This window comes from Rhamphochromis sp. 'chilingali' (genome assembly GCF_963969265.1).
Source record: "Rhamphochromis sp. 'chilingali' genome assembly, chromosome: 9".
NCBI lineage: Eukaryota > Metazoa > Chordata > Actinopteri > Cichliformes > Cichlidae > Rhamphochromis > Rhamphochromis sp. 'chilingali'.
Window position 1 is genome coordinate 34,434,551 of NC_137936.1, and position 144,179 is coordinate 34,578,729.

General features: G+C 39.3%; 1 protein-coding gene across 1 annotated transcript; it reads right to left on the reverse strand.

Annotated features, from left to right (window-relative positions):
* Positions 1-14,822: 14,822 nt before the first annotated feature.
* cdh22 (cadherin 22) lies at positions 14,823-106,371 on the reverse strand. The gene is made up of 12 exons (XM_080892586.1): positions 105,667-106,371; positions 82,797-83,091; positions 61,656-61,775; positions 58,851-59,018; positions 57,115-57,296; positions 56,395-56,651; positions 53,629-53,765; positions 43,491-43,612; positions 25,250-25,367; positions 21,602-21,751; positions 21,227-21,328; positions 14,823-16,358 (listed from the first exon to the last, which is right to left on the reverse strand). The coding sequence occupies exons 1-12, from the start codon at positions 105,898-105,900 to the stop codon at positions 15,826-15,828; spliced, it is 2,418 nt and encodes an 805-aa protein (XP_080748712.1). The 5' UTR covers positions 105,901-106,371; the 3' UTR covers positions 14,823-15,825.
* Positions 106,372-144,179: the final 37,808 nt, after the last annotated feature.

Sequence of the window (144,179 nt, forward strand, 5' to 3'; positions counted from 1 at the left end):
TATATATATATATATATATATATATATATATATATATATATATATATATATATATATATATATATATATATATTGTGTTTACACTCAGTCTTTCAAATAGATGCAAGTAAAACACAGCAGAAAATAAATAACATCAAAGACTAGCGGTCCTGTTGCTCTATTTTCACCTGTAAAGCAGGAGTGGCGTAGGCGGAGGTTTACCCTGGTGCAGGTGAGCTGCAGCGGTCAGTGGAAGAATCCGCGAGTTTCTCTGTGAGTTTCCCATTACATGGTAGCGCACTCGGTGCTTGCTTGGAAGTTTAGGGTTTTTTTGCTGTAAAAAGAAGTTTTCTTCCCACGCACAACGGACACTAATGTTTTTGTCACTTTTTATGGAATCAAACTCAAAATAAGGTCAGTACTTCCACGCTTTAAACGCTGCACGCTCATACTCTCTCCCGCACTTGATATATGATGCACTGTTGATCTGCACACAGCTGTTGTCACGAACGTTGCACTCGCTTACATCACTGTCATGAGACATTCTCGCAAAAAATCACGGTTTTAGTAACGCTGTAACGCAGTGTTCCTACGGGAAGGTAACGGTAATCTAATTACCGTTTTTGCGATAGTAATCCCTTACTTTACTCATTACCCCCAAAAAGTAATCAGATTACAGTAACGCGTTACAAGTAACACGTTACCGCCCATCTCTGTTTATACATAACTCCTTGTAAAACTTCAGAGAGGCTGGAATGACAAACCATGCGCATGTTTTATAGATTCACTTTTTTTTCCATTAAACCTAACTGCTTCATATTTTAATTAAAAGAAGCAGTGCAGCCACAGGAATGACTGTACTCAGATTCTATTATCTCTTATTAATGCAAGCACATGTGATCTAATCACTGATTGAGACAGCCGGCTGTCTTAAGTCTATTGTTGAAATATGCTCTTCAGAAACTCAAGCTCTTTTTTTACTGAAATGACCTTATAACATCTTCTGCTCATGAATAGCAATGAATCATAACAGCATTAATAATGTTTCGGTTTACAAAATCATGGAAATGTTTTATCGAACAGCGCTCATTCACATCAGACACAAAGTGAATCACATACCCAGTACATACCTTTTTCTTTATTGTCGCAGCATCTGTTGTGCCAAAAGCTCTTCAATGGCCACCTTTTGCATATATGTGAAAACAAAATGCTGGTGAGTGTATCAAAATTGGCAGTACAAGTCTTTTTATTATTGTTCAGTACTATTTTTCTTTTATTGTGCACTGAATGCCACTTGAAATGATTAGCCATTCACATTATTCACACTCTCATTACACATACATATAGGATCTTGGGGGTGGGCACAATCACGGAGTCCAAATCACCATCAGGGTGTATACCTCACCCCTGACGTCGTTGCCCACCTCTCAATTTTAAATACACTTAGTCATTGAGGGTTAGCAGGAGGGACTATGTGCTTACCTGCTGCTCCTTGGCAGGTAGCTCCATGCCCTCCTGGGTTTTAATTGCACCTTAGAACACATATGCATCAACACTACAATGAGCGGGTGGAGGGAGGTTTGGAGTCTTCTCCCACCCCCATTCTCTGCGGCCTGCTGGAGCGGGAGGGCTAGTAGGAGGAGTTGGCCGTCCGACTGCGGTCTGGGGTGTGGGGCCTCCCTGCTGCTGCGGAGTCGGGGTGGTCTGCCTCTCCCCACCGCAGGGAAAAGGGTAACACCACCTGGGTCTGGGTGCAATTCCCCCCTCCAGGGGCAAGGGTACCTAGACCCGGTTTGTAGAGTACGCTTGGGGAGTGTGATCGTGTGTACAGCGTCTCTTTATGTCTGTCTCCACGTTGGTTGAGTGTGGAGTGAGTGCATATGAGAGCATGAGGGTGGGAATGGATGTTTGTGTCTGTGTGTGCCTGTATGTCTGTGTCTATATGTCAGGTTGGGTATCAGACGCCACCTCTCTGGGGACACCTCAGGCCCTCCAAGGTTTGGAGGCCTATCTCCACCCACCACCACTTCCCCTGCCGGTGGCGGACTCCCTCAGGTGTCGGTGTGTTGGTGGTTCTTTGTGTCTGGGGGTGGGCGTCCGGGTGCACACCGGCTCACTCCTTGGCGGCCGCTTGTCGGGGCCTGGGGCCTGGGGCTCGCTCGGGCCCCTTTGGAGGTGGGGTGCCCCCGGCCTCTCGGCCTAGGGCTCGGTCACTCAGGCGCAGCTGGGGGCCGGCGGAGCTCTCGGGCGCGTCACTGCAACTCCCCCTGACTTCTGCTCCGCGGCTGCTGGGCGAGCCCTCATCTGGGACTCTCCTCAGCTCTTACTGGGACAGTGGCGCGGCTGCCCCTCTGTTGGTCTTCCATGGTCTCTTGTGTTCTGGGGGCCTCTGGATGTCTGGAGTTTTGATCTCCTCCATACCCGCTTCACACCCTGGAGGACGGGGCTGTGGCCCCCCCACACTCCCTAGCAGATCATTACATGGAGAAACCTTTGGAATGCAAGCATGCTGATCCACACAGGTATGCACACATGGGTATTCACAGACGCGGACTAAAGCTTTCTTGGCTGCTGCCTCAAAGCACACTGTGCGCTGTCTATCTTGCGTGCTGCACAATATCGTTTATTACTTAGTAAATACTGATATCTATGACTAGCTAGTTTATTGTGATGGTGCTTTGTTTTCTCTATTATTATGTTGCTCTTTGTTGTTTGCTGTCTCCTCTGTTTGTTTTTGTTTGTTTGCTTGTTTTTTTTTTTTCTCCATACAGGTGACCCAGGAGTTTTTTTTTTTTTGTCTCTCTTCCCCCCCCTTCTCACCGTCTCTTCTCCCCTTTGGTTTTCTTTCTTTCTCTCCCCCTCTCTCTCTCATTCATTCCCCCTGTCCTATTTATTAAAAAAAAAAAAAAAAAAAAAAATGACAAAGGATGAACTGAAGCTCTGCCATCACGTAATGTCGCATACTGCTGTTTCTGATGTCATTTAGAAAAAAAAAAAAAAAAAGAAAAAAAAAAGAAATGATTAGCCATTGTTGTTTGCTAGTTCTTGTCAGGTCAGTATAAATGTCTGAATAATCAATCAAGAGGGGCAGAATAAAAAATTATATTTTGGAGTCAAACATAAAAACTAAATCATACACCAAAAACTGGGTTCAAAACAACAAAACCAGGTGATTTACAGAGCAGTTCAACAGAAAGCAAAGGCGTCGCAGACACATTTTAAGAAGCACAATAGGACAACTCTACCCTCGCCCTTGACAAATTTCCTACTTTGTCAACCCTGAGTTGAATTACGATCTCTATTTAGAGGACGATTGATCCGACCAGGGCAAGAAATTTTAGAGTACAGTGGGAGAACACTTCTGCATGCAGTGATATATGCTCCATAGGCGTCTTCCTACTATTACATAGAGACTAATACAGTTTAGCTTGAGGCATGAAAGAATGTCTACATCCCTGTGGGAAAAGAAGCTCTTGCTTGAAATACCTCCCAGTAGAGAGATAAAATAGCTGGACAACCATTAATTTATCCATAATTCTTACACTTGAACACTGATGAAGGACTACATGTTCAATAAGACAACTTTTGACAGGGAGGTATAGACCTCTACAGGATGAGCCTTTGTGAAGTGGTGGTTAAATGGCTGCATGGAATAATATTAATATGCAACTTGTGGGGATCGGAGCCTACAGGACTCTGTTGCATGGGGCTTGAAGGGCAAAAGAAATAAAATGTTTTAAATAAAGGTTAAAGGATGATGCCTCATGGGTGGGAGTTCCTACTCAGTCACAAGAGTTTAGCAAATGTGTTGATGTCAGCTATCTCTGTAGACATGGTTGCAGAGGTTGAGTTATCACCAAACAGCACTGGATGAGCCTTAGCAATCATAAGCCAAAGATATCATCATATACAAAGATCTATGGCAGCAGAAAGGCGGTCGGAGCGGGCACGCTCTGTTTTGCATAACTATTTTTAAATCCTTGTAGGACAGGTAGGTATCCCCGACAGAATTTGTTTCCCCTGTGCTGGGAGCACGCAGGAAGTACTGATGTTTTCATTTTGTGAAAAAGGGAAAAATTAGTATCGTTACATTGCCATTCAGTTTGAGGGTTACAACAGAAAATTATATATTTATTGCTCATGGGGTATCAGATGGGATTATTTTAACAAACCATTAACATTTTGGCCGATAACTATTTTTATATTTTTATTCTCTTATAACTTTACTGTATAAAGAGCTAAATTCTCCAAAGTTTCAGGAGTAATGCGTCATAATAAGAAGTGTTTGTGAACTAAAAATCACCAATGTGGGATACTGTTTGTTTGTGATGTACACAGGGGGAACAAATTGTGGCAGGATCAGCCTGATATTATTTGTAACCCACTATAACTTCGTTGTATAAAGAGCTAACATCTCTAGTCATTATAAGAAGTGTTTGTAAACTAAAAATCAACAATGTGGGATACTGTTTGTCCGTGATTTGGCCAGTCCAGCATGTGCTCCCTTGCAGGGGAAACAAATTCTGTCGGGGATACCTAATTTGGCACAACACCGGAACCGCGTAAGCTAGCGCAATAATTTTTTTTGCATATGAAACCAGAGGAGTTGTACTTATATAACGGAGGCGGAAGGCTGGTTTTACTTCCACCGTGGGTTTTGTGAAGGAAACCTTCCTCCAAACGGACAGAGCAGTGGAGCCGCCAAGGGAAAGCACACAAATAAAATCTGTATAATTAAAATATAATTTATTATATTTAAATAGTTAAAAATGTAAAATGAATTAAAACAACCTTGGCCAAGGGGTAACACAATAAAAATCAATAAAACACAACATTAAAAGTCCAGTGGCATCCACCACGATATAAAAGTCACAAAGAACTAAAAAAGTCCAGCGAAGTGATGTAAAAGGGAAACCCAGTGGAGTCCTCGCCTTCCTCCCCGCATTCCGCGTCCTGGTACGCTGAAGAAAGGGAGGGAGCGGCAGTCACTATTCTTTTCGGCAATTTTCATTCAATAAAAGGGGATAAGTCGAAGACTTACCCCGGGTGGGCAGAGCTCTCAACTCCGCCCGCCGCTTCTTTAAAACTGCAAATCGGCACCAGCTGTCTCGCCGCCTCTGCTCTCCCGCAGTGCACAAGCTGGGCTCTCGTTGCTACTGCTGTCCGCCTGTTCGCTCCGCGTCCCTAGTCGCTGGTGCTGTCCGTCCTCCCTTGCCTCTCGGTCGAACTCCTTCCTGTGGTCTGTCAGGCCCTCTTATTGGCCTCTCTGGGATCTCTCGCAGGTGTGATCAGTTTATTATCAGGTAGGGGCGGAGTCTTTCCAGGACAAGTCACCAAATAAATACCATTAAAACATGCAGTAAAACTCAAAAATAACCCAATGTACAATATTAAAACATTAAAAAGGTAAAACACAACAAAAATATGCACAACAAAAAACCTAGGTAACTTGTCTCTCTCCACCCCGTGACACTTACATCTTATGCCATCAGCTTGTCCTAGGTCACGGTTAAGCTTTGCAAATATTGCATAAAAAGCGCTTGCAGGAACAAAAACATAATATTCCAGAAACACGCCGATCCGATCAGCTGTTCCTAACACTTCCCACATTGAAACAGACGTCAGCTCAAACGATCGCATGTCCGCCATTTCCTGCCCGAAACCAGAAGTGACGCCATTTTCGCGGAAAATGTAGTTTTTTACTTGTAGGCCTTAAAAGCCTATACTGGTGTTTTTATAAGTCATGTTTGACTTTATGCTTTTCTGAATAGTTGCTGGGATGCTTAGAACTCATATTGCACTGCTTAAAATAGTTTATTTTGATGTTTTCTTTGCAAATTTGCATCATAGGATTGTTTTTCGTTTTTCCTGCAGTATACAGGGAGTGCAGAATTATTAGGCAAGTTGTATTTTTGAGGAATAATTTTATTATTAAACAACAACCATGTTCTCAATGAACCCAAAAAACTCATTAATATCAAAGCTGAATGTTTTTGGAAGTAGTTTTTAGTTTGTTTTTAGTTTTAGCTATTTTAGGGGGATATCTGTGTGTGCAGGTGACTATTACTGTGCATAATTATTAGGCAACTTAACAAAAAACAAATATATACCCATTTCAATTATTTGTTTTTACCAGTGAAACCAATATAACATCTCCACATTCACAAATATACATTTCTGACATTCAAAAACAAAACAAAAACAAATCAGCGACCAATATAGCCACCTTTCTTTGCAAGGACACTCAAAAGCCTGCCATCCATGGATTCTGTCAGTGTTTTGATCTGTTCACCATCAACATTGCGTGCAGCAGCAACCACAGCCTCCCAGACACTGTTCAGAGAGGTGTACTGTTTTCCCTCCTTGTAAATCTCACATTTGATGATGGACCACAGGTTCTCAATGGGGTTCAGATCAGGTGAACAAGGAGGCCATGTCATTAGTTTTTCTTCTTTTATACCCTTTCTTGCCAGCCACGCTGTGGAGTACTTGGACGCGTGTGATGGAGCATTGTCCTGCATGAAAATCATGTTTTTCTTGAAGGATGCAGACTTCTTCCTGTACCACTGCTTGAAGAAGGTGTCTTCCAGAAACTGGCAGTAGGACTGGGAGTTGAGCTTGACTCCATCCTCAACCCGAAAAGGCCCCACAAGCTCATCTTTGATGATACCAGCCCAAACCAGTACTCCACCTTGCTGGCGTCTGAGTCGGACTGGAGCTCTCTGCCCTTTACCAATCCAGCCACGGGCCCATCCATCTGGCCCATCAAGACTCACTCTCATTTCATCAGTCCATGAAACCTTAGAAAAATCAATCTTGAGATATTTCTTGGCCCAGTCTTGACGTTTCAGCTTGTGTGTCTTGTTCAGTGGTGGTCGTCTTTCAGCCTTTCTTACCTTGCCCATGTCTCTGAGTATTGCACACCTTGTGCTTTTGGGCACTCCAGTGATGTTGCAGCTCTGAAATATGGCCAAACTGGTGGCAAGTGGCATCTTGGCAGCTGCACGCTTGACTTTTCTCAGTTCATGGGCAGTTATTTTGCGCCTTGGTTTTTCCACACGCTTCTTGCGACCCTGTTGACTATTTTGAATGAAACGCTTGATTGTTCGATGATCACGCTTCAGAAGCTTTGCAATTTTGAGACTGCTGCATCCCTCTGCAAGATATCTCACTATTTTTGACTTTTCTGAGCCTGTCAAGTCCTTCTTTTGACCCATTTTGCCAAAGGAAAGGACGTTGCCTAATAATTATGCACACCTGATATAGGGTGTTGATGTCATTAGACCACACCCCTTCTCATTACAGAGATGTACATCACCTAATATGCTTAATTGGTAGTAGGCTTTTGAGCCTATACAGCTTGGAGTAAGACAACATGCATGAAGAGGATGATGTGGACAAAATACTCATTTGCCTAATAATTCTGCACTCCCTGTATAAAAATTGGTGTATCTCAAAAATAAAACTATGAAGACACTCAAAATAAATTTCCTGTTGTTATAAACTATTTTTTTTAGTTTTGAGGGATAAACCTCTTAAATTTCTCCAAGTAGAAATATATGTAAAAAAACAAAAACAAAAACGATTTTCTATTTTTTTGTAGTTTATTGCACTTTTTTGCAATTTATGTAGTTACTATGGACTTAATGCATACATATTATTAAAATATGGGCTATAACAGTTGTAATGATGTATAGCAACTTGAAATGCTCCCAAAAATGGCACTACAGCATGTAAAAATATAAAGTAAGCTCTGGCGGCCTTGGTTCTATGGTAGGTCTTGAAGGCACCTTTAACCTGAGTAAACTTGGTAGTTGGTTTGTCTGGGTTGCCAGAAATAAGAAAGAATGAGCATGAAATTTCTGCATTGGAGAGATATATTATTATCTGACTATACCATCCAGTTGACACATTTTACTTAAAATCACTGGTACACTGTACTCCATACAGTGACACACAATCCCAATAATTTGCACACAAGCAAAATGTTGAATTTATAAGGAAAACCAATTTCTTTTTAAAGCACCTTTTTAATTTTTTAAATGCTTTGTAGTATAAAACATAATAAGCTACTAGATGATAATCACAAGAATCTTAAGCTTTGATTCTGATGGAGAGTTGGTGTAGGAGTGAAGTGAAATGAAAACTGTTTAAAAAGTTTAGTAGAACTGTTGCTGTTAAATTCAGTACAACAGAAATCACAATTACTGGCATAATTACTCAGTTGAAGTTATAAAAAGCACTTGAATTACACAGTCACTATCTGGTCAAAAATGACATAAAGATTAATGACTGAGGATTTAACGGAAATAGAACTGAAAAAACTCATCAGTTATCTAGATTTAATTACATTTAAAAAGTGTTCATTGCTTTTGAAATTTGTGTTATTTTTTGAAGCTTAAAACATGTGATGATATAAATGCACAGCAGTAGAAAAACTATACTTTCAATAATCATTGCATGTGAAAGGGGAAGATGTTACCGACAGCACCAGAAAAAGTCCCACAGCTAAGATTCCCACAAGGACACTGAACTTCACAGTTTAATATGCAAGAATGATATATAAATATGACAACGTGAAGCATTTTCTTACATTATTAATGGACTTGTTTGTAACTTGAGTCAGTTTTTAGAGTACCATTTATGGAAATTCAATCAAAACTTTTGTTATTGTATTTATGTGTTTATTTAAAGACTGCTTTGCAAATTGGTTGAAAGGTGGCATGTTTAAAATAAGCATGCACAGAGATATCAAAAACTACAAATCACGAGAAGAACACAGGAACGGACAAAACCAATGACTTTGTTTTTAAAAAAGCAGAATGTTTGTCTGCATGCTTGATTTAATATATAACTGAGATGGGAGGCGATTCCTCAGAGCCATTAACCCTGAATTGAAGACGACGGGAGAAGACAAAGAAGATTACATTGGCTCTGATGTGCTTGATCCTATTCAGAAATGCATTATTTCTAAATGATAGTGAACTTGGAGTTGTATTCCATAGAGTGGAATTCATCAATTTAGGTAATCGTTAATAGTTTGTATGATAAAATCCGCTTCGTGAAATAGAACAAGAATCTAGAAGTGAAATTTGCAGAAAACCTTTGAACCAGAAATGTGGTGTGGGATTAAGTATTAATTTATTGACTATAAAAAAAACCTATTTATTCATTTGTTTTTGCTTTTTTTTTTGACAGATGTTTTTTATACACTTGAGAGCATTAGCATACAGTTTTTTTTTAGCACTTAAATGTTAATTTCTTGTGCTTGAAAGCTCTGAAATAATAAATCCCATAACACGTTGTATGTAAAAAGTCTGTATAGTGCCAGTCTTATCTATAGTTCACAGGGAGATGTCCTCCTTTATTTAAACTGACATAACATGTGGCGGAATACTTAAATCTAATAACACACAGGCAACGTCGGATCAGCTGTCTGCTACACAGCCAATGTACAGTGACTTACAGAGGAGTCGTCATTGACCAGTAAATCAGATCTGCACACTGACTCACTGCTGCAAAGACAATTGGCAGGTGCAGCTTTTAATACAATCTGCAGTATCTTTGAAAAAAAATGCTTGTTGGTGTAAGTGACCGACTAGCTCATTTCCTGGCCATGAAGCACAGCTGTTTCTGTTAAAGCTGTGCCATGCGTTATTGCTGTAGTCGGTCCGTCACGGGCACCAATGCCAATATATACACTGTATGTATCAGTCTGATGTTAGCACGTTGTAACAAAACAACAGTATTTGAATTCAAATGAATAAGAATGTGTAAACTCATATCCTCAGTTTTGAAATCTGTTTGTCTCATCACTTAACCCATAAGCTTTCATCCAATGACACTAACAAATGAAAAGATGACTTTGCTTAGGTAAAATATACTTTAGACACATCTTACCACGTGGTGTCACTAAATGGTCAGAGTTTTGTACAGTCTTTAGGAGCCTTGAATGATCGACTGGTTGCTGGCAATGGTTGCTAGAAGCTGCTGGCTCTTGCTGGGTTGCTGCACCAAAAAGCTAGTAAGTGCTTTGGTTGCTGGCAGGTTCCCATAGTATTTCATGTTTGTCTGCAAATACTTACTAACTACAAGCCAAGCAGTAGTAAAACTGGGAAAAATGTGTTTCAAACTGGAAGTTGAGAAGTGTTTTTACCTCCTTCCCTACCTGGTGGTTTCCAGGGGATTGCTGACTGATAGGCTGGCCTGGGTGATTGGGGCATCAACAATCATCTTCAGCCTGTATGGTAGTACCCACTCACAACCACTTGGAGAATAATTATTTTTTCCCTTGCGACAGGTGGTTGACAGATGGTCGTTATTCACTTTATTCACCTGACCTTACATTTTTAGACATCCAAAATGGTGACCAAATGAATGTCACAGTGGTCATGTGTTTGCATAACCTTAATAGACTCCAGTCAAAATAGACACTACAGACAACAATAAGTCTTTCAAAACCATTACTTGTAAAGTGTTTTTCAGTTTAACTTTCTGTATTAACCTCTCCCTGGATTTAGTGATTTTATTCTTATTTTACTGTTTTCAAGATGTTTTAGAAGAGCAGTGTTGTGTGGGTGGGTGTTTAACCCACTATTAATTAATGTGCAGGAAGGACAATGACAAGGGTACATTATTGACTCATCTCCACAACTTCCACTCTATGTTTGTTACGAATGTTTAAAGAGCTCTAAGTGTGTGTCTGACTGAGGCCAGGGCTGGCTGAGCCACATCAATGACTGTATAAATATATGTTTTCTACAGTCAGTGAGCTACACACACATGCAGAGCAAAGAAGCCACACCAGACAGGATGAAGGAGGTCTGAAAATATTAATTTGTGCTTTTGAATGTAACGGTCCTGAAACATTTGGAAAATAATGTTGATTTTTCTGTTTCAGTGCTTTGGTCTTGCTAATGCTCTTGTCATTCACTCTTGTTCAACCATAGCTCCCTCTCTCGCTTTTATTTAGCCAGAAAGGAATGGTAGTGTTTAATATGTTTACCATCTGTCACTATAATTGCTGCATATCAAACATTTCTCTGAGAAAATACCTACACATGAATGCATATCTGAAAAATAAACCTTTCTATACCAAAAAAATAAATAAAAAATTAACAAGCGCTTCAGGCTGACCTAATTCACCTGACTAACATTTTAAAACGCTTTCACATCCTTGGACGTAAAACAATGTCATTCTGTTGATAATGCTGCTCTTGGACAAGGTCTATATGCACAAGGTGTACTTTGGCAATGGTGCACAGCCAATATTAGACACAAGATATTATTAGACATTAGGCAGAGATAACATCTTTTAAAGAGCAATAAAACCCTTATTAGAAGGTCAGAGGGGGTAGAGAGGAAGTAAGCTGGAACTTTCAGAGCCAGGAGATCACAGTTTGTGTCCCTTTTGGGAGTTCTGTGTTTTGCACTGTACCTGGTTAGTTTCAGATACTGAAAGCTGCTTTACAAAAAGATCATAGCTTAGGTTAAAATATGCCCCTTGACAACAGTAACTCTGCATGTTGTAAAAAGAAACACCCCTTTCATTTAAATGTGACGAGATGGGAGCAAGACACCTGTTTCCCTATTGCCATAAAGAGACCTTCTGTGTATCTGTGAGACACCAGCAGCTTTGATAAAATGGCGGAAACAGATGAAAACACGAATGACTCGATTTATAGGTAGCGGGATCATGACCGCCCAAAGAAATCAAAAACAAAGGATGGAAAAAAAAACAGGCAGTAGAAACCTGCTAATTCTTTGAGGGATGCATTACATCTTGCTTGTTGGAAATTTTTAGGTAATAGTTATTTTGAATTAGACCACTGTAGATCTTTAACACAATGCAAATTAATTAATAAATAAATCATGGAATCATTGAATAAGGCACAAATAATCTCTCCAGGCTTTACTGAGCTTTACTGCCTCCTCAGGACTCGTCGCTGGCTACTGCACACATTTATTTCTTCATGAGCCAGTGCACAACCTCTGATCCTCTAGCAGGGCTGTGTTTACTTATCTAAGACTTAAAATCAAAAGAAGGGGTAACTGGGATTTTTCCCATTAGGACCTTTGTATAAGATAGTGGACTCTGCCCAAGGACCTCAGGCATTGCCAGAATCAATATTATTTTAATGTTTTTTAAAAAAGTACACATTTTTATGTGATGGTGGCAGTGTTGCCTCAAACTGAAAATGAATTATTTGAGAATAATGTGCTTTTCACTGTGGAGTCTGTGTGTTATCCACTGTCCTGCTTGGGTTTCTTCCCACAGTCCAACAGCACGCAGGTATGCTGAAGCAGATTTATTCATGGCCCCTTTTCTATATGATTTAGACCTGTGGCAAACCTGTCCAGATTGCAGCCTGCCTCACCCCAAATGTTTGCTGTCAATGATTTTTCTCTTTCAGAACCTGAAGTAGAATAGAAAATGGATGTAATTAGATTTTTTTTAGTATCATTTTTTATACTCATGATGTCTTGTGTGTTTTATCTGACAAAGCTTTTAATTAATTTTAATTCTGAGCTTTGAATATGCTATACAAATAAATGGGAGCCTTGTTTTTGATTCAGATTTGTACTGAATGATTTCATTGCAGACCCAGGTAAAGCGCTGTCACACAAGCGTGAGAGAAAAGTCATGGTCATTATCTAATCTTTGAATGAAACGCTTCTCTGCCCATGGAAAAGGTGTCATTTTGTGAAGAAAAAGACATACAATTTTCTATCCGAGTCCAGTTTTTGTAAAGAGTGAGTGGCCATCTATCTATTGTACTCATCTCATTTTATTAATTCACCTTGTCAGAGTGCTGCATTTGTAGTCTGGTTTGCTTATGCAGTGTACTTGCACTGCATTTTAGCTAAATGAATTTGTTTTTACACTGCTGAAGGTGAAAGCTTTGTTTTTAATGCCTGAGAAAAAAAAACACTCAAAAAAAAACCTAATGCTATTCAGCTATTAGGCTATGTGTGATTGATATTTTCAGCAGCGCACATTCATATTTCCCCAATGTTTAATCAATTGTCATTACCCAGCCAAGTACAAAGAGAAGAGGATATTTAATTTGCACACAGCTATCCCCATGGAGAACTGTCAATCACCAGCCATCTATCTACATAACTAATGACTGGCCTCATGCTGCCCTTGGAGTTGGGGGGATATTCTGATTTATGGCAATGCATTCATATGTTCACATGTTCAGGTCATCACTGCATATTGACACTTTCCTAGACGGTGACGGAAGATGAATGAAAGGCTCATTTGCATTTTCATGGATGTACAGTTGCAATTGGAGGATCTCATTTCCCCTAAATATGGGCTTACTCTTCAACCTCAGCTTTTACAACATTAGTCACATGACCTCTTTGACTGCAGATTTTGGTCACCTAGACAACATTGTGGTCTACATAGTTTGTTTAAAGGACATTTACATGCAACCCTTCCTTTATGATTGTGAGTAGGGAGCTCATGCTGACCTACATTTGTATAAATCCATCCAGCGTACGACATTTGCTTGTCAGTGAGCAAATGCTGTTAGGCTAAAAGCTATGATTAATAATGAATGGCCAACCACTCCTTGGCACAGATGCACAAATAAATACAAACACTGATGCAGTATGGATCAATACAGTATAATAGAGTACAATGCATATTGATGAAGCCAGGGATGTAAAACGTGATTTAAATTGTGAAATCAATTTGAGTTTCTTCTTTAACATAACTTAATTACTGGTGCACAATTTTTAAAGACTATCCATCCATATGCTAATTACAGAATTTTTCTGTAGTTATTTTTTTGACTGAAATAACTACAGAAAAAAAAAGAGTTGCAACTATTCTGCAACTGCAACAACGTGAAGTCAAGTTGTGCTGCTGATTGTGGCATCACTGCTATACTTGTAAAATAGTGTGGCAGCATATATTTTGTCATGCTGCTGTTACTTTAGTTTTGTAGAATAAAAGTCTAGCTATACCTTTTTTTTTGTCGAGCAGTGATGGATGAGTTATGTTTGAAACATAGTTCAATGTCACTTCTTAGCAAACTATGAGTGGATACAGTAGCGCTACTGAAAAAAAACTGACATTTCTTTGAAACCCAGTTATGAAAGGACTTGAATGTGAATCCAAGCCACTGTCTGAAGGGCCATTTTAGCAGCAGGTCAGAAAGATAAAAGCAACTTCATAAACCTCAGCATCCTCTGGTGACTACGACAATTACTGTAGTTTGGCAGAAGGCAGCCAGGAGGGATACACGCTGAGAGGAGAGTCTTTGTTTGGCTGTGGCCTGTCATATGGTCTGTTTGTTTCCATCTACAACTATTCTCTGAATCTACCCCTGGTGTAAACAAAACCTAGCTCCACAATTATTCATAATTCAGCAGACATCTTCAGCAAACAAGTGGCAAACAATAATTAGTAACAGAGATGCTCTATTTACTTTATCTCCGTGATCTCATTTACAAAGCAATTCACTGAGTAATTTAGTTTATTGCACCAAGGGAGATGTAGTTTTTACCAAAAAATCAAATATTTATTTAGCTTTTTTTTTTTCATTTTCCATACATTTGCAAGTTAAGGTCAACACTGAAAAGGCTGTGGATACCAGGTGGATGTGACCACTTCCTTAATCACATTATCCCATAAAACTCTTTCTTTAATTAGACATAACCGTTCTTCCCTTACCCCAAAGGAAATAAAATGTCAAAAGGAAAATTAAACATCTCAGGATATGAAATAAACCGAACATATTGTACACATTCACACACAAATCTGGAATAAAGATTGGCTCCCTGTAGGACAAGGCTGGGCATCAGCCAATTCCAGGAAAACAGTCATCACTGCTGCGGTTTGTGCCTTATTGCCTTAAAAATGGCTGTGGAAAGGATAAGAAATGATTAACACACATTTTTTTCTCAGTTTGTCACCATAAACTCCCCTCCTTTTTTTTTATAAATCACTAAAATACAGCAAAAGTGCATCAGTCTTTGCCATTCAGACTAAACTGGCAGCTGTTTTCTTCGGCAGTTCTATTATTCAGTGTGTTGCCTCTGTTCTAGTTTCCTTTGCTTTTCGTATATCTGTTTGAAGTTGGTTATTATTTTACAAAAGTGGTCATAGAAAATAAATAGAAATATTTTCCAGAATGTAATTTTATATGACCCAGATGTCATCTCTTCACTGGTATTGTGTGGACTCCCCTGCTAATGCAGTTCTTCTTTCTTCCATGTTGTGTCGTTTGATTCATGATGTCCTTTTCCCCTCACTTTTTCATTAACACTTTAGCAGAGTTCACTCTTGTAGTTACCATAGTGAGCATGGTATAAATAAATAAATAAATACATAAAAACAAATAAATACATAAATATTTCGGCATCAAATAAATACATGACACTTTACCTTGGCATGGTTTAACCCCACCCATGTAATGCTGACAGTCCGTCTTTTAACTTAAAATAAATGTTCTTCTTTCCTGAGAGAAACAAGCTCTCCCTTTGCACACGGTTAAATAGCAGTTTTAGATATCGCTCATTCTCTTCCTTATTTCATATGATCACCAGAGCTTTTTAATTTAAATCTTAAAACTCTCACACACAAGAAAATACAAACAAGCGTAAAAAAAAGAAAGCAAAAAAAAAAAAAAAAACCTCTCAAAGTTTTCTCAAAGGAGTTCAAAGTCTGAGACTGGGAATTTTGCTAAAGAGATAAAGAGGTGGTACTCTGACTTTAATGAGTACATAGACTGGCTCTGATCTCAGTAGCCTGCCAGAGGGTGAGAAGGGGAGAGAGATAAGTAGGAGGAAGAAGAGGGTGTTTAAAAGTGTCTCTGCTGAGAAGAAGCTGTGCTAGGACCTTTCCTCCTCAGGGTTTCCTGGTGCGTAGTAGCCTGCCAGTTGCCTGAAGCGTGGTCCCCATTCGCTGAGATAGGAGAAATCCTGTTCTGAGGTGGTGGACAGTGTATGAATGGAACTTAGCGAAAGCGCCGGTGAACTGGTGCCCTCAAAGGCGTATGTCTGGAAGGAGTCATATGGTGGCACTGACAGGTCAGCATCAGCCTGCTCCACCTTCTTTCGAATGTAGCCTTTGAAAAGGGAAAAGTCTGTTGCTGCCGCAGCAGCTGCCTCTGCGCCACTGCCACCCACTCGTTTAGCTTGTATCCACTGTGGCAGTGAGCGGATGTCTGGGCCAGAGTCACAGCTCTTGGCCTCTGGAAAGTCATAGAGGTTCCTCAGAGCACTCATGTCATATGCCTGAGTGTCCTGCTCCCCTCCACCCTCATCGTTGTACTTGATGACGTTATCCCTCATGTCCTCCTCGTCCTCTGTCATCCTCTGGCCCTTCCTGTGGCGTTTCAGGGTTAGAATCAGCAAAACAAGAACTGATGGACAGAGAGAGAGAGAGAGAACAAGAAAGTGAAAAGAGACGATATTTGTAATTCTACATTAAAATAACATATTCAATTCAATTCAGTGAATAGATTTTAAGACAAACACAAAAACACATATATCCACAAACGTTCCCACACATGAATTCTCGTGCTTTGGTAAAACACAGATAAAAAGGTTCTCATTTACAGGTTTCTCATCACACAGAGGCTTAAACATATTGCATGCAAAAAGTGAATCCCTTTGACATTTTGTGATGAAAAAACACATAAAATGCCTACAGATTCAGGCCCTTTTTAAAAAAAAAAAAAAATCCTATCAGTCTGTTAATCTGACTGTCAAACTGTCTCTTTCGCATCTTCAACCCATCTGGATTGTCCACTTCATCTTAAACAGTCTTTTTCAGCCATCTGCTAACTCACCGCCGGTGGCTAGGGTCCTTGCAGTCTAGTCTACCTCCCCTTCATCTGGGGTTTCATTCTATGATGTTGCTTTTCATCTGAGTAAAATGCTTCTATTTTGCATGCTCAGGTTTCTGCAATAAATTCCGCTTGTTACTTGTTCTCTTTCTCCTTACTGAGCTAAATGTGTATGTCGAGCATACACTGCACATGATGGATTTGCAAGTGCTTTCCATAGGAAAGTTTCTAAATACACCCATAGTAACTTTGATTTCACCTCTCGGGGCAAAGGCACCGCAGGGGAAGATAATATATTATCAAGTTTTACATTTCAAATGCATGAGCATTGATTTTTCAACATCTTGATTGCCTCGCTCAGAAATATGATTCAAAAGGCTTAATGGAGACCAATCTGTATATCAATACTCATCCAAGTCAAGTGAAAGTAAGAGTTTTTGTTTCTTCAGCTAAGAAATTGAGGAGACCACTCAGAAAGAGAGATAAATGCTTAAAAGTCTTGATTAAAAAGAATTGTGATAGATCCTGTTATGGACTAATGAGATGAGAGGAAAACAAAGGCTGTATGCACAGATAAATCAATCTGGCTTCAATTTCAGCTTAGTTGTTTTAATTACTGCCTTCATTTGTGATTAGACAAGTCTCACTTAGCTCAGACACCCACCCTCTAACTTCGTCATCCCTCCTCAGGGCTGCACTTTTCCCTCTGAAACTTCCACCAGATTTGTCTCAGATTTGCAACAACATTAAATGTCATTTACAGTGATGGTAAAAACTTATTAGAGCCAGTTATTAATGAATGATGCACACTGGGGAGTGTGACAAAGATAATGAACAACTCAATTTTGAGTAGTGGGATAAACAGCAATCTAGCTGCTCTTTGATCAGGTTATTAGCAAAGAAGAATGTGCAAAGGGATTTTTCTACAGTGCATAGTAAATACTCTGAAAGACAAGGATAAAAGTACTTTATTCTGATGTGCCTGTCAATACGATTGTACTAACATTCATTTATTAAAATAAAAGGAGAAAAAAATCTACTGTAGATCAAAAACTGAACTGTACAACAGCATCAAAACAGCTTCTGACTCACTTCCTTGGTATTTTGTTATCGTAATGCACATTCGTTGTTGTTGTTGTTTATTTTTGTTCATGAAAAACGATGGTCTTTCGCTTCTGAGGGCCATATTTCACAAAAACCAGATTATAAATGGCAGCACTGTCCTGATTCATAAAACACTGCCAATTGCAAATTGCTGACAAATTGGCAAGTACTACAACACTCTTGCAGGCTCAGAATTGTTTCTGTCTCTAAAATGGAAAGCTAATTATTCTACTCTCCCGTTTTACAATATAATCTCAATAAGGGAAAAGAAGTTGCCTGGCATGTTCTCTAAAATGCTTTGTTGTACCTACAGTATTTTTTTCCTTTTAGCAGGCACAATAAGCAACAGCTCCAAAGGGATGCCAGTGAAGGGACATTCAGATAGATCATTAAGCAGTACACATCATGCATCTTCTGGAACAGATAGCCTAAAACAGATGCCTACAAGCCCACAGAGATAAAAAAGACTATCAATTATAATGGTGCCTGTGCTGTCCTGGATGGCACATATTGTTTGATGCCCTGAACCCAAAATACCCATTCATACATTGTGAAAATGAGCTATAGTGACGTTGTTTCCGAGTCAAAATAGATGGATGTTAGAAATAGGTGCTGTGTACAGGAAATCCATACAAATGTGACGCTGAAGGTCATATGATTATATTAATAAATATTTCACCTTTCTTCCCATCTCATTTCTTTGTACACCCTACACAACATTAGAATATAATAGTGATGGGATCTATACAACGAGTTGTTGCTGTTCCTGGTAATTGTTTTTCAATTGCTATAAATGCCCTAAAATTCATTTGTAAAGTGAAACACCCAGGGGGTTCATTGCCTACAGAGCTGTGACACAGACTAAAAAGCTTTGCTGATCTTGAATTGGATTTTATTCATCATCTCTGACTGATATGTACAGTTGTTCTCTTCTTACATTGTTTGCTGGGCTCCACTGGGATACGGTGTCTGTAGCCATTGTGTTTATTCTTCTCCTGTATGAATTGGGTAAATTAATTGCCAGGCGGCTGAAGAAAGAGTCACGGTTTGTGGTAAACTGTGGCACACACAGCCATGCATACTAACCAAGCACTAAGACAATTACTCTAAATTCACACTAATGTGAAGAATAATAGGAGGTAGGAAACTATGAACTCCTAGGTGCAGAACAGCCTCCCTTCAGTAAACTGTGTTAAAGAGTATGTGCTATTATGTGGCATTCTGAAGCGAAGATGATCTGATAGCCTCACTTTTCAAAAACCCTCCTAATGGAATTTACCTTTTAGGTATACAGATGCTTGAATTGAAAGCCACTGAAAACATATTTAACTAGGAGATTAGCACGTCTAAATTTCAATTCAACACCATGTACAGAGTTTACTCTTGCAGGAAGCATATGTACCTGCGCATAGCTGTCTCTTATACATACAAAGCTGGTCCCTATGTGTACAGATGTTGCGATAAGCGTTCCTGACAAGACGGTTAATTTACCCTTGGGCTGCGCTGGTTGCCCCCATGCGGGAGTTCATCACAAGCAGATGGGAGGTAATTGGAATAGATGCATGCAGATGCTGCAACGCAGTGAAATGGATTCATCACATCAGGCCTATAAATGAACTGATGGAGGGATTGTTTGTTCGTAAGGTAATTAGGCAGAAATTTGTTTTCATTTTTCTCATCACCCAACAATTGATATAATAGAGGTTGCCCAGTCTCTGGAGAGAGTGCTAGCTTGTTGGTTAGGCAGTCAGAGTGTATATCTGCAAATGTGGGAGAGAGAAGATGATGTGCACACAATAACGTTGAATAGAGAGAATGAATTACATTGCAGTTACTAGGAGTGGAGTTGTTAATCTAGGTTTGCAATTTGTATAGGTGTATAGCATGTTATGTGGTATAGTATGAAAAAGGAAAAGAGGAAAGTGTGCAGCTGAAGTGATACGATTCCTGTCACATGTCCCACTCTAGTGTTGTTATTCACACTACATGATAGTTGTGAAAACAGTGTTTATCCCCCTGATCCTAACCCCTGCAGTCCTGAGATTTGACTGTCCACATGATGACTAGCAGCATGTAGGCGCTTTAACCTAGCATGTCCTTCAGCTTTTTATATGAGGCACATTTACAGGCAAGAGAATGGCACGGATTACTTACACCATCGGAATAAAGAAAAAAACTGCATACTGCTTGTTTTTGTTCACTAAGCCACCCATTAAATAAAATATTTTGTACAGTCTATTTTCATGCACAGAATCGAGGTTTTTAGTAGTTTAAAGGCCATACCCAGGTTTTTCAGGGGGATGCAATGTTGCTCAGAGTACCATAACCACAATACCAGAGAAACATTTTTATAGCCAGCAGAGGTTGCCTTAGATTTGTACACAACATTTTGTTGAGGCTTTTAAAGCCATGATGAATAAATGATGCTCTGCTTTTGAAGTTCACTGCAGTAGATGTCTCAGTTAATGGAGACAGAGTTTTAACAACTCTCATTAGAAAAGCTCTTAAAAGAAATAGTTAGCGATGTTATTCACAGTTGAGTCTGCACATCATCCATCACTCAATTCCTGCGCAATGTAAAGTGTGTCGAGGAACGAGCGAGGGAAACAAAACACTGTGACAGCGCTGTGGTCTCATGCTGTCACTGTGGAGTGGAGCTCCAACATGTACAGAAGGGGAAAGTGGGAAGGAAACTCATGAAAATTTAAAAAATGGCAATATCAAACATCTCTTAGGGGGTTAGCATATGCATTTATGTGTGCTAGGAGGTGCACATGTGTATGTGTCTCTCTATAAAAATCCAATAATTTCTGGAAAGCCCATTTAAAGCCTCTATTCCAAGTGCTGAGGCTGCTCTTTTAAATGTTTGCTTTCTCAAGACGACTTTCACTTCACTCCCATTCATTCCATCACAGTCTGTGTTCCAGGGATCAAAGTAGCTTGATATTGTTTACAAAACTAGATGTCATCTGTGCCTCTTTCTTCTAGTGAAAGCAGCAACAAAATGTGTTTTTGATCTGTTTTAATGTCTCTCATTTAAGTTTTTAACAAATATACATTTTCAGTTCAATTATATATGGATTAAATATAAAACTGACCAGTCCAATAAAAGGTAACATGACTGTAGGAATTAATGACAAAAAGGCACTGAGCTTGAATTGATGTCTTTAGGCCCAGCTGTCAACTAGTTGATCCCACTGTGATTCCACTGAATCTCAAAGTAACCATCCCAAACTAAGCATTACAGCAAAAAAGCAAACGAATGAATCCATACAAAAATTCAACATACAGCAATACATTCATCTTCCATGCATTTATAAGAACATTCACTTGCTTACCTATTAGTATAAGCATGCACACCAGTAATGCTATAAGTGCCCCAGGACTGAGAGCTGCACTCATTACATAGGCTGTGGCATTGCAGGACTGGATGGCTCCATCTGCATTATAAAACATAAAAGGAGCATTTACTTTGCAAATTCAACACAAGCAGTTTGTCAAAGCCTCATCTTGTAAAGAAAATGTCTTTTATCATGTATATATTATGATTTTAAGAGTGTGAAATCTCTGTAGAGGACCATTTTGATGCAAATTTATGCCCTTGTGTTATTTTGTTGTTTGGCATGTAGATGACCTTTTAGCACTCCCGCTTCTGCAGAAGGTGACAGTGATGATAATGTTAGTAATGGTGCAGCTCATACAGCAGCACTCACCTGTGTCACAGCCGCAAACACGAATGGTCAGGGTGCCTGTGGAGCTGAGGGAGGGAGGCCCACTGTCAACCACTAGAATAGGCAGGAAGTACACGTTCTGCTCATGGCGGTTAAAGCCTGACCGCTGAGTCCGGATGCCAGCTGTGTTGTCTGGGTCAGATATGGGTTGGGATCAGAGAGAAGGTAAAGCAGAGAAACACATATTAGTGTCTTTATGATAAATAATACCATCTATGTCTCCTTGATAGTGTCTAGCTTTTACTAGCCTTCAGTAAATTTCATGGAACTCAAATCAGTAAGTTTATTATCACTGTTGTGGTTTTTTGTCTACTTTGCCCATATGGAAAAGATATACATAAATCTTATAAAGTTTGTATCTGTCTTGTGTGAAACTTGTATGAAAAGCATATAAGAGTGAAAACAGATATAAGATCCCTTGAAAAATTATATAATGAAACTTGTATGTTTTGGATACTTACTAAAACAATGTATGAAAGTAATGAGAAAGTGGCCACTTTCATGAGTAAATCATGTAAGCCTTATATGATTTACTCATGAAAGTGGCCACTTTCATGAGTAATCACATACAAGTTTTTACTATTTCTTTTCCATATGGGTGTACTTACATCTGCACTGAGAAAAGCAGTAAAAGAACTACTTGTAGAAGTGTTGTTCACTCAAACTTAAATAAATAATTATAGTTTTCAAGACTTGAAAGTTGACAATAATTCCAAATAGAAGTAGAAGTAACTCAAGTAGAATAAATAATTTTAGTCGGTGCACAGTCCAAGGTTTCCAGATAAAGAATGTCAAGTTTAACCTGAGGTTAAACTTTTATGGTAAAATAAACTGCTTTTATGCCATTAACATTTAACATGTATCTTCTTTTTCAAAAGCAAACAACAAGAGGAGAGGAAATCACTGTGAAAGCCACTGTGTGAAATTAAACTTTACTTGTGTATGTACAAGCTCTCTGCCAGAGACAAAGATAAATGTAAGTCAGAATACAGGATGAGGTTTTGACAAATAGAGTCAGAGTGGCTTCGTGGGTATACTTGCATAGAGGATAGCAAGTAATTCATCTCTTCAAACGTATATCACTGTTATTCGTGTTGTCTTGGAGCTCCTCTGACACATGTAGAACAATTTTCATATTACCGTTTAAGTACGGGAAGCCTACACCTCAATTTGTCCTTTTGACTTTAACACAGCATTCCATTCCACTGCTGCACGGAAAAGATTCTCCCTGCATCTGCTACAGTCTGTATCCAACAGTAACAATGTAATTGATCACTTAATTTGCCAGTCCAAATGAACACAACAGTCTGAGACTGTATGCCTCTGAAAACTTTAAAACACCCCCACACCACGTATCGTTTAATTTCTGTATCCGGAAGGATAATTAGATTAGGATTCAGTTTTCAATTCTTTTTTATAACAAAATGTGTATTTTTATTTTCCTTTTAAATTTGTCTTATGTATCTTTTTAGCATGCTACGGGGCATTTCACCCATAACATGAAGGCAGTTTGTCATGTAGCAGCAAATTATATTTGTTGAGATAAGGTTTTGCTTTACAGACGACCAGCAACAACTTCAAAGAGTTTACCAACATGAAAAAAATGCCTTTTCATCATTGTGTGTCAAGACTTGGAGACAGAACGCAATGTGAGGCCATGATAAGGAAGAGAAGTGACAGATTGAAAGTGACAAGCTGACAAATGTGTCCATGAAAAAAAGGCAGTGTAAAAAAGAGGGGTAGAAGAATCAAAAGTCTGAGTGGTATTTTGTTTGCCTCACATCAAAACATATACATGTTCTGAGGTGTTGTTTGTGGGCTTGTAGGCTACATATATATATTTATATATGAAAGTTGTGTATTTTTTCCAGGGAAATAGGGTGACATTACATCTAAGAATATATGTATTGTGATTATTTACCAGTTTCCATAATCACCTACATAGAAGGCAGATATTGTAAGCAGACACTGATAACCTTTATGATTCTCCAATGTGTGTGTAAGTGTGCATTTTTTTGTGAAAAGGCAGAAAAACACTTGTGGTATACTTCTGCTGTCCCCAGTGTCTGTATCTTTATTATTGTGTTATATTTGTTGGATTCACATTTAAGCGAGCGGAACTGCAGCAGACCTTGCTGCCTCCTTTACAGTGACATTTCTGTGGCTCCGGCTGCTCCCCTGACATTTTCCTGGTGTCAGATCAATCTTGATTTAGCCAGTTGTCACATTCACTTAGGTACACATATCTAAACGACGGATCTGCAAGTGCATTTGCAAAAACACAGACAGGCATGGAGAAGCTCATCTTCCTGACAAAGCAAAGTCATCACTGGGGAACACTGATTTTAATGTTTCCTTACATTTTGCAGGTAGGTATAAATTTTATGTTCAACACAATATTTGAAAAAAAAAAAAAAAGTCATCATTTGAGGAATAGAGAAAAAAATCCACTGTTAAAGTGTTCAAATGTGAAAGATATTCCAAAGCTTAAACATTTATATAAAAGGCTTTGAAAAAAATATAGTCATGGTACAACTCTGCAGTTTATGAGATATACCATAAAACCATAAAAATACTTTTTTAAAATGCAGAGAATCATCCACATACTGGCATGCAATATCTTCTAATGATATTTTTCCCAACTAGCAGGAGCGTAACAGCTGGTGTTTATCCAAAAAATAATAATAGAAATATCTCCCTTTTATGAGACAAAGGTCTAATCACACAAAAAATACACAATTTTCCCTACACCGTAAAAAACATCTCAAACAACTTGTCTTCTGGCAGTTAACTTTATCGGTTATTTTATGTTAAAAACATCAACCATCTGGCACTGGATTAAAATAACGCAGAAACTGTAATTATGTATTTAAATTTATATTTTCACAAAGTTTTTTGAGCAACAGTCTTTTAAGTAAACATTGTCTTAAGGTGCATTTTTAAAAATGGATTTCACCAAATTTCTATATAGTGGTACGGTCCTTGCAGGGTCTATGTATGCGAGTGTCCTGCTGCCTGTCCCCCTTAGGTGCCAGACTACTTAAAGCCAGAACTCGAGTGCCAGAGAGCCTTTTTGGTTTGTAGCTAGAGAGCTGTGTGTGGTGGTTGCTTAGTCCTGCTCTGTGAAGAGGAGTGTCTGTTTTGGTGATTCAGCCTTTTTGATTTACTTTATAATTCAGTGAAAAAACTCTGGTTTAGTTGTTTCCTGTCTTTAAAAGGCGATAGTGGCTTGTCCGTCTCTTTCAATTTATTTAGTAAGAAAAAATAATACAAACTTTTAAGTTAGCAATTGTGCCTCCTTGTCTCCTTTTTTTTCAACCTGGATACTTTTTGTTACTTTTCCTCATCACTTGGACCTTATAGGGGTCAATTATTAATAATAAAATATTATTAATATTATCACTTCATTATGGTGATAAGTATCAGTTCATTATAGATATGTCACACCTGTGCACATCCAAATCCTTAAACTCACTCATAACAAATATAACACCTGGTCATAGACAGGACTCCTACTTTTACTGTCATTACCTAAAAATTCAATAATGCTGATAATCTTATCGGCATAGCTGCACAAATACTGAATGCTTATTCACACATAACTTTAATTTAGGATCTCTACCCTCTTACCTTTCAAATCCAACAGGGAGAAGTACCGATTGCTGGAGGCTTCAGGGGCAAGATTGAAGTAGAAACGATGTCCAGACTGTGGCTCGTCCCTATCCACCACACTGATGGTGTGAATTAACTTAGGAAAGCAAAGAAGAAAAAGTGAAATAAAGTAACAAGAAAGAAGGCACAGACGTTAAGACTTTTCTACCCATTTCAAATAAATGTATATATAAAAACACTTTGCATTTCAAATATTTCTTTTATAAACGAGAAACTGATGTGGAACGAGTGTACTTGGATGCAACAGACTAAGAAAGCGTCCGATATAACAGAGTAGTTTAAAGGGACTACAGTTGCAAAGAGACTGAAAAAAAATCCTTTCTAGAAAGTTGACACAGCAAAATAATAAAAAAAGTCTTATGGTAGAAATGCAAAACTGGCATAAAATATCTCACTAAAAAGAGAAAAGAACTAAGAACAGAAAAAAAGAGCCAGAGTCAGAGACACTCTCTGATGTTGCCATATTTGTGCTAAGAAGGAGTAAAGTCAAAATGGAAATGTGTAGGAGAACAGAAAGAAAGACAGACTAGGTGGGGGTGTAGTTCTCGTATCTAATGCAATAATAGTGATCCACATTCAAAGATAAAAATCAACTGTGATCCAATTTTGAGAACTCTGTGTGGATACAATAAGGTGAGATAGGATTCACTGTGAGCTGAACAGACATCAAACAGCCCCTGGAGATCCTTTCACCTTAACATGGGGCCCTCAGTGACAATTCATCTTCCTCTCATCCTATTACTCCACAGCCAGCATGAAACCACGAGCTGATAAATGATATTTTCACATCACATCCATCGGCTCTGTTTCTGTGTTTCCTCTGCCAGTACACAACCTCTAAGACCATGTCATTACTATTTTGATTATCTTCATCTTTGTTTATTGCAAAACAATCACTGGGTTTAGGTAAATAAAATAAACCAAAAACGCTGCAGACAAAACAGTACCTCTTCAAACTTGTTTGTTCAAAATAAATGTCAAAATGATCTACATGACATGGATGTTACGATGGCACTAGATGAAAAATATTTGTGATGCATGTGTGATATAACTTAAGTTATTTATTCACCCTTCTTTTTATATTAATGCATGTTATCTTAGCCATGTCTTCCAGCTGCCATTAACTAAATGATGTAAATATTTTCATAATAACTGATTTCATACAACCCACACTTAGTCAGATGAGTCACAGTTTGAACCACACTTATCTTAAAAAGTTTTTTTTTAATCTCTTGAATCTCTCCCTTCTCTATTATGCCCATCCATGTGATTTCTGCACTTTAATATTAAATAAATATTAAAATTAATTGCACCTTCCTCGGTCTCTTGTTGGGACTGCTATCCCTCCAGCAGTTCTCAATGGCCACTAAACTTTATTCAACAAGGTGCATGAGCATACAGGAAAGGTAGTGGAGGGGCCGGTCAAGTTAAGAGATTTTATGGGGCAAGCCAGTGTCAGTAATGAAAATTAACCAATGGGCAGGTGTCAGTGCTTGTAGTGCCAGCCCTTCAAGCCGACCTGTAGACTGTTTAATTATGTCAACAAAGAGAAAAATAAATTATACTGATCCATTGGAAGATGCAAAGTATGCCTGATTACCAGTCCAGCCCTATCACTACATCACAACAAAGGTTGCTTGAAGTTAAAGATCACACAATAATACAGAGAAATCCACAACAACCAGATGAGACCCTGTGAGAAAGCACTTGGTGACAGGGGGAAGAAAAAACTCCCTTTTAACAGGAAGAAGAAGGAAAAAAATGAACATTTAACATATGTGAGTATGTGGATGATTATTTTAAGCCTCATCACATCTTAATTGTTTGATTTGCAATCAACTTCAGTGGTTCTGATAAAATTACAAAAACAAACAAACAAACCAACAAATACTCATTTTTTTCAGTCATCATCAGCAGCATCATTCTGATTGCAAACACAGCTTCCCTCTGACCTAATCTACATTCTTTAAAGATTTAGGACTTATGCTCGACACTCTGCACTTAGTTGCAAAACACCGCATTATATGACAGAGATAAAGTGTCTAGGCAGAAAATCATTGCATAAAACAAATGATTAAAAATATACATATAAAATGTAAATGGTTGAGAAAGGAATGTGGAACAGGCAATACAAAACTTCTCCTGAAGTCCACCACTGTTATAATTTTTGTAGAACCTTGTAAAAAGACCAGCAAATTTATTTTAGCCTTTATAGTGGGGTTATTTTTTGCAATATTGTTTTTGTTGGTGTTGAGGCAGACAAGTTTTATCTTGTACTAGGTGACGAGTACATGTACACACACACACACACACACACACACACACACACACACACACACACACACACACACACACACACACACACACACACACACACACACACACAGAGAGAGTTCAAAATCAGTAGAGACACACACGACAAACAACCTCCAGAACTCAAGTGAGGCATTTTTCAGAATGATTAAAGCAGGTGTTCGACAGTTGTAATTCCTTTGTCTGGTTTCAGAAAAGCACGCAGGATCAGATAAGATCAAGAGAAATGAATCAAGCCATTACTCAGCTGTTAGTCTCTTCTTTTAGATGCAGGATACAGGTGCAGAAAAATGTTAAAGAGTTTTTTTTTTTATTGAACTAAACCCTTCTGTCTTTTCTCTTCACCCGTATGCCTCTTTGGCCTGTTCTCACTGTTTGTCACGGTGATTACCTTTTTCTCTAATTGCTTGTCCTTTACATTTATCTTTTACAAAGTGTCTCCCTTTCATCCTTTTACAAAAATGCGTCCTTCATTCATCATCTGTAAATTGATTATTCAAACAATATTATTGTAGATGTAATCCTTGTGGTTCACATATAAAGTCATCTGCTTCATTGTGTGATTTTAAGCTCAATTTGCCCATCTGTGAGAGAGCCTCATTTATGGCACTGCACAGAACTCTTTGAGCGTGAGTGATGGCTATGCATTACTGTGACTAAGCTACTGCTGAGCACACTTCCGGGCCACAATTGTGCCTTCACAATAAACAGCGTCTCAGGATTGACGTTGCATCACAAACACAGAACAGGCTTAGTCATACTAACAGCTCAGGGAGGCTGTTTTGGAAAATATGCCTTACTTTGTAATTACAAAATGCTACAGCATGATTTCAGACTAAATCACTGCTTCTTCCTCAGTGTGGTGCAAAATCTCCACTCACAAATTATAGAAACACATGGACTATGAAATAGTGGCTGTACTCATAAAATGTGATTAAAAAAATGAAAGCATATTATGAGGCGACTCAAATCCCACATTTTATATTCAACATTTTTTACACATGAGCCAGTGTCAAGAGAATCATATCAGGATATCGTCTGCAGTTCGCCTTTCTCACGTCCGCCACACACCGTGAGCCTCTCCATATCAGATACGGGCACACTCCTCGAAATACAGTTTGGTTGAGCAATGTGAGTGCTTGGTTACGGTCTGCAGTGCCCAGATAAAACTCCCAGAACAATTTACCTTTACTGTTTTTAACTCAGACACAATCAGACATAACACAGACTTTCTAGGGCACTGGCAAGTCTGTTTAATGTGAGATCATACTGAGTCACATGCAGCTTTGCAAGTTAATGTCAAGAAGCATTAAGAGCGGCATTACATGTGTGTGGTAGCTTAGACATGTAGAATGAGGTTCTATGCCCACAGGGCATGCTTTTTTCCTCAGTGTTATTATATTGTCTTTTTGTTACAATATAAAGCGCCTTGAGCTGACTTAGCGCTTTATAAACAAAATTGAATTGAAAATTGAAAAGTTTTTTTGCACAGTATCAGAGGATACAAATCTTCTGTAGCTGTCTTTGGTGAAAAAACACTAAAGTACACAGTGTTTTGTATTGTCAGTTTGAAAATAGGACAATTTTGGATATAGTTCAGCATGACAGCACTCATCAGTGTCACTTCTTTCTCCCTAACCAATCAAAACCAAGAAGAGGTGGGACCTACAATATCAATACTGTCCAGAGTGCCAGAAGAAGAAACTGATTCTAGCTGTCACTGACAAACTAGTAATTTACAATCTAACATCGAAGAAGACGGTTTTGTAACCTAGCAACAATAAGTGCTTCAGAGAAGCGTTCTAAAAATGGGGTCATTCGTGGATCTAGAGTTAAGAAAAAAGAAACAAACAAAAAACCCTTAAGCTATAATGCCAGGATCCAACCTTATACATACTCTAAATGTAAATGATGTTTAATGTAACCCCAAGATATTTTGATATCTTCTTTTCCACAATGATGTGGAAAAATGAGCAATGCCATCTCATTTGCTTTCTTGATTGGAGCACCGTGACTAAAGTTTCCTACACACTTTGAATATGACAAACATTGCCAGTGTTGGTACAAACATCCATGCCACAGTCGGCATGTTGTCACCATCAGAGTTATATGACTGCTTTAATCATGAATTGCAAATTATTTCATGAAAATACTGTAAACCATGGCTCAAATGTTTGCACTGCTGTTTTAAATCTTTGATTTCTTCTATAATCACACTTCGATTCGTTTAATATGAGAATTTAAAGAAGAGCAAAGGCCAAACAAAATTCAAAAAGGGACAAACATCCCCTTTTCTAAAGACATTTGTATTTCACAGAGTATTTTGACCGGCAATAAAATCTTTACGTGTGTGTGTCTTCTCACACAATAACATAGACACAGTGACATAGGGCAAAAACTACCACATATACACAGTGATCTATGAAAAATACAGTTCAGTGTTGTATGCCAAAACGGGATGATAGTTTCTTCTCATCGTTCTCTGAAGCACTGTCAACTTTATTTCTCTCTGAAGGTAAAAGAATAATGAGCAAAGAGAAGACACTATAAGCAATAACTTTATAATCAACCGGGGGATGAATCTACTCCTCTATTTGAAGAATATGAACAACAGTGACGATGTAGTAAATGAGCCATGATCTGCTTTCTGTGACTGTGCCCTCAGTGGGGGGGACTCTCTTGCAGCATCGCAGGGTGAGTGGAAACTAAGTGCCAAGGGAGAGAGTGTAAAGTGAGGGAGAGAAATGAGAGAGGAGTGTGTGGGAGTTTATCGAGCAGCTAGTGAAGCTCCCTCAAGCACAATCACCTAATTAGATTTCTATCTAGCAGTCCCCTTTCCTGACCCCCTTAAATCTCTTGCATCTCTGGAAAACTACAGGGGGAGACTTCCCAAAAGTACACCCCATCTACACTATAGGTGTCTGAAAGGTGAAGATTGTGAGGCAGAGGAGGCTTTCTCATTCACAGTAGAAATCAGCCATTTCATGATGGCAGTGGGGAGGGTAATGAAAAAAATAAATAAATAAACATTGAACTACTTAAAATGTGTAGTGCTGGGTTCATCTCTGAAGCCTGGAATTCACTGCAAGCATCAGCGGTGCGTTTTCAAATGCATCCATTATTCTGAGTGGTGAAAAGCATTCTCCTGTTGCCCAGCGTAGAATTAAACTGACTCAATGCATTGTGCAAAACTTGAGTCACATTGCATGGCCAGACTAGACTGTCAAAAGATGCATGCGAAAAATAAAAAGTAATATTAACTGGCACCATAGAAAAATCGTGAACTGGTTCTTGTAGAAAACCGGTACCCAGCATCCAATTTTTTGAATTTGCTAGTCTGCTTGTTTATCCATCCGATTTCGGGTTGTGTGCCAGAGGAGGGAAATGGCATTGCAGTATATAGTGTGGATATGGACATAACTTTTATTTTTATTGCACAACACCGCGATGGTAAAGTGGAGGAATAAATTTTTCTTGGTGTAATTAACATACTGCATTACTTTTAGGGAAACGCATTCAGTGTAATGTGTGTAATAATTACTTTTTCTGAGTAGAGATCCGAACACTGATCACAACAAACATGCAACAACATTGTATCAATGTAATGTCTTTCGTATGCAGCTTAGCAATGGTGGTCATTGTCAAAGTGAATCAATGAGGAATCGAATCAGTAAGTGATATCAATAATAGAATCAGAATTACTAAATTCTTATCCATTCCCATTCCTTGTTCACAGTACTCAAATGGACTCCACAGTCACCAGATCTCAATCCAGTAGAGCACCTTAGATGGGAAATGTGCATCATGGATATTCGCTGACAAATCTACTGCAACTGTGTAATGCTATCATGTCAAAGTCTAAGGAATGTTTCCAGCATCTTGCTGAAAATTAAGGCAGTTCTGAAGGCACAAAGCCCGATCTGTTACTAGCAAGGTGTGCCCTAACATAGTGTTGTTAAAATATATTCACTTACCAGGTTTTGAGGTAAAAATCTGAATTGCCCTCAAAAGAAAAACTATAGTACTGACTGTCTGCCTTTTTTGAGTGTCTGATTTAAATGGTTTAACTCAATCATTATGACATTATGCTGACAAGTGTCCTCATGTGTTCCTGCAAATAAAAGCTAAGCTCTCCAGAAAAATTACAGAAATTAAGTATATTCATTTTATTCGTTTAGTTACAAAAAAAGCTAATTTAACATTTTAGATGCAGTGACAAATATCATTTGACATCCAGACTTTCTGCCTGAAGAAAAGAAAGTTGTACTGAATGCACAAAGACCTTGATGCTGTAAACACTGACAAGGTTAATTTGGGGAAAAAAAGGAAACTGTGAATATTCAGTCTGTCAAGTCTGCTGGTTCATCTGATTCAACATTCACATTTGAAAGACAAAAGGAAGAGGCATTTGGTAAGTAGAATAGATGATTCATTCAGTCTCCTACTCGTGAAGCACTGGCAAAACTATGAGTCTGTCTGTATTTTCCTGTGGTTTTTTTCCTCATCTCTGCTGGTTTACGCCTTGTTTTACCAATTCCTCCTTTATATCTGATGTGTGCTTGCATGTTTTTGTCTTAGTCCTTTATGCATATCCATAAAGTGAGTGAACAATGTGCTCATATGTGTGCTATGTGAGTGCAGGCTTGGCATTTAGCTATTTCAAACTCAGTCCTCGAGGGTTAGAGGTTGGCAATATTTTGGCCAAACCGAGGTGATCTGTCGCATTGACCCACTCAGCCAACTGTAAGACAGCATGGCAGAGCTGACAGGGCTCTGTTACCCCAGGCCACACTTAGTATTTGGCTTTCCAACCAGCCTTTTTTCTGCACACATTGCACTATATGATATCTGTCTCTTTGCATTTAATCAGATAAATACCACGAGGTGGGTGAGGGATGGCGCATGAACACAGTCATGTGCCATTTAGAGAGGTGCTGAACACTGGGGAAAATTGCCAAATCAGGACACGGACCAGGAATATCAAATGTTAAATGTAAATTAAATCCTGTAAAATCTTAATAAAATTAAGTTACGTATGTATTATTTTGTGTGATTCATGGCCCGAATGGCAATTGTAGTTAAAATGGATCACATCATAAGACCATTAAGACTCATTCATAATTTGGGTGTTGAATAGTGATCTTTACACTACTAAATTGGCTTTGTTTATTTGCTATGATAATTTAACCTTTATATTTTATAGATTTGCATGGTTCTGTTATGAAAGTCTGTTTAACTCAGATTTTGAAAGCCTGTGACAGTTAAAAACAGATTTACAATTTTTTTAATGTTTTCATTTGAATTCTGTAGACATTGTGCTTGCGCTGTAACTATGTAAAGACAATCTTTTGTCACATATTTTAGAGGGCAAACAGTACCCCTTTTTAAAACTTGCTTGCTGTGAACAATATTAAGTGTTGTTTTTCTCAGAGTTAGGGAATATATTACCTCAAAAAAAAATCTAATTTTTGTGTCTACATACAGTATGTGTGTCTCTGGTGAACAGCAGCAGTCTGAGAGAGTTTGGGGATGTAGGCAGAAAATTGCCGGCACTTCCTTCGTTAAATTTCTCTTAAGAGTCATTCTGAGACATGAACTCACTTTCAGTTAAATCCTAAATGCAAAGATGTGGGAACAAAATCATAATTGGAGGGTGTCATTAATCAACACTATAATTTAAAGAGAAAGGCAGTTTTTAAATCTCTAAATGACATCAGGATCTTTTACTATAGGAAATTCATTGAATTTCGCAATGTTTAACAAATAGTCACTGAGGGCTCATCAGTGTCTTGCATTGTTTGCATTTTATTGTATTATGTTTCCTCTGTCTACACTCATTGTGATTGTGGACTTTAATTCCTTATTTTGTCTTTTAGATGCATTCATATTTGAATAAACAATAAAACAGTGAAGGACACCTTAACAGCGCCACTGAATTTATGTCAAACTAAGTGCAATGTGTTTTGAAGTAACATTACGTGCTTATTTCTTTCTTACATCTTATTGTACATTACTGATAGCAGTGTGCCAACTTTTCCTCGTCAGGCAACATTTTCCCTTTGTTGTTTCATTTTCTATCGAAGTCGTTTTTAAAAATGTACACTCCACTAAAAAAGACTCTACACAACTATATTTACTGTGGAGATGTACCTGGAACTGATCCTCTGGAAATGGATTAAGGATGCATTTCTTTTTGGCAAGGTTGTGCACATGTGTTCTACATGATAGAACCGTAAATCCAACCTGTATTTTGTATGGGGTTGTTTTCCCTGTATTTCTCTTTAATTCAGGCTTATGGAAAGTTTTTTTTTCTCTCCTTTAATCTCTGAACATCAACCTGCATAAGAAGGATGCAAAGGAAGGCTCTGTAAATAAAAGGTGAGAAGCTATTTAACAATTTTTGTGTCACGGCCCTGGTGTGAACTGTCTCCAAGCAAAAGCTGCTTTGCCACTTTCACCCATTTTTTATTCCCTTCAAGCACACCGCACCGAACCCCACCACACACACACACACACACACACACACACACACACACACACACACACACACACACACACACACACACAAATATGTTGTATTGCCAACTCTTAAATAGGATCAAACCCAACCGCAGTTAAAAGGCTTAGGTAAATCTGATTTTCTCTGTGGTTCCACCAAAAGCTAGACCTGAGCCAAGGAGCTGACACTCTGTGAACGAGACTGGGTGATAACCGAGCACACAACAGGAGACAATGAAACGCTCTTCATTAGCGCAGTAAACCGGGGGTTGATCTGACACATTAAGAGTGTGACAGTGCAGCCTGTGTACAGCATGTGTGTGGGTGTGTGTATGCATGCCTTTTCTTAGCATGTGTCTGTGCAGGGACAGGCAACCATAGTGGTATAATTCAAGGTAAACAGAGCAAATACAGGGAGTGCAGAATTATTAGGCAAGTTGTATTTTTGAGGAATAATTGTATTATTGAACAACAACCATGTTCTCAATGAACCCAAAAAACTCATTGATATCAAAGCTGAATGTTTTTGGAAGTAGTTTTTAGTTTGTTTTTAGTTTTAGCTATTTTAGGGGGATATCTGTGTGTGCAGGTGACTATTACTGTGCATAATTATTAGGCAACTTAACAAAAAACAAATACCGTATTTCCCGGACTACAAAGCGCACCTGTATATTAGCCGCACAAGCTAAAATCAGGGGAAAATCCTGTTTTGTACATACATTAGCCGCACCTGACCAAAAGCCGCAGGTGTTTCAATGTTGACTTATCATATGTAAGAGAATATGCACAAAGGGAATTGTCAGGAAAGAGATGGCTGTTTGGAGACATCACTTTTATTAATATTTTGAAAAACAAGTTATGGGTACATATTTGCATAACTTTTTAGGTATATGTACAAGTAGCGGTAATTACAAGTATGAAACATGTACTGTGCTTCATAAATGAGTAACAAATGTAGTACATAACAATAACCTACAGCACACCAGAAAAATAGATTCGGACTACCTTTTAGGCTCAGGTGCAGTGACACGGCTTTAACAAGAAGAAAAGTCAGTCATTCCCACCATCTTCCCCAGTGTCGGATATGAACAGGTTCAGGATGGCTTCGTCATCCACTCTCAGCTCCTTTCCTTCGTTGTCACTTTCAAAACCAAAGAAATCCTCGTTGTCAGTGTCAGAGTCGAACACCCTCAGAAGGGCCGTGGCGGTGTCCTCCTCTCCATCATGCAGCAGTCCAGCCCTTTGAAATCCGTTGGTGATCATGGATGTTTTCACACTTTTCCACGCTGTCAGAATCCACCGGTGGAGTTGAGCATAACTTGCTTTTCGCAAGTTTATGGCCGCTTGTCATCCACGCCTCCCGCTGAACGTGTAGCGCTACTTTGAAGTTTGTTTTTCGGGCTACTTGTACGGCACTATGTTGCCTGGCGGATGGACATGTGACCAACATACTACTCTTGAACCCCGATGTGTGTCCGATCACATGCCCTTCCGCCAGGCAACGTAGTGCCGTACAATAGCGGAACAAATAAAACAAATCGTCTTACGATATGACAAAAATCATGGACAATCCATAGAAAAGCCGCACCTGACTAAAAGCCGCAGGGTTCAAAGCTTGTGCAAAAAGTAGCGGCTTATAGTCCGACAATTACGGTATATACCCATTTCAATTATTTATTTTTACCAGTGAAACCAATATAACATCTCCACATTCACAAATATACATTTCTGACATTCAAAAACAAAACAAAAACAAATCAGCGACCAATATAGCCACCTTTCTTTGCAAGGACACTCAAAAGCCTGCCATCCATGGATTCTGTCAGTGTTTTGATCTGTTCACCATCAACATTGCGTGCAGCAGCAACCACAGCCTCCCAGACACTGTTCAGAGAGGTGTACTGTTTTCACTCCTTGTAAATCTCACATTTGATGATGGACCACAGGTTCTCAATGGGGTTCAGATCAGGTGAACAAGGAGGCCATGTCATTAGTTTTACTTCTTTTATACCCTTTCTTTCCAGCCACGCTGTGAAGTACTTGGACGCGTGTGATGGAGCATTGTCCTGCATGAAAATCATGTTTTCCTTGAAGGATGCAGACTTCTTCCTGTACCACTGCTTGAAGAAGGTGTCTTCCAGAAACTGGCAGTAGGACTGGGAGTTGAGCTTGACTCCATCCTCAACCCGAAAAGGCCCCACAAGCTCATCTTGACGATACCAGCCCAAACCAGTACTCCACCTCCACCTTGCTGGTGTCTGAGTCGGACTGGAGCTCTCTGCCCTTTACCAATCCAGCCACGGGCCCATCCATCTGGCCCATCAAGACTCACTCTCATTTCATCAGCCCATAAAACCTTAGAAAAATCAGTCTTGAGATATTTCTTGGCCCAGTCTTGACGTTTCAGCTTGTGTGTCTTGTTCAGTGGTGGTCGTCTTTCAGCCTTTCTTACCTTGGCCATGTCTCTGAGTATTGCACACCTTGTGCTCTTGGGCACTCCAGTGATGTTGCAGCTCTGAAATATGGCCAAACTGGTGGCAAGTGGCATCTTGGCAGCTGCACGCTTGACTTTTCTCAGTTCATGGGCAGTTATTTTGCGCCTTGGTTTTTCCACACGTTTCTTGCGACCCTGTTGACTATTTTGAATGAAATGCTTGATTGTTCGATGATCACGCTTCAGAAGCTTTGCAATTTTGAGACTGCTGCATCCCTCTGCAAGATATCTCACTATTTTTGACTTTTCTGAGCCTGTCAAGTCCTTCTTTTGACCCATTTTGCCAAAGGAAAGGAAGTTGCCTAATAATTATGCACACCTGATATAGGGTGTTGATGTCATTAGACCACACCCCTTCTCATTGCAGAGATGCACATCACCTAATATGCTTAATTGGTAGTAGGCTTTCGAGCCTATACAGCTTGGAGTAAGACAACATGCATGACGAGGATGATGTGGACAAAATACTCATTTGCCTAATAATTCTGCACTCCCTGTACTGTACATTTAATTGATAATAGGATTGATTGATGGCACAGTGTATGCCTAAATGATTTAGGTATTAAATAAATTACTTTAATTATGAATACTCAAGACCTGCTATCAATCACTCGATATAAAGTTTGCCACGCATGTGGGTTTAGCTGATTTGAAAAGACAACTTGAAACTGATAGAAAACTCCTCTGTGAAAAGTTTCAAATCTTGAGCCAAACTATTTGATGTCGATTTAGTTTCACGACAACAGGTGTTATGTTGGCTCTAATGAATTCTCCCTGTGAAGTGATGCTTTAAAAAACACAAACAAACAGTGTAGACACTGAACAAAACAACAGTAACCTGATCTAACCTCAGATTACCACTAAAAAGATTCCAGATGAAGTGGATGAAGTGCACATTATCTGAATCTAGACGTTTATACATTAGGCAAAAGATGACACCACGACTGTGTTTGACATCTCTGTCTTCCATGATAAAGTAATAAATGTTTAATTACTTCTCTTTCTGAAAGCTGCTGGCCTGTCCAAGTTTCTAAATTGATTAACAACATTCTCGGGAGCTGGAACAAAATTGAATTGCATTTTACACATCTGTCAAGTCATGCTTATACCTCTAGGCTCCTCTTTTGGCAGCTTATTTTGCTGAATAAATAAGTGCATCTTGGGAAGCAGCAGACATCAAAGTATTTCAAGCACATTAGGCAACAACACTTTGCTTCAATAGAACCCTACAATTTGGATTCTGTTTATTTATTTTTTTTTTTGTCACAATTACAGCAACTGTTGCTTTGGGGTTCTAGGGTTTAGTTGTGTTCCCTCTGTTTGGTGTCTTCCCTGCTTGTGTATCCCCTTAGTGTAGTAGGTCTCCGTGTTTAGTCCGCGTCTCTGAGTCTGTGTTAAGTTTGTGTATTGTGTCATTAGTAGAGATGGCACGATACCACTTTTTTATGTCCGATACCGATATCATAAATTTGGATATCCGCCGATACCGATATGAATCCGAATATGAATATGAATAGTGTGTTTTTTAATCAATAAAACTGTTTTTTTAATATCTTGCTGCTTTTTGTATAAGTTCATACTCAAGTTAAAAAAAAACCCAAAAAAACCCACTAAAGCTATTCTGTTATACCTGTATGCAAAAAATGCACTGCACCCAAAATATTTCATAGTTCAGCAATACTGATCAATCTAATAAACTTAAACCTACTCCATCCTCCCTATTCTGGTATTTTAAAGAGTAAGCAACCTAACTACTAGGGCTCTAAAACTCCCAGCAAAAAAAAAACAAAAACGAAAAAATAAGGAACCACCCCTCACCCTCCTCATGATGCTTAATCGACGTAATCAACTTTAATTTGATGCAGTGTGAAAAAAAATCCCCAGAAATAAATTATTTTTCAAGAATAATTAAATAGATTCAACATCTTTCTTCAACAGAACTGCAGACTGCACAGATGGTACCTTCCCAAAGGAAAAAGTACTATAGCTTGCTAGAGTATATTAGACTTAATTGTCACGGTCCTAGGTCTCCTGACCCAGCGTTTTTAGTTCTTTGTGATGTTTGTATTATTGTACTTGTGTGAGTTATTCTATGGTTTCTAGTTTCAATCCCTTGCCCTTCATGTTTCTCTGTGTCCCCTCTGTTCTGTGTAAGTCTGTGTCTGCATGTTTGAGTTCCCCTCTGTGTCTTTCGGTTCTTAGAGTCCTCTGCCTTATGGTTTATGTCTCTGTGTTTCTTAGTTGCTGTCTCCACTGTGTCAAGTTCGTGTCTCTGTGTGATCCTTCCTGTTTTACTTTGAAGGTCCGTGTCTTATGTGCGCGTCGTCCCTCATGCTGTGTGGATCTCCCTGTGTCTCTCTGTGGGTTTAGTTTGTGAGTTTCCAGTTTAGTTTGCTTTGTATGACTTTCTCCTGCCAGCGAATAAAGCTGAGTTCTTTGTGTTTAAACTTCGTGCCTGCCTTTTGGGTCCAACTCCTGCCTGCCGCACAGCGATTCATGACATTAATAGTTACTATATACAGTAATGGACTTCTATTCATTTTACATCAGATTAAAACTTTGGGTGTAAGATTCAGATAATTATTTAATAAAAGCTAGACATTTTAAATGAGAATAAAGAAAAGTATGTCTTTGTGCCCCCTTTTCCCTGTTCATGCCCTATCGGCCCCCCTGGCTAAACTTTGCTAGATCCGCCCCTGCACAGTTACCAGCTGTCAGCTAAGTAGTAAAGGATCCTGGTGTAGAAAGTAATATTAAATAAATTCTAACAACAGATTATCAAGCTTAAACGTGCTCAGCCGCTGGTTTCCTCTTTCTGGTACAATGTGGGAGATAAACAAACAAGAGAGACGGACTCGCGACAGAAAAGCCGATCAGCTGATCACTGATCAGTTTCATAATTGAAGTAGCAGCAGGAGAGGGAGGGGGAGAGAAGAGGCAGTCGCTCCATATATAGGTTGTTAAGCTTAACACGGGAATGCTTTACAAACATTCAGAGATGAACTTACACACTTGCTTTACTTCTCTCCTCTCTGGGATCACTTCCTCAGAGATGAAATGCCGGATTGGTAGCAAGGCTACAAATACACACAGCCGCTCTATCACATGAGCACACTGCTCCGACGTGCTACAGTTAGGAGGAGAGTTACAACGTGTCGAAAGTTCTGTGAGGTGCTTTTTTGATATTTAATGGATCAGATTACATTTTTTATTTTTCTCCGATATCCGATCCAGTAATTTACGTCAGTATCGGACCGATACGATACGTAATATTGGATCAGTCCATCTCTAGTCATTACGTGTATGTTTTATTGTGAAGGTCTGCGTCTTATGTGAGTGTTTTCAGTTTGCCTCCCTGCTCTCGTCATGTTAATCACTCCCAGCTGTGTCCCCCACCTGTGTGTAATCTCCCTGTGTTTCTCTGAGTGTATTTAAGTCGTTTCTTCTGTCTTAGTAGTCACTGGTTCGTCTGTGTTGTTCTCCTCCATCTTCCTGCGTATCTCCCTCCGTTGTCTCTCCGTGTCTCCCTACATCTCTGCGTTTGGTTTTAGGTTTGTTTTGTTAGTTGTTCCAGTTTAAGTTTATTCTTGCCTCGCCGTTTCTGTTTGTTTTTCATCCTTCTTACTAAATAAAGTTCACTCTCATCACAAGCTGCATCTTCGGTCCTAATCTACAACTCCACACGTCTGCCACGTCGGACGTAACATAAGTAATTTAATGACACTTTGCAAAGCCATCCAGCAGCTGAATTGGACACGTTAATAGGTTGGTTGTGGACCAACTGTCTGTGTCTCCTTGACACTTCTGATCTAAAATGTGAAATGTCTGCACCCAACTTAATAATAAAAAACAATAACAAATAAACAAATTAAAAAAGCACTCATCTGTGAAAAAATACTTTAAATTTGAACTCGTATCATAAAACATCCAAAAACAAAATTGGTTTTTAGACCACTTGCTCTATGTTTTAATATGTAGGGACTCACAGTGTCTACAGGAAACCATTTTTATATTATCCATGGAAATTACAAAGGTCAAATTGTTTCCTGCATGTCTCCCATTGGTTACCCTTGAGCATGAATGTGAGGCTGAAAATGCTTTAAACAATTAATTTCAATCCTTACAGCCTACTCAACTTCCCATAACAAAATTTAAAGAGACTCTGTAGAGAAAATACAAAAAATGAAAACGGAAGAAAAGGAACAGATGTTCCTGCCATTTGCCAACCTCACAGGATGATAGTAAAAATAAATAAATAAAATGAAATAAGAGATGGATGGATAGACAGCACAGTCTTGTGCATGTACTTTTAGTTTGTAATTACAATGTGAAATATTTCACTGCTTTTCTCTCTAATGAGAACATTAAAAAACCTTTTCTTTTACAATGCTGGGAGCCAGCAATGATCTTTTTAGCTGGAAGACTAATCATCTCTATGTGATTAGGAGCTGAAGGTTAATGTGGGCTCTCACAGATGGGAGACAGAGTGAGGTGGGAGTGAGGGAGATCAGACCAGACAACGTTCTAGAAAGGCACAGACTGGTGGTACTGCAGAGGCACAGGGGGGCTATAAGTGGTTAAGAGTCTGTGGATCAAGGGGAGGAGAGGCCTGAGCCTCATTACACATGTAAATGCAGCTTCCAGCATGGAGGCCCCACTTTAGAGCCTTGCTGTTTTAATTATTCCTTTGCTCTGCACACGATAATTGGCTCTAACTCAGCTCAGGGCCTGTTGGCTATGTAAGGTGAATATAACACCCTAATGACTTGGTCCATTTTTAATGGTGATCAGTGGAAAGACCTGGCCTTCTATTGGATTGGAAATAGCCACATCAGTGCCTTTGTCTTGATTTTCGCACAGACTCCCACTGTTTGATTGTTGGGTATTAATGTTTTATCGCAGGGCTTATATGTTTTCCATTTAGAAAATTAATTAATGAATGAATGGTTGAACTGACTGAAATTCTTTGAATTAAATTTTATTTAAACGATGCACTATTTGCCGTTTTAGCCCTGATTGGATTATAAGATGCTATTAAATCAAATATCAGAAACCACTTTCTTTCCCACAATGAAACAACTTTCAACAGACAGATCACGTCTTAATTAAAAAAGAAAAAAAGAAACACCTGAAAAAGGCATAAGTGAAGCATATCAGAATTAGGGGCAAACATTAAAGGTAGAATTAAAATTCTATCAAGGTTTTGTCATGAAGGAAAGACGTCTCTCTCATGAAGAGCCTGTTAAGTGACATTTTAAAGAAAAGACTTCTTGACAGGCAGAACAATATGACTGAATCAATCCAATCAAATACATTTCTGGGATAGATATCCAGTATCAAAATCTGTAATTATTTTATAATAATGTTTTAATTTATAGCAAATAAATAACTAAATAAATACTTTGGAAAGCAATTAACTTTCTGACACAGGACTCGTGGGGGAATTTGTGCCTTTGCCCTAGAGCTGAGTCTAAAGTTGCCTTTGGTGTTAAGTGTCAAACAGATCATAGCGTGGAGCTGTGCAAAAATATGGAAATAATCAGGAATTACAAGACAATAAATAGAATAAATAGGCTGGTTTGTAATCTAGGTACAAAAACATTTTAATGCACACACACACACACACACACACACACACACACACACACACACACACACACACACACACACACACACACACACACACACACACAGAGAGCAGGAATGCATCTCACATAGACTTTGAGATGCATTCCTGCTAAGACCACGAGGGCTGTTCCACTTTCAAGTGCACGAGGGCAGTTTTTTTAAAACAATTTAATCACACTTTTGATAAGTCCAGTTTCTTCAGACTTTACCTCAGAGACTTACTCCCTGTTCTTCATATTGCCCACTGCACCACAGGGCTATCAGTAGAAAAGTGAAAGGAATAATACTAAGCAAAAACAATACTAAACAAAAAAATACAGAAGTCTCTACCAAACGATACATTACATGGAATCAGAGGAATGCAAAAACCTTGTTCATTTATCAAACATTTGTTTGAATATTTGTGTAATGTTTCCATTTTGGTGACCATATTTCATTCTAACTGCCGCTTCCAAAGACACTGTATACTCTTCATACATAATATTCAATATTGTGAATCATTACAATATATCCAAAATGGATGTTTCACATCCATGATCCTTTATGCTGCATGTGTCCCCTGACATCATTTATGATGTAAACTAACCAAAATATGAAATAGAAAAAGCTTCTAATTTACAAATATGCCAGGAAGCAAGCTGATATTTGTAACTAAGTAATTTAGTCTAAATCAAACAAAACCGCAGAATTAAATATGCTGGTATCATAATCAAATCTTCATAGATTTTGAGCCAAACACTTCTTCTGCCTAAAAATACTTTGTCTTTGGTTACTTAGTGGAGTGAATGAGGACTAATAACTAAACACAACCCCCTCTAAAAGTAAAATTAATTAAAAACAGAAATCTCGTGTATTTTTGGGTGTAACAACGGACCTAATTTCTCATTCAGTATTGTGGTCATTCATGTCAAAAATGACTGTCAAAAGTGCCTTAAGTAGGTTGTGTGCTGTTTTGCAGTAATATTGATGTTTCAGATTAAAGAAACACAGATAATATTACATTGTGGCAATTTTGTTTCTATTCGGATGTTAATAAAATATGTGTGTGCTGTGGCACAGTGTTTTGGTACAGAGTTTTCAAAGGTCCTCACCTTTAACTTGTTATAGTGAAATCTACTTGACTGGCACTCTTTAGCTTCTTGCTCAACAAAGAGCAATAGTATTTTTTAAAGGATTTTTTTTTACATCAAAAATACAAAGATTACATTTCTGAGATCACAGTCTAAATGAAATTATTTGAGTCTGTGTTTTATGAAGAAAACATACCTGACCTGGCTTGGCATCTTCGCATATTGAGGCTTCATATGGTGTGGCCAGTTCAGGTGGATTGTCATTCACATCAAGTATCCGAATGCTCACTGATGTTTGGGATGCCATTGTGTGGTTATCTACAAAAGAATGATACAGAAAATAAAAGTTGTGTAAAGAGCTGTGGCAGAAATGTGCATTTGCATTTGCATAATATTATCTCACTATAACTATAGTGTTTGGGGGAAGCCGACAACTGGCAGTGAAACAACAGGTTCTTAGACTGCTCCGACTGTATGTGTCTTTTTTCCCACAGGCATTTTTCTTTTCTTTATTTACCACATGAAAGAGATGAGGTAAAGTTTTAGTTTAACCAGAATATTCATAACGGCCCGGGTTGCACACATGTAACTGAAACCTAAAATTCAGGCTTATGTGTAACTACAGGGAATTTGTGTTGTGCCAATATGCTACTAAACACATAGCAGTGTGTAGTATTTGGTGCTCCCTTCTGGATATTGACAGAGGACTGCAGCTGCTGCTAAAAATCCTGCCAATGTGCTGATTTTTCTATAAGAGAGTGGTGTTGATTTCCAAGAATCCATAGACAAAACACTTAATGCACCCTTGTTAGCCTTTAGCAGACAAGACAAAGACACATCTCCCAGTAGGAACCAGAAAGTAGTTTAGTAGCTATGTGCTGAAGGGTTTTGTTAACTTAAAATACATCCACTGCCTGAAAAAACACTTTTGTATGCCAGTGAGTGACATAAAAATGGCACCAAAGATGCTAGTTTTGTAGTTTCTCCTAGTTTCTCTAGGTACTCACTATCTGATAATGAAGTGAAAAGAGACACACCTCAGCAAATGAGAACTACATGCTTGTGACAAAATTGCAAATGTAGTACTATCATTTTCTTTCTTAAGCCAGTGTCAGCTAGATGCATCCAGATATATAACACCACAACACACTCTCAAGACATTTTTCTTAATGGGCAAAAATATAAATGTGGGAGTTGAGAAGATTATATAATTAGTACAATCAAAACCCACTTCAAATTAGCTTGACTTCTCCTTGAATCTTAATTCCCATTCTTAATCATATGATAATGTCTGATGGAGTTTCCATTTTCTCATAAAACACTGTTTGCAGTACAGAAGGGAGCCTTAGGCCTCCCGTGTGCATGTGTGTGTGTGTGTGTGTGTGTGTGTGTATGAGAGCTTAAGTTAGTGGAAAAAAGAAAGAAAATGAAAAGAAGAATGGTGTGTGTGTGTGTGTGTGTGTGTGTGTGTGTGTGTGTGTGTGTGTGTGTGTGTGTGTGTGTGTGCGCGTGTTGGGAGAATGGGTGGGGCGGGGGGTGCCCGGTTGCTGCAAGTGTTAGTCAGGATATGGTAGGTTAATTGTAGTGCACACTTGATGAATAAATCAGTATACACAGCTGTCACCACCTAGTTTATGCATCTGAGTGGCACCCTACAGAAAATGTAACAACATGCAGCTACTGACAATTACCCAGTGGTTGAATATACACATAAATCAGTTCCAAGTGTTCCACTGAATGAATTTAAATTGTTGTAATTATGTAAATCTGGAAGATAGTTAAGCACAATAGTGCGTAACAACCAAATTAACACAGTCAAGTGATCAAGATGAGAGCTTTTTAATTGAATATTAGTGCTACTAACTATTTCTATACAGAAGTTAAACTCTGTGGGGGTTTTTTTGCTGCTCTTAATTTACTAAATCTAATTAATGTTGCACTTTCTATTAAAAAAACGGTAGTTTTAGTGCAACAAATGATAAATATTTTTGAAAACCAAAATGGACCTGGAAACTGGACTGTAGTCCTTGAAAAGATGCCTACCTTCCTTAACATCCACGGTTTTATAGACTGTCATTATCTTCTCTTTTTTTAGGATGTGGTTTCATTGCAAGACATTAAGTCCTCAACACTGGCATGTCTGTAAATGTGTGTGCTTAAAATAAAAACTCTCCACCACTCTGTGGGAATTGGTTGTCCCACCACAACTTCACACTTGTTTTTTGTTTTTTTTTTTTGCCTCAAGGTTATTATAGGGATAAACTGACACTTGAGGTTAAACTATGGGTAAACTTAAAGCTGTGTTTTTTCTTCATGTGTGTGAGCAACCACATGATGGAAAATTCCAGAGCTTACAAACACAATTATTGGGCCACACTCCAAGTAAAAGAAAAATGACAAGACAGATTTACTAAAGACAGCAAAGCAAACTAATGGTCATCAGACTATAGCAGATAAATTCTCCAGCTCTCTCTCACCACATAGTTCTGTCTAACAGTTGCACAGCAGCTAATGAGAATGCTGGTCTCAACTAATAGCATAATCCTCACATCAATGCAGGGTTTTAATTGACTGCTTTTTGCCAGAGCAGCAAGAGCATAAATGCAAAAAGAGCTCCACCAGTCCTTTTTCCTCTTCTAATTTCATCTTCACATTATTCTGTTGTCCCCGCTGTGCCAGAATGAAAACCAGCAATCACCAGATGTTACACATTTTACATTTCAATTCCCAGAACTGAAAAGAGATGAAATAATGTGAGAAAGCGCCTACCACCACAGACTCTCTTCATCGGGACAAAAAAATAAATAAAAAATAAAAAAACAAAAAAAGCGTATTCAGTGAGACAGGTTCATTCATGTGGACCAAGTGGTGCTGTTCTAAATCTGTCTACAGCTAGTGTAGAAGAATAAAAAAGGATCTCAACAGATTATTGGCATGCTCTGCATCTGTGCTGCACATACCAGCTGTCGAGAATCTTACAGAAAGACTGTCTCTAAGGTGCTGAATTATACTGACATAACTTCAGGGAAGACAGATACAGTATGTGAGTGCTTGCTTGTCTCCTCACACATGTGGATGGCTGCATGTGTGTAGGTGTGTGTCAGGACTGTTACAATGCTCGGGACCAAATGGTTTATTGTCTATGCTGGAGGAGACAGTTTGGTTTAAAATGTCACTTTTGTCAGGAGAGATAAATAAGGATACAAATGTACTCGGGAGCGTGTGCTTTTCGTCTCATTTCTGAGCCGGAGGCCTGTCCATACTGCCTGCAAAGATTTGCAGTATTACAGTTTTTTTCTTTTCTCTTGTTGCATAGCTCCAATTTTACACTGACAACCCAGGCTATCAGAAATCTCTTCAGTATATCTTTTTTTTTTTTTTGGCCTGTCCCGTTTGGCTCTTTTGCCATCAGAATTGTTGTCTAAAGGCAAAGAAAGATGCCCAACGGATTTACTTTACCAAATTGACCATCCCAGCCTTGCCGTAATGGTCCATTTGATTCACCTTTTATTGTTTATTTTATTTTCACTTACTGAATATGGGACAGACTTGACTGGGGGAAAGAAGGGGAGAAAGAAAGAGGGAAAGAGAAACAGCTGAGAAGAGGGACGGGGGAGAAGGGCAAAAACCAAAAACCAACAGAATGAGCAGAAAAAGAAAAAAAAGAAGAAAAAAAAGAAAAAAAATGCATATATCAATCACCTGGGTAATAGAGTAATAGAATAAACAACATCACAATGATATATGGGAATATGACAGTAAATACTAAATATTAAACATTATTGTGCAGCACATAAGATCAACAGAACACAGTGTGCTTTGAGGTAGGAGCCAAAAAGGGTGTAGTTTGTGGGTGTGATCACCCGTGTGTACACCTGTGAGCATGGACGCGTTTGTTTTCTGTTTTTTAAAAGGTTCCTTCATGTAATGATCTGCTAGAGGGTGTGGGGGAGCCACAGCCCCGTCCTCCAGGGCATGAAGCAGGTATGGAGGAGATCAAAACTCCAGACATCCAGAGGCCCCCAGAACACAAGAGACCAAGGAAGACCAACAGAGGGGCAGCCGCGCCACTGTCCCAGAAAGAGCTGAGGAGAGTCCCAGATGAGGGCTCACTCAGCAGCCGCGGAGCAGAAGCCAGGGGGAGTTGCAGTGACGCGCCCGTGAGCTCCGCCGGCAGCCAGCCGTGCCTGAGTGACCGAGCCCCAGGCCGAGAGGCCGGGGGCACCCCACCTCCGAAGTGGCCCGAGCGAGCCCCAGGCTCCAGGCCCCGATAAGCGGCCGCCAAGGAGTGAGCCGGTGTGTACCTGGACGCCCATCCCCGGACACAAAGAACCACCAACGCACCGATGTCTGAGGGAGTCCGCCACTGGCAGGGGAAGTGGTGGTAGGGGGAGATAGGCCTCCATACCTTGGAGGGCCTAAGATGTCCCCAGAGAGGTGGCGCCTGACACCCAACCTGACATATAGACACAGAAATACAGGCACACACAGATACAAACATCCATTCCCACCCTCATGCTCTCATATGCACTTACTCCACACTCAACCAACGTGGAGACAGACATAAAGAGACGCTGTACACACGATCACACTCCCCAAGCGTACTCTAAGCCCCGGGTCTAGGTACCCTTGCCCCTGGAGGGGGGGAACTGCACCCAGACCCAGGTGGTGTTACCCTTTTCCCTGCGGTGGGGGGAGGCAGACCGCCCCGACTCCGCAGCAGCAGGGAGGCCCCACACTCCAGACCGCAGTCGGACGGCCAACTCCTCCTCCTAGCCCCCCCGCTCCAGCAGGTCGCAGAGAATGGGGGTGAGAGAAGACTCCAAACCTCCCTCCACCCGCTCATTGTAGTGTTGATGCATGTGTGTTCTAAGGTGCATTTAAAACCCAGGAGGGCATGGAGCTACCTGCCAGAGAGCAGCAGGTAAGCGCATGGTCCCTCCTGCTGGCCCTCAATGTCTACGTGTATTTAACATTGAGAGGTGGGCAACGACGCCAGGGGTGGGGTGTACACCCTGATGGTACTTTGGATTCCGTGTATCGTGCCCACCCCCAAGATCCTATATGTATGTGTAATGAGAGTGTGAGTAATGTGAATGTCTAAGTTGTGGGATAAAATTGAGGCAGAGGCAGCCAGAAGGGGACAGGGGGGGGGAGGGGTGGCCTCCTCTGCACCCTGGTGACATACCCCTACTCCAAGGTCCTGCATGTGTGGGTGGTTGTGGTGGAGCGGGAAGAGGGAGGCAGCTGGAGATGGGGAGGGAAGGAAGGGAGGGGCAAGTGACCCCTCCCTGGGGCCAGCTCCCCCGCTGACCCCAGTAGGCACCCCCATACTCCGCGACCCACCAGGGAAAGGGGGCCCAGGCCCATCCAGACCGGGGCCCAGTGCAGCAGCGCCCCCCGGCCCCACAGAGCCCGGGACAGTCCACCCAACCCCACCACAGAGAAAACTGCACCCACCCCACCATCCACTCTTCTTCCAGACTACATAAGACAATAAACACCCAGGCTGAGATCTTCCTCCACCTCTCCTGTATCTCCCCCTCCTGCAGAGGGAGCTCCTGAGGAGAGGAAAGCTCCTGCAAGATGTGACAATCTCCCCCACCAGTTGAAGAGCCCCCCAGGTGGCTCGATGCACCGGCGGCACCCTGCTCCAGGGCTGGGCCCCCATGCACCCACCCGCCCACAACCCTGGCAACACACCAACCAGGACCCAAGCCCCCGAGGCCCGGTCCGGGTCCCAGCCCAGAGACGGAGCGCCCCCAGAACCTCACGCCCATCCCGGACCCACCCAGGGGCAGCCAGGCTACCAGGTCAGTAACCCACGTCCGTCAGCACAGACCCCCGTCAGCACAGACCCTCTTCAGTATATCTTGATTTTGTGTGACTGAGAATTGCTAGTTATGAACAATCGCTTTTAAGCACAAAAATTGAATGGGTCCTGAACATTGTCAATTACTTAAAACTTGTTACATTTTATCGGGGATGCTTATTAACCTTTTAGATCTTTTCAAGTAGAACATTTTAAGAAGTCTCAAAGATGTGCTGGTTTTATATGCTTCTCCATTATTGTCCCGAAAGAACTGAAGAGGGTAAAAAATACAGGGAAAGTCTGTGGGAAAAAGTTTTTTGTCTTGATCTGTAAACACTTTCCCGTTGAGCTTATGGGCTCCTGTCTATCTTTTAATAGAAGATTACCTGTTATATTAAAGTCCACGCTCATTGGCTAATGACACGTCAAATCACAAGTCACTAGCCAATGAGTTTTTGAATTCACAGTCAGACCTGCTTCCTCATCATGCCCATTTTTTGCAACCATGATAACAATGGCACAACAGTTCTTCTCAAGGTTTCAAAGCAGGACATTAGAAACCAGTGGATGACATCACAGTAGCTAAGTCCATCTTCCATGAGGTGGTGAGCTGTACCAAGCTTAGCACAATCCAAAACATCAGAACATGCTTATTCGTGAATATTTAAAGCATCCTATTTACAGTTATTTTCCTTATGGAATACTGTTGCAGTGTAATAATGTGATTACATTTATTGTCAGTGCTGAAAGGTGTGAACACTTTACATAGAAAGTTGACAATCCTTTCATACTTTGCTCTTTAGATTCATCTTACCTTCGCATTTTCTAACTTTGACTAAAAAGAGATACTGATCTCTCTTCAGCATCTTCCAACAAACGTGTGATTCATTTGGATTTGCAGAGAATAATGTTCTAACACCATAAAAAATCAAAGAGTGTGTGTTTTGTTTGGCAGACAGCAAGTGAGAAAAGTTATGCTGTAGAAAATGTTTCTTCTCTGCAACGGTGCAAGAGATAAAGACTTTCAGTTACTTCAGTATCTTTTTGCCCTCAGGGTGATGTTCTTTTTTCCCACCTACCTGTCTGGGGAAAAAAGCAGTTTTGCAAGGTGATATCATACTTGCTATCAGTTCTCGAAAATTATATGTCACTCTAACTTAACCTGATACGTTTCTGCGGAGAAGATTGTCAGGAAGTACGAGTACTGTGGCTAGTGACAGTACATTAAATGTTGTTCCTGTACTCGGGAGGTTCTGCGTTTTCTGGAGGGGAGACAAGCAGTGCATAGATGAGAGGCTTTTTTTGCCAGTGATAGTGTCTGCAGGAGATGTTGCACCTTTTAATTGGGTGATTTCAAAGACATACTATGTGTGCATGTTTGTATTTGAAACTAAAACATCTTTACTCAGGCACATATGGAGTAATTGACATTTAGGTGTTTTTCAGTTTTGCAACAGAGGTTAATCCTGGGGCATTTACGCCAAGCATTGTCAGGAAGCAGTTGTCACTTGTCCGATACTGATACATGGGCAGTACAACAGTTCAAAGGTCAGTAATGAACTGGGATAATTAAGGGTTGTGCCACAAAATTTCCAGTTTTAACAATGTCCTCAGACACACTGACCTTGTGGCTGTCTAGCTTTAATGAGCAGAAGGGCCGAAATAAAAAAGCGAACAAAATCATTATGGAGAAAATGAAGTCCCTTCTTAAAATACTTTAGCTCATAGCTTCACAAGTATATGCCTCTCTCCCCCCCCCGCTCTATTTCCATCTCTCTTGTGGCCTTTCTGTGTCTACTTATTCTATCTCTTTCTGTCTGCTTTCTGTATGTGTACAGCTCTCAGGACTCCATGAACGGGTGATAAAGAGACATAGTGGATGGGAATTTTGATGGCATTGACCACTGACTCTGTCTGTGTGGATGTTTCCACCAATGGCAATGAGAGAGGCTTTATCTTTCAAGTGCAGGCATGTGTTTATGTCTGATATTGAAAGGTGTACGGTTGCTTTAAATGTTCAATTAACATTAAAACGTGTTTATGAGATAATGCCAAGCACAAAGAGGCAGACCACAAAAGGCTCCAAATTGCTCTGGGAGGACTCAGAAAGGCTAATTTTGTCTTAATGTTTGTGGTGGAAGAGACTGCTTACTATTCAGATTGGGCAGTATTGATTATTGGGGTAATCACAGTCTAGGGCAGACCTTCCCAAAGTGTGGGGCGTAGCCATTGCAGAGGGGGCGCAGTATGAAAAGGGGGAACAAAACACTTGGCCACTGCTAGCACGGGGCGCCCACAGAAACGCAAAGCAGGAGGTGAAGCATAGCTGAATATGTTTCCAAACCAACTTCATTCTAAGCCAAAGACTAGAAAATATGGTGAAGCATATCTGCCCTTTGGTTTCACCTGCACAAGTGCCGAGGTAGGACTCCCCTGCAGAATTGGTTTTCCCTGTGTCGGGAGCGCGCTGGGCTCTTCAAATCACGGACTAACAGTGTCCCACAGTTTTGCACAGAGGGGCATTTTTTGAAAAATGCATTGATAGCAATGTTGAATATTATTACACGTGAAAAAAAAAACAACTACAGTAAAATAATTACACCGTGATGCCTCTGCCTTTCTAAATGGAGGGACAGTAACTGCGTGTGTATATGTAAGCATGTAAAACCTGAGGATAGTAAGATTAACAGTAATAGTATATATGCATTCGTCTCTATCTGCCATTCTGCATTTCATGTCATGTAAACGTGGCGCACAGCGTGACGTGAAAAAAGGCACATACCTTTGACGTTGCGTGAGGAACTCTGTATTCCTCATCCACACGTAAACTGAAAAAAAATGAGTTTTAAAAAATCTCCGGTTTCGGTGATAGGAAACACCGTTTACGTGTGGACGAAACAGCTGCGTTTTCAAAAATACCCGTGTAGGTGTGGACGTAGCCTGAAAGAGTTAGTAGTTTATTTTATTACTACCTGTCATTTATTGCAGATTACTTGAATTTGCTTAATTGTTTACTAAGTGTTTGAGGTGTGAAAGAAACCGCAATGGAGCAAAATATGGGTGTGTGTGGATGGAGGATGTGTGCGTGCATGTGTGCGAGAAGGGGGGGGGGACATTTTTCTTGTAAAACAAAGGGGGGCCGAGCAAAAAAAGATTGGGAACCACTGGTCTAGGGGAATATGATTGAGGAACAAATATGAAGACATTTTAAATTCAGCTTTGTTTGTGGTATTATTTTTTTTCCGCTTCTATGTGTAGTGCTGGATACCAGTTAGATGCAGAATGCAATCTCCCCTGCTTTCACTGCAACCCTCAAATCACTTCATCTGTAAAAGATTGAAAAAGTGAGGAACACCAGGCTTTCTCCTTTTTCAAGTTTGCTCCTAATGGTATAGTAATAACTTCCCCAGCTTCCTCAAGTTATTACATTCTTCATTTTCTTTGCTGTGACAAAAGAACCCAATGAGATGAAAAAAATGTAAGCTCTTCATTCATTTTCAGCAATGTATTCATCAACTCATCGACAAGCAAGAAAGCGATGACTATATTTTTCTCCTGGAAGAAAAACGAGAGTAGTGCATAGCTGCCTTTGATCTGCGACCAACAGTTTTTCTTGTTATGGTCAATGAAAATAAACGATATATTCTGTCACTGTGTTCAAATGTAAAAAAGTAGAAGAAAGTGTGTGTCAAAACAGTGAAGTCTAGAAAGAAACGATTGAAAATAGTATTACTCTCAAAGAGAAAGTCTTTAAAGCTTATGAGATCTATCGCAAATTGTAAAATCTGTACAAATAAACCAAATCTTAAAAAGATGCCATAAAAGTTCTGCTCATATTACTGCTGTTTCTAGGTTAAACCTCGAGTTATACTCATATTAAAAGACATAAAAGCCATTCAGTCATATACCAAAGAAATAGTAATGATGACATTGGTTTGAGGTTGTCTGTCACCCCTTATAACCCCTGCTGGGAGTCAGCAAATGCTAGAAAGCCAATTTAACTTGTACAATCATTGGCAGGCACTGGGTGTAAACAAAGCTAGCCAATCATTTTGCTTTTTTGTTTTAAAAATTCGGCTGCAAATTGCTCAAACACATGTACATTTTGTTAATTTTAGTTGAAATGTCAGGCAAATTACATCTTGTCTCTTTAAACAGTACAATCCAGTTTAAGGACACAACTTTTTCTTTCTTTGTTTTTTGGTAACTCGTTTGTAATCTGACTTCAACATTAGCTGATACTTTTCTAAAACTGAATTTTTGCTTCATTAGAACGCACACAGTTGCTTTCACAAGTAACTTTGAAATATTCAAACATTAGGTCTTCTAATGTCACACTTTAGGATAAACAAGTCAAAATAAATCAGTAAAATAACTCATTTTGTTTCCAATTGAAACTATAGTGTTCTAATAAACGGTCAGAAAAGTTGGCAAATTAGAATATTTAATGATAAATAATATTACACTAGTATTAGGTTGTACAGAGTGTTAAACTCAGAGTTTGAAATGGCTAGCAATGTACCTGCTTCTACAGCCTTCACAGTGATATTGTGCCAGCCTGCAGTCTCTCTGTCCAAAATCTTTCCCAGCGTGATGGCACCAGAGTCAGGATCAATATGAAAGATCATCTCCTGGTCTGTAGTCCGATCGATGGAGAACCTATTACAACAAACAATAAAATTAGGATGTAAATGTTAAAGTCAATACAAATATGGATGAATAATTACAATGAATGATTTATTTATTCATTTCATTTTTTAAGTAACTTAATTATGTTGTGTCTTTAAGATTGTCTTAAAGGCTAAAAAAAAGACACCTGTAGATAACATTTTGCAGTAGTTATACATGGTTATGACAAGCGTTGAAACATTTTTTGAAAGCATTTACAGGAGACTTGCCACAAGCTCTGTGACCCTAATAGAGCTATGCCCCTTCACTATATTTCCTTATATACTGACTCGTTCTTTTCTTATGCAGAGAAAAAAAAATGCATTAAATTTTCATTGTGCACTCTAGAAAAAAACACAAATTCATCTTTCCTTCTTTGGGGTATGCGCCGCTCTCAAAAGACTGGTGAGTCAACAAAAATCTGCTGAAATATTTTGTTATTCTTAATTATTTTCTGCACACACACACCATTCTTAATCAAGTCTACATAAACCACCTCATGATAGCCTATTTGTCAAGGAAACCAGCCAGCAATACCTAGTAACATGGTTACATGTTACAGAAAGCATAGAAATTCATAGCAGGTTTTGATTTTACATGTTTTAGAAAAACAAACAAACAAACAAACAATGATAAATATTAGCATGTTCTGTTTATATTTCACTCATGCCATGTAATGTCATTAAAAAAACTAATTGTGATCATTCAGTCTTAGAGCATTAACATATTTTTACTGTTTAAAAAGCTAAGTTTTTAAAATACTGTGCTAACATGATATACTATTGCACAAATAAACATAATACCTACAATATAGGTTCTGTATATATAGGTGTCATCATGTGCATAGCTCTGTTAAATCTTAGTGTAACATCCCATTTAGGGCACATATTTGGCTGTATTAGATTTACAACGGAGAGTCTCCCAGTGCAGTCTCTCCCACCATGACAATCAAACCTCCTTTGTTTGGAACACAATGCAACTGCAATTTACAACAATCCAATCACTCCTGCTTCCCACACAGTTTTGAATAGTATTGGCCGTTATTACTTAATGTTGTAATTTGTCACTGTGTCACAAATTTTAGGTGCTTTTCACACTTCTAAGTAGTTTCACACAAAACCACAGTAGGGCTGTTCGATATAACGATATATATCGGATGACGATATAAAAACGTCTATCGTTTCATTTTATCATTTCATGGTGGCGCAAAATAAACTGTTTACGGCAATATTTTTTCATCGTTTTGATGGTCACTGTAGTGGCTATATTAATTTCTTAAAGTTCTCTCTTTCTCTTATATTTAATATAACCACACTATGGACGGACAAGCACCTGTTTTTATGCGTTGTGGTTAGCAACAACGACGGTAACACCATCGCGTGTCCACTTGTATATGTTCCACGTAAACCTTTCACAATAAAGCTCAAGATCCTGTTGAGACTTTTCAAAATAAAATGAATCATCTGAAAGAGCAGATTATTTACGGATGAGAAGTAAAAAAGAGCCGCCAGGTGCTAAAAAGTAAACCTTAGACTCATTTTTGTGATTTATATCGTTATCGGGAGGATATAATTCTTATATCGGGATATGAGATTTTGGTCATATCGCACAGCCCTAAACTACAGTGTGAATTTTATGGATATGGTTTGTATACAGATATATGTTGTAGAATATATGCATGCATATAGTGCAGTGAAAGCATAAAGTACTATAAATTCCTTTTAAATTATACATAAGCACATGAACATATCTGCTGTCCACTGCCAGCTGCCACTTGTTTTCACCAAGTCAACATAAATGTCTGTTCTACAAAAGCTTTCTTGCCAATCAGTTCCACAGAGCGTGCATTTGATCATTTCCTCTGTATAATTATACAGTTGATAGATAACTATCAATATATAGTTGATAGAGGATATGCTATCAGAGATCATGAGCTTGGTAACTCTATTCAGTAGGTAATTCCTCGCTAACATCTCCCATCCCCCTTTGTCTCAATAACTTACTCGCTTAGTGAAGACACATGCATAAACACAAAGCCTACTTTTATGTTCATAGACACACATATAATTCTGACTGCCGGCTGCCAAGACATTGGTGAATGACAGCGCTGCCATTGTGTTTTACTTTATTACACCTAGAACTCTGAGCCTCATGCATTTTTAATCAAGGTAATTTGCACAGGCCCTGTGTGTGTCGCCGTATACTCTGCCAGTGAGACTATCTTAGACCTTATCTACATTCCCTTCTCACATTGCAATTGCTCCTCCGAGGATATATAAACCAAAGACCTTCAAACACAAGATTACTAGATTATATTGTTTTATCACACATGTTGATCTGAGAGAAAAATGTTCTGTACACTGTCATCAATTGTTAACGTAACAATGCTGTTTGGATTTTCATCTTCAAGAGAAATTATTAAGGAAATTGTCTTTAAGCCCACCAGCTACATGTGTATCACCTAGTGAACTACAGTTCTTTAAAAGTCATTTTTTCTTTGAATAAATTTTTCAACTTCAAAAGTGTCTTCAGTGGTAAAAACGGTTGATGCAGAATGCTGTGATTAAGTGTGTTTTAGGTCTACAATAATATAGCACTACCTTTATTGATCTTGCCATACCTGACAGGTTTATTCTTCACATCTGGATCCCTTGCAGTAACAATTCCAACTAGGGCTCCTACTTTGGCGTCCTCCTGGACTTCCATGATAGTGCCATCGGCTGGGTAAAAGATGGGTGGCTCATCTGTGTCCGACACGCTCACCAGGACAATGGTCTGGTCACGGAAAGAGCCCAGGTCCACAAAACGAGGGTCCACATGCTTATTAACCGCCTCCACAACAACATTGTGTGTCCGTTTGTTCTCAAAGTCCAGCGGCTAGCATAAAAAGGAGAAATACAAAGTACAGGTTTGTACAGACTGTTGATGTGCACAGATCCAGTGCTGTTTGAGAATATATCTTTGAAAAGGCTTAGTGAATTCCAGAGCAGTAATATAGCCATAGCACAGGCTAACTGTTAAGTTATATTGTCACTTCATATTAACATATTACATTATCATGTTATTGAGATTCCAGCGAACCAAAGCATTGTTGCTAGCTGGATGTCTTCTTGTTGAGTTTACCATTATGCACACGTTACAAAAGGATTCTTTCATTTATGAGAAACACTTTTATTATTTATTTCAAAGGAAAAAATAAATGTAGCAAATGTGGGAAATATACTCACTTTTTCCTTGACATAAAAGCATTTTCTTTAATTTTTTAATAGGACTGTATTTAAAAGTCTGTTTGTATGAACAATTGTATCACAAAAAATGTATTCTTAGCATTTAAATCTACCTTCTTGATGGAGACAACAGCTTCCTGTGTCTCCATATCTGTAGTGACTTTGAAGAGCTCCCCTCCATCTGTGATCAGATAGCTCATGTCTGTGTTCTCTCCCATGTCTGCATCTGTGGCAATGACGCGTCCAACTGGTGTCCCGACAGCAGCCCCCTCTGACACGGAAAACTGGTACATTTCTGGTAAATAAAGTATGTGGCCCAAGGGTAGAAAATATAGAGGCAGTTAAACCAAGATCCAGATTTTTGCTGTACAAAACAACACAAAAGAAAGATGAGATCCAAAAGTAACACAGAAATGAGAAAAACACTAGTGGAGGAAAGATAGGGAAAGATAGATGGATAGCCATAGGTAGAAAAGGGCTGAGGGAAGAAAATCGCTGAAGAGATGGATAGGAAATAGACAGAGAAAAGTGGGAAGAGGAAGTAGATGAGATATCATTAAAGATAAAGTAAAGCACTGTTAAAGAAGGGAAGAAATGGCAAACAGGGGTTAGAGTGCCAATGAAAAGTTATAAAGGAAAGGACTGAAAAAGGTAGACTTCATGCAGTTATTAGTGAGCATTCACATACATTAACATTATTATTCTCACATTTGCTATGAAAGCATAGCGCTATATTAACAGTTCCACTAGCCCTAGCCCTCTACCTTTTAGAATTAACCCTAGTGTTACATCATATCATTTGACCAATATCATATAATCTGCAATTTAAACCATCTTTAACTAAGAATAAAAACTTGTCGCCATACTCACATTGTCAGCTGTGACTCTAAAGACTAGACCAAAATGAATGAGATCTATCACAGATTATTGTAAAATACTGCAAGAATAAAATAAACAAAAAATAAACGAAAAAGTTATTCGCCAAAATATATGTGTCATATATCTCATATACACATCATATCTCATCCTCCTTATTTATGAAGCTGCATTCAGATTCTATTTCTTCACTATATTGTAGAGTCGAGGAACTTTAATCCTACAAGGTTTATCCCTCTGACTGGGTAAATATGATTTACTGAGATGAAAAAAAAGATTTATACAGGAATAAGAAAAAGGTGTGTGGAGACATATCAAATACAATCAAACAGACTGTCAGATGCTGCATCTGTAGCTTTTACAAAAGTAATACTGTTGTGGGTTACAGCATTAGTTTAAATCCAAAGAAGCAGAATGAAGAAAGAGCTAAAAAAAAAAAAAAGACAAGAAGGGAATGCACTACTTTACTCAGACATGCAATCATACGTCAGTTAGGACTGTTACAATATACCAATTATTTGCACATTGGTACATTTATTTTAAAGACCAATGTATGCTGTATGGACATTTTGGTTTGCTCTAAAGAAGACTATTACTCAACTGAATTAAGTGTGTTTTTGTGTTTAAGAGAGAGAAAATATTTTTAGCCACATTAAACTTTACTTTTTAAATATATTTTGTTGAGTAAATTGAGCATCAAAGACATTCAGCTGAAAAAGAACCCGTCCATAACATTACAATGTACAGTCTATCAATATATAGAGCTATTTTTAATGTATGGGAGGATGCAGGCCGTCTATTCTACTGCATATTTTTAGTGGCTTTTAGGTTGTATACAATTTTCTTGTATGTTGTTGTAATTTGTGCCTTGGCTTTCATTTTCTTCACCCACATTGCCAGTCATTAGCTTCTCTCTATCTCTGTCTCATTATCTTTTTTTTCTAAAGTGGGAGAATGCACAGGATACACTCACTCTGTGGAAAGCGTGGTGGGTTGTCATTAACGTCCGTGATCACTATGGTCACTGTGGTGGAGCCAGAGAGACCACCCATTTGTCCTGCCATGTCTGTTGCCTTGACGACCAACTCGTAACGATCCTGTGTCTCACGATCCAAATCTGCCACTGCTGTCATGATGATTCCTAATGATTGAGAGATAGAAGTGAGTTTAAGGGAGAGTGGCAGAAAGAGGAAGAGTAGTTAGCAAGTGACACCACTGGAAGCGTTGCATTAGTGGTTAGCTCTTGTGCATTAAACCAATTATATTTCCTCTCAGTCTGAGAATCAACTTGTGATAAGTACTGCATTATGGAGGCAAAAGTACAATGCGTTCCATTTCTCTTCTACCAACAGAATGGATGGGAGAGACCATGTTGTACTGGTGACTCTTCACATACACCATTTTATGGCTTAGCTGTATTAAGATGAATAATATATGGAGGGACAATGAAGGCATGACACAGCTTTCCTGAACTGCACAGTTTCCAGTGCTTGGGAAACCATGTTTTGTAGCAGTAACAGCAGAAGTATTACATAAGTTAAAATCGCAAATTCTGGCTTACACCAGAAGAAAAACGACAAAGAAGTGACAAATATTTGTTTATAATTCATAACAAAAAAATCCTAACCAGTGTTTATTAAATGGCTATTTTAGACAACAGTTAATAGTGACTGTGTGAATTTAATAGCACGGTGTGAAAGACTCTGTTATATATATATATATATATATATATATATATATATATATATATATATATATATATATATATATATAACACATGGTCTGTTTAAAAAGAGACACTCTCCTTATTGGCCCAGCATTAGCCATATCAGTAGCTCTCTGCTTTACTCTGCAGCAGTAATATAATTCCACGTTACCCCTTGGGATTTTTCGCATCAGAATCTATAGATATATTTCTCGGTCTTGGTGTGCTGTCTCACTCCCAAAGGGTTGCATTGTGTTGGGTATACAACTCACAGATTCCAGTCACATTTAGCCTTGGGACCTGTTCTATGAGTAACCAAAATACAGTACATGCAGCAATAGAGTTAGGGCTGGAGACAGATGACATGCTCCTCTTTTATCCAACAAAGCCAGAGGGGATGCATCTAAATTAGGGCTGTCGAAAGTAAAGCCACAATCTCTAACAAGTATACAGCAGTGGTGCTCCAACTTCATGGTATAGAAACTATATATGCAGATGAATCTACATGGTCTTTATTTATCAAAGAAGTAAAAAAAAAACTCTATGCACTTCATACTCCAGAGCGTATCACCCCCCCTTAAGATTAAACACTGTAACTGGATGACCGGAATGTGTACACCAACTGTGAAATGGAGCTTCAGTGATTCATTGCATTAACATAATAAATAAATAAATAAATAATATAATCAAGTCTCCCCACTTCATGGATTCTAAAAAAAGATGACTTATACCTGTCATCTCTTCATTCCTTCTGCTACTTTGTGGCTTTAAAAACTGGTGATGCACACATAGTGCTGTTTTCACATTTTTACCACAGGTGCCATTGCACTCTACTTATTCACTTTTGGCAGTTGCATTCATAGACAGCACCTGTGTTGCTTTTATTTCCTTTTTATTTTGAGCCTTGAAAATAAAGAAGCCCCGTTTGAGAGAGTACAGATATAAGCTTGAATGACATCTAGAAGCACAAAGGCATACTCAGTGCCCAATGGCACTCTACACTTCACTTCATGTTGTGCTTAATTGATAGTTATGAACCATATGCATAATTAAGTAAAAACAGTTTTTTTTCAGTATTGTTACAATTTAGTTAGCAGAAAATCTTATTTCATCATTTTCATAACTTATTGGGATTTATATTGCAGTTTTGGCTGATGTATACCATCGCAAGTTTACTGTTGTTATTGATGCTTCTTGGTAAAATTTAATAGCATATAAAGATATAGAATTCTTAATGGGTGAGAAAATCTAGATATTTATTTTTTATAATATAATGATCCACTGTGCTTGTAAAGGGGAGATTAAATAGTATGGTTTAAACATTTTAAAACAGCTAAAAGGACAGTACTTGGATAATCAAAAAACATCTTCAGGCAATTTCAGCTTTGCCAAAGCAACAGAAAAAAACAGTGACTTGTTATTGAGTTTGTTGTCAAGGTGAGTGAGAGTGATATTAATGAGGTAGATTTCACAGCTGTTTTGTCTCCTCTTTATTTTGACCTTCTTGACTCACACCTATTAGGTTAGCCTGTTTGTCTACAAGATAGGGAGAGAGGTAGGTGGAATAGAGGTCATGAGGCAGAAGCTGGAATGAACCACCTAGTCTCCTGACTAGTCCCACCAAGGCAGAGCCATTTATCATCCAGGTGCCTGGGCTGACCGAATCAAATTGGTGGAGACCAAAAAGGAATCATTAAAACCTTAGTGCTTTTCCCTGGAGAGGAAATCCCTCCCAACAGGCTTTTTCCTGCAGTCCTGAAAGATTGTGGGGTAGGCCATACTGTTTCTATAGGCTCTACACCAGTAAGATCCTCCTTACTTAAATCTATATCCTATACACACACACTTGTGTATATATATATATATATATATATATATATATATATATATATATACATATATACATACATACATACATACACATACAAGTGTGTGTTTTGACATATTTTAATTGATTTGGCCATTATGGTCTCTTCAGATTTCCTAAAATATTGATGAAAGAAAATGGAGAAAGAAAAAATAGAAAGAAAGGGAAAAATTAAGGTTAATTGAGTGTTGTATGTGTCCTCTTACCTTTGTTTTTATCAACAGTGAAAAACTTTTCTCCATCCAATACACTGTACACCACTCTGGCACTGCTGCCATATGTTGGGTCATCAGCATCAGATGCAGTAACCTTCATGACAGACGTTCCTTTTGAAAAGAAAAAGCAGTTAAAGGAAAGAAATCAAACTTTTAAGGTTATACTACAATCCTAAAATGCAAATTTGAGCCTGACTCAAGGATGTCAGTGTTTTTTTTATGAAACTGCTGCCTGTTCTGTCTTTGTGAGGACAAAATTAACAGACTGAAATGATAATTAATGTAAGGGGTTTGTTATTATTTTGGCCAGTATGTTGTAGAACCACAGTAAAAAATACAAAATTTAGAACTGACAGACAAAGCAATCTGACAGCAATCTATGCTCTCAAAAGACAACACCAAACATTCATTAAGGAATGAGGAATAATAAATATATTTTTTATTTATCATTAGGAATATACATTCAGAGGTATGTCAGTATTCTTATAATCGTCTTTGTCTTCAGGTCTCAAATATGCCAACAGTACCACAAAATGTAACACATAAATATTTTCTAAAATTAAAAATAACAATGTAAGTAGGCTTAGTTTATGTGTGTTTGGGTGTCTTTTGATTAATGTTATACCCTGAGTGTGCCTGCTGGCAAACTCTTCTGAAAACTACACACCTTCAAGGGCTTTTTTCTATTTGCATTTGAGCTACCAATATACATGCTAATTGATGAAATAGTCATGTGGAGCTTAGGACACACAACTGCAACCACCACAACAATATTGATGATATTGTAATCAGAGCTGTTTGTTTGGTTTTAATCTGGGGGTTTAATGATTTTTTTTTCCAGGAGCCCAGCATGAGTAGAGGTCTCTTTTTTTTCCTCTTGTACTTTCCCATTGTAGTGTATATTTCAGTGTTTTTTCTGTAACGCTACTGATCTCCGACCTGTATCCCCATGTGATGTCTGTGTTGTGTGTGTAAGGTCGGGGGGGGGGGGGGGGGGGGGGTGTCCCATTTCACTGCAGGGCAACCTGCACGTGGCGAATACAGCCTTGATTGATTGATTGATTGATTGATTGATTGATTGATTGATTGATTGAAATAATACTGGGGGCTCTAAAAGTGGGAGAAGGCAACTGTAATTTAATGTCTAAATTGCACTTTAATGATATTATACAATGTGTCGCACAGAAAGAGCAGTGGAGCAATTTCATTGTAGCTCTTCACACACATAGTATCTGGTTTTTGCAGTCTTGCAATCTTGTTTCAGCTTCTTCATTTCTCACAATATGACTTTTTTTCTATGTTGATGCCTAGGGTAATACGTTGAGAGGAAATGTGAAGAAAATTCCACTTTGATGAGTCAACATTGTATTTTATTGCCACTATTTCGTGGATGTAATAAAGCCTAAGTTGCGCTCCATGTTTTGTTACATTTTTAGAACTAACTACTGAATTACTACCTCTACACTGGAGTTATTTCTAATTCCAGTAACACTGGGGGTATAGTAGCTTGTTTGATTTTTTAAGGACCTTGTTATGAAAAAGTTAGGAACATATTTAAGGTTATCCTACCATTTTCTTAACCACTTGGGTCCTAATCACAAAAGCCTATAGACATCTGAGGCTGGTTTACATTGCACTTTTTCAAGTTTGAGTACCACTTAGTAAGTGGGTAGTGAGTGTTTGTAGACATGCCAAACTATGGGAAACCATTTGAATTTGCTAGCAATCAAAGAAATCACAAGCAGGCTTTTAATGAAGTAGCCTTTTTGTGACTGCCAGCAACCACTCACCAACCAGATGGGGAATACACACTTTTCTCTAGCAACCAGATGTTATCAACCAGTCTGTGTGGCTGATGCTGAAGCAGTTAAGAAAATGGATGGGAAACCTTAACTGTGTTCCCAACTGTTAATGCCTGAGCTTCTATCCAATTTGGTGTAACAGGGTGCTGGGGGTGCCAGGTGCCATAGAGTGTTTGAAGGGCTAACTCAGACAAAAAAACTAAACATTCATACCTATAGCCAGTTTAGAGCGTGTACGTCATTGGATTGTGCTGAGAAGCCAGGGAATGTGGAGGGAAGCCCACGGAGGCACAGGGGGAACATGCAAATTCCACAACGAAAGGCCCCAGCTGGATTTGAGCCCAGAACTTTCTTGCTGTGATTTGACAGTGCACCAGACTGCACCGCCGTTAATGTAGTTAAGGTTGTGAGCACAGCAATTCATCAGTGTGAGAGACTTAAAAGCATGTGTGTGTGAGTACCTGCAAACACCTGTGTCTGTGTTCATGCATACTTGTCTGCGATTATTTTTGGAAGAGTTGAGTTAATGCATTCAGATATTACAGCACCCACTAGCTGTTTCACCTCCATGCCCATAATTTTCCAAACAAATTTTTTGATGTTTCAAATTATCTTTTCACAACACCAAGGCTCAAAGTTGTTATTCATACAGAGGTTGCACACACAGATGAAAGGGAACATGAAGCTGTAGAATCAACATTGTATCATCAAAGCCTGTTAGAAGCTAAAGTAATCTACAACAAACAATTACATATGATTATGAGGCACTTAGACAGAGAATACAAAGAATAAAGTCATTTCCACATGAAATGTTAAATTTGGAATTTGTGGAGCAATGGTGTTTAAGTCATTATTTTCCACTGGGTGTAGTATACTTGTCAACAGTGTGCACAAACAAGCCTCTGGCAGCACAAACGCAGACGTAGCTCTACATTTAGTAGCACATTTTAGTTAAAACTCCACCTAAAGCCTACACAACTTTAGGCTTCCTAATTTTTAGGTTAGGAAACAGCTGCATACTTGTCTCTAGGATGTGAGTACATTTTTTTCTCTGTCTAAAAATATATTCACTTCCAGGCAAATGGAAGATAAAAAGAGATTCCTAGGCACCACAGGTCCTCATGAACAAGGAGTCAGTCTTTGTCTCCATCCCTCTGGAGAATGCTTTAGGTAATTACTGACAGCTGGTGTTGTCCACTAAAGGTCACCACTGTAGCCTTTCTGAGAGCCCTGTCATGCTACTGTCCAGCTACATAATGACCGTATGCTAATGATGCTAATGAGCGGGAAGTGTCAGAGCACTGTTTGTTTCCTGTCATCCAATAGAACTCCTAAGGGGAGAAGCAGGAGGGAGAGGCCAGATTACCATTAAAGCCACCCAGCCATTAAATCAGATGGCTCGGATCACTATTCTATCACTGTCACCTATGGTACTCCTGCCAGCTTGCATGCAAAACTACACCTATCATATGAGGCATCACCCTCTCCTCTGCAAATGTAGTGAAACAAAGCTATTGCATAGCCACTATGAAATATTTTAGGAAACAACTGGTGTAAGATGGGAATGAACAAGGACATTCAAATATGTGCAATGCCACAGAATCATGAATTCTGGTACTGTCAACATCCTTGTGAGGATATTAGTGAAATCCTGATATATTGCAGCTTCCAGTGAATTCAGTGTACTGCATATCAACTAGGTTTGAATGAATTTTTAAATTCGTATTCTGAGTTGTATCATCCAGTTATTACCTGTCCCATATATGCAAAATAAGCACCAGTCTCAAAAGATCAAGATATGCTCTGTTCCAGTTGGGGGATGAGTGAGATACCATTCTTATCACATTAAAACATAAGACTTCACAGAGGCTAGGCATTTTCATTACTGGCAACAGGCAGGGGTTTGTTAATTTTTCCTACCTGGTTGGCTCCACTGCTGAAACTCCAACAAAACCATGTTTTGTCCATAGGATTACTCTCTTATCTTAATATTCCCCAGGTAACAATCAGTTTGATGCTCAGCTGTTTCTGGATACTGCCTGGCAGCAACATCAGATGGTTTGGAACCTTTCATCTAATTAGAAATCCCAGTCTTCAATTAATTCAATACAAAATATTACATAGAGTGCACTATACAGGTCATCGGATGTTCAAGATGGGCTTTACGTCTACCAACAACTGCTCACACTGCCAAACCAATTCACCGGACAATTATATCCACGCTCTTTGGTTCTGTCCACCAGTTCAGAAGTTTTGGCGCGAGATATGTGAAGACTTATCGAAGTGTCTGAAATGTAACATTCCAACTTCCCCCTTAGTGTGTTTGTTGGGCAGCTTAGATAATGTCACTTCAGAAAAGAATATCGCCCATATGGTTTTCACTGCCCTATGCATAGCCAAGAAAACAGTCCTCATGAACTGGAAAAATAAAAATAATCTTAATTCTAACCAATATAGAAATTATCTATTAGATTACATTAGTCTTGATACAGCCTCTGCCACCACATCAGATCAATTGCTCTGGGCTCCTTTGATCAGCTCCATCACCTAGTGGGGGTGGGGGGTCATAGTTTGGTCCCGCCTTCACTGTTGTGATTGGTGTGGGGGTAGGGACAGGCTTAGGGCGTCGGGGGGTTCCCCGGAGGCATCTTCCTTGGGGGGCTCAACCCGGGGTAGCGGTCATGTCCGGTTAGGGGCTCTGTTGGCTCTCCGGTGACTGTTTCCTCGCGGCTGCGTGCAGCGGGGCTAGGGGAGGGTCTGTGCTGACGGACGTGGGTTACTGACCTGGTAGCCTGGCTGCCCCTGGGTGGGTCCGGGATGGGCGTGAGGTTCTGGGGGCGCTCCGTCTCTGGGCTGGGACCCGGACCGGGCCTCGGGGGCTTGGGTCCTGGTTGGTGTGTTGCCGGGGTTGTGGGCGGATGGGTGCATGGGGGCCCAGCCCTGGAGCAGGGTGCCGCCGGTGCGTCGAGCCACCTGGGGGGCTCTTCAACTGGTGGGGGAGATTGTCACATCTTGCAGGAGCTTTCCTCTCCTCAGGAGCTCCCTCTGCAGGAGGGGGAGATACAGGAGAGGTGGAGGAAGATCTCAGCCTGGGTGTTTATTGTCTTATGTAGTCTGGAAGATGAGTGGATGGTGGGGTGGGTGCAGTTTTCTCTGTGGTGGGGTTGGGTGGACTGTCCCGGGCTCTGTGGGGCCGGGGGGCGCTGCTGCACTGGGCCCGGTCTGGATGGGCCTGGGCCCCCTTTCCCTGGCGGGTCGCGGAGTATGGGGGTGCCTACTGGGGTCAGCGGGGGAGCTGGCCCCAGGGAGGGGTCACTTGCCCCTCCCTTCCTTCCCTCCCCATCTCCAGCTGCCTCCCTCTTCCCGCTCCACCACAACCACCCACACATGCAGGGCCTTGGAGTAGGGGTATGTCACCAGGGTGCAGAGGAGGCTACCCCCCCCCCCCCCCCCCCCTCTGTCCCCTTCTGGCTGCCTCTGCCTCAATTTTATCCCACAACTTAGACATTCACATTACTCACACTCTCATTACACATACATATAGGATCTTGGGGGTGGGCACGATACACGGAGTCCAAAGTACCATCAGGGTGTACACCCCACCCCTGGCATCGTTGCCCACCTCTCAATTTTAAATACACGTAGACATTGAGGGCTAGCAGGAGGGACCATGCGCTTACCTGCTGCTCTCTGGCAGGTAGCTCCAAGCCCTCCTGGGTTTTAAATGCACCTTAGAACACACATGCATCAACATTACAATGAGCGGGTGGAGGGAGGTTCGGAGTCTTCTCTCACCCCCGTTCTCTGCGACCTGCTGGAGCAGGGGGGCTAGGAGGAGGAGGAGTTGGCCGTCCGACTGCGGTCTGGAGTGTGGAGCCTTCCTGCTGCTGCGGAGTCGGGGCGGTCTGCCTCCCCCCACCGCAGGGAAAAGGGAAACACCACCTGGGTCTGGGTGCAGTTCCCCCCTCCAGGGGCTCGGGCACCTAGACCCGGTTTGTAGAGTACGCTTGGGGAGTGTGATCGTGTGTACAACGTCTCTTTATGTCTGTCTCCACGTTGGTTGAGTGTGGAGTAAGTGCATATGAGAGCATGAGGGTGGGAATGGATGTTTGTATCTGTGTGTGCCTGTATGTCTGTGTCTATATGTCAGGTTGGGTGTTAGGCGCCACCTCTCTGGGGACATCTCAGGCCCTCCAAGGTTTGGAGGCCTATCTCCCCCTACCACCACTTCCCCTGCCAGTGGCGGACCCCCTCAGACATCGGTGCATTGGTGGTTCTTTGTGTCCGGGGATGGGCGTCCAGGTACACACCGGCTCACTCCTTGGCGGCCGCTTATCGGGGCCTGGAGCCTGGGGCTCGCTCGGGCCACTTCGGAGGTGGGGTGCCCCCGGCCTCTCGGCCTGGGGCTCGGTCACTCAGGCGCAGCTGGCTGCCGGCGGAGCTCACGGGCGCGTCACTGCAACTCCCCCTGGCTTCTGCTCCGCGGCTGCTGAGTGAGCCCTCATCTGGGACTCTCCTCAGCTCTTTCCGGGACAGTGGCGCAGCTGCCCCTCTGTTGGTCTTCCTTGGTCTCTTGTGTTCTGGGGGCCTCTGGATGTCTGGAGTTTTGATCTCCTCCACACCTGCTTCACGCCCTGGAGGACGGGGCTGTGGCCCCCCCACACCCTCTAGCAGATTATTACATGAAGGAACCTTTTAAAAAAACAAAAAACAAGCGCGTCCATGCTCACAGGTGTACACACGGGTGATCACACCCACAAACTACACCCTTTTTGGCTCCTACCTCAAAGCACACTGTGTTCTGTTGATCTTATGTGCTGCACAATAATGTTTAACATTTAGTATTTACTGTCATATTCCCATATATCATTGTGATGTTGTTTATTCTATTACTCTTGTTCTCTTCTGCTTGCTTTCTTTTTTCTTTCTCAGCAGGTGATCCAGGTGATTGATATATGCATTTTTTTTTCTCTGCCCGTTCTGTTGGTTTTTGTCTTTTGCCCTTCTCCCCCGTCCCTCTTCTCAGCTGTTTCTCTTTCCCTCTTTCTTTCTCCCCTTCTTTCCCCCAGTCAAGTCTGTCCCGTATTCATTAAGTGAAAATAAAATAAACAATAAAAGGTGAATCAAATGGACCATTACGGCAAGGCTGGGATGGTCAGTTTGGTAAAGTAAATCCGTTGGGCATCTTTCTTTGCCTTTAGACAACAATTCTGATGGCAAAAGAGCCAAACGGGACAGGCCAAAAAAAAAAAAAAAAAAAAAAAAGATGGTTTGGAAGAACTATATAAATGCAAATGCTTCTTTACTGTGTTTATATTAAAAAGAGAAGTGAAGCAGCAAGTTTGGCACTTGAGTTCTTGTTAAAGTTCTGACTTGCTTCAGTGTTTTCAGCGGGATGTCATTACCTACAGTATGTTGTCGTCATTGGTGACACTTAAGCAGATCTGAATGTTGATATACTTGTATGGAGTCAATTAAAATAATGAAATGTAATGCACATAACAGTAACGGGAGAAGTATAGTATGTCTAATGGAGAAAGGTCACAATATTCAATGTCTAACGCCTTCTTCTGCCAATAAAGACATTATTAAATAAACTGCCAAAATATACAGGTCCATATATTTTTTGCAAAAAATTGTTTTTGTTTTTGCTGTGTTCAAAAAAATCTACCTCAAATTTTTAATCTCTCTATATAATGTTACTAATGGTGATTCCAACTGGTTGAATGAAATGAAGTATTTTTCCCAGTTTAAATAGCATCTTAGCATTTAAATACAAAACATTTAACTAGCACTGTTAAATTATGCTATATTCTTATACCATGGTATAGAAAATTTGGCTTTTACCCATTTCACCCTCATCACTGTCTGGTGTTATTATAAATAAAACAGCACTAACAGAGTTGATCAAGATTTCAGTGCCTACACTAAATAAATATGTAGGGCTACTTTTTTTCCTCCCCTGCCTCTGAGTGATGCTGAAAAACCACTTCACACATTCATTACTTCTCACCTGGATGATTGAAATTCATTATTGTCAGGTTGTTATTTAAACTGGGAAAAATATTTTTTATTTTATTTTTTTTTACATTATTTACATTTGATCTTTTACATTGTATATAATGTCTATTGATTTTATTGTTTATTTTAATATTTTAATATTTGTGTACAGCGCTTTGTGATTGCCTGTCTGCGAAAAGCGCTTAATAAATAAAGTTTACTTACTTACTTACTTTACTTGTTCTAAAAGTTCCTGAAAAGGCCACCATTCAATCTAAAAGGCTGCAATGAGGCTACTAACGGGGACAAGAATGAGAGATCATATGTTTTGAAATCCATCTTAAAAATCAGGCCACATCATGTCTTAAAGACATCATAGTACCATATTAAGCTAATAGAGCACTTCTCTCTCAGGCTGCAGGATTACACCAGTCAGCAATAAAATTATGACCAGCAGCCTAATATTGTATTGGTTCCCCTTTTGCTTTCAAAACAGACCTGACCCATCAAGACATGGACTCTACTAGACCCCTGACCCATGCTGTGGTATGTGGTATGTACCAAGATGTTAGCAACAGATCCTTTAATCCTATAGGTTGCCAGGTGAAGCTTCGCTGGCAACACCTCAAACTCATTGTTGTTATCCTCAAACCAATCCTCAACCTGAACCTCTTTTCCTTTGTGGCAAAGTGCATTATTGTGCTGAAAGAGACCACAGCCATCAAGGAATACTGTTTCCATGAGAAGGTTTACATGTTCTGTAAAGCTTAGGTAGATAGTACATATCGAAGTAAAATCCACATGGATGGCAGGACTCCAGGCTTCCTAGCAGAACATTGCCCAAAGTATCACAGTGCCTCTGCTGAGGGCCTGCCTTCTTCCAATAATGTATGTTGATGCCAGGTGTTGTACAGATAAGCTACACAGACAGACCCAGATATGCATGTAATGTCAATAAACAAAAAATATTCATTAGACTAGGCTACCTTCTTCCACCATAGAAGAAACTGCTGGTGTGAATGGGTGAATGAGGGAAGTTGTGTAAAGCACTTTGAGTGCTCAGATAGAGTAGAAAAGTGATATATAACAATCTGTCCATTTACCATCTTATGGTCCAGTTCTGATGCTCACGTGACCATTGTTGGTGTTTTCAGCAGCAGACAGGGATCATGATGTCCACCCTAACTGGTCTGCGGACATGCAGCCCATCCACTGAACTACTTTTTGATACATACTGACCCTGCAGTCCCCCCACAAGACCTGCATTTTTGAAGATTCTCTGGCCCAGTCGTCTATCCATCACATTGCTTGCCTATTTTTCCTGCTTGTACCACATCAACTTTGAGGACAAAATGTCCACTTGCTCCCTAATATATCCCACCCACTAACAGTACCATAATGAAGAGATAATTAGTCTTGTTCACTTCTCCTGCCAGTGGTCATAACGTTCTGTCTGATTGGTGTACTTGTGGTTCCTAGAGGTTCTAAAAGTAGAATTGGAGCCAGAGGCTTCAGCTATCAGGCCTCTCTTCTGTGGAACTAGGTCCCAGTCTGGATTCGGGAGAGAGACACCCTCACTTTCTCTTTCCCCCAGTCTGTATTTTGTGTTGTCTCGAGGGTTCTGTCCTTTTCATTTCTTGTCTCTTTTCCCTCAACCCCAGTAGGTTTCTTCCTATGGAAAAATTCTGACCATTGAAAAATTATTCCTCGCAGGGAGTCTCTTGATTGTTGGGGTTTTCTCCTGAGTACTGTAGATGAGATCACTATTTTTGTGATTTGCTGCTATATAAATAAACCAGAATTCAACTAAAAAATAAGCTAAAATAACTGAAGTAACCTGAATTTGATTCAGCTGAACTGAACTGTAAGGACTAATTTGGTTATGGCTTAGCAAATTGTAAAGTTGCTGTTTTAATAATGTCCACATTCAACAATGTTTAACTATGATTTGCACTGTGACTTGCCTGACCATGGAGAATTAGACAGGGCTACAACATTTCACTGCTGAGCAGCTAATGAGGATATAGCTTTGTTATTCATTTAAGCCTCTAGCAGAATGGGTAAGCAATTAGAGTTGGATGGCAGCCATTTATTACACATTATTTCCCATCTTTATTCAAAAGTTAATAAATCTCTAATTCTATTGTTGTCTTTTTTAAAGTACTTAATGCCCTACAGGGTAGGAGGGATTAATAGCTAAGTCTATTAAGTTAACTGTTACAATATTTACTGTAACTAGTATTTTAGGAATGCATCCTCTCTATTTAAAAGGCCTTGAAAGACTTCTGATGAAAAAAAAAAGATTCAATTCAATCTGTATTGCAAATATTACTTTAGCGGTGAAAATTATTCATCATATATAATGTAAATAATATTCAGAGGAAAACTAACCCCCGACCGTGTGTTAGTATCGAGGAGGATTGTGGCACAGAGAATACAGTGGAGGGTGGGTGACGATAGCTATATTGTTAGATTTATGCATTAGTTTGGTTTAATGGTATCAACACAGCCTGTCGGAATTGCTTCCCACACCATTTCAGCACTCTGGGAGAGATGGTTCAATTACTGTGAGGGAAGTTGGCGAAGTGAGCCACGTGTGAGACACCAGACTGACAGCTATTTAAGAAGGGGCCTCATAAAAGAGATTTGTGCCTATCTCAGCTGGTGCTGTACTGGTGCGAGCTTCGGCGGAGTGGTCTAACGGCTGCAGCACTGAGCCTCTTTTCCACTCCTACCCACCTTAATCTGCAGGACTGAGTGCTCCCTGCCCGCATTATGGATCATTTAGTAAAGCCATAAAAGCTGAGGTGTTTTCACATGAAAAGTTATTTCTTCACTACTTCTACTGTGATTCATTCCTCTCTCATCCACATAAATGCCCTAGGAGAGAGGTGGGGAGAGAGTGAGGCAGAGAATGAAGTATAAGGGGAAGAAAAATCTGCCATGTCATAAAAACCAATGACCTGCTTACATTGATCCTCTTCAAGATCTCAACAAGGATTTAGGGATATTTTTCATCTCTTATGACAGAGATTGTAAATCTAGTCTTTGTTAGCCCTTGAACTTGTCTTTCATATTTTACGGGATCATATAATTATTTGTTTCCTGGACAAAACTGTAAGCCATTTTGATCTTAACCTCTCAATAGTTTCCAGCTTTTGTACTGAATTTTAAACAAATAAATAAATAAATATTAAAAAAAAACAAAATAAACAATCAAACACAAAATGGCAACTTTGGATCTTACATTAAAAAAATACAAAAATACAGTGCTGACTATCCTTCCCTTTAAAAGTGGAAAAAGAAAAAAAAATCCTTCAAAGGTATCAAACTGAAGTTACGGATAATTCGGATACTTCCTGTATCCAAACTGAGTGGTGGGGTACATCCTAGTTAAGCAAATGGATGGACAGGTGTATCGGCATTAACACTTTGCTTGCACAAAGTCAGTTCCTTTAGGGAAACTAAAGACAGTTTTCAAGTAACTTTGCTTGATTTTATTTCTAATGAAAAAGTAACACGCTAGTCAATTTCACACTATGATGCCTCATAACCAGTGTTGGGACTAACGCGTTATTAAGTAACGCGTTACAGTAACTACGTTATTATTGTGGTAACGAGCACGGTAACTAGTTATTATGCCAAAACCGGGAACGCGTTACTCATTACTGGGATTTAGATAGGCTCGTTATTCGTTACTTCGTGTGGTGGCTATCGCAGAGCTTTCACAGATTCAATAACATTAGCAAGTGGTGGAGGCCAGCAGGTGGATGAAGGAAAAGGGAGGCAAGAGGAGAGACCCGAAGCAGCCGCTGGTCCGAGAGTGTCAGGTGAACTGAACTTCAGGTAAGAAGTTATAACCTGCAGTCCATCTGGGTCAGATATGAACCAAGTTTAGTTGGAGTTTATTTCCGTTGTGCTGACTTTTTCGTACTGCGTGCTAGCTAGCATGACGGAGTTTCTATACAGCTGGGTGGTGCTATGTTACTGATGTTGAACTTTATTTCGTCCATAAGGTTAATTATTAGAGTTGCCAACCGTCCTGTAAAAAACGGAATCGTCTCGTATTCAGAGAAAATATTACGTGTTTCGTATTTAGGTGAAAAGAAACACAGTTTGTCCCGGACTTCAGCTACAATGAAAAAGACACAAAGCTGGAGTTACTGTGTCTTTGCTGCACAGCTGACTCTTCTTCTCTCATTCTCTCCCCTCCCTCTCCTGTTTCTACTTCAGTCATGAAACTGATCAATGATCAGCTGATCGGCTTTTCTCTCTTGTTTGTTTATCGCCCACTTTGCGCCAGAAAGAGGAAAAAAGCGGATGTCGCGCTAAACAAAAGCGGCACATTTAAGCTTGATCAGCTGTTGTTAGAATTTATTTAATATTACTTTCTAGTATCAGCTGATGTTTGCTGGAGCCACAGCTGTAAACCTGCTGGTCATGATGTCGGTTTGGTTATGTGGTGAGAGGGAAACATGAAGATGAAACCAGGAGATGTCCTTACTGAATCATCAGAGCTGAACAGGTGATGGAGAAACAGGTTTACCTTTTAGGTGACACGAATGAGTTGAAGGGAAGTTATGAACTGTTTCTGAGAGACAAATAACCCCAGGATCTTTTTCTATGTAGCTGACAGCTGGTAACTGTGCAGGGGCGGGTCTAGCAAAGTGTTGCCAGGGGTGCATGTAGGGCATTAAAAGGGAGAGGGGGGCACAAGGAAATACTTTCTTATTCTCATTTAAAATGTCTCACTTTTAAAAAAATAATTATCTGAGTCTTACAACAAACGATTGATAGATTGATACATATATACCATCAGAACAGTGTACATCACTGTCACAACAGCGTTTGTTTTCATTCAAAGGCTTTATGATTTTTCCTATAATGGTGGGCCGGTCTCTAGTCAAAATGCCCGGGACGATTTTTTTGTCCCAGTCCAGCTCTGTATGCAGCTCATCTGCAGTCTGGTGTTACCTACATCTTCCTATTCAGAAGGCAGAATTTCCGAGTTCTGAGTACAATCGAAAGCACCACAACTGCAGTTTTTGTGTTGGATGTAAAAAGCAAGGATAGAATGGCTAGGATAGAATCAGGCGTGGGATTTCTCTCGTGGAAATGTGCACATTATTTTTTCCTTTCTATTGGTAGGTGGCACAGTGCACTTGTGGCAAGTAAGCAAGCTAGAAGACTGGCACTCTGGCTGGGTATCCAGTTACGGAAGCAACACATTAACAAGAGAATTCTGAGTAAAACCAAAGTTACTTTCCCTAGTAACTAGTTACTCTGAAAGTAACGAGTAACTTGAAGTAACTGAGTTACTTTTGATAGAAGTAACTAGTAATGTAACTAAGTTACTAATTTAAAGTAACTTACCCAACACTGCTCATAACATACTGAAACACACACTGTTGCCCTCCTCCTCCCACTCCCCCACTCCTGGCTTTACGCATTGCTTTATACAAATAATCACTCACACACACACACACACACACACACACACACACACACACACACACACACACACACACACACACACACACACAATTAGATCAGCCAAAATCAATTGTTTCAAACACTGTGGTTAAGCGCATAATGTTGGATGTTACGAGTCATATACATAAAGGTGGCTGACAGACCATATTGATTGTAAGTTGCTCCTGCCTTATCTCATTGCTCTTGTGAAACTGGTGCTCTAAATGTCTCATCTACTGTTAGCATGACAGGCTCGGGAGTCCCTAATGGTAACTGCAGTAATTTGCAGCCTTCTGCACAGCCACTAGGGTGATTATTACTCTAATCCTCTTGTGTACTTACATTACATACAAAGGGAGCAAAAGGATGGGGAAATGTATCTCTAACACCCACTTTGCTGGTATTAAATTGAAACAGAGAGACTAAGGTCAAAAGATGAAGAAGAGAAAGAAAAAGAAAGAAAGACGAGAGGCAGAAGCTGTTGTCTTCCTCACAGAGATACTCCTACTTGCTTTATTTTGTTGCGTCATTTTGTTGCTTCATCACTTTTTTATATTATACCATAGTCTTTATAAATCATTTTACTAAAACAACACTCAGTGTCACAGAAGAGTTTAAAAATGTATGTCAACCGAAATATAGAACTTTATTAACAAGTTTTTTCAGTTTTACTGTTTTATTATCTCCAGTGCTATTCTTTCCTTTATCCACTACAAATACTCTTTAAATGTCAGTCGCTCTGTTCATTGTGTAGGCTACAGTCTAGAATAAGTGATCTATTTTTTGAAGTTGAGGTAGACAGCTTCAAGAAAGGGCCCAAAAAGTACATCTCAAAATGCTTTTTCTTCTTTCTCTACTTCTGACTTTAAATCAGTGTCAGTTTCTATATCTAAATTCAGGCATCTATTAAACACACAGTGTCACACACAGAGATATATCACAGCATATTCTTTACCATGCAACAGTGATAATATCCTCTACCTTTGCATGTTTTCATACTTGAAATCAAAACAGCTTCTTTTAAAGTAAAAACAAGTCACAAGAATAAAATATTCCAACAACAGCAACTGTTATATCAAAAAGATATAAACATAAAATGCAAAGGCCTTTAATAATTACACAGACAACATACTGTGAAGTGTCGAAATATTTACCAAAGCCTCAGATGATGTCAGTTTAAACTGCATAGCAGTGTCTTAAAGAAAATCTATGTTGGCTAATGGAGTTTGTAGTTTGTCCATTTGTCCATATAAAGGCCCTTCCTTTATATTTTATCTTTAAAAGATACGATCAATTGGGGGTTAACCAATTGATATGCTAATTTAAACTGAGGCTACGGTTGTTTGTATTTGGCACTGCATCAGTTTGGGTAATTAGAGGAAAAGATGAGGGCAGTGGTCACTATCTCTGCTATTAGACTGTTATTTGCCTGCATGTTGTTCTTTTGACACTGCAACATGTCAGTCAGGGCTAGAAGGTTAGAAGCTACAACGATGATGTCATGTTGTGCCACATCTATGCCACTCAGAGATACTGAGTTCCTCTCTAATGGAACCACATCAATCACAGGATTAGCTCTGTGGTAACTTTTCACCCTGTAGTGATTTCACTACTAAGATCTGACCCTCCTCGCCACGTTTCCAACTGACCTTTGTGTGGAAGGGAAAGATGACTATCTCAGTGAGTAAATGGTTTCGCCCCATACAAACGGTGCTTCTTTGTTAGTCAGTTCACATAAAGACAGAAAGAAAAGGATGTCTTAGTATGCATGTTGAAACACGATGTAATACTGATTTCAAATTGGAAAAGGCCTGTCTTTATTACTTCAATATTAGCTGGGCGTGTGAAGCATAAGTATTAGCTTGGGGTGCCACAGCTAATAATGTCTCCACAGTATATGTACTAGATCTAAAAGCTCAATCTATCAACTGCATAAGTGTAGAAGATACAAAACTATACAGCTATGTAGTATTGTCAAAGAGTTGCACCATATTAGTTTAACACTACTTAAGCCTCCATGTCTGTAAAACTTTTCAGTCTTAGCTCAAAGCTATGTACATAAATATTTAAACACTCTCAATGGCTGGGGAATGCAAAGAAAAAAGAGATGGATCCAGTCCGGCTATTGATGATGAGGCTTCACAAAACACAAACATTAGCCGATCACACCATCATATGTAAACCACCTTCATAAGCATCATATTAAACTTGATGTATAAAGGTAAATTCCCAGTCCAAAATCCTATTATAACATCGATTACCAGAAGATGCCTAAAGCAACACAAGTATTTTCCCACTTCTAACTTTCCAGACTGACACTGAACCTCACTATGTGGGTTTTGCAATATTAATAACACCATTTCCGAGGTAGTTCTCACCTGTCTCAATAAGTTCTTATGTTTTTGTCTCGCTAGCTAGGATTGAAATTAAAATGCAGAATTTAAAAAACAAAAGAAAAGAAAAAAAAATCAACAAAAAAAACAATAGATAGATTTAACTGGCACCAAATAAAGAATAAAATAAAATAAAATAAATGAAAAATGGAAAAAAATATTATCATTACAAAAGTAGGTAATTATTTTCAAAAGACTATTGCTATGACAACAACATTACAAACATTACAATGCTATATATTCTTTAGGCCAGAGTTCCCCAAAGTGGGGGGCACAGAGCCATTACAGGGGGGTGGGGGGGTGGCACGGTATGAATTAAAAAAAAGAAAAAATAAAGAGCGCTTGGACACTGCTAGCATAATGGACAGGTTTTTGACGGGGCTCCCACACAAACGCAAAGCAGAAGATGAAGCATCACCAAATATGTTTCCAAACCAACTTCATTCCAAGCCAAATACTAGAAAATATAATGAAGCATATCTTGCCTTTGGCTTCACCTGCACAAGTGACAAGGTAGGACTCTGCGACAGAATTAGTTTCCCCTGCATTGGGAGCACGCGTTGGGCTGTCCAAATCACGGACAAACAGTATCCCACAGTTGTTTATGTTTCTGAACCCATTTTGTACAGAGAGACACTATTTGAAAAATGTATTGATAGCAGTGTTGAATATTATTACACAGGAAAAATACAATAACACGTAAAATAATTACACCGTGATGCTTTTGCCTTTCTAAATGGAGGGACAGTGCGACTGCGTGTGTATATGTAAGTGTGTAAAACCTGCAGATAGTAAGATTAGCAGTATTTTGTCTATATCCGCCATTGTAGAAATTCATCTCATGTAAACAATAACGTGGCCAACAGCGTCACGTGAAAAGAGGTACATACCCTTGACGTTTCGTGACGAACTCAGTATTCCTCGTCCACACGTAAACGCAAAAACGGAGTTTTCACAAAATCTCACAAAAAAACGCCATTTGCGTGTGGATTATTATTATTATTGCACGCAGTCAGGCTAGCTAGTTCTAACCAATTCCCGTGATTATGCTAGGCTGAGGAACTTGACAAATAGCTCTAGTTTAACTCTGATCTTTCCTTAAAGCCATGCTAGATTGTCTTTCTAGCCAGATGCTACAGCTATAGGTCCAACCAACTTCTTTTGCAAAACCAAGTCCTAACCAACAGGGCATGAGAATGGGGCCTCAGCAGAAAGTTACAGACAGTTTCTTTTCTGCTCTTCAACAGTTGTTTGTATATTGCAGGTCTGCACTTTGGTGGCTAAGGGCAAGAGCACTTGTAAACTAGATGGACAGTACTCACCTCCAATCAAAGGTGACATCACCAGACAGCTGGTGTTTATTGGGCCCTGTTTCCATGTTCTCCACATTCCTGTTTCCAAGATGTCTGTCTCCATCTCTGCCTCCCAAAGTGTATGAAGAGTCACTTAGCATCCTTTGTATCAAGAGCCAAGGCTACTGAAGTCAGTGCATTGGTTGCCTCCTCCAGAATCAAAAAGGGAGCTGCCAGTGTCTGGAACTAGCCCTGAGGAACCACTCAGTAAAATTATGGACGTCTTTCTCATCTAAGACTTTAATTGATGTTATTGTTACAGCATGTAATAGTTATGCCATAACATGTTCTAAGAGTCCTCAAAAAACCAAGTCAAATGGAATCAACAAAGAGTTTTGTGAAAAAGAATCAACTCAGATTTCACATCTTAAGTCTTGAGCAGGATCAGTGTCATGTATTTTGGTATTTTTGTAATATTTGTAACATTTTCCTTCAACCTTTATGATATTCTTTAGAAAACAACAAATCATAATACAAAATGATTTACGGTTATATTTACCTCTTGATTAGTATCTTAACCTACTATTTTATTTTAAGTACACTCACTAAAAGTTGCTGGTACTTTTAGGAAGGCGCAGGGCTTTTTGCCAAAGATATAATGCATATAATTTTATAATGGAAGGATAGGTACTTAAAATGGACAGACCCGTACATCCAATATTACCTTGCAAATGGACGTGAGGCAACATTAGCTTTTAACATTGCAGTTGATTTACATTTATTATAGCTCCACTTTGATTCAGAAAATACAGTGGAGGGTGAGCTATAAAGAGAATGATGACCTGTAAGTTTGTAAGTGAGAAGCCATTAATCAAACTGACCGATAATGTTTAGTTTTAATTTCAAAATACAATAAGTTCTTTATCTGCTTTGGACTTAAAGAACTTAGAAAAAATAAAAAAGTTATTTTTATGTACACTGTGAATATTACAGATCTGGATTACTGTAGGTGTGACAGTACGCAAAATTTTCTACAAAACTGAGCTCAGATGAATGCAGCCCCAAACCAACTCTGCCACATATTCTGCGGTTAGACAGAGTTAATGGTGGTGAACAATCACTGCTAAATGATTTGAGAAATGCAGAATTTTAATATTATTTAACGCGACTCATTGTTGTGCATTTGTAAGGTAGAAAACAAAAAACAAAAAGACAGATGGAAGTTTGACTGTCCTCAACTTGCTAGTAATGCATGCAGCATGAAAAAACAAGACAGGTGGGATGCGACTAGTCGAACAAGCAACTACTCGAACATGTAACTACTCGAACACGGAGACTAGATTTGTAGTTGCAGCCAGGGTCTTCTTGCTGTGTGGTACTGTTCCATTATTGTGGCAAAAATAATGGAATCAGTAAACATGTAAATAGAAAATGCATCGATATTATGGCAGTTAATATAATTACGAACCAAGAAGCATAGTTAGCTCAAGTACTTTTACTGGTTGTGCTGATTCAAATTGATCTTTCACAGTTTATCATCATGAATTGGAGCACACCTGTAGGTTTCCATGCTCCCTTTTCTGTTCCATCATAAACGTATGCATGATTCTATGAACAACATTCAATCGTTCGTACGCAACAAATCTGATTTAAGACAGCAATTTCATTAGACACACATTTTCCACAGGGCAACGTAGAGCTCAGACCTTCATGCTTCATCATCAGCTTCAGTACTTCTAATTATTGCAGTTCTCCTTAACAAATACTGCTCAGTGGGTGAAAAAGGGTTATTTTTAAGAAAGAAAATGCTGAGTATACTAAGTATACTAAGGATACAGATAGGCAACCAAATAGGATGCCCTAACAAAAGGGGCGAGGCGAGCATAGAGAGGCTTTAAGACTATGACAAAGACGAGTGCCGGGAGACATGACAGGGGTAAAGATGAATATGCCTCTGGCAGTTGAGTCCTGATTACTTTCTTACTGTTATGGCCTCACGTGTTCCAAGGCAATTTGGCTATATGGCTGAGCATAAAACAGCACAGTGAGCATATCACTGGTGTGGTTAATGCTTGCAACCTGCTTCCATCACAGCAATATCAGAAGAGCTGTGTCCAAATTATTTGAAAGTGATGATTCTACTGAGGTTTTGTGCATGTACAATGTTTTTTTTTTTCCACAAAGAAAAAGACAAATCAAATTTACAGTAGATGTCAGCACATGTTGAACATGCTCATAGGGCATGACGACAAAATTCCACTGGGAATTCATTAAACAACAGTAACAGCAGCAACAAAATAAGAGGATACCTATAAATTCTGAATGATTTTGAGACACATTAACAAACAAAATAAAAACTCAGCGTTTATAAGACAGGTCTTGTTTTTGTTTTCCTGGAAAGGCTAAAAAGTCAATATTTTGTACATCCCACAATGTTAGTACCTTCTCAAATTTCTATATTGCTCTGCCCCACTGTCTTTTGCTCCCAAAACAAAAACAGGCCACAAAAAGCAATAAAAATAGCACAAAACCAGTTTGTGTCATAAAGAAACATTTTCCTAAAACAGCTGGACACTGTAGGTTTTACCAGATTCTACTCAAACCGGTGTAAGATGTTGTTAGGAACTATTTTAAAATGCGGATTAGTAAATTTGTTGATCCAGTGGAAAGTAGGGTTCTACAGAATTATCCAAAATAAAAAGCACTGAAACTATTATAAGATATATCAATATAGCAAATGTTATACTTTTACATTTATAAAAGTATACGTCCAAACTAAGTGACATTACTGTCGTTAAAACATGGAAATGTCAGTAAAGGTGATGAGCTGGGAAATGGTGAGTGCCAGTCAAACAGGTCAAAAGAAAAGACACATGGATGAACCATGAGAATGCCTGATTTAGTGGTGAATGTTATGTCATTAGTGGTAGCACACCATGAGAATATGAACTGTCTATTTATTTCTTATATAATCTAAGTGAGACGTGGCAGGGTCAAATAAGGGACAGAGGTAGAAGAGTTATGATCATTAAGATTACATAAACTATTATTAACCAAGCATGGCTTTTAAGGCTGCATCTCACTCTTTCTTGAGGACAGCTCCCCTGTGCTCCCCAGGGTTTTGCATCATTTTCTGAAATTGTGTTTATTCCTTTTCTCTTTATCATGCTCCTGTTTTTGCTAACTTTCACTTTCCTTTCTCTCACCGACTCACACACGCATGCATACACACGCCATTCAGTTTTAGAGAGCAATGTAGGCAGAAATGCCCATGCTTTGGATCATGCTGAGGAAGCAGGAATTAATTCCAATCAGGCTTGAACAGGAAAGAGCCATTCCATTTTGCACCACTCCTGGAGTCACTCAAACAAGAAGCACCCCTGCCTCTACTGCATATGCATGATCACACACACACAAACACACGGACGCATATACCCGTATCGCACAAACCCTTTGGAGTAAATATGGTGATATTGCTTAGCAGCTAAACAAAATTTTGTCTATTGAATATCAGCTGTCTTTGACATTAATACCACGCTAATGAAGCCCTTGACACCCTCATTCACCTGTCTTTTCCATTTTGCAAATAGTTTGAAGCAGCCATGGATTGCTGCTAATATACTCAGTCACAATAAAAACACGTTAGGATTTAAAGTATTGTAGTGTCATTTTTACTGACAGTGTACTCTCTCCATAAACCGCACTCCTGGAGCACCGTTCCTATGTTGCTCTTTCCCTCTTGTTCTTCCTTTTATCATTTGCCTCAAAACAGTGTTAGAACACAGCTTATCTGGGAGTAATGCAATTTGTTTGCCTCTACTTTCTTTATATGCCTGCACTGTTTCTTTCATTTTCTACTTCCTACTATCGAGAGTAAATTCAGTGACTCCAAATCCATTTTCATTTAACATAGCTATCTTACATGTCTGCTTTTTCATATATCCATCTCTCTTGTGGAGGAGAATTTTAACATATTGCTCTTTCTGGCACTTTACGCCTTCCCTTGAGCCCATAAAAAAAGCTCACACACCCTACTTATGTATCATGAAAATAGCTGCAGTAAAACTTGCAATTCCATACATTACAGGCACCCTTGGGCTTTGCTATGTACAGAGCCTCAAACAGTTATCCAAATGGTTCTTGTCTGACTGCGCTAGACATTTTCCAGCTTACCTATGGGTGACAACTCTGCCACGCTGCCAATATAGGGTCCTTCCAAGAACTTGGGTTCACTGTCATTGATGTCCTGGACCTTGATGACAAACTCTGACTCTGGCTCAAGGGGATCATTAGAGAGCCGGTCCCGGGCCTGAGCCCTAAGAGTGTAAAAAGCCTTTTCCTCTCGGTCTAGTCTCTCTGTGGCATGTATGTCTCCTGTAAGCTCATCAATGATGAAGATGGATCCAGCTCCTTCTCCAGAGATAGTATATTTGATGTTGCCCTCACCATCATCAGAGTCTGTATGGATCTGTAAAAAAAAAAGAGCAGTTTTGAGAATGATGACTTCAATAAAACACACACATGCATTCCATCTTTTACGACTATGCAATGTGGTACGTACCGTAAAATTTCTAAAAAATGTTTTGTTAGTGTCATGATCAAGTTGCATATTGATGATGGTAAATGGTACGTGGCCTGTATTTGTATAGCGCTTTACTAGTCCCTAAGGACCCCAAAGCGCTTTACACATTCAGTCATCCACCCATTCACACACAGGTGATGGCAAGCTACAGTGTAGCCACAGCCACCCTGGGGCGCACTGACAGAGGCGAGGCTGCCGGACACTGGCGCCACCGGGCCCTCTAACCACCACCAGTAGGCAATGGGTGAAGTGTCTTGCCCAAGGACACACCGACCAAGACTGTCCAAGCCGGGGCTCGAACCGGCAACCTTCCGATTACAAGGCGAACTCCCAACTCTTGAGCCACGATCGACAATAATTCATTGAATCAATGTTTATTTTGTTTTCTCCATAACAACTAGTTATATTATCAAAAGTATAGTTTTCTATTAAGGTTCTATTAAGGTTTGGGCACTAATAGTCATTGTTAGTACCCAAACCTGAATGATTTGGGTACCATTCAATGTTAGCTGAATGCTTATAAAAGTCATAATTTGTTTAAAACACAAAAACTGATTAACTTTTTAATATGTAAATATTACATTTATTTATATATTAAAAACTCTGAGTTGAAAAGAAATCCACTTTAATGTAATGAACTTGCTACTGCTGTTGTTTTCCTTTTATTAGCTATTACTTTACGAGTGTTGTATTAATTTATTCAGATTGCAATCAAGTACTGTTTTGTTGGAGTGCATTTGAACGCAGGCTAATTCAAACCTTTCTACTTTAACTGAACATTTTGATACAGACAACAAAGCTATCTGTGAACCTCAGGCAAAATCTGCTCACCCCGTCCTAGCAGTCTGACGATCGGGGCCAACCAAATCAAACTGCAAAACTGTGCTTGAACCACGACAGGGATTACAGTCCTGTTTAAGCACTTGTTATCACATGGCTGACACACCACACTCGATGACACCTCAAAGTATTAGAAACTGTTGAAAGTTTAGAAAAAATATCTGAAGTGATCCTTGTCCAAGTTGAGATTATTCTGTCACATATTTGCCAGGTATCTTATTTTTATGATTTTGTTTTAACTGCTGAGAAAAGGGTTAAAAATGGACAACCCCCAAATGATATTTGGTCATCAACCATGACCATAAGAAATATGTGTATTTTATTCATCCATTGACTTTTCTTCTCTTAGGGTGGTAAATCCAATTCAAGTCCTTCTAACTACTCCCTGCAGACTAGCCATCATCAGTGTGGTGAAAAAAAAAGACACCAGAGTTCCTGTGATGATTTACACCTTTTCTGCACATTGTGCCCTTCACAGGATGTGACGCCCAAATTAGGAGATCAAAGTCATTCAAAGACTCTTAAATGTAGAGACATGGAGGTGCTGTGGCTGAAAAGTGAACTTAAAAGAGCCCTTATAAATCAGAGCTATAGTTTCCCCTAATGTGATTAGAAGACATTCCAGGGGTAGCAATAGGAGATGCATTGGTCCCCCATCCTAAACTCCCCTTTGGCTCTTTAGTGAGCATTAGACCTGCTTGCTCCTGCTCCCTCTCCCTCTCACTCACCTTCTATCTAAAATTATAATTCAGAGCTGTCTATGCAGTGTAACTGTGGTTCAATCTACTCAACAGACCAGAGGAGAGGGGAAATCGCCCTGGCCTCCCTGGTTAATTTTTTATAAAGGCTTAATTAAATACAGGCCTCTATCACCCTTGCAGGGATTTTCATTAAGTATTTGTCGTAAAACCGAGGAATAATGCAAGCCTGTGCCTTGATATTGCTTCCATCATCCATTTTCTCCTTCTTTTTTATCTGTCTGTTTTTGCCTATTCTCCCCATTCTGAATCTTCCTGAAGACAAATACATGGACAGTCAGTGGAAATATACTGCTGGATACTTTGGCGGTATCAATATTTCAGTTATAATAAAAAAGAAAAAAAAGGAAAATAAAAGTTTCATTGGTCCAGACTGTGAAAGTTATCCAATAAAAGTGAGCACACGCTTCCACCACTTGATATGTTTCCTCCAGACTAAACCTCCTCCTGAATTTCTAAATTAGAATCTCAGGAGAGAAATGCATGTGTGAAGTGTTGCCATCTTGTGTTCATTCAGTTCCACAAATGTTGGCACAACAAGTCCTGCAATTAAATCTAAAAAACAAACAAACCATGAAAGCATTTTTATAATGACCTATGTCAGAATTCCTGAAACCACAGTGTTTACTCTTTATAAAATGTGACAAATAGGGGAAAAAATGGTAAGAAGGTAACATGGCAAAATCACACTCTCCATCTCTTGACTAAATGGATCTCTCTTGGCTCCCTTAACTCTTAACCCCTTTCTTGGCTGTCACTTGGGAACTCAAAGCTTCAGCTCCCTCCACAGATTTTGTATAGGATTGAGTTCTGGAGGACTGGCCAGGCCACTCCATGACCTTAAAACTTCTTCGTTGCACTTCTTCTTTTACCTCTCTTTCGTTGCCTGGCAGTATGCTTTGGGTCATTCTATTCTAGAAGACCAGCTTTCATTGTTTTGTCTTAGGGAAGGAGATTCTCCTCCAAGATTTTACATTGCCCCATCCCCTAACCCCTCAATGCAGTGAAATTGTCCGGTAGGCTCATCTTGAAATGTTTCCACCTTGGTGGTTGAATGTGGTGATGATCTTCTGTGGGTCATACTTAGCGTTTTTCTTTCTTTAAATACACAAGGTCAAACTGATGACAAACAGCTTGATTTTGGCTTCATCTGACCACAACACTTTCTCCAAAATATATTCTGAATCATTTAGATGCTCACTGGCAAACTTAAGACCAGCCTCTATCTGTGCCTTCTTGAGCAGGGAGGAACTTGTGGGCGCTGCAAGATTTCAATCCGTCACCGATGGTGGTCTACTGATTGCTAAAAAGCTGTTTGTGTAGGCGATAACACAAGCCTACACAGTCCCTGCATGTTTTGTCCCAGTCAGGGACAAAACATGCAGGGACAGTTTTGTCCCTGATGTCCTTTGACAGCTCTCTGGTCCATAGCATTGCAGAAGTTGGAATGAAAAACAAGCAAACAAAAAAAACCACGATTTATTTATTTATTGACTTTAACCCGTGTGGTGCATGGTTGATATTTTGTCTTTTTATACTAAAATTAAACTATCATAAATTTCGTTTCTTTGCAAGTGAGGGAACTTACAAATTCCGCAGATGATCAAATAATTATTTCCCTCACTGTACCTGGGATTGTTACGTACATTAGCTTAGAATGTTTCTTACAACAGGACTTTGAAATGTCTAAAAGTGGCTAATATCAGAGTACATTATTTTACATGTGGACACGCTCTCAGAGTCTAGAATTAAAATCCAGTTTAAAATCAAACTTAGGCTTTACATTCTCTCAGTGTTCACTTCAGTCTAAATTCTCTGTCTGGTTAAGTTTAGGTAAAAATATTGCTTGGTTTGGTTTAGGTTTACTATGTCAAAAAGATTTTTAAAAGCATAATTTTTCTACATCAATTAGGTGCAGAGACTTATTTACATCACCAAGGTTGCTTAACCTCCTAAGACCCGAACTCTTCCACGGCATGCATTTTTAATTTCTCTTTGATATTTGGGCTGATTGGGGCCAGATGAATGTATAAACAAAGAATTACTGGATTTTTATTTATACCTGATTTTTGTTTCTAAGAAAAATAAGAGCCACATATGAGGACATTTGTTTAAAATTTCGATAGATCATAGGCAGTATAATGTCCTCGTAAGTCGATATCAGGCCCTTGTAGAGCAAAATTGAGTATTTTGGTCTAAATAACCCAAAATGAGATGTCCACATATGTGGATGCCAGGTCCTAGGAGGGGGAACCCTAGATGATTATAAGATGTTATAAAGAAGTCCTATGAGCTTTTTTTTCCTTTTTTCTTGCACACATAGACACGAACAAACATACACTCATGTGGGGGCACACACACACACACACACACACACACACACACACACACACACACACACACACACACACACACACACATGGATCATCATTCTGGAGGAATGATGCAATTTCTCTCCCCTCAGGCTGGCTATACCCATCCTTCTGTCAGTCTATCCTCACTGGAGTGATTCAAGTTGGCAGCTTGAAAAACACACACACAGACACACACACATGCACTACGCTTAGCTAAGTTGTTCTCTGCAAACTAAAGGTCAGAGTCAGGATGTCACTCACAAAAAATAACCGGGGGTGCAAAAGTGCACAACAAATTTCAAAGAAGAAGATGGGAAAGACGCACATCCTGTACACCTGCTGAGCATGACATTATAGATGTTTTTTCCTAAAATCTTTAAACGATATTCCTGACACTTTTGGGGGGAAATAGATTCTCCACATTTGGACAAGGTGTGCTATTTCTTTTATTGGCTAGGTCACTGGTATAGACATTATCAAAAAATACTAATACACACCAAGAAAAACAACATATATTTCAAATCAGTACTAAAGGAACTCTACTCTTTGATGTCATTGCTTCACTGTAGAAAGCTAATTATCAAACTGTGTAGCTTCCTTGTAGATTTTCACTAGTCCATACTAGCATATGGAAATCACACCGGTAGTCTAATTCCCTTCAATTAGTTAATATAAAGCTGATGAAGCTATGAGCATTTTGGACATACTGAGGACATAGCACAACAGAGAAGACTTTTATGCTGTGGAAAATGTAGGGTTTGTATTTTTTTCCCCCCCATGGGCAGTGCACTTCTTTTCCACATTTCAATTCAATTGAATTCAGTTTTATTTAAATAGCACCAAATCACAACAACTGTTGCCTCAAGCTACTTTATATTGTAAGGAAAAGACCGTGCAATAATCAGACATCTCTATAAACTAGCATTTGGAGACAGTGAGAAGAAAAAACAAAATTTTAACAGAAAGAAACCTCCATCAAAACCATGCTCAGGGAGGGACAGCCATCTGCCATGACCAGTTGGGGTGAGGGGAGGATGACAGGACAAAAGACATACTGTGGAAGAGAGCAAAAAATTAATAATAACTAATGATTAAATTAATGATTGGTGCATAAACATGAGTGAATGAAAAAACTTGAGCAAAGAAGACACTCATCATCGGAAGCTCCCATAACTAAGTGGGGACTCAGGATCACCTGATACAGCCATAACAATATGGTTTTTCAAAAAGGAATTAAGCTAATCTTAAAAATAGAAAAGGTTACTCTCTCCTGAATCCAACCTGGGAGCTCGTTCCACAAAAGAGAGGCGCCTCTAAGCTAAACACTCTCCCATTCTACTGGAAGAATGGAACCACAAGTAAGCCTGCAGTGTAGAGCAAAGTGCTCTATTGGGGCAATATGAGGTCTTCAAGACATGATCGGTCTGATTATTCAATTAATCAGGAAATTTACAGCCGTCAAAAGTGGGATTGGAGTTTTTTTTTTATTAATAACACTTTGTTCATGTCAAAATATTAGGTTCCTTTAAAAAATGTAAAAGAAGGATTATTGGTCATTACACAATGACCAAATTTCCAAAGTAAATATAATGTAGGGATATAAACTACAATACCAATTATCTGAACCCTTTCTATAAACTTACTAAAAAATATATCATCCTATCACTGCAGCTAAACAGTATTAATTTGGTTTCTGGCTTTATGCTAAACTTGATGCTAGCAAGAGTCAGCCATGCTTTAGGATTTACAGTGCAGGCCTGTGGGTTGACTAAGAGGACAGTGAGGTTGTTGATGTCTTGTCAGACTCACCTTTAGGTCATAACAAAGTGTCTAGCTGTCACTATAGGCTAACCTACTGAAGGGGATGACATATGACTCACATGCAGTGACTGAAAGTTTCCTTCACATTTAGTCAGCTATTTTAAGTTTTTATGAGGTTGGAGGGGCATCTGGTGTACAAATCTACCAGATCAAACATGTGAAACTGGGGACTTCCGGATGGTGGGGAAGCTGGTTGCAGCATAATCTTTCAGCTCCCGGGCGGTTACCCCTTGAAAACGGACATATTATAACACAACTAAGAATATTCATAGTAGTATGCCAGGGGGTAACAAGAGAAAGACAAGAGGAATTCGGCAAGAAAGTGCGGAGGAAGGAGTTTTTTCACCGAAAGAAGTTGACGGTGCTAGCAAGCTACAGCTACTCGGAGCTATGGAGGCAATTGAAGCTAGCATTCTCGCTGAGCTTAAAAAAGTCCAGGATAATTTAAAAAGTGAAATAGCAGAAAAAACTGGACTTGTGAAAACAGAAATGTCGGAGTTTAGGAAAGAAGTGGGGCAACGGTTCAACGAAATTGTCACGGACATGAAAGAGGTAAGAAGCAGGATCGAGGAGGTCGAACAGAGAGTAACCGAGGTTGAGGAGGTCACAGTCGACCTTAAAGATGGGCTCGGCCATACTCTCCAGTTACAAGAAGACCTCCAGACACGTCTGTCCGACCTGGAAGCCCGGTCTCGCAGGAATAACATACGTGTTCACGGGATACCAGAGGGTGAAGAAGGGGACAACATGCTCGAATTCATGGAAAATTTTATAAAGAATGAACTGTCCCTCCCCGACATCAATCTGGGCATACAGCGGTGCCACCGCTCACTCGGCCCCAAGCCACCTCCGGGCTCCAACCCCAGGTCCGTCGTGATTCATTTTTTGGAATACAACACCAAGGACTTGGCTCTCCGGTCTGCGTGGACCAAAAAAGAAATACTGCTGAAGGGCAGATGTGTGTATTTCGACCAAGACTATCCTAGTGACATTTTAGCGAAACGCAAAGCATACAACACGATCAGGAGGATTTTAAAAGAGAAGGGGCTCCGCTTCCAAACACTGTATCCGTCGAGACTGCGTGTGTTTTATGAAAACGGGCCCGTGATTTACAACAACGCGCAAGACGCAGCCGACGACCTGGAGAAGAGGAAGTTGATGGGAAAGCGCAAGCGGAGCGCCGCGGCGGACCCGGGAGGAACGGATGAAATAATAATAATAATAATAATGGATTGCATTTATATAGCGCTTTTCGGACCCCTCAAAGCGCTTTACAATTCCACTATTCATTCACTCTCACATTCATACACTAGTGGAGGCAAGCTACAGTTGTAGCCACAGCTGCCCTGGGGCAGACTGACAGAGGCGAGGCTGCCATATTGCGCCATCGGCCCCTCTGGCCATCACCAGTAGGCGAAGTGTCTTGCCCAAGGACACAATGACCGAGACTGTCCGAGCCGGGGCTCGAAACAGCAACCTTCCAATTACAAGACAAACACCTAACTCTTGAGCCACAATCGCCCTGAAATACATCCAGGAAAAGCTCCAGAGATTCAAGTGCATGGATAGTAAAACCTAAAAAAAATTTTTCCGCACTTAAGACTGCAGTTTTCCTGTGTAAAATAAGAGTGATAGGTTTGACCGCAGTTTGGGATGCTAACAGCTTTCTCCAAGAGCGCTGCTATGATGAGCGGAGCTCACCAAGCAGCACTACGAGGGGCTCTCTGGGACTTTAGGGACTCTCCTCTTTGTTTTGAAGTTGGACGTACACTTCATAATTGGAAGTCATATATGTTATTTGTTCAGGTACGTTGTTCCTTTGTTCTGTAGACCCCCTTTTCTTTTCAGAGCACAGAGCACAGATTTACAGGTATTGTGTATTTTCCTTTTGCTGATGGAGATCAGACAACAATATAAGGTAATTACAATTAATGTTAATGGTTTACATAACCCCATTAAAAGAAACAAAGCTCTTGCTAAAATGAAGCGAGAAAAACAAGATATAATTTACTGGCAAGAAACACATCTTTTTGCCATCGAGCACAAAAAATTGTGTAAAATGGGGTTTAAAAATGTGTATTATTCCTTGCATATAAAAAACATTCTAGAGGAGTGGCCATCTTATTGTGTGACAAAGTACATTTCCAACTTTCCTCACAAATCAGAGATAAGGAGGGGCGTTATATACTGGTTAAAGGGTACATAGATCACAAGGAAGTTACATTGTTTAACGTGTACAGACCACCAGGGACTGATAAACATGTAATCAGGACCCTTTCGGAATTAATTGCAACAGAAACATCAGGCATATTAATATGCGGTGGAGATTGGAATATTCACTTGAATCCGTTTCTGGACACGTCCAGCAAAACTAAATTGTTACAACCAGAAGCAGTATATGTTAAAAGAATGCTTAAGGAATTGGGGTTGGTTGACGTGTGGAGGGATGCACACTCACTGGAAAAGAAATATACTTTTTTTTTTACATTCCCACCATATGTATTCAAGACTGGACTATTTTTTTTATGTCACACTTTGATAAGCATAGAATTATAAATTGTGATATAAGGGTGAGAGATATTTCGGACCATGCAGGGGTGTACCTGACACTCCATTTGGATTCAGATCGCAAAGAGACTTTATGGAGGCTTAATACTAGTCTACTAAATGATGTAGAATTTGAAAAGTTTGTAAAATAAGAATTTAAGGAATACATGGACTACAATAACAATGGTGATGTTTCTCCTAGTATTTTATGGGATGCAGCGAAGGCAGTTCTTAGAGGGAAGCTAATTTTGTGGTCCTCATACAAAAAAAGGAAAAACAGAAGTATCTAAAAGACCTTACTACTGAAACACCTAGAATCAGAACATATGAAAAGTAACAATGATGACACGTTATCACAAATTAAAGAAATACAACAGATATTAAATAGGTTATATGATGACCAAATAGAAAAAAGGGCTAAATTCATTAAGCAGAATTATTATGAAAATGGTCCCAAATCTAAGAGACTCCTTGCTTGGAGGATACGGAAACAGCAGGCTGACAGATTTATTCAGAAAATTAAAAACCCAGCAAATGATAAGATATGTCATGACATGAAAAGCATAAAAGAATCTTTTCTGACCTATTATACCCGACTGTACGCAGAACCACACAGGATAGATGTGCCCTCTGTTAATGTATTTCTTTCTTCACTTGATTTACCGTCGATAGGAACAGAACAAAATAAAAGATTAACACAAACAATAACTGCGGAGGAGATTAACAAGGCCATTTCAAAATTGAAAGGTAATAAGATGGCCGGTGAGGATGGCTACCCGGCAGAGTGGTATAAACATTTCAGAGATCTAGTAACCCCTCTGCTGAGGGATTGCTTTAACCATGTGCTTACAGGGGGTGAGATACCACCATCCTGGAAACGAGCAGTTATTTCAGCAATTCCCAAACCGGGTAAAAATAGAACGGAATGTGGTTCCTATAGACCCGTATCAGTCTTGAATATCGACTGTAGGATATTTGCAACAATATTAGCTAAACAGTTGGAATTTATAACTTCAGAACTAATGGATACAGATCAAACAGGTTTTGTTCGAAATAGGCAAACTCATGATAATGTGAGGCGGGCTCTCCATCTAATAAATAAAATGAAAAATATCGAATCAGTAGCTGTTAGTCTTGATGCTGAAAAGGCGTTTGACTCTGTGTGCTGGAATTATCTTTATTTGGCCTTAGAGAGATTCGGTTTTAACAGCCAAATCATCAGATGCTTACAGTCTCTATATAACTCACCCACTGCCAGGATTAAAATTAATGGTGATTTAACAGATACACTACAACTAGAAAGAGGCTGCCGTCATGGATGCCATCTCAGTGCCACTATCTTTGCGCTATTCATTGAGCCCCTGGCGCAAGCTATCAGGGAATCTAAAGACATTAGAGGTGTACTAATTAACAATATAATGTATAAAGATGGTCTGTATGCTGACGATGTTCTCATAACGCTAACTAACCCGGAAATCAGTCTGCCTAATCTTTTTTCATTATTGAAAAAATTTGGCATATATTCCGGATATAAATTAAATTTACAGAAAACTCAGATTCTCTTATATAATTACCGCCCATCACAAGACATTCAAAAGATAGCCAAGTTTAACTGGAGTAACACCTCTATAAAATATCTAGGAATCCATATACCCACGGATCTATCCGACCTCTACGAATGCAATTATGTCCCACTGACATCAGAAATTAAGGCAGACCTACAGCGCTGGTATTTATTGCCAATGAATATGCATAATCGGATAGATATAATAAAAATGAATCTTTTGCCAAAGCTTCTCTATTTGTTCAAGGCGCTGCCTATACACCTACCCTCCAAGCAATTTAACGATTGGAATAGGATGATCTCTAATTTTATTTGGGCCAAACAAAAACCAAGAATAAAATTTCAGACGTTACAACTGCAAATGGACAAAGGTGGACTCGCTCTGCCGTGTCTTGAGGACTATTATAGGGCTGCACAGTTACAAGTGATGATTGGGTGGTGTGATCTAATGTGTAAGGCTAAATGGAAGGAGATATATCAATCCTACTGTGAGACCCCACTTCAATCACTGCTTGGAGATCAACCACTCATTAAAAGACATATAGATGCAGACCTGCTCCCGGCACTAAAGAAAGTGCCCATAGAAATATGGCATAGGATACTCAAATATGAGAAAACTAAAAAAAGTGCCCGGACGTTACGATGGCCTGCTTATGATTCGGATTTTGCACCTGCAAACATGGATAAGAGATTTATACAGTGGTCACATAAGGGTATAACAGGCTACTGGAAGATTACAGATAAAAATGTACTAAAAGACTACCAGCAACTCCAGAGAAGTTCTTACTTGGAAAGACAGGATTTCTTTAGATACCTCCAGCTGAGGCACCATTACGATTTTTTATATATATATATATATATATATATATATATATATATATATATATATATTAGGGGTGCAACGATATTCGTATCGATATTGAACCGTTCGATACAGTGCTTTCGGTTCGGTACGCATATGTATCGAACAATACAAAATTTTTTATTTATTTTATCAACTTTCCTTCTGAAGATGCTGTCTGTGTTGAGCGCTCAGTGGATCTGCGCTGGACAGTGCAGCCTAGGCGGAGTAGTCGAACGCAGATTCACTGAGCGCTCAACACAGACAGCATCGTCAGAAGGAAGAGCGCAGGGCGAGACAGAAGTTAAGCTCTCCTTGCAACATGGACCTTCCGCACCCTCATTCAGATCTAGCGTTTGGAATTATTTTGGTTTTCATGTGACGTATGACCCTGAAGGTAAGCGAGTCATGCACTAAAGTAAAACAGTATGTTGGATGTGCCATGCAATGCTCAATTACATGGGTGGGAACTAGTGTGTTAGCGCAGTTAGCTCGTTAACGTGTTGGCCGTCTAGCCCCATGCACGGGGCGATCGGCGGTAGCTCGTTAACGGAGATTTGCCGTGTTGTGGCGTTAAGGTCATTTCAACGAGATTAACCTGAAAGCACTAGTGGGAACACGACAAATATGACTGCACATTTACGCCGACATCATCCTAGTGCAAAGACAAGTGGAAGCAGAAAAAAAACAAGCAAGCATGCTACTAACTTTAGCCGAGTCATTTAGACAGCTGTTAGCACATGATTCTCCTTATATGTTTAATATGCTGCCCGTCGGGCTATTGTAGGAAGGAGAAATATATGTCAATGCTTTTGCATTCTTTCAGAAATGTAGCTGGGTAATTATGTCATTGGCATCGGTGAGCCACTGTCAATATGTGACATATTGGAATCGCGTTTGAATTTGCGCTTGTTTTTTTGCTTTCACTTTGCAATGACAGCACTGATCTGTGAGTGATGATAATTTGTGCACCAATTCCTCTGACATCGTCTTATTAATTGGTAGCTTACTATGCAAACATGACAAGTGAAATCTCCCGCAGCAAGCTTAAACATGTGAGAGGTTGATCGCGCAGAGAATCGCTGAGCTTATGTGAGTGCGTGTGTAAAAGCAGCAGGATTTATATTTGACTACGATGACCTGGATGACTGAGAACCTTCACAGACAGATATATATTTTAGTTCTGCTGAGCCAAATAAGACAGGTCAGTGTGAAGAAGTGACAGCCAAAGAAGAGCTTACCACAAAACGGAGAAGTTATGACAAATCAGACTATAAGGCAAAAAGAAAGTGCAGCTTTATGGTTTCATGGACAAAAGAATTTCTGTGGCTGCAATATGACGAGCTAAATAACCAGGGCTGCACATAAGTGGTCCGCAGGTGCGCATTCGCTGTCAAAATAAAAAACACGCACAAGGGTTAGGGTTAAATTTAAAAATTTTTAATAAATGACAAATTAAATGACAAATTAAAAAGGCATGAACATTTTTTTGTATCGAAAAAATATCGAACCGTGACACCAAAGTATCGAACCGAACCGAACCGTGAATTTTGTGTATCGTTGCACCCCTAATATATATATATATATATATATATATATATATATATATATATATATATATATATACACATATATATATATATATATATATACACATATACACATATATATACACATATACACATATATATACATATATACACATATACACACATATATATATATATATACACATTATATATATATATATATATACACATTATATATATATATATATAGATATTAGGGGTGCAACGATATTCGTATCGATATTGAACCGTTCGATACAGTGCTTTCGGTTCGGTACGCATATGTATCGAACAATACAACATTTGTAATTTATTTTATCAACTTTCCTTCTGACGATGCTGTCTGTGTTGAGCGCTCAGTGAATCTGCGTTCGACTACTCCGCCTAGGCTGCACTGTCGAGCGCAGATCCACTGAGCGCTCAACACAGACAGCATAGTCAGAAGGAAGAGCGCAGGGCAAGCTAGCAAGACAGAAGTTAAGCTCTCCTTGCAACATGGACCTCCCCCACTCTCATTCAGATCTGGCGTTTGGAATTATTTTGGTTTTCATGTGACGTATGACCCTGAAGGTAAGCGAGTCATGCACTAAAGTAAAACAGTATGTTGGATGTGCCATGCAATGCTCAATTACATGGGTGGGAACTAGTGTGTTAGCGCAGTTAGCTCGTTAACGTGTTGGCCGTCTAGCCCCATGCACGGGGCGATCGGCGGTAGCTCGTTAACGGAGATTTGCCGTGTTGTGGCGTTAAGGTCATTTCAACGAGATTAACCTGAAAGCACTAGTGGGAACACAACGAATATGACTGCACATTTACGCCGGCATCATCCTAGTGCAAAGACAAAAACAACAAGCATGCTACTAACTTTAGCCGAGTCATTTAGACAGCTGTTAGCACATGATTCTCCTTATGCTGCTGAGAATATAGCCCAGAAGAAGCGGATAGTATAGCTTTTATTTTGGAAAGAGACATTTCTCTGTAATAAACTCTCTTTTCCAAAGATGAGTGATTCCTCAATCAGATACAGGGCTCGCAATATCGCTAGCCCGACGTCCCGGGGCTAGCGATTTTTTTCAGTCGGGGTACCAAAATCTATCTCTGCCCTGCCCGTCGGGCTATTGTAGGAAGGAAAAATATATGTCAATGCTTTTGCATTCTTTCGGAAATGTAGCTGGGTAATTATGTCATTGGCATCGGTGAGCCACTGTCAATATGTGACATATTGAAATCGCGTTTGAATTTGCGCTTGTGTTTTTTTGCTTTCACTTTGCAATCGTGCGAACTGTGTATAGAGAGCGACAGCAGTGATCTGTGAGTGATGATAATTTGCGCACCAATTCCTCTGACATCATCTTATTAATTGTTAGCTTACTATGCAAACATGACAAGTGAAATCTCCCGCAGCTTAAACATGTGAGAGGTTGATCGCGCAGAGAATCGCTGAGCTTATGTGAATGCGTGTGTAAAAGCATTTCAGTTCTGCTGAGCCAAATAAGACAGGTCAGGGTGAAGAAGTGACAGCCAAAGAAAAGCTTACCACAAAACGGAGAAGTTATGACAAATCAGACTATAAGGCAAAAAGAAAGTGCAGCTTTATGGTTTCATGGACAAAAGAATTTCTGTGGCTGCAATATGACGAGCTAAATAACCAGGGCTGCACATAAGTGGTCCGCAGGTGCGCATTCGCTGTCAAAATAAAAAACACGCACAAGGGTTAGGGTTAAATTTAAAAACTGTACTTTTGAGTTAAAATATATAATTATAATTTTAATAAATGACAAATTAAAAAGGCATGAACATTTTTTGTATCGAAAAAATATCGAACCGTGACACCAAAGTATCGAACCGAACCGAACCGTGAATTTTGTGTATCGTTGCACCCCTAATATATATATATATATACATATATATATATATATATATATATATATATATATATATATATATATGTTCTTCCTCTACCCCCCCCCCCCCATTTTTGCACATGTCAAGGAGCGTGTCAGGCTACATTTCACTGTGTCTTATACTTGTATAACTATGCATGTGACAAATAAAGAACCTTGAACCTTGAAACATAAAATTCCTAGAAGAGGAGGACACGGGCTTGGTTAAAATCTTCCTTGACTCTTGTAAGGGGAATGCACCAAAGAAACAGATATCCAGATTATACAAATGTTTACACACATGTAGGAATAATGACACAACGTATATCAAAGCTAGATGGGAAAAAGAGGCTGAAATAATAATACATGACGACAACTGGTTCAATATATGTAAGGCTGTGCGTTTTTTTGTCACGCCTAATGCTAAGAGTAAACAAAGTAAATACCCCGACAAGACTCAGTGTTGGAGGAACTGTGGAGGTGTATCTGCAGGACATTTTCATATTTTTTGGGAATGTGCTAAGATTGTCCCCTATTGGCTAGTAGTGATCAAAGAAGTCAATACCATGATGGGCTTGAACTTGGCCCCTGATTTCACTGTGTTTTATCTATGTGATTTGCCACAAGGACTGAGGAATTCAGACAAATATCTTTTATTGATATTATTGGCTGGTGCAAAGAAAGCCATAACTTGCAAATGGCTAAACGCTGATCCACCGTCATTCTTGGACTGGATAGGCATTATCAAGGAAATTTACACAATGGAGAGACTGACTTTTTCACTAAGACTGGCTGCCGATAAATTTGAGAAATACTGGAAAAAATGGGACCTTTACTTAAATGGAAAAATATTATAATTTCTGGTACCATGTTTCATTGCTGTAATTCACCTATTTAATCTGATTGTACCACAAAGGGATATGTCTTTTTTTTGTTTGCTAGCCTGTGCTAGCCTGCTCTGTGCTTGTTGGGGGTCTAAATGTTTTGTAAAAAATATACAGGACTGTCAATAAAAATAATGTGTAAAAAAAAAAAACTACACGCTGTGGCGACCCCTTTTATTTCTTCTTCTTTTGGTCGGCCCCTTTAAGAGTCACAGCAGATCATCTGCTTCAATCTCCTATCCCTAACATCTTCATTTGTCAAGCCAACCTTTTGCATGTCCTCCTTCACTACATCCATAAATCTTCTGTGTGGTCTTCTTCTTTTCTTTCTGAGTGACAGCTGTGTACTCAAGATCCTTTGTCTACTATCCCTCCCCCGTACCTCCAAACCATCTCAGCCTTGTTTCTCTAATTTCATCTCCAAAATGGTCAACCTATAGCTGTTCCTGGCTGTAGCTCAGGAGGTAGAGCACATCATCTAAGAATAGGAAGGTTAAAGGTCTGGCTGTACCAGTCTGCATGCCAAATATCCTTGGGGAAGATACTAACCCTAATCTCTCTGATGCATCCATCGAAGTATAAATGTATGTGAATGTTCGATAGAAAGCACTTCAGCATAGAAAAAAGTGTTTGTATGAGTGGGTGAATGTGGCATATTAAAATGTGCCTTGAGTGCTCGAGGAGAGTAGAAAAGCGCTATATAAGAATCAGTCAATTTACCATTTCCTCTGATATATACGTTCCTAATCTTGTCTCTCCTGGTCACTCCCAATGAAAATCGTCAGCTCTTCCAACTACAACTTGGTCTTCTGTCTTTTTGTCAGTGTCACTGTCTCCAAACCATATTTTAAGCACAAGCTAACACTAAACGAATGTGTTCAGTAGCAAAATAGAATAGAATAGAATAGAATAGACATGGAGTAGCATTTTCATTACAGTGAAGATAGAAAAATGTGAGCTGCACTGAAGCTTTAGTTTATTGAAGATTTCAAAGACGAAGCAAATTGTCTTATATTTAAGTCTGTGTAATCTGGACTAGGCATGCCACATTTCACTACAGCTTGTAAAGCTTCTGATCTTAAAAGCTTCAAAGTGTTAAGAAGGTGACAAGGTATCAGAGACAGTCTAGGTGGGGATAGCTATGGGGAAGGAAGGATACATACCAAGGACAGAACCTGCGATGAGAATGGATAGAAAATAGTAGCACAGTGGACTAGGAAAAAGGAAGAAAAAAGTCGCAGAAAGAAGTTAAAATGTAAAAGTGATGTTCTGAATTACAGTTACGGAGGCAAACCTGCAGAAGCTTAGACAGAAACAGAGAATGAATATCTAGACATCAAAGAGAAAACATTGTCATAATGTGTTAATATAATTTAGGACCTTTCGATCAATGTTCACGTTTTGGATGGAGAAGACAGATGGTTTGAAAGAGATGTGAAAGAAGCCATCTTTGTCCATTGTGAATGACCATCTATGAACAGAAGGGGTGGCTAACAACACCAACTGTCTACCACCTATAATCTAGTTTTGAGATCCCTTCCCAGGCGCCTTAACGCCAACTTACATCTTGCATGATTTGATCTCAATAGTCACATGCTAGAGTGTGGCAAGGTTTTACCCGAAACCTCTCCTGATAATGACCCACACCCTTTTTCACACCTTAGCTCATGTGATGTGGCACATGGTCAATAGTGCGTCAACGGTCCTTTTAAGGGGCAACTCCCATAGGGCTTAAATACCTGGGACTCTCCAGCAATTGCTCTTAGAAGTGAAGAAGCTTCTTGGATGAGAGGTGAAACATCTTCTAGAAACTTAAGGAAGTCCAGACATTTTTCTTTTCAAGTGCCTTAGATTACCGTGACCTGGATGACTGAGAACCTACACAGACAATTTAGGACCTTATTTAAAAATAAATAAATAAACCAGATAAGTGACATAAACCTGGTATGTATATATGCATGTGTCCAAGAGAAAGGTTACAGCAAAAGAGAAGAAATATAATCAGCTGTCTCTCCAATGACTTTCTTATCTTATAGATGGATTTCAAAGACCATTGAGTTGTAATCTCTCTAAATGCAAGCTAAGGCAGTGGTAAAGCAGACACTAGTGAGGGGATTGTTCAGTAGTAAAAGAAAATCATCTAATTAAATAAAATAAACAAATAAATGAATTAAAATGATTTTTTGTTATCGTTCAAGAATGTTTTGATAACACTTAAAGCTTAAACAAACTCACTTAAAAAACTCAGTGTTTTATTCAAACACATTTCTGATTATTACAAAATATCAGAAAACAGATAAATCAAAAAAAAGCAAAAGCCTCTTTTGATTTTTACCATTTAAATGGATTTTACTTTATGTCCAACAAACCTGCTGCAACCAAAATCAGACACAGAATTTGATACACCATAAATCAAATTAATAATTTTCAGAAAGACAAATGATGTATGAGAAAAATATTTATTTTAAAAAAGCCAATTTGTTTAATTGGGGTTAAGAATTAAAACGGGATAAGAAGCACCTTGAAGTGTGACATGGACTGTAACAACCACTTTATCACTTTTGCTGAGACAGTATGCAAAAACTCATCTCAGATATAGACCCAAAGTTCAGAGAAAATTGAAAAGACATAAAGACAACACTGAAACTGTACACGTTACTATAGTGAGCATAGAATGTGTGCACACGCTGCAGAAATTGTCCACCTCGTACACATTCACCCTCACAATGGATTTACTTCTGACAGCATTTGTCAATATAGAAGAGAAAAAAACTACCAAGAAAAACCCAGAGTAGATGAAGAATGTATCATTTCCCCTGTCAACTTCCTTTAACAACAGCCATTTAGGATTACCTGTGCTCTACAGCAATTCTCTTTCCCCAAGTTCCCTTCCTTTTATCATCGCACAGAGCTTTGAAAAAGAGCTAGGAAAATGCATGCGTTTTAGATCATTAAAGTACACAACTGGTATTTATCTAAATACACAGATAAAATCTTCCAGATCAACTGCATGTAAGTGACCATCTTACTAGAAAAGTGACTTCACTGGCAGTAACCACAGTGTGGGAAAAAAAGCAAATTTGTCAACTTTGCTGTGTCGGGGCAAAGCAAGATGCACAATTATACAATGCAGAGGGCCAATGCTTGGCTCTAATCCTTCATAGCTTAAATTATAGTTTCGATACCAAAAATCCAGCCAGGGTACTTTGTGTTTGAGCATGTATTAACACCCAGACAATCACATCCACACTTACGCACGCCATAAATAGCACTGGCCGCTGCCCTTGTGACATGAAATGCAATAACTTGATAATTTTATTAATAAAATCATCTCTTTTCTCCCTCCTGCTGCATCATTCCCTCAAGCTCTTCCCTTAAGCTCCTTTATATCAGCTCACTGTCTTCCCTGGCACCCTGTCCTTTTAATGAATCACCAGTCAGTGTATGAAGGCTCTTGTTTTCCAGTCTCCCTTTGAAGCCTTCCTCTCGCTTCCTTCCTTTTCTCATATGTCACTCAGCTTTATTCTGTCTCTTGCTCTACCAGCAGACAGACAGTGCTGCCTGTTGCATTGTTTGGATTGCATTGGTTTTGCCAGCAGGAATTCATCACATTCACAATTGCAGAAAAATACTGATCAAAGGATAATTATTCTGTAAGACCAGGCTCTGGTACAAAGAACATCTCCATTCATTTGTAAGAAAAGAGAGATCAATATATGCAGATGCAATATTAGCTGGTCAATTGCCATGTCTAACTGATTAGAAACAAGGGGATTTCATGATTGATGCATGTGACTCATCACCGTGTCTCATTCTGTCTGCTTTAATGTTCTGTCTTTTCATATCACGTCCTACGTAAAGCAATCGAATCATACGCGGTGTCCACTCTCATCAAGTCACTGAGGATCATATGAGCAACAGCTGATGAATGGGATGTGAATGAGACGAAATGGAAAAAAAAAGTGAAAATATTAATAAATGCACACTTGCTACTGACATGATAACAAACTGATTTCATTTGACATATACCCATTAACTATGATTACATTACAAAATGACATTCACTGATCACATTTCTGGTGTGAAGACATTGTCCTCAACATCAAAAGGAAGGGCATTGCTGAGGCTGTCATCACTAAGTACAGAGGCTTTGTTAACAAACACCAAAGACAGAAAAAAACACAGAATTTTTATGGCTTCATTTATGATTTAACAAATTGGCTAACAATGTATTAAGGAGTATTAAAGAACAATATTAAAGTGTCTTTAAAGTTGTCTTTAACTACACTGTACTTGCAAAGCATTTATTGTTAGTTATTTTTGGTATAGTTGCTCATTACAATTAAATATAAAAAGACTTTTTAATATACTTTTTTGCATAACGTGAGAATTTGTACATGTTGTAGGCAAACTGTAGCAGACAGGCTAGTGTTTGACAAGTGAGTGTCTTTGTGCTTTTTCCCAAGGTGATCAGACAGTACTAGCCCCGGAGCAGGAACTTTTTAGTGAACAGAAAATAAGACAAAAACATCAGATTTAGATGTCTTGAAGACAGGTGGGTAAGATAGTTCCTTGCTTTTTTTTGCTTTTGTTTTATTTTTTTTTTTAGTTTAATAAGGACTTTAGTCAGCTTTAAAAAAGTGATACAAATTAGTAATTCAGTATCAACTAAATCATTTGTAATTGTTTTGACTTATAACTAAGTAAGTGTAATTGAGTAATCTATGACTTTTTTTCCATTCACTTGGTACACTGTGAGGAAAAGAAAAATATTGTAGTTCGAGACCTTCTGAGCAAAATTGGCTTTGAAGACTAATCTCTGAAAGCTTTTTATGTGGAGCATGAGATCGAAGTACTCAATTTTATGCCAGTGGGCTACGGTTTTCAGAGAGACTGGCTCAAGAACTGAAAGAAGTCTGGAAGCCACAGTGACTCTTACATTGCACTGGAGCCAAAAAGCTCCTGACAGCTCAAAGTATTCATGTTCTTTAAAAATGGTGCCTTCCTTTCAGTAGCATGAGTCATGTGGGAGGTATATGCCTACCTTAAGTCAACATTAAAGAAAATATTTCCTACATTATATTGGAAAATCCATACGCATCTGTCCAGCACTTTTGTTTTGAATAGCCACAGTGTTTGCATTACAGAAAAGCTGAAATTGTTGTTTAGAGTTTGTTCAGAGGTAGTTCTTAGCAGCAAACCACTTGGATTTAATTTCTTGCTCCTCATTCAAAATGTCAGGGTCTTGATCTCAAGAACTCGGTAATTTTATGCAGGTTAAAAAGAAGACAAGTAAATGCAACTACAATGAAATGGCTGTTGATTGGAAGCAAGGTTTTAGTGCTAGTGTCGGTTTAGTAATTCAGTGGCTTCAAGTGATGCATTTTGGCAACAATTCTGGCCACTTTGCATCTTTGTCTTACAAAGTAAATGCCAAAGAGCAGAGGGAAGCATTTGTGGTTACTGATTAGAAGAGGTGCATAATTAGACCGTTCAAAAATGCTTTTAATGTAGTTGAGCTTTGACTTTGACCAAATCACACTTTTATCCTGAACTAAAATCATTTTCTCTTTTATGTAAATTGAATAAATATGCAGATTTTTATCAGGAGTTGACAGTTAATGCAAACACATAGATGCCTAAACAGTATATTTAGTTTAAATCTACAAATGTCATTTGTGTGTACTTTTTTCTGTATGTACAATTGTGTGTAAAGGTTCGGGCAGGATAGGGATGCTTGCAGGAACTGTCAGCTGATTTCCGAGCCCAATGAGAATGCTTCTCTTGAATTCTTATGGTAACACTCAACGATCATGGTCTACTTAAAGTAACTGAGTAAGGATCTGACAGTGATTCCAGCTACTGCCTTTCTGATGGCTGTGTGAGCTGAAGGGGTTACATTTGATTATTTTGTTTTCACAAATATTACAGCAAAATAGTCTACAGTATACTCTAGATTGAACATGTATTATTCTATAAAATATGTATACCTTTTAACGGCTTTAGTAGAGTATAGTATTTTAAAGGAGATATGCTGGTGTCACATAAATTATCATGTAAAATAACGTAGGTGAGTAACTATGTGTTAAGCTCCTCAAACAGCAAATTCATATATAAGTGCATGTCTGCCCTTGAAAGCCTGTTTGTTTTGCTGTATATCTATGTTTGGCCACTTTATTTACCCTGTTTCACAAGGACAACAAAAGCATTTGGTTAAAGGAACTGATCTGAATTGCTCATTAAAAAGTCTTATGTGATTGAGAGAGGTTCTTAGAAATAATGCTTTCATCCTGATAACATAAGGCATCTGGAGTATTTTAACAACAAATTGGGAATTTGTCCCTCAAAAAGTGTATACTGCAAAGGAAGTTGGCAAGTATTTTTTTTTTTGTCTTGATAAAATCTTGAAACCTTACTTAGAGAAACAGGTGTCAGAGGTTATCGACTTTCTTTGTTAAGTCAGACTTTCGGCATCACTTTCTATGCACACTCACAAAAGGGGGGATTTGATGCCTCATTTGACTCTTCTTCAGCACTAAAAGTTTGTCACCAACTCCAGACACTCGTAACATTATCATAAGAATTGGTGATAAAGTTCACTAAAGAGTATAAAAAAGATAACAGTAAAATGCAGCACTGGTGATCCAAAGATAAGAGAATATTCTTGCAGAAGATCTTTAATTTTTTCCTAACATATCAGCTGCTGCATGTTCATCTCTATAGTTTAAATATTTAAATTATTTAAATGTTAATCAGTGTGTTCAGGTCTGACATTCTCTCACAGCCTAATAAAGGAGATAAGAAGATCAGTTTAGTTTGGGAAAAGTTCAATACATAATACATTTTATTTGTTCTTAGAAATAGAACTTATCTGTTTTTTAATGTTTCTGAGTTCTATTAGCTGCAATTCCAGCGAGACAGTAGTTTAGGCCCTTTACAAAGTTTCTTACTGCTGTAACTTTACAGCTGTAACTTTCATTCAGTTAGGTATGGTTGCATATGTAATGCATCTTCCTTAAGCAGATAATCTATATTAGAATTACAGCTTATTTTAAATTAAAAAGAAACCATGACAATTTTGTGCTCGCTTGAATAGGTTGCATATAGCATATGTTACCATGGTGATTTAGCTAGGTAAAATGAGAGCTACCTTTATGAAACTCTGACTTTAACCTCAACATAGCTTGCCAACATATTAATCTCCCTCCACAGTACATCACTAAAGCTTTCCTGAACATTATCCAGAGTATTATACTTTATTTTACCTGAAATGTTTTACCCATATCTTAACTGCATGCTGAGACATTCTTTTCTTTTTCTTTTCACTACCAACAGTTCAAGGAATTGACACCTGTTCACAAGGTTTTTCATATATTTATGTAATGAGTCATAATGTCTTACCTTTCCTACATATAGAGGCTCTGTTCCTGTATACTCCTCCACGACAAAGAACTGGTTCCACACCCATCCTCTCTTTACACGTTCAAGTGATGAGGGTCCTTGCTCTTGGTCTCTTTCTCCTGAAGTTGTTGTGCCACTAGTCCTTGAGGCTTCACACCAGGTAAAAATATTGCAGCTAAGTAGAGTTAGTGCTGCCAGTAGTGTCCAAACTCCTGATGTCCATGAAGGAGCCATTTTGATTTTAAAAAAAAAAGAAAAACAATCCTTCCTGTGTCTACATGTAATTTAAAAGATTCATGCAAACAAGAGAAGGTTTTCTGTTGTAGTTTTATCTGAAATAAAACTCCAAAAGGACACGCTTAAAGGTCTTTGTGAAAGAGCTTGAAAGTTAATCCATGGGATCAGAAATCAATCTGAAGTTATCTGCCAAACACAGGGCAGGTCAGAGAGCATATAGGAGTTGTACCACCTGCAGAGTAACTGTTTGCACTGTGACATTGTCAGTAATTCTGATTCTTCGTAGTGTTTACTCCAACTTATAGGGTCTTTTTTATTGTTTGTTTTTCTTAATATGTTGTTTATGTGACCGAAAGTAGCTGGACAAATTGACTTTGGAAAATGTTATTCAAGGTTTTTGAAAGCAAGAAAAACAGGCTTTGCTAGACAGGCTCACTGATCATTGAAGGAATTAGGGGGGCCAAGCATAGAATGACATTGAAAAGCATGCCTATGAAGACTGAGAGTGATAGCTTCCATCCATTTTTGACTTCGTATCGATTACTGCTCGCAGTGCTTCCATTTCCACTTCTAGCCATGTCACCTCCAGTAGCTGGTGTGTGTTTCAGGTGGTTTGATACTAAGCTGCCAAAAAATGACTTGATTAAACTTTGCTGAAGAGAAAACTCTTCAGTAGTTCAGCTCCTAGAAAAGTCACAGCTGGCTTTACCTTCTGAAGCAGAAACCTTGAACTGACGAAAGGCCAAAGGATTTTACTGTTGGTGATAATGTTTGGTCTCTGACAGCTTTGCCCTTCAAAACAATCCATTGGTTTGGAAAGTTCATTCTTCAAAAGGTCCTACAGTGTTTTTTCAGCCATTATGACAGCTCCATCATGGATTGAAGGCAGGAAAAGAGGGAACCTGTAAAACAGAAAAGACACTGTTGTCATGGCCTCAGTATGGAAATAGTTTCTATTTGATAGATTTAAGGATTGACTAACCAGCAAAATGATGATGATGATTATCATTATTAATATTATTATTATTTTAGTTGGATTTTTTTCCCTTACTTGACCTGTTGTGGATTATTGGTGTCAATTTTTCATAGCTCTTTACAATCAATATTAAATCAATGTACAAATAATAAATAAAGAACAAATCCTATAGCACCGCTTTTTTGTTTAATTTATCTTTGTTTAACTCTGTGTTTTTGAACTACAAAACCCATAAGTGTTTTGGTTTTGTTAGGATTATCTGCAACGAACATTTTTCTATTAGTAATTCTTGTGTTCAGCAAGAATTCCAACAATTTGCTGGAGAATGGTGAAAACGGGATAGAAAGACAGGAAACTAGACAAGTGAAAAATAGGAAGGAAAATAGGAAGGAAAGAGAGAGAGAGTAAGAAAAAGAGAGAGGGGGAGTGAGAGAAAGGGAACGCAAGCAAGAAAGGTCACTGTTCATCACACAGCAAACCCAAAGCATCTGTCTGCCTTTCATCCAACTGATGGAGCGGACCTAACCGCAGCCAGCTGATTAATTGCATGAGGGAACACTAATTGGATAAAAGTATTAATCAATTAATTCTATCCAATGAGGCAACACCCCCTAATACTTCAGACAAACATTGGTGAGTAGGAGGGGGTAACAGACATGGTCCTTGGCTGCTGTGAAACATGCACAGAGGCTGACAGAAAGGCAGAGTTGACAGAGCAGAGACAGAGAGGGTAAAAGCAGGGTTCTAAAGGAGACAGAAAGGAAGACATGAAGAAATTAAAGGGCCGAGAATATAAGAGGAAATGAAAGAGAGTGTGTTGTGTGGCTGTGGGTGTGATTTATGGCCTCTTTGAAACATTCAGAACAAAAGGACCAAAAGGAAAAGAAACAATAACATTTACTATGTCTCTGGCCTTACAACTTTAAGAAAGAAGATTGCAACACCAGCCGAAGAAAAGCTCCTAAGGCCAGCAGGTGGTTTAACCTATTTCTGCTGGCTTAGAAGGAATTTCTAATCGTGCTCTCCTGCTGCCCGGTAGCAAGCTTGGAGCATCCGGAAATAATTCCTTCTCAGACTGTTGGTCAAGGAAATGTCCGTGGTATTGGAAACCAACTGCTCCGGGGGTGTCCAATCTCCGGGGGAAACAGCTCAGGAGTAACTTAAACAGCTCAGATCTCTTTATTAACTTCAGCACAGTGAGTGTTAATAGAAAAACTGCACATTGATTTCAAAATATACAGTTTTGAAAATGTACAAACATTATCACTATTACAGTTGTGTGATGCAGGGATTGGTGTGCTACTCTAAGGTAAGTAATCATATAGCAAATTTTATTTTATGACTAAATGTTCAAGTATTGCATATTAACATTAAGGATTTTGAAAGCAGCAAATTTCCACAGGTTTACAATGAAATGAGAAACTAAATGATTTTGTCTTTTGGCATGCAAAACTGATGATCAGGTCGCATGTTTATCTATATCTATAAATTCTATGGCAGTCTATGGAGAGGCTAAACTGGCAACAGGCAAGTATTTTTCTTATTTAACTTTTGGTTGTAACATTCTGAAAGATTAAGGCTTGATTGCTCAACCAAAACTGAATGATGATAGCACATTCATTTTCCTCAGTAGCTACTGGTAACCTTCCCCAGGTAGCTGAAACAGCAGAGTTTAACAACTCTGTGCCAGATGGTTTGTTAAAGAGATCCATCTGGGAGACGTCCTTGGAAACTTTTTTAGGAAAGGGCAGGCACGTTTGGAAGCCATCAGCCAGCCAGTGATTCTTTCTATGTTTGGAAGGAATGAGAAACCCTGTTCATCAGTGAACAAACCACATATCAATTGCTGCCCAGAAGATGCTCTACATGCATTCACTCAAAGTGGAGCAAATCCAGCTAGAAATTTTTCCTCAACTTTATTAAGAACCAGAACAGGGCTACGTACTAGCCTAGGGTAGCTGGGTGTATTGAATCTGAAAAATTAAAGGACCCTTCTGTTCCATCTTATAATCCCACATGATTTAGCAGACCACCCATGTCTTTTAAAAACATGTTCATGTTTGTTACTCTGACTGTTTTTTTGGGGGGGATACTACATTTTGTGCTGTTGTTTATCCAGCAATGGATCCTATTACCATCTTATTTATAAATTGGCTTGTCAATGATAAGCTTACCAAGAGCTTACAGAGGAAGGAGATGAATGCTAGGGCCATTTGAATGGCAAAAATCATAAACAGGGTTATTACTGTCAACATTGAGATTAGAATTATTCAACACAAATACACACCGACTGAAAACATCATGTATTGCAATTGTTATAACTAGTCTGGTATCTTACCACCAAAGCATTTCTAAGCAACTGAACTCATTTAAGTTTTTTTTTTTTTTTTGCTCATCAAGTGTTTTCAGTACATCAATCTATACAAAACCCACCAGTCTCTGTCAAGTGGTGACTTTGGTTAGAACTGTTAGGCAGAAGTGGCGATACACTGCTGTAAAGGAAAGGGGGTGTACTGGAATTACAATTTCAGATCAAGTGCATAAATCGTTATGAAGTAGAATTCAGCACAATAATTTTTGTCTGGTTTTCAGAACTGCTAGACGTCAAAATGACAGCTGAAAATAAATTGTATTAAATATGCGCAGAATACAAGGCCTTCTCTGACCCCAGTAGTCTTTCAGCACTATGCATAACACTGAACTGCGGTGAGATAATTTAGCAGTCAGGGACAACTTTGTTTCTCATCACAAATACACAACCCTAGACCTTTTAGTATGTTAGAACAACACCAACGGTGCACAGTGTGCCTTGGCACTACACACACGGCTGCCTGTGTCCACTAACAGTGGGAGTGTGGTTGTTGGCAGCGATAGGCCTATTTTCCAGCATTCTTTTCAGATGGAGCTTTGCTCAGACAGCAGTGATACAGAATGTGATAAAGCTTTTCTGGGTCTGCCATGTATCCCTCTCTAAAATCCACCACTTGTAACTGAAGATAATGACCATTCCCTGCTGCCTGGCATGGGGGATGACAGAGCGTTTTTTTCCCCACTGTGACCAGGCCACACCCACAGTTCTGATAAAGAGCAAGTTCCAACTTCATGTCTTCATACTACTGGACCATATTACCTATCTGTCTGGTGTTTTGTTTTTTGTTTTTTTTCCGCAAGATATGCAAAAACCCTGAGGTTAGCAAATTCATGTATAAAAAAAATGTCCTGCTTATCCACCATGATCTCAGGTCCAAGGTCTGGCGAGGCAAAAGTTTACTCAACCAATAAACTTGCTGCTAAATGCAGTTTAGCGTCATCTAAAAACACACTGTACTGATGAAGAAAAAGGCACTATGATGAGTATAGCCCTAAGTTAAGTGTACTGTTTATTTTGCAGTTTACCTCGCTGTTTATCTTACCCGAGGATTGAACTTCTGGCAAGAAGTATAAATTGTTGTACACTAGCTGGGCTCTTATTTAATTTTCACAGTGGCACCTGTAGCGACACACCAGCAGCAAATGTAGTGTCTCTAGGGCTTTTAACGCAGTCCTATTTTCTATCTGAACACTAAAAGTAACCAAATGCCAAATCCAAGAAGATATGTGTTACTCAAGAAGCACATACTTGACACTGACTAGTGTTCATTATTTTTGCAAATTATGTCTAAATTAGAGATGGACCGATCCAATATTACGTATCGGTATCGGTCCGATACTGACCTAAATTACTGGATCGGATATCGGAGAAAAATAAAAAATGTAATCCGATCCATTAAATATCACGAAAGCACCTCACAAAACTTGCAACACGCCGTAACTCGCCTCAGAACGTTAGCACTCGGAGCAGTATGCATCACGTGATAGAGCGGCTGTGGCATGCGGGACCTGTGGTGGTCTGGATAGCATGTGGAGCTTCGCTAGCAACCCGGCATTTCATCTCCGACAAAGTTATCCCGAGAGAAGTAAAGCAAGTGTGTAAGTCCATCTCTGAATGTTTGTAAAGCATTCCTGCGTTAAGCTTAACAAGCGACTGCCTCTTCTTGCTGCTACTTCGATCATGAAACTGCTTAACGATCAGCTGATCGGCTTTTCTGTCGCGAGTCCGTGTCTCTAATTTGCTTTTGGCCCACTTTGCACCAGAAAGAGGAAACCAGCGGCTGAACAACAGCAGCACGTTTAAGCTTGATCAGCTGTTGTTAGAATGTATTTATTATTACTTTCTACTCGAGGATCTTTTTCTACGTAGCTGATGCTGGTAACTGTGCAGGGGCGGATCTAGCAAAGTTTAGCCAGGGGGGCCGATAGGGCATTAACAGGGAAAAGGGGGCACAAAGACATACTTTTCTTTCTTATTCTCATTTAAAATGTCGAGCTTTTAATAAATAATTATCTGACACCCAAAGTTTTAATTTGATGCAAAATGAATAGAAGTCCATTACTGTATATAGTGACTATTAAGTCTAATATATATACCCTAGTAAGCTATAGTACTTTTTCCTTTGGGAAGGTACCATCTGTGCAGTCTGCAATTTTGTTGAAGAAAGATGTTGAATCTATTTAATATTTCTTGAAAAATAATTGATTTCTGTGCATTTTTTTTCACACTGCATCAAATTAAGGTTGATTACGTCGATTAAGCATCATGAGGTGGCGCGTGAGGGGTGGTTCCCTATTTTTTATTTATTTATTTTTGTTGTTGCTGGGAGTTGGAACCCTATTAGTTAGGTTGCTTAATATTTATGCTAAGTACTCTTTAAAATACCAGAATAGGGAGGATGGTGTAGGTTTAAGTTTATTAGATTGATCAGTATTACTGAACTATGAAATATTTTTTTTTGCATACAGGTATAACAGAATAGCTTTAGTGTAGTTCTTGTTTTAAACTTGAGTATGAACTTATACAAAATGCAGCAAGATATTTAAAAAAACAGTTTTGTTGATTTAAAAAACACTATATCGGATTCATATCGTATCGGCAGATATCCAAATTTATGATATCGGTATTGGTATCGGACATAAAAAAGTGGTATCGTGCCATCTCTAGTCTAAATAATTACTTTTATTCATTAATTTGTTCAATTCACGTCTCAGAGGAGACAGTTTTAAGAGACAGACTTAAAACTAAGACCCTGAAAAGACAGCCTAAAGACAGTTTTTTGTTGTTTTACAATGTAATGGATTACTACAATAAGTATATTTTTCAGTAATGTAACATTACATTACAGTTGTTTCTTGTGTTACAATGATTCTTCATTTTTCATTTGTCTGCATTCCAGATAGAAAGCAAAAAATATCAGTATCGATTTCATTTCCTGTGTGGGAGGAGGAAAAGGGTGGAGTGAAGCACAGCTGTTCAGAATTGGCGATATGGAAATTACTTTTATTTTTATTGCACAAAAGGACATGAGTACATAAAGTGAAGCTGTGTCCAAGACAGAAACAACTGCATTATGCTGCTAACAGAACTTGGGTTCTCTGCATTCATCCGCACAGACAACATGTTAATGCACAGCTAGCCAAGAAAGAAAGCTGAGAGTTTGCTGACCCCAACCCAGCAGCCAGAGCCTGATCTTCAACAGGTAACAAAATAATACATGAATAAATATATAAGGAAGTGTAACCAGATAAAAGATGAATAATTACTGCCAGGCTCAGGATGGGATTTTGAGCCTGAGCAGAGCAGGTCAGAGTGGGTAGTGTGTCCGGAAAACCAGACGGGTTGCTGGCTGTGCAAAGCAGTGGGCGAGCTGTAGCTGAATGAAGTATCCAAAGTGTGGAGAACTAATCTGAGCAAATAAAGAGTGAGCAGAATAAAGAGCAGAACAGCCTCATCATTTTCAGGCCTGAGCAGGAGAGGTGAAATTGTGAAGAGCTGCAAACTGACATGGAGCAAATTCTGTTATTCTGTTATAAAAATTATTCAAATGTGTTTATTACATTTTTGTCACCACCTGTGATGTCAATGGTAAAATCAGCTGTTCAGTCGGTTTCACAGTGAGCACTCTAACCATAGTCTTCAGTCACTAACCTGGCAGGCAAACCGACCATGAACTCATGCTTTCCAGCATACTTTTATTATCACGGTTGCTGCTACACACAAACAGCTGCAGGTTTGCACCCCGCAGCCACACACGCTGACAACAATAACACTGACAGGACCCAGTACGGACTATTTAATGCAGGTGCGGCGTGAATGCTGATGCCGCTCAGGTGTGTCCGCCTCGCTGCAGCTGTGCCACCGACCACGCCCCACCACACAGGGATTGGTGATATTTGGCCTGTAAGTCAGGGTTAGGACAGGTGTTCACATGTTGGTGCCATATTCTCTACCTTTCTGGCAGCTGTCAATAAATGCTGGTTACTACATCCGATAGTACAGCAAAGGATGGCTGAAGAGCATTGGACCGCAGGTGGGTGTCACATGAAAACTATAAATACTTTATATTCTTTATTTAAGCACAACTAATGCTGTTCTTCTGTAAGAATTACATTTTTGGGTGTTAGCTGTTATACTTACCTTTGTTTATTAATCTATTTTAATGAGTATTTTAAAATTACCATCTGTAATGAAGTGATCTGTATCACTGATAAAATAATAAAACTGCTAAGAATTAAACCTAAATATGGCTTTTGTCAAAAGGTACTTAAAAAGGAGAAACATTACATTATTAAATTAACAACTTCTGCAAGAAATTATGTCTTTGCCATTACTGCTGTAGGATTCAGAGCATCGTTTAAAATGTTTATAATAAATATATTTTGTGACGAAAGGAAATGTATGTCTTTTATTACTTTGTGTGTGTGTGTGTGTGTGTGTGTGTGTGTGTGTGTGTGTGTGTGTGTGTGTGTGTGTGTGTATTTAGAGCAAGAGAGAGAGTGAAAGGGAGGCAGAACTCTTCTTAAGTCTTTCACTTGACTTAAATTTATCAAATATATTTCTTTTCAAGTTTCCAATTAGATATTTTACAGCTGTGGAGTGATAACTTCAAAGTAATAAAAACACACTGTTTATTCCTCTTTGCCTCAAAGGCAAACAACATTGGGAAGATAGAATTAATTTCTTTCTGCCTATCTGCTTTCCCTGTTCCCTTACAGTAGATGATTTAACAGTAGGACAGGCGGTTTGAATTTGATTAATTAGAGAGCATTTGTATCAAATATTTTCTGTGTGCACCAATGGCCCAGAAGTCGCTTTGCAAACTGAAACATTTGCTGAGCACCAACTGCTTGGCATCCAAAGAATAAAATGTACACTCCTCCATGAAAATCCGTCTCCTTCTGTTCTGCCTGTGCACTTAGGGAATTCCATTAAGTGTGTACACATTTACTTATACTTGGGTCTAAAAGTGGGTAACTGTAATGAGCTGTGGAGAAAAACAGAGACAGAGAGATTTATGTTAGTGTGTTCTGATTTTACTAAAACTTGGCCATCACTACAAAGGAGTCACAAGCCTTAGCTGGCAGAGGCAAATTAGCGGCATGTCAATTACCACCCCTTTGTTTTGTAACAGTGGGCAGTAAACCTTGTTGAAAAAAAATAAATAAATAATGATTAATCATTAAAAAAATATATATGTTTGAAGTACCTATCCTTCCCTGTTCATTTCTCTTTGCCCTATCTCTTTCCGCTCCCTCCTCTACTCATTCTCTAGTCCAAAGCTATTGGCAAGCACTGTGCAGCCATTCGTGACCTATTAGAGTGCTGGATTGATTCTAGAGCATGGCTGCAGCCTCTCATCAGTGGGCATGCCCAGAGCAAGCCCTTTGACAGCTGGCAGCGAGCAGACGACAGCCAGGCAAGACTGATCACTGCAAACTGATAGGCATGGGGCCAATGACCAGCAGACAGGCCTCTCTGTCTCTGACACTCTCTCACACACAGATGTGGCCATTCACAGACATGAAAGGGCACAATACATCTATATCTGCGTGTGTGTTGATATGCATTTGTTCTGGGACACAGCATGGCCATGTCGTCTTAAATCAGTGGCCTATTGCCCTTTTCAAAGAAAAATAAACATTAATTTTACTTAGGCTGTTGTTACTATTATTAGAGTGCTTATCAAGCCTTCTTGTTGTGAGCAATGATGTCACTGTCATAGTGTTACATAACGTAATGTATTTTGTTCTTTATAATTATGTAGGAGATTTACCCGGCAATTATGTTGTGGCGTAAACCGCCACTTAGTAGTTTGCCAGAAACTAATATATATTAAATGACTACTAAGGACGTAATTGGCTCACAATATATACTTAATCAGAGTAGATTCCATCTGACGGTGCCCATGTTTCTATGGTCATTGTGTTTTAATTGCTATCCTATTCTTGTTTATTGTCATCTTTTATAGATGTATGGACATTTTCTTTGTTTACATACGGGTTTATTACTCATTTTATCACATTACACTGGATATCTTGAAGGTCACAGCTGCTTAACACATCTAATCGGCTGTTTATTGTATTTAGGTGTAATAGGTTATATGGTGACCATGACTGGGTAAGGTTAAACACAGCATTTCCAAGAAACCACATAGTGTTATGGAAACAGTTACACTTCTCCTTAATTTTTATTTTTTTATTTTGTATTACATGTGTTGTTGTTCTGCCAGTGACTGGTGTCCTTAATAAAATCTGAATGGAACGAAACATTTAAGAAAGCCAAAAACCCTAAAGTCAAAGAGATCTAAATTACCCATGTATTAATTAATTAATGACGACTGATAAAGCTCACCTGTTGAAATGTGTGTGAGAAAATGACACTGACAAGCCAGCAAACTGGTCAGTGTTTTGTTTGACATTGTCTTCAAAACAAGTTTTGCCCAGTTTTGTTTTTTTTTTCACACTGTGATAAGCTTGTTATCTTTGCCTCTCTATTCTGCCATTAGCCCTCTCTTCTCTCTATCATGCCTCCCCTGACCAATCAGATTAGACGCCACTTCAGAGAGTTGTGTGGAGTGCATATGTGAGTGCTGTGAACCACTGAACAAAAAATACTGGCAGCTTCTTTTTTCCTTTTAACTTGGGTTGGAAAAGATGAATCATTCACTGCAGAGATTTGTACCATTTGTCAGTGCCTTCAGTATGAAGCAGATCGAGCTTGATCATTTTAAGGCAGTGACAATTACTGCAAACACAGACTCCATAGCTACAACAAAAGCTAGCAAAGCAGGTAGCTGACAACCTCTCATCAGACACCCTAATGTACTGACTGATTTTTGGGCTAATTAAGTTTAAGATTGTGATAAACCTTGAAGTGGTGGTGGTGGTAAACATTACAGCTGCACCTTATGCAAACAAAACAGTCACTAACAGCAGACCAGGAATTGTCCAAGAATTCAGTCAAGTCAAGTCTATAATGCCCTGACCCCCATCGTAAGCAAATGCTTCGAGAAGCTGGTCTTCATCTGCTCTGCACTACCCGACTCACTGGACCCTCTACAGTTTGCATACCGCCACAACAGGTCCACTGATGATGCCATAGCCCTGACACTACACACTGCCCTGTCACACCTGGAGAAGAGAGACACGTATGTGAGGATGCTGTTTGTAGATTACAGCTCAGCATTCAATACCATCGTTCCCTCGAAGCTGGACAGGAAACTGCAGGATCTAGGACTGAGCAGCTCCCTCTGCAGCTGGATCCTTAGCTTCCTGTCTGACAGACGCCAGGTGGTCAGACTGGGCAGCATCACCTCATCCCCCATCACACTGAACACTGGTGCTCCACAGGGGTGTGTACTGAGCCCTCTCCTGTACTCACTCTACACCTACGACTGCACAGCCACTAACAGCTCCAACATCATTGTGAAGTTTGCGGACGACACTACAGTGGTGGGTCTTATCACCAACGGTGATGAGACGGCTTACAGGGAGGAGGTCAGCGCCCTGACCCACTGGTGTCAAGACAACCATCTCACCCTCAACGTCGCAAAGACAAAGGAGTTGATAGTGGACTTCCGGAGGTGCAGAGAAGTACACACCCCCATCACCATCAACGGCGCTGCTGTGGAGAGAGTGAGCAGCTTCCGGTTCCTTGGCGTACACCTGGCTGAGGATCTTACGTGGTCAGTACACACAAACAAAACAGTGAAGAAGGCCCAGCAGCGCCTCTTCTTTCTCAGGAGACTGAAAAGATTCGGCATGAGCCCCCGCATCCTCAGGACCTTCTATCACTCTGCCATTGAGAGCATCCTCACTGGATGCATCACCACCTGGTATGGCAACAGCACCGCCTACAACTGCAAAGCTCTCCAGCGAGTAGTGCGGTGCTCTGAACGGATAATTGGAGGTGAGCTTCCCTCCCTCCAAGACATCTACAGGAAGCGGTGCCTGAGGAAAGCGGGGAGGATCATCAAGGACTCCAGTCACCCCAGCCATAAACTGTTCAGACTGCTTCCATCAGGAAGGAGGTTCTGCAGCATCCGGTCCCGTACCAGCAGACTGAGAGACAGCTTTTTCCATCAGGCCATCAGACTGCTGAACACGTCATAGACACCTCAGCTTCACTACTGGAACTTTAACATTATGCACTCCACACTGTATATAAATGCCACTTGTTTTGCACATATTCAACTCTGTATATTTTATATATTTTATTATTATTATTATTATTATTTTATTTTTTTACTATTTAATTTGTAAAAATGTGTATACACACACACACACACACACACACACACACACACACACACACACACACACACACACACACACACACACACACACGTAGGAAAATATTTAGTATACACATCCAGAAATGCATACACTATTATATATTGTACATATATTTATTAGTTTCAGGTTGGCCATTCTTGTATTTTGCTCGTTTGTGTTGTTGTGTTTGCACATCTCTGTTGCTTGTGGGGCTCGCACACAAGAATTTCACTCGCATGTGCTGTGCCAGTGTGCCTGCACATGTGATGTGACAATAAAAAGTGATTTGATTTGATTTAATGATAGACTACCCCCCCCTCTGTCCCCTTCTGGCTGCCTCTGCCTCAATTTTATCCCACAACTTAGACATTCACATTACTCACACTCTCATTACACATACATATAGGATCTTGGGGGTGGGCACGATACACGGAGCCCAAAGTACCATCAGGGTGTACACCCCACCCCTGGCATCGTTGCCCACCTCTCAATTTTAAATACACGTAGACATTGAGGGCTAGCAGGAGGGACCATGCGCTTACCTGCTGCTCTCTGGCAGGTAGCTCCAAGCCCTCCTGGGTTTTAAATGCACCTTAGAACACACATGCATCAACATTACAATGAGCGGGTGGAGGGAGGTTCGGAGTCTTCTCTCACCCCCGTTCTCTGCGACCTGCTGGAGCAGGGGGGCTAGGACTAGGAGGAGGAGTTGGCCGTCCGACTGCGGTCTGGAGTGTGGAGCCTTCCTGCTGCTGCGGAGTCGGGGCGATCTGCCTCCCCCCACCGCAGGGAAAAGGGAAACACCACCTGGGTCTGGGTGCAGTTCCCCCCTCCAGGGGCAAGGGTACCTAGACCCGGTTTGTAGAGTACGCTTGGGGAGTGTGATCGTGTGTACAACGTCTCTTTATGTCTGTCTCCACGTTGGTTGAGTGTGGAGTAAGTGCATATGAGAGCATGAGGGTGGGAATGGATGTTTGTATCTGTGTGTGCCTGTATGTCTGTGTCTATATGTCAGGTTGGGTGTCAGGCGCCACCTCTCTGGGGACATCTCAGGCCCTCCAAGGTTTGGAGGCCTATCTCCCCCTACCACCACTTCCCCTGCCAGTGGCGGACCCCCTCAGACATCGGTGCGTTGGTGGTTCTTTGTGTCCGGGGATGGGCGTCCAGGTACACACCGGCTCACTCCTTGGCGGCCGCTTATCGGGGCCTGGAGCCTGGGGCTCGCTCGGGCCACTTCGGAGGTGGGGTGCCCCCGGCCTCTCGGCCTGGGGCTCGGTCACTCAGGCGCAGCTGGCTGCTGGCGGAGCTCACGGGCGCGTCACTGCAACTCCCCCTGGCTTCTGCTCCGCGGCTGCTGAGTGAGCCCTCATCTGGGACTCTCCTCAGCTCTTTCCGGGACAGTGGCGCAGCTGCCCCTCTGTTGGTCTTCCTTGGTCTCTTGTGTTCTGGGGGCCTCTGGATGTCTGGAGTTTTGATCTCCTCCACACCTGCTTCACGCCCTGGAGGACGGGGCTGTGGCCCCCCCACACCCTCTAGCAGATTATTACATGAAGGAACCTTTTAAAAAAACAAAAAACAAGCGCGTCCATGCTCACAGGTGTACACACGGGTGATCACACCCACAAACTACACCCTTTTTGGCTCCTACCTCAAAGCACACTGTGTTCTGTTGATCTTATGTGCTGCACAATAATGTTTAACATTTAGTATTTACTGTCATATTCCCATATATCATTGTGATGTTGTTTATTCTATTACTCTTGTTCTCTTCTGCTTGCTTTCTTTTTTCTTTCTCAGCAGGTGATCCAGGTGATTGATATATGCATTTTTTTTTCTCTGCCCGTTCTGTTGGTTTTTGTCTTTTGCCCTTCTCCCCCGTCCCTCTTCTCAGCTGTTTCTCTTTCCCTCTTTCTTTCTCCCCTTCTTTCCCCCAGTCAAGTCTGTCCCGTATTCATTAAGTGAAAATAAAATAAACAATAAAAGGTGAATCAAATGGACCATTACGGCAAGGCTGGGATGGTCAGTTTGGTAAAGTAAATCCGTTGGGCATCTTTCTTTGCCTTTAGACAACAATTCTGATGGCAAAAGAGCCAAACGGGACAGGCCAAAAAAAAAAAAAGAAAAAAAAAAAAAAAAAAAAAAAAGGTTTTGCCACCCCCCAAACCAACAGCCAGACCTCACTGACACTTATTCTTCCTAACAGAGAAACTCTTTGAGACGAGTGCAAGTTTCACGTTTCTCATTTTCTCCCACACAACAACACAGAATGTGTGTGTGTGTGTGTGGGTTGGCAGTAGTGTACGCTGTCTGTTTACTCATTAGAAACAAATCCCTCTGTTACCCTGTCAAACATGGTGACCCTCCTCTGCCGACTCCCACTGACGCGTTTGTTCCTGTTCTCGTCTTCGTTTCCACGTTCAGTTTTCTGCTGAGTTTAAATTCGTTTCATGAGTTATCTTTGTGACTCAAGCTGCATAAAAGCCTCATCGGATGTTGTGCCGGACTGCATTATGCTGCACAGACACTTCCTGTTTTGTCTATTGTCTGATTTTTATTTTGTTTTTTTACATGTGCTGTGCTGAAACATTGGAAATGGAATAGAAACCCCCTTTAGAATCAGACATTTTAACATAGAAAAGGTTTTATTGTTTCGACTCAAAAGCCTGTAAACTCCCACAGACGAAACAAAATCTAAAAATCTGATGCACATCTTCACATGTATTCACGTAGTCAGGGTATAGCATAGTAACTAAATGCAAATTAGTCAGAAAAAGCAAAGCAAATGGAAACATTTTTACTTTATATTGACTATGTAAGGTTTTTGTAATGCCACGGTCGTCTTTAAAACGCTCAAGCAATCAAGAGAGCGATCAAGCAGGGATTCATGTGCCTTCTTTGCTTTAAGTGTTGCCTTCCTCTGTTTGGTGGAGGTTAGAGCTATAGCCTGAAAGGTAGCTTTCATATATTTCACTTTTTCTTAATACTTAATATTCATTAAACCCCTTCAGTCAAGATAACACAGTAAACTACAATGTTTTGAAAGCAAATACAGCAGTTATTATAAAATTAAAGGACAGCCTTTGAGTATTAATTGTGATATTACTTTTTTATAGCATTGATATTTCTACACATCTAATCAGCCAATCACGTAGCAGAAACTCATTGACTTTAGGCATGTAGACATGGTTACATCAGCCTGCTGAAGTTCAGACTGAATGAATGCACGTGGCGCAGACGGGCGGTCTGAGTATTTTACAAACTGCTGATCTACTGGGATTTTCCTAAACAACCATCTCTGTTTACAGAAGACAGTCTGAAAAAGACAAACATGAGGTCATGTGGTACGAGGTCTTCAAGATAAGATGAGGCTTGATTGTTATTATTACAGAGCTTGGCCTTGTGAGGAGAAGGATTTTAAATGTGAACCTGAATTTAACAGTGAGCCAATAAAGAGACATTAATATGGGAGAAAAGTGATAAATGCACAAAGTAGTTTTTCAGCATCATTCTGAGAGGCGGTCAAAAAACGACTCCAAGGCCCGCCGCAGAGTTTTTGGAGGGAAAGGTAATGTCATCTGGTTGGATTGTGTATTTCTGAGGGTTTTAGAGCCGAGAACAACAACCTCAGTAAGGAAAAAAAATATATATATATATTCTCTCACCCTTCCAAATCATTGAATCCAGGCCTTCCAGTCACTTCCATGGTGCATAAAATCAAGCGCCCGGCATGCAGACTGCTTCTACAAACAACATTTGTGAAAGAACAGGTTGCTCTCATTCAGCTCTTATTGTTATTATAACAACATGGAAGTGTCTGGGAACGACAGTAACTGAGCCATAAAGTCATGGGCCACATTAAATCACAAAGCAGATGCCGACGTGCATAATGTACAGAGTTCACCAACTTTTCTCATAGTCAGTCACTACAGACCTCCAAACTTCAGTGAACTTGAGACTAGCCTTACATCACCAAGTGCAATACAGAGCACTGGATGCAGTGGTGTAAAGTATGCCATCACTGGACTCTAGAGCAGTGGAGATATGTTTTCTGGATGAGTCTGTGTTTGGCGATTGCCAGGAGGTGATATTTCTCTGATTGCACTGTGCCAAGTGAGAAGTTTGGTGGGACTGCATTTCCCTCAGTTCCATTGAAAGAAACTCTAAATCCTTCAGCATACCAAGACATTATGGACATTTTCATGCCCCCAACTGTGTGGGAACAGTTTGGGGATGGCCCCTTCTTCCTCCAACATGACTGTGCACCTCTGGACAAAGATGAGTTTGGTGTGCAAGCCAGATCTTGATCAGTGTCTATCCTTCCTGAATAATGGTCAAAGAATTCACATAAACACATGTAAACTTTGTGGAAACCCTTCCCAGAAGAGATGAATCTGTTATCTGTGCAAAAGGTGGACCAGCATCATATTAAACCCTCTAGATTAGAAATGGAAGGTCAAGTTCAAATGAGTCAGACAAGCAAATGTGCTTTACTTGACTGTTTTTTTGATTAAACTTATTGGAAGAAGAAAAGACCCTAAGATGTATGTTTTTATTGTTATCGGAATGATGTCAAATGTTTAATTTGTGGTTTAGAAACCTGCCAAGTCATGAGAAGCTATACACTCTGGTGACCCCTTATTAGGAAAGTAATGATTTACAGGAACCTTTGTAGACTATTGTATGGTATCTTTAATTGATAAATGTATGTTTCCTAGATGATGAGGAATCCCAAATCTTCATGTTTTCCACTAGCAGCGTTTAACACAGCTTACATGTGGAGGGAAACCTCGGTGTATGGTGGAAATTGAACGCTAAAGGATTTCAGCTCTACTATAATGACTACAGGCTGCTGTAAGCAGGTTGTAAGAAAAGCAGCAGCATTCCTTGGCTTTTTCCACTCAACGCCACTACCCTGTCATTCTTCCTCCGGTAATCACACAGGTTATAAAAAGACAAACCATGTTTATTGTTTTCTAGATTTACAGCCAAGCCCAAAGACTGTAAAGAGGTGCCAATATGTCCAGGAAGAGTTTATTTCCAAAAACATTACAGCACAAGGTGTTACCATAGTATTTGCATCAACACACAACTGGAATCTCCATGACTGCATTTGAATATACTTAAAATTGACCAATTACTCCATTTGTTTTATAGTTGTACATAATTTTTGCACATCTTCTCTGTAGCAGATAACCAGAACAGTCTTTGGAAGATTTTTAGAGCCATTCAAAAAAGAGAGGAAAAGAGAAAAGAAAAAAAGAAAATAAAAGAAAAGAAAAAAAATAAAATAATGATAGCCTTGAACTACATTTTGAAGAATGCAGAAATCTGAAGAAGTGAAATAAAGTTCTCCCTACAACTGAACTTGCACATAAGTGAAAAATATCATACATTAATTTATGATTCATGTTTTTACAGGCATTGGTGTGTGATGTAACTGGTCAAAAATGCAGTGTTCCCCTGCCCCGCTGGCCTCTTCCCCCCCATTTTTTTCCTTCTGGGAAGCTTGTATAGCAAAACCTAAATGCAGGCAAAGACATAGACACTCACTCGCCCAGACACATATGCATAAACACAAAGCAAGGTCACTTTTCACACAAATGTGCATAGAAATAATATGCAAACCTTGGTATTTTATTTTGTTAATGTATTCCAGCTTGTACACCACAATAAACTTTCTAACCCATCCTATCATTTGTTCCCTTCCTCACTTTTCCTTAACTGCTTTTTTATTATATCAAAGCCGTCTTTTCTTTACTTTGCCTTTTTGTCTCTGTTTCTGTAACACACTGACATTGCTGCCTGCTAACACTTTGTAACTTGTTTTGTTGTCTTTTCTTTTGGCTTCAACTCACACTTTGTTTTGTCGTTATACCTTTTCTTGATGTCTTCCTGTTTTTGTCCATTCTGCATTGCCTTAAAATGCATGTTCCCATAATAGTTTTCTAAATGATCACTGTTTATTGAACACGTGGACATTGTGTTTTATTAGTCATCAGTTATTTTTTAAACATATATGCAGGCAAATATTTCTGTCTTCACCCACACACTAACAAAATCTGACAAGTCAGTTGAACCTAGTATCATTAGAGAATATCGCTGCATCTCTCTCTAATAACAGCTTCTCATTTCAGGGGCCATGGTGACAAAAACAGCACAAGTGATTACAATCTGACGGAAGGAGTTTATATTTGGAAGTTAATAGCCTGAGGTTAACACATGGCCACATTTATTCCCTTTGGGCCCCCTCACTCGCCGCAGTATATCTGTGCATCAGATTGATGTGTGCGCTGGTTTTGCATTTACACAAAACCATTCCTATGCACACACATACATGCACACACACAAGCATGCACAGTTTAATACACACAGACTCTGTAGATAGCAGGCATAGAGGGCTCCAACTTCCATTGCCAGAATCTCCCCATCAGATGGATGAAAGCTGCCATCAAAGCCGGGCCCAGGAGGAGTTCAGACAGTCTGCTTATTCGAGTGAACCCAACACCAGAGTCCAATCCCCTCTGCCATGCTTATTAAATAGCCTATTTTGTCATTTCCAATCCCAATTTGTCACAGTCACTTGGCTCAGCAGCCCTGTGTCATGTCACAGAGGGGTGAAAAAAAGAAGCAGAGGCACAACAGAAAACATGTTTCTGTAAATTGTTTATGTTACAATGGTAAAGTTTTAATGGGCTGTTTGCTATGAGACAAACTAGAACAAATAGCAGTTGCCTTCGGATGACAGAAACACGGGCACTGGAAGAAATGATGAGCATGTATGATATAATAAAATGCATTGCACTGTCCATTTTTTGCTTAGCTTAGCTTAGCTGGCATATTGATTTTTTTATTAAGTCCAAATACAAACTTATCATGTAGCCATATGTGTACTTGTTCTAACATGAAATAACATCCTGTCCAATCAATCCTACACTGTTTTTACACAAGTCGATAAAATTGTTCAGTGAAATGTGTCCACAGCTTTAAAGCACAATGGCTCTCATGTCATAATTGCCCAAACATTAAATCCAAATCAACACATAATCCGCTATTCAAACCACCTCTGCACAAACATCTAACACATTTCATCCATCTGAATTAATCAATCTCACTGTAGCCTAACAAGGATTCGAGTCCTGTCTGTTTGGCTGCCAAACATCCCATACTCCAGCAGCATGCTAGTTGGACCTTGCTATTGTTTGGGTCTCTCTCTCCCAGACTGGACTCTATATTCTGGATCCAAAACCCCATGTTGTATTGGCAAGTCAATGATATGCAGTCGAGCGTGACTGGGGAGAACAAAATCTGCATTGACACAGGGAACTGTCTAGAGAATGGGTGCTGCTTTGAATTAGGCTGCTGTGTTTGCTTATGGCTTATAATGAGAGGTGACATATTGGCAGTGCCTTGCTAAAGCTGGTCTTCTAATTACACTAATTGCTGCTTTTCCACCCCCATCCCTCGCTCCCTCCCTTTCCTATTCAAATCACTGCCCCTCCTCCCTTGCTCCCTTTCTCCCATGCCAATACTGTTGCTACTCTTCAAAACTAAAAAGCTTCCACCCACATACCAAGATGAGCCTGCACCCACTCTCTTGTCTTTCTCACTGTCCTCACAGCCATTAGTTTTCCCTAAATGTATTTTTCAAGAACTAACTGTGTTCCATTAAAATTTCCATCTTTCTGCTTCTATCTGTCTTTGCCTTTCTGCCTCTCTTTCTCTCTTTTCTCCCCACAGGAGTAGTCTTTTTGTCCATACATGCCACAGTGTCCACTACTACTGCAAAAGCCCCCGTGCCTGGGCTGCCAGCTGCACAATTACTAAATCGTTCATCTCACGGGTGGCTGGCGCTCAGTATCCTTAGCTTTGGCTGGTAGAAAGAGAGAGGGAGGGATAAAGAGAAACTGAGAGAGAGGTAGACTGGACTAAGACTCTGGGCCAGCTTTCTCCTCTCAGGCTCTGTGTGTGTTTCTACTTACACATGTGTGCACGCATGTGTGCAAAGGAAATATTATGTTAGTGTGTGTGTTCATGCATATACAGAGGTGCATGTGTGCATCTCAGTGAAAGACAGATGATGGCCAAGGTAGCTGACAGCTGTCAGTGCACATGGGCCTTGCATGGTAGAAGAGCACTGGTGTCTGTCAACACGCTGCTCTGACTCTGTCCTTAGCACCAAGCAGGCTATACTAGGACCCTCTACATGCAGCAACAGACCAGTGCTGCCTTTGAGAGCTGCTTCTAGCCAATGCAGACACAAAAGTAAGCTGCCATAACACCAAGTGGTTGACTATCTTAGAGAACTAGTATGACAAGTTTCTTTGCTCTTTTTATGAAAAGATGTTTCATGGCTCAGGAGTGTTTAGAGTTCAAAGCAATTTAATTAATGCCTTGTGACCTTAGGTTCACTTGGCACTGAGTCCTTACAAATTGTTACACTACTCCATGAAAAGCGCTATCCTGTGGAATCCGTTACAGTGTTTAAAATACAGTTTCACAGAAAAGACTCCAACCATTTCAAACCATGCATTTCAGGAATACACACTTATGTGTTTGGTTATTTTTATGGCATTCCTACCTTCCTGTCTAACAGAATTCATTGCATTTTTGACCTGCACAAGATACTGAACATTTAAATATATTAATAGAAATGCATCTCCCTTAACAGGAGCATCTAGTAGAGTACAGATTACTGCATTGTTACTGTGCTCTATACTATAAAAAGAGAGGAGAAGATAGAAGACTAACTCATAGCTCAGATGCACAGATATCTGAGGAATATGGAAGAAGTCTTTACAAAACAACCAACTAATATCAAAGGTGCCTTGCACAGAGAGTTTGAACACAAAGAGATGAATAGCAAGATTAAAAGATGTTGACAATTTTAAATTGGCTGAAGCTAAAGACTGGCTGCTTAAGCTAAACTTTCAAACAATACTAAGATAGCTTCCGTCTGGAATGGAGGAGAGAAAGTAGAAAGGATATATGAAAAGAACAACCTGAGAGAGCAGATCAAATACTGTAAGTATGTAAGAACTGAAATATACACCTTGGGAATGAGGCTCAGGTACCTGAGATACAAAATGACTTACTCGAGAAAGCAAAACACAACAAGAGAAAAGAGAGAACTGGATGAGAGAGCTTTGAGAGAGCACCACAAATGAAGCTTTCCATACTCAAAACAGCATGCGTGAGTTTGTTTCTTTAAATGAAACTCATCTCCTGGGATAAAATGTCAGTGAATGTGTAGAATGTGGTCTAACAGGAAATGCAATATCAAAGCAGCTGAGAGTATCAAGAGGTGAGAGTTGTTAGTAAGGTCTAATTCATTAAAGAAAATACAGCAAAACAGATTCGGAAAATAATGAAACTGTAAGAGATACTGTACCTTCCTTAAACACCCATATGGGATGTATATTGATACATTAAAGTGCTCAAACTTTTAGCAAAACTCAAGAGAAATTTAATAGTTTGGTGAGTTTGGCTGATTGTCCTTTAACTCTGATGATCCCAGTGTGGATAACCCAGCAAATACTGGAATAAGAAGTTGTTTTAAGTGGTCAAACTAACACAATGCTGTACATTTTTCTTTCTGTGGTTTAAGTTTATGATGAAACTGGGGTGTAATTTAATGATCAGCAGCGATATGTTCTAAAAGTAATCAAACTATAAATAATTCTGTTCCAAAAACTTTAAAGTGATTCCCACAGAGATAAATAAACATTAAAGTAACAGGAAATAACTTTTGCTATGAACGTTATGAATATACAGTGGTCTGTATGTTTTTTGAAGAGCTAGCATGAAAAACACTAGATTCAAAAACTCTCTAGCTAGCAAAAACTCTTTAACTAGAGACTTTGGTAGTGAAGGGATCTATAAAGTAAGGCACAAGGAGAACATGCAAACTACTAACAATAAGGCCCCAGCTAAACTGCAGGTTCAAACGCAGAACCTTCGACGTGAGCCAACAGTGTTAAGCACTACACTACTGTATTGCCTTCGGATGTAAATCCCCAAAAGATGATCGCAACCTGCTGTCAAACAGTCAGGGCATTATCTTATTGGACACTTTATATAAATAAAAAAATGTGTATGAATAAATTTATGCAGTTTAACAATAGTTAGAAACAGTGTGAAATATAACGAGTCCATGTTTTCACATCCTGTTATTCATGTTCATGGAATATGGTTTCAAATAGTTTCTGGGACTCCAGAATTATATGGGATTATCATCTTACATTTTATCCCTGATGTAGAACCAGCATGTTGAGATTGTAGAATAAGCTGTTGGGATTAACATCCAATAGACTGCAAGGGGGGAGGGGGGGGGGGGGGGGGAGTAAAATGGATGAATAAAATTAAATTAAAAAGAAAGATTTCACTTAGGTTTGCCTATTGGGGTTGACTGCAACTCAAACACAAAATTTAACAGAACAAAGTGGATATGTAAAAAAATTATGTCTAACAAGCCAGTGTGGAAACTTCAAGTTCAGGTTAAATGTACTGTAATGTAAGTATTAGTACGTTACAATCCATCTATATTTAGCTCTTATCCGTCTGGGATATCAGGGTAAAAGTTCAATATTCATCTTATTTTGGAGATATTATGGAGGTTTTTTTTAAGCTAACCAGGAGACAAAATCTTTTCAGCATGTCGTGGTCTTTATAATGGATATTCTGATGTTGGAAATAAAAAATAAAAAAAACTCATCTAGGAGGCAACGACAACACCTAAGTTTCCCAAACCACCATAATAGTTTGTTTTCAATGAAGATGAGGCAGTGGCTTCACAATAAGGCTATCTCAATTGAATAAACTCCAGACCGTGTATCTATGAGTGACCACAGACACCCTTTAGAGAGAGCCCATTTCTATTGTATTGTATCTTTCAGTCACTATCACAGTTTGTGGAAATGGGTGATTATAGTATTGTAGACTGACATCCACAGTTCTTTCCTCACCACAGTAATAATGACAGGCACTGCACTGATCTATGTGTCTCCCTGTTTTGTCTCCACACCTAAACAGGAAAATGAATAAAATCAGGGGTTAAAGTTGGATTTGGCATGTTTACGAAACCCAGGATGATCTGTAATAGTGAAGTGTGGGGAAAAGAATCGCTCAGAAATAAGTTTCATTCATTTCTGTTGTGAGTACAAGTAGATTTTGGTTACAGGCTGTGATCAGCTGTCTTTTGTTGCTTGTGCTCTAAATTTCATTGCTTTCAGTGGATTTTGCCAAATAATTCAACACGATACAAGCAGATCTTACATGCACTATCATGTCTAATTTCAGATTAAATGTTTCAGATCATCACACAAATTTTTATATCAAACCAAGATAACTGGAGTAAAGGTGTGAATGTGTGTAGCTGTAGATCGAAAGCACTTACAGCAAGCATAGAAAAAGTCTGTGTATGAATGGGTGTGAATGAAGCATGCTGTATATATACTGGTTTGAGTGCACAGGTAGAGAAGAAAAGAACCAGTCTGTTTACCATGAAATCCGATTGAGATGCTTTGCTGTGACATTAAACAGGCTGTTCATGCTCATAAACTCTTTTCTTTCTCTGCTTTCCTGTCTTCCTTACATTTTTCTCCATTTGCGAGTGAGTTATTTCGGAACTTGGGAGACCAGCTGGTGGACTTTAGGAAGAGGAATGTTTCTCCTTTCTTGTCTGATATAGAATTCTAGCTGCTCTATAGTCCTGGGTCTTCTTTGTCATTTTTTATCATTTTTATTTCATGGTTCTCCAAATGTTTTCAGTTATTGAAAGATCTAGACTGCAGGTAGGTCAGTTAAATATTAAGACTCTTCCACTACAAAGCCATGGTGTTGTAACAGATACAGTATGCAGTTTACTGTTATCTTGCAGAAATATGCAAGGTCTTCCCTGAAAAAGACAAATCTGAATGGGAGCATAGGTTGCTCTAAAACCTCTATATACCTTCCAGTACTAATGAGGCCTGTCCAGAGTGTATCTGAGCCACCTGAAAACTAACAAAACAAGAAAAACATAAAACTGAAGTGAGGAAGAGAGGATGTTAAGTGTCACTGCTCAATGTCTCACAGAAATAAGTATCCTAAAGATCCTGCTGAGATACCACTGACCAGTACACAGTCATGAACTAGTGGATAAAAATGATCTCATCCATCATCAGCAGCTCAGAATTCAGGCGAAAAAAAGACACACATGAAGCTTCTCCATTAGCTTCATATATACTTCGGGCTTTTATTGCAACACAATGTTTTAGAGCTTACCTTTGTATGTATGTAGTACATCACAGAATAAATGAAACCTTTGTCAAAAAAAGGCCCATATAACTAATACAAATAATTACTATATCACTTCATGAGCTAAGTAACACTACTGAAAAACCCTGTCATTAAACACTGATGTTGTTAAAACTTGAGTTTGCAAAGAAAAGAAAGAATACATTCTTTGTGATTAAGAGGAAATTAACTGCCAGGTTTTTATCAGCATACATTCAGCATTTGAGCTAAATGACATATTCAAGTTTGTGTTCAGCATATGAAATATAATTGCTGCCATCCAGATGATGCATTTTTGAGAAAATGCCTTGCTCACTTCAGTAAAACAATGTAAGACTGCCTTTTATATATATTCCATCAGCATTTGCAGCAAAGGAGCAGAATGTCAAAATCTTCTCAGTGTCATGTTTTCTTTTTGCAGACACAGTTGATCAAACTTGACATCAATCTACAACGAAAGCATGGATCCATTCTACATTTTAGCAAATGCTCAGGCTGCTACTAGTAGTGTAACAGTGTGGGGTGTATTTTCTTGGCACGCTACAGCCTACCTGAGAATTGTGGCTGACTAGGTCCATCCCTTTATGATCACGTTACATAATGTGCCATGCTCAAAAGCCCAGATCATTTCAAAATGGTTTCTTGAACAGAAACTCATAGCTGAAGGTATGCCACCACCGATTAGAGCATTTCCGAAGGCAAAAAGGGGTTTAACCAACGTGTACCTAACAAAGTGACCATGTGCGTGACTGTGTTTATGCATGCTGTCACAGTAATATTGAATTTTCTATTCAGCATTTCAGTTAAATTACCTGATAAAAACTGTAAATCCTCGTGTTACATTTTGTTTTTATTCATGTTTTAGACAGCGCCCCAAATATATTGTCTAAACATTAAAAAAAAAGGGAAAACAAATCCATAACTATCCCATGGATATTTATTAAGAAGAGGTCTCATAGCGTGAAATCACGGGCAAAACCTCAAACGTGCAAACATGTTTTTCCATATTTAATATTTCTTCATTTGCAAAGTCTGTTGCTAATGTTCTGTTTTCGTTTATGGAAGAAAAAAAATCTTTCTTTGGAGTAATCTCTTAATCCGTCTCATAATTTCTGTTTATCCCTCACTTTTTCGTCTCCTGTGTATGTATCTGTAAGTATGAGTGTGTTTGCTTTGCGTGTGTGTGTTTACTCTCCCTCACTTTGATCACACTTCAGCTGCTTTGTTTATAATCATGTTACATACAATCTCTAATCCTTTAATATATTCAGAGGAGTACACATTTCGCAAGGACTTCAGAGGCAATAACATGTTTATTTTACTTTCTTCTTTATCACTTGGTAAATCGAAGCAATATGTTGTGACAACAGCCAATTTTAAACCTCGAATCGAGAAGTAAATATGTACAAAGTAAAAACAAGGCACGCACTGTAGTGTACACAGCTTCCTCTCCTCTGTGGCTCCTTCAGCCAGGAAAAATATAAAAACATAGTCAACAGTGCCAAACATAAATTTGCAAAAGTCAGCAAGTTGCAATCGATTATTGATCATAGTTAATTGAACTGATCAAAATATTCCCCAAAACAAAAAGAAACAAAGAAACAAACAAAAATATCTTGTCTAATAAAGATAAAAGAAAAATGTTTTCTTAACAACCTAATACTGGGCCATAACATACACTTATTTTTCTTCTCAGTGTAGCTCATTTTTCAGCTTGAATGCTTTAACTAGGTTGTCATACATCTTAACCACATGCCTGCTGTGTGGTTACTCAGCTATAAACAACTAAATATGCATGTTTCCTTCCAGTGTTTATATGTGGCTGCGGTTTTGAAAGTGTGTGTGAAGACTTCCTCAAAGGGATTTCTGTTTATCTCCCTTGTGGTTCCTGGTGAAAAAGTTACAAGAAAGTACATAAATAAAAAAAAAACTGAATTTAAAAAATAAGTTGTTATGGACCCCATGTGTTTGTTTGTTATGCACATATAAAAACTCCCAGTACATATATGCCCCCACAATATCATAAGTTCACAGCTGACTGCAGCTGATGCGAGATGACATCTTAGTTGTTGCGTTTGGAGCGCACAATAGGAAATGACATTCCCTGTTTTCACATTAAGGGAAATGAACATGTTATTTGCAGAAAGGTCAAGCCTCCAAGCCCGAGGACAGGTTGTATAACTGCAGTAATTATTATGTAGCTGCTCAGGAATTAGAGGAAACGTCATGTCAAATGTCAACATCCAGGACACAGGCTGTTTGAATCCTTATCTGTGGGTGTTCAAATGTCAGTGTTGAGGAAGTCAGCTGGGGGTGAAAAGTAATTCATTAAATATGATTACTTAATTGAGTTTCTCACATTATTATTCAATTCCTAAAAGTCATACCATTCTGCACTTGTCATTCATGTCATATTCAAAATTTGTCTGAAATATTGTAGATGGGAAAATGATATACATTTTATAATGCTTAGCAGGGTTTAAGTCACACGTATCAATATCCCTCCCATGGTGAAGTATCTGTTTCACAATGATGCTTTTTATTTATTTTTTTGACACTGTTTACTGGATTTTGGCTTTCAGCTTCAATCTCAGGGTGTTAAGAGCAAAACAAGACAACTCAAGTCTTTCCAGAAATGGAGCGATTACGGCACTTTCAAGCATGTTGAAGCAGCTGAGTGTTCGTTAAACCAGTGAATCTGGATGCAATTGTTTGCATCCTAAGGAGATGCAGCCTAAGCTGTTTTGGAGAGCTGGAAGCAATGAATATAGAGCATGCAAAAATCAGCCAACAGCAACTGATTTCACATAATAGCCACTTCACAAGACACACCTCCTCATCATCTCAGTGAGAGCCTTTTCCAAAATCAATAGTTGGCTGAACATTCACTTCTTCATAGTTACATACACACACACACACAATCCTCTCAGCAGTGTACAAACATACACACCAGTACTAGAACATACTAACACCACCATCTTTATCTGTTCTGAATTTTTTAACTTTTTTTGCAGCCTGATGAATATTTCAAGTGGCTACCAATTCCCCATAGTCCTCTAGGGACATGAGATCAATCAAAGTGTGTAAGATCAAGCACGGAGGCACACAGGAAGAAACCTGCTTGTTATCCTCCCAGTTATAGATAAACAGAGCAAATGTTCCTAGATAAATACATAGATCACACCCCAAAACTGAACTCTGCTGGTAAGGGCTGTTACAACACCCATTTGTTTTCTGCAGCAAACCTCCCCTGGGTTAAGGGAACCAACGTTGACACTTTATGGGGCAAGAAGTCAAATAAAACAAATTGCCTCAGCTTCAGATACAAGAGAATTTGCTCTCCGTGCCCAAAAGCAAAACAAATGGGATAGTGGGAAGATGGTCCCTCTTCTTTTAGGTTTATAGTGCACATCTTCTCACTGTAAATGACTGTGCACTGCAGACAGCATTTATATCAGTCATACACATGTTTAAAAACAATTAATAAAAGAATGTATTATGATTATGAATTTAATGGCAAAGAAGTTGGTGGGCTTAAAAATCGTCATACCCGCCTACAAAAGAGCGTTGTGTCAGAATTGAAACTAAAAGCTGAAATGAAGCGAAGAATTAAGCAGAACGACTGGAAAAAGTGGAGGCAGAAAAGAGAAAGAAAGGCTTGAATATTGTAAACAAATGGAGCATTCATGTATAAATCGACTGAAGTCCTGCTTTTTTTTCCTTGTTTATTTTCAAAATATTTCATTCACTTTAAATGTATAGTTTATTCGATTTCTTCACCACAAATTTAATATCACAGCCCACTGGTTTAGTTCACACCCCAGAAATAATAGAACAGAAAATCTAAGTAGCATTCAAATTAAGTGATTATGTCTTTTACTTGTCAGTTTATTGCCATTAAATAATGATGCAACTGCTCAATCCTGTCAGTGGGAAGCCTTTGTTTTCATGAGAGGATTAACAATGTCTTAATTTCACTAGAAACAAATACAAAAGCGTCAGGCTTTGATGTGCAGAGTATTATTTTTGGATGGATATCAGGAATAAATACTCAACTAGACATTTATACACTCTCAAGCACAACATGTGACTCTGCTCTATTCCTTAGAAGTTTTTTGTCCCAGAACACTTTGTTTCAGTGGTCTGTAAATCAGCCTAAAATCCAATTTTTACCACCCTGCCCATGTCTACACTACTAACAAAGTAATTCTGCTGTCTAGGCATATTCTCTTGCTCTGACTCTATGACTGACAGGCTCATTACCCTATCCCCATTATGGTATTGACTAATCAATCTATTCATTGTATTCTTCTCGTGGCAGAAAAGGCCATCTTTTGCATAAAAATTATTGGGGCATTGCAGGAAGCATTCCAAGGAGAGAGGGGTGAGTGGATGAGTGTCAGGGTTCAATTTACAGCTGAGCACAGTAGCAGCGTCTACTGGCAAATTGATCAATATCAATGTCAAGATGAGTTGTGTTTCATTTTTCTTCTTTTTCCAATCCAAAGTGGCAGTTAAGCACATGGCTACGAGAACCCTAATGGTGGTGCTGAAAAGACTATGGTGTTGTTATATAGGGAAAAAAATATATATATATAAATCAATTTTTAAGAAATCACATAAGACCTTTACACAATTTTTCTCCTCAAGCACCTGGCCAGAGAACAGCAATTGAACTGCAGGATCAAAACAGAGAAGTTCACCAAGAAAATGACAGCCGCCCACGTGGGCCGCAGTGCCCTAGACTCCACTGTGAGGCAAATCGCACCTTTGAAGTCTGCTCACTCACTCCCTGCTGAGGTTGTTGCACGGCTATCAACACACTATTGGGAGATTGAGTTCCCAGCATTATGATCACTATCATTAGGATAGCATTGAAGTTATTGTTACCATCATAAAAAGAATAATGTCCATCAAAAGTCAATCAGAATCACGGCATGTGTCCAGAAGTGGACCGGCAGGAGGACGGTGGTTGTGTTAGTGGGAGGGTAGGATTAAATTGAACAAAGTTCAGTTCTTGGACTTTGTCAGCATGTAAAATAACTATATTTCACTGGTCTGTGCAATGGGAGTAGATGCATATTGAACATTCCTCTATAAATTGCTATCCTACAACTAAGCATTATGTAGCTAGAATAAGACGTGAAAATATTTTAAAGCAATGCATAAACTGTCAGATGTATTTTTACTATAATGATATGTATATGGGTCTGTTCCCCAACTCCTCCTAGGCATGCTAATCAATCTGGAAGAAACTATCACTATCATCATCTTTGGAGCTGTTGGGAGTTATTTTTATAGCGCTTCTTCCTTACAAATTATATATATTATGTTTCGTTTTTGATGTCAAAGTGAACTGTGCTACTATGTGCACATTCCCATGCATCTGTGAATTTGTTTTCTCTCACAAATTATATATAAAGAGCATGTGACCCAAAGTGAACAGCGATGTTACGTTTATGTTATGTGTACATTGTAAATCAATTTTGATCAACAATTTTTAGTGCTACAGAAAAGTAACACTAATAGTGCTTGTAACTGATTACTTTGTCTTATACAACATATATGTAGTACACCAAGCAGAAGAATATGTTTTTTTTTTTTTATTCATCTGTCTGGCAGTTATTAAAAGCTGTTTTTCCCATCTTACTACCCATATGGAAAAGATATATATATATATAAATCTTATAAAGTTTGTATCTGTCTTGTGTGAAACTTGTATGAAAAGCATATAAGAGTGAAAACCGATATAAGATCCCTTGAAAAATTATATAAATGAAACTTGTATGTTTTGGATACTTACTAAAAAAAAAAATGAAAGTAATGAGAAAGTGGCCACTTTCATGAGTAAATCATATAAGCCTTTTAATGATTCACTATATGAAGTAGGCTACATCTTATGCAAGTTTTTTATAAGTTTTTTCTATTTCTTTTCCATATGGGTATATGCAGTGATATAATGAAAATCCAAAGAATAACAAAGTAAACTAGCATACAGTACATGTCTATGTCATCATATACATATTAAGTGAGTACCTGCTGTAGGGCTGAGGAAAACTGTCCTATGCTATAGATATTAAACGTTATTTATATACTGTAGCACCTTTCAAGACAAAGATATAAGGTGTTTCAAAGACAAGCCAGGAAACAAGCAGCGATGAAATTTTTTAAACGATAAATGTGAAATAATATCAGGTAGGCGTACACTGCCAGCACAGGGTGATTAAAAGCAGGGAATAAAGAAAATGAAATTTAAAACAGGTGAATTAAAAGCAAAGATAAAATAAAAAAATAAGGCTAGGAAGAGACGATAAAACAATTATAAAGGACAACATTGAAATAACCCAAAATGGAGGCACAGAAAAGGTCTGCTTACAAAACCATGTCTTAAGAGGGTTTTAAAAGATGAAAAGGAGCTTGCAAGTCCTCTTCCCCTCAGGGAGTTTGCTCCAAAGAGTGGATGCCCTGACAGAAAGAGCCTGATCACCAATGATTATGGGTTGGCTAGTAGAGAGCCGGCCAAAAACTCAACAAATCAATTCTAAAAGTAAAAGGTAACCAATGAAGAGATGCTAAAATTACAGTGATGCATTTTCTTTTTTAGCAAGTCTGGTTGTATAATAAACAAACTGTAATAAATTGCAATCATCTAACCTAGAGGAAACAAAAGCATGCATGGCTGTTTCTAGAATTCTTTTGGATAAAATTGAGCCTATCTTACTAAGTCTCTAAGTTGCATATATCAAGATTGGATGACTGAGTTGACGTGCTTAGTGGTTCAAAAGTCACACTAAAAATATTATAATACTGGCTCAACTTTATAGACAAGGACCTCAGATGTGTTATTGTGAGTGGGTTAGATGCATCAGGGCCACTAGTCAGTTAGTTTGGTTTTATCCATATTCAGCTGCAGGAAGTCCATCATTTAATATCTTGGATACAAATATCCAATGCAATGAGTTTAAGGATGTCACTGGGGTCAAAACAGATGTGCAGTTGCATGTTATGTGCTTAGAATTGACAGAGAATTAATGATCCAATAAAAAATAATGAAATGGGAAAGATATTACCTTTGGGATATAATAATGTGCCCAGGGTCTCACCTGACAATTAATTGCTTTGATTGCCCAACCACACATCACAGCATTGTCTCTCTACAACGCTCCCCTTTCAAATGTCAGAACCACTCTAAAATTGCTAATTAAACAAACAATAACCAAAGTGATTTCTACAAAATTGTACATACTTAAGTGTCTGTGAAGGTTCTCAGTCATCCAGATCATTGTAGTCAAAGGAGCTTGCAAAGAAAAGCGTCTGGACTTCTTTAAGTTGCTTGAAGATGTTTCACCTCTCATCTCGTTTAAATCTGGGACTCCCCACCATTTGACCTTAGAACTGAAGAAGCTTCTCGGATGAGAGGTGAAACGTCTTCAAGCAACTTAAAGAAGTCCAGATGCTTTTCTTTGCAAGCTCCTTTGACTGTACATACTTAAAGAATTTATTAATAACATGTAATGAAATGTAAAAATGTGCATTTTGACTCATTATCAACTAGTTAAATAAGATGCATACCCATTAAATAGACATCAATACAAATTCATGACTGTATATTAAGACTTCTCATCTAACCGGATGCATCTAGAGAATTAAAACATGGAAAAATCCCAGACCACTATGTTTGTTTCCCAATGATTACAATGTAAATGACCTCTATTGAAACCACATCTAATAAAAGCCAGGTGAAGAAATTGTGTTTTTTCTTCTCAGACCCTCTGGTTTCACATCTATTGATCAGTTTTTGATTAGAAAGAATAAAAAAATAGTCTAAACAGCATTTACACTATGTTGTTTTTGTCTTTTATTTGTGCAGAGGTCTGAAATATGAAATGAGCCCATATCCACATATAATGGGCACCCAGCATTGTCAGGAAACGGCGTAAAAAATTGGTCCCTGGGAACCACTTAGTAAGAGTACATTTACAAACAGTTTTCAAGACTTCTTGCTGTGATCTCCACAAGAGTGAAATTTCCTATACTGTGCACAGGCAATTGAGCACACCTGCAAGCCTCTGCACCCAGTACTAAATATGCATAGTGGTACATTTTTAATAATTTGAGTTTAACATTTTAGATTTGTATGTGGGCTTCCTGACATTGATTAAGGAGATGATTACAGAGTAAAAGCTGTGTAGCAATCTATATTTGGTACATGCAGTTTGTCTTAATAGAACAAACTGATTTTAGCTTGAGTGTTTAAGATGAACATGTTTTAGCAGGAAGCAGCCAAATGCATCAGTTGTATTTTTCACCTCATGTCTTTAAATTTGCAGACAATGCAAAAAAACAAAAAACAGCCAACAGTGGAAAAGAGAGAGGAAACAAGGGGGGGAAAACAGTGACAAATAAACTCTGAGACAGACGCAAGTCTTAGCGCTACAAACGGTTAAAATGATTGAACTGAAAAAGTTTAGCCTATTGCTATACTCCCACATCAAGGAGAGGACAATTATGGTGTGCATCTGTGTCAGCTTTCAAACTCCACTTCCTTTCATTTTTCTTAATTAGCAGGCAAATATTCTCTCCTCTTCTGCTTCATTAACTACTTTGTTGAGCGTTGAGTGATGTCAAAGAGATGATGGAGGGACAGAGCAGTGAAGCAAGAGGGGGAAAATGATATCACCAAGAGCCCTTGTCTTTTAGTCTGAGATTAGGTCCCTTAAGAAGGCCTTCTGAGTGCCAACAGCCTCTATAACTCAACCAACAACTCTGACAACCAAATGACTATAGATAATGGTTTTGATGGGTGACCCACTCCTGTCTGGCAAAGTTAAAGAGATGTTCGGGTATTATGAATTTTAGCGGGTTATCTCTCCGTAACAGGCACCTCTTCTATTGTGGGATAAATGTCCTTATACTAGTACTTAGCCATTGTTTTGGATAAGAAATGTAAACATCACAATCAAAACTTAATAAAAGACAAAGGCAGAGGCAGCCCACACCAAACACTCACACTCAAGTCTTAATATTCAAAACGTATTGTGTCCCATTAGGATACAAAAGATACGGTCAGTAATCAACCAGACTTATAAACACATGCATCAGGAAGGAAAATAACTCTTTTAGTTCATCAGTGTGACTAGTCTAAAAATACAAGGCTTTATCTTTTCAGAAAACCCACGGGGATTTTGACTATTTTCTACAATTTAGAAAAATCTTGTTAAGTCTGCCGCCCCTGGAATCTGTTCACTTATGCCTGCCTCTCTTTCCCCCTCTCTTCCTCACTGTCTTTGTAACTTTCTTTGTCTGTCTCTTCTCTGTCTTTTCTCTCTCTTTCTCTCTCTCCAGTGCCTTCCCAAACGGTGCAGCAAAATTGTTATTCCCAAGTCATTATCTTATTTGTGCGTCTCCACTCAGCTGTAAATCCTCTAGGTATTCCTCTCTATTCTCTATTAACTCAACTGCAGTCAAGCTTCAGCTGCCAATCACAAAACATTGCTGAGGGAGAAAAGAAGAACAGAGACAAAGACAAGAAAAGAGAGACCAAGACACGAGGACGCAGAAATGTGGTCAAGAAATACCAGAGAAAGAGAGAGAGAAAGAATTAATCACAGCAGTTACAAGAAAAAAAGACAGAAATGAAGGACAATTTAAAGAGATGAGAGATTCTTTTAGAAATATTATGTGCTACATTTGCTGAAAAAGGAGTGAAGTAAACTTGGAGTGAAGTAAACAGGGATTCAAGTTTACCGGTTGCAGAGGAGACAAGTGTTTTACTTTCCATATTTCTGTAGTAAAGTTAAGAGTCAGCGTTGAAAATGCAAGGAATAGTTTATACTAATTGGAGCCTGAGTAAAGAGAAGCATTAGAGCACTTGTGGAAAGGATGGAGATTTCAACAATGTGGCCACTTGGGTCCTTGGTTGCAAACGCCAGAGAAGTGAGATATAATGCTTTCCAGCTTTGTTTTTAAATAGACTTGGTCTCAAACTTTACATGCGTGCGTGACATGAATTGTTTAAAGTTATTAAGTTAGTTCAGTATTAAAAGATAACCCAATTAAACCTCTGTGTTAAATTTAACTGTATTCACATTTTGACATGCTGCATTCAAATACAATACTGATAGACTGAGTGAGATTATGCATTCACCTTATTTGCTACACATTGACTCTGTTACCCTACCTCCATGTATGTCTCAACTCCTTAGAACTATATTTTCTAAATAAATGATATAATTTAATTGTTTTTTGTTTGTTTTTTGGGATATTTCTTCATTTATTTGTGATGACTCTCTGAGCATGTCATGACAGTTTTCTTGATTTGATATTTACTTCTTATAAACTGTTGATTTGATGTCAATGGTAACAGCATGTCAGTATTTAAACCCTTGAAATGCACTAATATGCAGTTGAAAAAAAAATCTGCACGTGAAAGAAAAACTCAAACACAAACGATTCAGCTTTTACTGTATGTTGAGATGAGTGAACTCGCTAAACCACCAAGACAACATTTCTGCTGGCTCCTCAGAAGTGTTGCAAAAGCCAAACTCTGAGAATCTCTGCCTCACTGCCAACAGGATTACTAAATTTAGGCAACCGATTAGCACTGTTGAGAGCAGAGGATTTTGAAAACTAATGACCTACATAGGAGCAGAGTAGTCTTCTTTTCAAAATTTCTCACCGTATCATTTAAGACTATACTCTTGCTATATCATTTTAGTTTGGGATGAGGTAGTAAATAACAAGACACGTGTATTCCACTGCACTTCAAATCTGCGAAGGTGTTTTTGGTTATGTGGCTTTGTAGCCGGTATAAATTTGACTACATTTGCATTCCACACATTAAATAGCATATGCCCCATTGTAATGTGTGCTATGGTTAGATAAACAACGCAGCCTGCTAAACAACTTTTCACCTTAGGATCCCTGCATATGAATGGAATATATGTGTGATAACAGTACTAACAGTTGGTACATGAATTATAATGTTGCCTTAATTATGGTTACAAAATATGCTGTGTAATGCTAATGTTTTTTTTCGGTATATACATATATAAAAAAATCACAAATATTAAATATTAATATTAAAGTGATTAAAAATCAGATGTTTGCACTAAATTGGAGTGCCTTTGACTACACAACAGATTCAGGCTCTGTCTGCTGGCAAATGCTTGCCTGAAATGCAGTTGGACACCCTGGATGGACACATGAGCAGGACTGTAATGATGACGATTACACTGAAGATGATGAGAGCAAAGGCAAACCGAGGCTCAGAACAGAACAGAACAGAAATGGAAGGATCTGCAGAAATAGATGGTAGGAAAAAAAACAAAAAACAAAGGGAGAGCAATGCTATCAAACAAAAAGCTTGTGTTAGATGATGTTCACAAAAAACAATGGCAGCCACAGAGGCAAGTGCATGTAGAAATAAAAACACAAGAGCAACTTGTGTTGTTGAGCAACACAATCTCTTACAAAATCAAAAGGTTTCCAGAGTTGTGCCTGTGTGTGTGGCTATGCATGACAACAAGTAGTAAGTAGACCATTTGTCAGCTTTTTGCAGTATACCAGACCAGTGCGTGACAACATACAGCAATGGAAAAAATAAATAAATAAACAAACAGAAACATGCATGACATAAAGAGATTTTAAAGTTAATCACAATCGGAATCAGAATACTTTAATAATCCCTAAGGAAATTATGTAGAGGAGGTGGATTGGTGGGTCTCCGTGCCCCCCTCTCCTCCTGTGGTGCGTGCAGGCCCGTGTGGGTAATTAACTAACAAAAAAGAAACAGAAAATACATTGTTCTTACCTGTTAAAATGTAAGTCTGAGATCACACAGAAACATCTATGTATGTGCATGTGTGTCTTTAAAACCATTTTAAGACAAGAACATTGAGGCAGCACGGTGGCATGGTGGTTAGCACTGTTGCCGCACAGCAAGACGGTCCTGAGTTCAATTCCAACATCAGGCCGGGGTCTTTCTGTGTGGAGTTTGCATGTTCTCCCCGTGTTTGCGTGGGTTCCCTCCGGGTACTCCGGCTTCCTCCCACCGTCCAAAGACATGCGGCTTGTGGGGATAGGTTAATTGGATAATCCAAATTGTCACTAGGTGTGAATGTGCGAATGAATGTGAGTGCGAATGGTTGTGTGTCCCTGTGTGTTGGCCCTGCGACAGACTGGCGACCTGTCCAGGGTGTACCCCGCCTCTCGCCCTATGACAGCTGGGATAGGCTCCAGCGCCCCCCGCGACCCTGAAAAGGATAAGCGGAAGCGAATGGATGGAACAAAAATTAAGACCATTACTACCTGTGTTTTTTGCACAACTCTGAGCTAATTTCGGATTTTGGATGAATATGTGTGGACTCTTCCAAGAATTTTATGTTTAGTTTTCTTTGTATTGACGATTATGAAGAATTTTTAAAAATGTACAGAATAAGAAGGAAGCAAAAATACTCCAAACCATACAGGTAGATATACACGTAGGAATGCGAGTCACGTAGTTGAGCTCAAATATTGGCCAATAATAAAGCCAAGCCTAGCTCATAGACATGTTGGCTGGATGTGGATGCATGTGAGTCTTTGTTTCTTTAATTTTACCCATTGAAAATAGCAGGCACTAAGGACTAAAATACAACACGATGCATCCTTAACATGTACGTACAGTTACACACATTTCCTCTACCACTGTCAGGTGTGACACGGTGAGTCGAGTCCGTACTGCTTTCCTCAAGTGTGGTGCTGGTACTTGTTTGCTCTCTTCTTCCATCTAAGATTGGTAAACACAACTGCTGTCTGTGCTCTGCATGGGAATCAGCTGGGGAGCCTTCTCAGCCCTGTCTGCTTGAATTAATCTTTAACAGGTCAAGGTCAGACACATTACAACAATGCCAGCCCGGTAATAAGCATGTCTGAAGATTTCGCAAGCTCTAATTTAATTCATGAAATGTTATGTGAAGCAGTTGAGGGACAGAAAAGGGAGAGAGATAGGGTGAGAGGCAAAGAGGGAGAGAACAGGAGGAAAAGACAAGAGGTGAAGCAACTCAGTAGCTGAATTAATGGCGGGCTGCTGCAGGACCTTGTCATTGCACCACTAACAGTTTTCCTCTCTAACCTTCTCTGTGCATCTGAATGTGGCAATCAACTTCATTGGGGAATTAACAAGAGCATTAGAGTGTAGGACACAAGCAATCAGTATCTTCAAAGTTTGCCGTGCTGCCTTGCCAAAATGAAGCATTAACACTCATCAGATCCTACTTCACATAAAAACACATTTCACAGACACCCAAGATGCATACATTGGGAGCAAAGCTTTAGAACAAAATATTTCTAAACAGAGCATAATGTTGATTTAACATAAGGAGACAACACCATGCATTTGCTGTTGGTCTTATGGGATTTCTCCTTCATCTTGTTTCTTGTTGTTCCCATGAATGGTAATAGCCCCATATATCCTGGAAGGCTGAGGTTGTTAGTAGAGATTGCTGCTGGAAATTGAAAATCTCTTGTCAAGTTTCAAGACTTTTTGGGCGGATGAGGAACGAGAGGCTATAACAGCCTGATAAGTGAAAAGAAATTGGTTTTGAATCAAAAATAAATTACAACCCTGTTTCCTAAAAAGGAGAGATGATGTTGTGTAAAATGTAAAAAAAAAAAAAAAAATTTGCAGATCATGTAAAACATATATCTTATCGTTAACGGTACAATTATTACTATTATAATTGTTATTATAATATCCAATGGTTTCTGTCTCTGACTTCCTGTATTTCTCATGCCCATGTCAGCATGACATAGTGTTAATGAAAAAAAGACTCTTGGTGTATTTTACCTGTATTTTTGGGGCTTAACTCTAAACATGGTGTGCAAGGGCTTAGTGAAAAGTTACAGGACTGAGCCAAAGCTTTGGCACCACACTCACAGATTTCCCAGTCCCTATTATGCACTTGTTCTCATAACATAGTATCAACTATACAGTTACGTTAAGCGTATGCTTTTCCCCTGTTAATTTCAAAACAATGAGGAGTAAATTTCTTTCTAAAAATCTTAGTAAATTATATTTGAAATATTCTCATCACAAAATGTTGCTTTCTGAAAACATTAACAAACACATTAGACCAACAGACCAAAACTGACACTGTACCTCTTTAATAAACAAACAGTAGCTGTATAATGCTGACGTAGACCTTTAGCATATCTGTTCCTTTGTGGATAAGCAGTTTGGGAAAAAAGAAAAAAAAAAAAAAACAAAGGAAAAGAATAACATTTGGCGCATGGTATATTAAAAAGTTTTGTGTACATAAATAAAAAAGGCTAAAAATGATTACTCACTCTTTGTGAGATTTGGCACTCATATAGCACAGCAAAAACAGACAGTAACCTG

Bases quoted from the DNA above. Each gene is read 5' to 3' on its own strand.
- cdh22 (XM_080892586.1), bottom strand. From the start codon at position 105,900: ATGGCTCCTTCATGGACATCAGGAGTTTGGACACTACTGGCAGCACTA. The intron at 43,613-53,628 runs GTACATTGCTAG...ATTCTTTTGTAG, and splicing joins TGTGAAGGCTGTAGAAGCAG to ATAACCACACAATGGCATCC. The intron at 21,752-25,249 runs GTAAGAGGGTAG...TATCTGACCCAG, and splicing joins CTCCCTGTTGGATTTGAAAG to ACAACACAGCTGGCATCCGG.